We start from the raw sequence: 143,870 nt of genomic DNA on the forward strand, positions 1-143,870 counted from the left end.
TTTGTTAGTGTTGAGTTGTAGAATAACTTAGTAGGTTTAAAGGACTCAGGATGACACATTAATTTCTATCAACACAGATAAAATTATATGTGGAACAGATTAATTACAATCTGTATTTTTGCATTATAATCTTATGTAAAATGTGTGAAATTAAAATTTACTGGTTTGCTCTGTTATAAAGCAAACAAGTTTCTGAACATTTCACAGTTCAAAATCACCATATCCTCTACTTTTGATTTAGTTCCAAACTTAAAGCAGGCTCTCAGATTCATAGACCGCTGTCATTTTATCAGCCCAAATTCTTACATTCAGTAATTGAAAAAGACTAATAAACAGTGTGCCAAAATGTAAGTTATTTTTGATGGGCACAGACTCTAGTCCTTCAAATTCAAAAGCAAACTGGTACCTATATCTGAGTTTATGAACAGATTACCATGCACTTCTGGATATATTAGCCTCAATCCTGTATTGATGTCTATGAATATAACTAGATGAAAAGACTGTTGTTTTGCAGACTGAGTGCTATTAAAACAAAAAAAAACCCCAAAACCAAACCAAAACATTTTCCTATTCCAGCCCTCTTTTTAATTTTAGTGCTAAGTCTAATTATTTTCAGAATGTTTCTTCTACGTCCTTAAGGACTGCTGGTCTGTTAGTGGCAGGGATTGTGTCATTAAAACTTTCTTCCATATAAATCAAATTATTGGAAGGAGCTAGAGGAGCATTTATTCCTGAGGCACTCTCAGCTCCCTCTAATGAGGTCAGAGAAGCTGAACTTGTTTTACATTTGGAACAGATAATGCTAATCAGCTGTTACTGAGCACAGCTTCAAGGTGACTGCTCTGTCCCAGTAAATGTGTCATATTTGCACATAGATAGATGTGGAACTACAACACATTAAGAAAATGGAATGTATCATCTTAAATATTAATATTTTATGTTGATGACTTAATTACCTGTCATATCCTCTAGGAATACTTTCACAGAGCAGGCAATGTAATACAGCATAGTTTTCTATTAATTTAATACTCAGTAACTCTGATGCTCCCGTGTTCCAGGGGAAAAAAAAAAACCCTCAGATTTATTTGCTACTTTTTAGTGTATTTCTATTTTAAACCAATCAATGCATGAACTTACCTGCAGTTAGACAACATTTTATTCTCCCATTTCTCAAATCCCTTCCTCAAAACTCCTATTAACTTTAAAAAATAAGGACTTCTGAACTGGTCTCAACGTATTTAAATTCCATCTATGAGTATCAGACAACTCCAAGTAAAGCTTCCAAAAATTATATGCTCCTCTACAAACTTACAGAAGTTCATAACCAGCCAAATTCCATTAATCATCATTTCCAGATCAGTGCAAAGGAACATGAGCAGACTAAAGCCTGGAAGCTAATAAACTGACTGTCCATACTGTAGGAAGATGTATTTATACATTCACTTACACCTTTCTCATGAAGCCTTTTACTTTATTTCTGAAACCTGCTCTCTACCTGTCTTCCCACATTCAAGTTATCTTTATTCACGTCTCTTTACACTGAAATTCTGAAATTGCCAGACAACAGAACTGGTAACCAGTGTGTGTGCCTGAGCTCCTGATGCAGTCTTCCCCCTTCTTGATTTGTACTTCTGAATCCAGCTGGTCAGAATTAAAACTGCCTGAAAATAATCATGAGCAGCACTATGCCTCCTCATACAAAAGTTTAGGATACAGCTGACAAGGCATTACAGGATATTTCTGAAGTACAAACAAGATTCAAAGCTGTGCAGAAATAACTCTTTTGCTTCCTTTTCATTAATTCTCTCTGTTAGACAACCGATTCCTGAAAATTATGACATGCAGCCTATACTGTATTTTGAATTTATATTGTATTCTTACAGCTTTGAACTTGAGTCCTCCAGCTAAGTGTTCAACACATACAATAGAGAAACCTAAAGAGATTCACCTGGAACCATTCCTGAGTGTCCTTTGTCTGATGCCTTTAACTTCTGGCATTTCCACAAATTAAAAAGTATGTTCCAGCAGACTTGCAGAAATAGCTGCTCTTCCGCCAGAATTTTTACAGGTTGCTATTCCCTCAAATAGCAAAGAGGTTAATGGAGAGGAATTTGGAAACAAAAAGTTACCTTCCCCCAGTCCATTTAGTGTTATTATACTGTTGTGCCAACTTCCAAAACCTGAGAACTGTTGCAGTGGCAACTACAGAGTAAAGTTGAAATTCAGGGTCATCATTGCCTGCTAGCATTTTCCACATAAGCATTAGAATAACTACAGTCTTAATACAAAAAGTAGAAGAGACTCGGTCCAGTCAACATGTAACTATCACATTATAAAGTGAAAGCCTGGTCATATTCCTGGGAAACTCCATGGGTCCCCCTTGCAGGATTAGCTCCCCTCATATGAATAACTGGAAAAAATAGCAGGAGAGGGGGAGCAGAAAGAGCAGCAGTAGTAGAGAATACAGTAAGCAACAGAGGCCAGATATTCTCTGTTCTGCGTGTATTAAAAAGTCCATTAAAAGAAATGGAATTTTTACATTTAAAAGGTTTCTAATGATACATCAGTGCACAGTTGATAACGGAAGAGAGAAAGATGTCAACCCATTACTAATACAGCAAGGTAGTCTAAAACAACACCTTATCAAAGCCATATTTACAAAAAAGAAAATACTATAGAGCATTCTAGCTTGCAAGTCTTTTGCAGCAATTCTACTACTTTAACACTTCAGTTAGTTTAGTTATATTGTTGCTTTCCAAGTTGCTGCAAATCTAAGGAAGAGTTTAATAGGTTTCCTTGAAATTGAGCAGCAGCATCTCAGAATTCTCCCTACCAGCATTTAAAACAGTCCAAGAGAAGACAGCATTTATTCTCAAATCTCTAACCTTGACTCCACTATTCACTACATGGACATTAAATCCATTAAGTAGTTCAGAAACATGAAATTTAATTTCATCATATATCTTCGCAGCTAACTTGAATTCAGGAATTGGCTACAATTTTGCATATATTAACAGCTCTGATTGGCAATTCCATTTACTTACTCTGTCCAAAAGAACAAGGAAACAGTCCTCCAAAGATTCACCTTTACATCGAGACATTTAGCATTTTTATATATGTTTTCATTTATCTATATAGACAGTAACAGCAGCCTTCAAAGGATCCTTCCTTAAATGCTATTCATACACACTACTTATGAACACTTAAACTTTATTAAGGTTAGTCTTTCAGTACAGAGCAGTGGATTGTGACTGACAACTGTAGGGTGCACATATTCACAAGCAGCAGCTAAAGGAAGAAATATCTCTATACAAAGACCTTCTTGAGTATCTAATAACTGAACATATTTCACTTCCAAATAATATTTGGCACTTTGTGCTGTGGGTTGAATTTGTTGCTATAGATTATAACTATGTAGTAACTCTTAAAGTTACCTTGGTGGAGTTAGCTTGTACTTTTTGCGAAGGGACCACGTATCCTCTGAGGATGCAACAGGTCTCATGATTCAAATGCACCGCATATAGGACAGCTGCTTTTCCAAAGGAGAGCATAGCACAATAACAATGACAAAAGAAGCTGCTCAGCTGTATTCGTTACCTCATTTTTCAGTCTAAAGGGCAGAAATATAAGAGGTCTATGGGCTGCCTCCATGATTGAGGAGAACATAAACCTGCCCACCCAGACAGGAGGACACTGCATACCAATGTGTCAGCATCAGCTGGCATAATTCATTGGCATGCATTTTAAGCAGTCCTCAAGAAATCTCAGAATCACTAAGGATATGCAAAATTAATAGAAAGATGAATATTTAAAAATACTAGAAAACCATGTCTTAGCATTCAGAGTTTGTCATAACCTAACATTGTGATGTAGAATGGTATGATCAAGCTAGCAAGGGACTAGAATCAAAATTATCCACTAATAAGCTTCTCTGTGTAGCCTAAGCAGATTCTCTGAAGAGTGATTTAAATCCCCTGCATAACTTTATTAATTATCAGGAAGGTGATTTATTCAGATTGACTCCTCATAATGTAAAAGCATATTTAACATATGAATCTATTCTAACTGAATGAGTTCAGATAACACTGCAAAAAGTTTGATGTTTTTAAGCTGGTACTCTGACAGAATGAACAAACTCACATACTTTATCTAGATTAGCTCTATGTTATCTCCGCTCTTCACATTGCTTCGAGGTCCAGATCACAAAGCTGAAGTTCTTGAAGTTAAGACAGTCTACCATGTAACCTTATGGAAAAATAGGTTTTGATTTAGTTAGTACATCCAAACTCATTATGCTAAACCAAAGCCTGTTTTGCAAGTTAAAAACAGTTTCAAATTAGGAAACGTTGTGCTCAGTAAGCCTAAAATGGATTGCCACATAGTTGAAAGTCAGGGCTGTGTTTTTAATGTACATGCTATTGTTTCCCAGTACAGCAAAAATAAAGAAAAGTGACATTTTAAAAGGTAGTTAGGGCTTATTCATTTAAGGATAATAGCTTGTAATAACTCCAGCTGCTCTTTTAAGTGCATATTCCATACCAAGATGCACTGTCATGGATTTTGCTAAAACACAAGAAATCTAGTGAGCAACAAGGTATTACAAGCCAGAAGTCTGCATTCTCAATTTTGCAGCACTTTCATCCTGTGGACAAGTGATTGTAAAATGCATGTTGTAGATCTCCCTCCATTCTCGGAGTGGGAGAACTGGAAGTACAGGCCATCTAGACTTGTGAACAGCAGCACGCCTCTGACCAAGAGATTTCCAAATTTCCTATCAGGAATCAAGCTCTTATTCCACATTAGGAAACAGGACAGAAGAATGTGGTTTGCTTTTGTGGTATATAGATATCTCCCCCCCCCCCCCTTCTTTTTTTCCCCAGCTGCCTACTTATGCAGTCACCTTTCCTTCTGCAAGTAACCCTCCCAGGCCCCAAGAATTAGTTTCCAGGAAACCACTGCTGCTGACTTCAGTTAATTAAGCAAGGGAAAAAAAATAGCTAAGTGAGGATATACAAATCTTCTCCCATATTTAATAAAAGTCCAGCTTTCAAATATAGCGGAGTTATGCAGTTCCATCTATTTTGTCTTGAAGGGAATCTGGACAAGAAAAGCAAAATTACCCTGGGGGTGGAGGGCACAGAGACAGTACAAAGGTGATCCCACTGCTTTCACTTTAGTATTTGAAGGTGTTTAGCATACTTTGGCATAATTTAGCTAAAGAGAAGCTTGCAAAAACACTCTCACCAATTGACAGCCACATGCCATTTGGGTCAGCTGGCAGTAAGCTGGGCTCCTACCTGGTTTACACCTAACAGCCAAGTAGCAGACAAGTAAAACGTGGGCATGAAAAAGAAAAGACCATCTTGAAGCAATAGTCTAAGTAGTAAATAAGTCTAAGCTAAGCAGGCATGTGTTGGTATCCTCAATAGGCCCAGCCAAGATTCAGCCACTTATCAGATTAGAGAAGTTTGTAACCACATTCCTTTTGATAGCCTTGCTTATAAATAGAGCTGGCACATCTCTACTCTGGAAAATTGGAGACTGTAGCTGTTCACATTTGTAAAGCTGTCCCAGGCATAACTCCATCCCAGAGAAGCCACGGTGACTGTAGGCAGACACCACAAGGAAGAAACTGCAAAATCAGCTGGAACATTTTTCCAGTGCTTACCATCACATGGGAGTTACTTAGCACAGTAAAAACACCTAGCAGCTAGACCTAGGCTAACTAAAGCCCTCTGAAACACCTGCAGTCTTGCCCTCCTCCCAGCTGTACTTCCCCATACCAGAGATTGGTCTGGCAGTCAAGTCAGTTCACTTAGGAGTCTTTTAATGAGCATCAGCTGAGCATCATTAATTAAACAAGCTTTCATGTCATATATTAACTGAAGCTGGCCAAGCCTTTCAGTAAACTAACAGGTAAAAAGCAATGCTATGAAGTTCTGCATGGAAAATACCAACAGCCTTTGTACATCCAGCAGATGGTGCTGCGAGGTTCTGTGCTTCACTGATACATTTTGGGTTTTGTGTTTAGCTCACACTTTGTCACCTGTATTGTATGACAGTGCTGCTATTCTGACAGATTGGGCTAAGCAAACTCCATGTGATGCACAGCCATCCCAAGATGCAGCAAACCAGATCTCTGCATCAGATACTAGTTTTCTAGAAGTCTTCAAGGAGTCGGGTCTGAAGCAGCCAGGCTACAGAAAGGAGCTGGCACCACTAGTCCTTTTTGCCTGTGTTGTTCATTCAGGCCAAGCACTACTGCTTTTGTGGTGACAAGGAAGGTTACAGCTAAAGCAAGCTCCACTGTAGCAAAGTAACAGATACTATTTCCGACTTTAAAATTATACATCTAAACAAACCTGAAACCGCATTAATCTCATAAAGGAGCCATTACTTCAGCAACTTACTCCTGTATGCTTAAATAGGCCCCTGCATTTTGCTCAGGCCAAAGTCCCATTTTAATCTCCTTTTCACAAGGTTCTGGCACTCACCCCATGCCAAAATATTTCTGCTGTCTATCCAATAGGATCTACTTCCCAGCCTCTTCTACAAACCCCTTAACACACTTTTGTCCTGCTTTGGACATCCTTCACAACTCTGCCATGCTATACTTATTCAGGAAGTGCAGTATCTGATGCAGTGTCTTGAGTGCAGAACTTGGACAATTAAGTGATTCTCAAGAAATTACTTACAAATTAAATAGGACAACTACAGACACACTCACTTTCTGAACATAGTTCATGACATTATCAGCTTCCTTACTCCCCAAATAAGCTTTCTTGATATTGTGAGAAACTAGTATTACCTGAGTCCAGGAACTAGATTCTTTTAAGTTTTGATGCTTTGCAAATTGAGAGATAGAAAATAAGCAATATGAATTGACCAACAGCCAGGGAATTGTGTTTTTGTGTAAGTCACCCCATTTAGAGAAGTCTGAGGTGTCATTTCAGTAACTGAAGCAGCTGTTTTAGACACACTGACTGCTAGGACTAGTTATCCTGTATAACTAATTGATCTCAGCACACAGATGACCTTCAAATATTCAGGCATGCCAGTCTTGTCCTATGTACAGACCACATGCTCTATCAGAGTAGTTCCACTGTCACCAAAAGGTGAGAACCTGGCAGCCCACTACCCAGTGTTTGTGCAGATGCTTGGTGCTAGCAAGTACTGACACAGGCATCTGACATGGGTCTCAGGCTGTACCCAGCTGTAAGTGCAAAGTTTAATGGTACCAGGTTATTTCCAGCCATCAACTTCCATGACAAACCAAACAACAAAACAAGGCAGAGCAGCTTTAGAAGCTTCACAGTGAGAACAGAAGACTCCTCCCTGCCCCAAGAGCCATCCAGTATTAAGACTCTAGATCAAGCAACAGTGAAAACCAGACAAAGACATTCTTGCCTTCTGCCCCCCAAGGCAAGAAGCATCACATGCTGCTCACCTATCTGTCAGACTACAGGACTGCTCTGGGCTCTCAGGCACTTATCAGAGCAAAGCATCATCACTTGATATACTTACCTAGCTTAGCCTGCTAGCACTGGTCAGGGAATTCACAAACACTGAGCCAAATCCAGTTCAGATTAGCACACATTTAAGAGGGTTTATTTTCTTTGACATAGTACCAGAAGTGTTGCAGTTGAATGTTTCCAAAAGACAGCTGGAAGTTGGATGTCAGTCAGTAGTTGCAATGAGTGATGCTCTTCTCTCCCCACTTACGCCTACAAATTCCACCCACTCCCTTGCAGCATCATCAGTTGTGCTACAGTGTGATGACCTGGTTTACAGAGCCAAAATAGAACATTTTCTGAGCTTGTTTTCTCTCAGGAGAGCAGGATTTAGCAACATCTGCTTCAAGTCAACAAGCTGTTATAGAGCCAGAGCCTAAGGAATAAAAATTTGGATTCCCAGGAAGTACAGTCTGTGTAGCCATGTTGCTCTCCTGCCTCTATAACCATAGAAGAGTTCCTCTCAAGTTACCTGAAGTTGCTTTCCCTCCCAAGTAACTACTTAATCCTTAGAGACCAAGAGCCAAACTCTAGAGCATGATTATTTATTGTCCTTTTTAGGGTGTACAAAGGTAGCTTTACAAAAAGATGGCCAGTAGTCATTACCACAGTGAATTTTGTTATAACCTAATTCACTGTAAACTGAAACCTGCAGGCAGGTATAAACTGTAAGAGACAAACTGTTCTTCCAAATCACTCAGTCAGCAAGACAGATGCCTCACTACAGCTTGAACACATTCCAGTATAGCCCCGTAATCTGTCACTTTGACTACTTCCAGGACGTATCCAGGAATAAGAACCTTAAACTTGGCTAGCAGTTCTGCAACTCATGTGGCTGCTTAAGCAATTGAGAGCAAACCATTCTTCCTGCTTTACAGGTAAAGTAGATGAATACAGCAAACCACAACTTTGAAGTGACACAGAGGGGACAAAGATGCAGTTCAGGACTGCTGGCCAGATAAAGAATAGTCTGTGTCATTTGAAGTAAGCATTTAAAGAACCATTTTTGGTATACAGTGTTCTTTGTCAAGTGGAACTGCATGCTTCCCTCTCCCCCACCAAAGCAGGGGAGTGTTGGTGGAAAAGGGGAGCCATGTAAGACTTGGTAATTGATGACATTTTCTAAGAAAATTCAGACTTCTGATCCATGAGCCAGAAGGTAAGGTGTCTTAGTCCTTCAGCTGGGAGACTTCATAGAGGTATGCACCAAGCATCTTCACCCCTTGGATGTAGTTGTACCTGGGAAGAAGATAGCTTCCATTAGCATTGTCTTAGCTTGAGCTGTATTTCTAGTAGCTGTGCATTTTGCAGTACCAGTCCTATGCAGGCAAGAGATGCTACAGGCAACAGGTACTACTCCCAACCTCCCTGGAATCTCCTCTGGCAAGAGAAATGCCACCCTTGGGGTAGGGGACAGTAGCCAAGCTTGGAGACCAAAGTATAAAAACTGCTTCTGATTTCAAGTGTATAAAACTAGAAGCAGTAATTTGATCAAGATTCAGCTACAGACCAGTTACCCACCCAGTCATCCTCCGCTAGGGAGAAACAGCACTTTGCCTTCCAGAGACTTCGAGAAAAGCAAAAGCCCAATTCTTCTTGCTCCTCTTCATAATACATGCCAAGACCAGCAGTAAACTCAGCCTGGCACAGGGATAAATGTTCTCTTACCTATTTAGCTTCTCATTTTGAGAGTGGGCACCATCATCTGCAGCTCCAACAGGAAGCAGCATGACATTCTTGCCTGTTGCTTCTTGAAAAGTAAGGGTAACAGGAATGCTTCCTCCCTCCCTCGTCAGGTCTGGTTCAACTCCAAAAACTACAAAGTGACATTCTAGTCAGTTTGGAATTGTATTTGTTTTTCCAACACAGATCCTTACTGCTGCTTAAGCAATCAAGTACCAGCCACTTCTGCACCACATGCTGACCAAATCTTGCTCCGTTTTAATCAGCCAGACTGCATAGGTTGCAGAATTGTGGCATTTGCCCCCCGGATGTAGTGCTGGAGTACCGTCACTTTCAGAGGTCAGTTACACAAATAACACTTCATCTGAAAGCCTGTTTGTACTCCAACACAGAAGTTGGATTTGCTCTAGTTGCCCTACACAATCTAGTTGTCCTAGCATAACTGATTAAGAAGGATGCTAGGATGACTAAACTTTGAGGGCTTTGGCCAAGTAAGTGATCTGAACTGACAGTCTCACCCTTATGCAAAAGCAGCACCATACCAATGGACTTGTTCCAGTGTAGTAGGAATTAGCTTAATATCAAGTTTCTTTCCTTCCTGTACCTCAGACTTGAGTTTAAGGATTGCGCACAACATGCTTCCTTACTGAGCCAAGCTTATTATGTAAGTGCAGAACACCGCAAACGTGACCTCCTCAGTATTTCTTGAGGTGCTAGAACAAGAGCTTTTTAGTCCTCCCAGTGCCAAGTGGAAAACCTACTGACCTGTCTTCATGGCCTTCCTACCAGCCATGTAGTGGGGATGGTTGAAGTCTGACACCCAGGGTTTTCCACCATGGCCTAAGTATACTCTGAATTTGTTGGGGCTCTGCAGCTCTGCAAACTTTTTGCTCACGTAGTCTTCAACCTGTAAGAAAGATTGAAGAGTCTTGTCTACTGTTAGCATTTGTATGAACACTGGTAAAGACTGTATACTAAAAGCATCTCGGGGACTTGCAGGTCACTACTACTGTGCAGCAATACTTTCCTTCCTATTACTATTACTTCATATTATTCCTATGTAACTCTGCTCTGAAGTCAGAGTACCTTCTTTAGGCAAGTTAACAGTATACTGTAGAACAGTTAGCTAATATGTCAAACCTTTATGCTTTTGAATATGCACTTTGGGCAATCCAAGTGCCCTACAATTAATTTAGCATTTACTCCTGAGCCCTTTCTTTGCGTTATTTGAGAGAAATTGAATAGCCAGGCCACAATGGTCCAGTGTGGGACCATACAGCAATTCTCTCAATTATCTGAGTTGAGGTGCAGAACAGGGAAGATGGTAGCAAAGTAAATAACCAGAACTGCTTTAGAAACCAGAAATATTCTTCCCCCAGGCATGGAGGACAGGAGAAGTTTAGAGACACTAGCTGTTTTGAGACCATCAATCCATCTCAACATACGTGTTTTGTGACTTCTTCAGGAGTCATGTTTGGCACAAGCCGGATTGAGAACTTGCCAATCACTTTCCTAGGAATCACAGTCTTAGCTCCAGAGGCTGAGAAGGCTCCTTCAATTCCATGAAGAGACAAGGAAGGATATCTCCACCTATGCATAAGGATATCTCTCTGCAGAGGCAAAGATGCAAGGTTACATGAAGTTTGACAGTGTTCCCCAAAGTTACAATTTCTTCAATGTAATAAAGACTTTGCAAGAAACAGTGCTTTCTCCTACAGACAATGCAGCTCATTCAAGACCACTGTTATAAGCAGAAGCTGTTCCTCCCATTAAGCACACATTTTGGTACAACAGCTGGGTTTTCAGCACCTGAAGAGATTCAGTAACTCTAGTTTGGCTTTCTCCTAGTTCTATGGAACTTACAGGACATGACCAGCCTGCTTCCAACAAGGACACAAATACCGCTAAGGTGCTCAAACACAGTGTGTAGGAAGTGCTTTGGAAGAACACAGTGTGTAGGAAGTGCTTTGGAAGAACACAGTGTGTAGGAAGTGCTTTGGAAGAACACAGTGTGTAGGAAGTGCTTTGGAAGCTCTGGTCCCCACTGCCTCAAGTCAGGCAGGTGCCTTCATCACTGAGTCACATGCTTATGAAGATCACAACTTTTCTAAACACCTCACCACTGTGCAGACTGAGGCATACAGTGTGTTCCTGCTTTTATATCATCAATTGTATTAAACTGACCCAACTCCGGGTTGATTAGAGTAAGCTCTATTGCCTTTTTCAGGTACACACTTCTGCATTTCCTCCTTGTTGCCTTGGACACAGCTGTTCAGTACACTGGATACTGTGAATTCAACACATTTGTGTCCTCTATAGACAGCTACAGTATCTCAAACCTGAACTTCACTGCAGAGACTCAAGAGACTTAGAAATTGTGGCCTTTACATTAACAGTTTGTTTTGTTCCAGGTACAATCTGCCTCTAATCATCTCTCAAAGCAAATTTAACTGTCACAGTTCAAATCTCTCAAACACATTGTTTCTCACATGGAGATTACAGCCTTCTCTACCATCTCTCTCCTTAGCCCCAAGACCCTTCTTGCATGTCTGCAGCTTAGTTGGAACTCCCTCGGGTCTAGCAAATACTGAACAGCTTTAGTTCAGTATCATACATAAAAAGCATCTGGCCAGCTCCTCCTTATATATAAGCTATATTTCATCATTACTTTATAGGAAAAGGCTAAAAAAGGAAGTCTGCATGCTCCCAGTTGACACAAACCTGAGCATGTAAAGACAAGGTTGAGGATATAAAATTGTTACTCATACCCAAGTTGTGTTAAGTCTCCTCCTGACAGTACTAGGACAGAAGACAGACCTGCACATGCAAGCCTGTCTTTTATAATGCTTGTTTCTGCTTTTTATGATAGATGTATTTACATCTAGGGTTTAACGCTTTAAAGTTAGTAATACCTATACCTTGCAAGATTCAATGCTGTTAAAAGCATTCGTTTGGAGAGCTCCCAAGATGGAGACTTGAGAAGATCAGACATGAGTTTATTGAACTTGAGCCTGTTCAAAGATTTGGGGAGCTGCCTAGTTCATGGCTACAAAACAGTCCTTGCTTGCCAGGTGTAGGAAGGTGTTAAGTATGTCAACTTTAAGTTCATCACAGCTAGATCTCGAGCTGTTTTCTCACCTAATGAGAAGTCATCTCTATGACCAACTATATTTCTGGTAACCCACTGAACTTCCTACATATGTAGAAAAACAGATGCTTTATGGTATGTCAGATGTGGTATCTGACCTCTAGAAAAGTGCTAGCAGTTCTTATCCAGCATTAAGAGAACAGCACTAGGTAAAGAAAGTTCTGTACAACTTTGAAATGCTACTTATAGACTAAGGAGCAAATTTAAAATTATCTAGACAGCTTGCCTTAAATATGCCTTTAACCTAGACTAAGTTTCCAAGCACCTAACTCTTTGCAGAGGAACTGCGAGTGTTAAGTATACAGTCAACTGTACAGTAGGTAAAGTTACCTTCAAGGCAATCTCACCATTTTAAAGACATCAGATGAATTCTCTGCCTACTAAATTACACAATACTACTACACAAGTATCCACAGAAGTTTGTTTGTCTTCTACTAATATAGATAGCTTGAACTGACAGAGCTAACCAGGATAGAGAGGAGTACAGTATACCTTTGTATCATGCAACAGTTTTGTTGCTCCTACATCTTTTGCATATTCTTCCAGGTCAAAATCAATCTTCTCATATAGTGCCAGCTCCTCATCAGTAACAGGTGCCACTGCTTCATTAATGCCTGGGATGAGGATTTGCCCTTTCTTGTCTATAAGAGAACCTGTAAACAAGAAGCACCTAATATCAGGATTCAAGCAGAAGAAACAGTATGTCATTGCTGGGAACACTTTCAATGGGAAATAGAAGTCTTTGCCTTCTGAAAACTCTGTAAATGTAATGAAATTCTGACCTTTACCTCCCAGAGCCTGTACCACTAAGCATGGAAGGCACCTATGGAATTTACAGCTCTCCAAAATGTCAAAATGTGCACTTCCTTGCAACTGTATTTAATTCTACTACTACATGTTTAGCTGGCTGTTTGAAGGCAGTATTCCCAAGGAGTTCAGTGTGGCATCCGTACAAGAGTTTGAAGAAATGAGCTGATTTAATTAGCTTACAAGTTTGCAGCAAGATTTTAGGGGAAGCTGAAGTAGATAGAGAACTTCTGGGCAAGACCTTCATCTTTTTTCTGTATCTAAGCCATCAGCCTTGCATACCCAACAAGCACTATTTCACTGGTCATTGCTTCGCCAGTATAAGCAGCCCTTAAGAATCCCCCTCACTGCAAACTCACTCATGCTTTAATGGCTCTTACTCCCATTTTAGATGCAGTCAGTGAAACCTGCTTTTGCTTACCCATTAGAGTAATGAGATCTGTCATGGCCTCATGTACTGAACCACCATAAACTCCAGAGTGAAGGTCTTTGTCACTACATTCCACCTGGTTTGAAGTGAATTAACAATCAGGTTAATTTTAGCATGAAGATACTGTCAAATGCACAGAACAGACTTTTACCCTAGCTTTTTGTTGCACATATTTTGGGAATGCATCCATTTTTTAACCCAGACCGCTCAGTTGTAGCGCATTAAAGCAGATATGCTTTTTATTGCTCTGTTGAGTACAAGCCCTTAGTACTGACTGCCCCAACCTTGGGGACTTCTGTGGTGACATCTCTTCCTGCACTCAAGGAAATATCTGGATGAAGATATCTATGCCATGAGATAATCCTTCAGTGAAGGTGCTGGCTTATCTTGCTTCATACATGTGAAAGCTATCCCTCCTACTCAGGTATCATATAGGATAGTAAAAAGAAGGTATTTAGACAATTAGTAGAAACTGTTCTACTGAAGTCATCAGTTTCACCTTTTCTGAAGAAAAGCTATTGGCATAAGAAAAAGCTACGACTCCAGTAGAAAATTCAGTTTAATAATACTGGTTTTCCACTGTATTTCAGCACTTACCTCTATGAAGTAGTAGCAGATACCCCTCAAGCCATAGGTGATACAAGGCTTCTTCTTGCCTAGCCAGTAGTTGTCAGAAATGCAAACATAATCTACATCTTTGAAGAAAGTTTCTTGCTGAGCAAAAATGAGTTCATCAAGGCCTTCAGATCCCGATTCTTCCATACCCTCTAGGCAGAACTTAACATTTACTGGAAACTCCTTTGAAAATGAAAACCAAAAACAGATTAAGTATGTGAAAACATTGGACTCCTTCAACAATCAGTAATTTTCATCTGTCATGTACAAAGAAGATTAGACATGGGTAAATTAGTTCCATGACAGTGGAATTTGTTAATTATGCACGAAGTATTACAAAGTTTGGACTGCGCTTATGTTGAGAGCACTTACACCACCCTTCATTTGATGGAATTCAAACTCTTCAAAAAAGTTTTAACTAAGCTCTAGAACAACTTGTTCCCAATCCTCTTAACTGTGGGAATGCAGTAGAAATCTGTTGCCAAAAGGTTAGTCATGGGGCTAGGAAAACTAGTATTAGCCACAGAAATTGCATGACAGTAGGAGAGTCAGAGCTACTGTCTATCCAGTCTACCATGTTCTATGCCTTGACAGCACTTGAGAACTGGTAATTCTTCTAACAAGTAATAGCAATTTGTCTTGCAAGATAAAGCAGACACCCTAAGCTATTTCTGATTACACTTCTTGAACAGAAACAGCAAAGCTCCCAGTTTAGTGTTACTAAATTAATCTCCTCTTAGAGTTCAGTGGCAGTGAGACATTAAGCTTTGCTAAAGGCCAAGCTAATTTAACATCCTTACGTGAAAGTGATCACATTTGATTATTCCTCCTGCTCCAGATGCTTGCATATGTATTTTCCTTCCTACACATTTTGTTAAAGCAAAAATGTTTAAAGTCCAATCCAAGCATCTACAAGACTAACTTGTCAGCAAGTCAGCTCAACCCTACTGGGACATCAGGGATTTCACAGGACTATTGCATCATTCCTCTCATCAGCTGAATAAGCAGGCTTGCCTCACAAGGATTTGTGGTTTGGATAACATTTATTGCTAGAGTCAGCTACATGTAAAAAAGCAGGATACATTTTGGGCACATACCTGGTTAGTTTGTTGATAAGCCTCCAAGGCATTCAGCCAGGCAAGCACTGGACCTTTGTCATCTGTGGATCCTCGCCCATACAGCTTTCCTGTAGAAACATGATACAAAGTGACCAGTGTGGAGAAAAATTAGGATGAAGCTTCAGTCATCTGGTACCTGCAGGAGAAAACACCTTTTTGGATAACCTTTTTAGCCCTGCTTACATTAACTTTCATTTCTGATTCTTCTGAAGTAGCAGTTTTACATCCCACTTCATACACCCATGCAAGTGGGATAGGTACAGGACTGCAATAGTTCTCCCACTTCAAGCTACCCCACCTCTTCCCCCAGCTGCTCCCTGGACAGGGCTGAACATAAGCCTGGAAAAGATGTAACTGCCCTGGGCTATGTCATTCCCACATCCTTCACAATAATATCATTTTCTACAAACACAGCAGTAAGGGTATAGAAACAAGCTACCTCCTTTTAACAGAAACCTACCCAGTATTAGCTTCAATTCAGTAATTCTTTGTTTGAAGAGTAAGAATTCAGTAGCTAGCGACCAATCACTTCTCTGGATTCTCCAGATAAAAGTGAATCTTCCCAGAAAGGGCTTTAGTCAGACAAGTTTTACAGGCTACAGGGAAGTCCCAGGAAATGCAGCACGTGGGATCATAGTAGAGGCAGGTATTGCTGCAATCAGAGCTGTGGCTACAACCCCTAAGCACTAGGTGTAACCACAGTGACAGAACAGGCCAGACAGCTTGCAAGGTAAGGAGCCATTAGTAAATATGCCTCTTACACTGCCAGGCTGCACAGGAATAAGCCACAGCCTGAGGCAAGTCTAGCTCTTGCTATCAGATGAGATAATCCAATTTAATAACTTGGACTGTGCTGCCTATGACCAAGTGCCCAAGTAGAAATACTAGCTACCACAGATACATCTTTTCTTGGCAATGATTAACACTTACGCAACAAGAATGGTTAATGTCCTTCTATTCATGTGACCTTTGACACTCAACACTGAGCAAATGAAACAAGAGGGTGTTGGTAGCACCAGCTTTCAATAGAAAAGAAAGTTTTAGTCTCCTCTTAGCTACTGGCAATGTCTTGTTTCAACAGGAGTTACTGCACAATTTCTTCATGCCCAGTTTTGGGAGAGGGACACTTGTGTGGGCACTAGCTCTGTAAAACACAGCTTCCGCAGTACTCATTGTAACACAGTACGCAACCACAAGGCAATCCAGGGAGGATGCTGTACCACTCCTGTCTCCAGGCATAAGAAGCTGCATTGAGTGTTTGTCCCCTGTAGTGGTTCAAAGTCCCTGCAGTCTGACATGACCTTACAGGCTGCAAGTTGTGAACAGCACAAGAAACTAGTTCTAGAAAGCTTTCTGGCAACAAATTTTTACCATGGAAGGCAGCAGTTAAGACTTTGCTGTAGCTACAAGGAAGATACATGCAAATAAATACAGTCTAGACTATCAGAAAGTAAACAAGCCCTGAAAGCAGCTGAGATGTTGCAGGTCTACTTGCTTACCACTTTCCCCTCCTGCATATTTTCTCAACAGTATTAAACAAACACCCATATCTGTTCTTACTCTCCCTCCTCCTTCCAGTCAAGGGTACACAACCTTAGACCAGTTGAGAAATACCATACTCAAAGAAGTGCTCAGTTTGTGAAGTTCACCAGTCTTACCTTCTCTTTCTACCAGTGTGAAGGGCTCACTATCCCAGCCATCCTCTAGTGCTGCTGGCTGAACATCCAGGTGACCATATACACACACCGTCTTTTTGCGTGGATCTGAGCCAAGTATTCCCAGAACAATTGGCGGTAGAGGGATCTCTGATCCATCAGGCAGCTAGAAATAGGAGACAAGAAGTTTTATTCAAATGTGGAATGTCAGTGCCACATTTTTATCAAATGAATGAATTACTTTAACATTACAGAGTTTGAGATTAGGGACATAGACAGCTAAACAAAACTAAGCTACTTAACTGACTGCCAGAAGCTGTGTCCCAATGAAGGCATGACAGCACCATGCCAGTAAGTTTCCTGACAAGGCCCAGTAATAGCCAAAGTGTTCCAAGCCACTCAGAACTGTTAGCTTTAAAGTAAGTCCTACATCAAATTTTAGCAGAGCAAGCTGTCTGCATGCCAAACTGCCATATCTAATGCTGACCTAAGCATGTGATAAACTCCATTCAATATTGCTGCATTGCTTGTCACTGCACTTTCATCCTGTCCACAGTATAGCTCTAGAAAAAAATTTCCTGACAGTATCACTGAGTATATAACACATGCCTACACCCAAATAAGATCACCATAACACCTGTATTTCCCTATACCAGCCTATGCTGTTAAACAAAGGGCAGGGTAGTGCTGATGAACTTAGTTCAAGAGTTGAACTCGGCCTAGTTCTTTGGAACACCCCATAAGCAATTATCACATGCTATTCTCAGTCAGCATGTATTTCCCTTGCAGTGAGCACATACTCCTAGACACCGTTCAGGAGATCAAGATCAGCTTTGACTTTTTGCTCATATGGGCTCCAAGCTCCAATTTTTTATCAACAGGTTACATGGTCCTTGGCCAGCTGCAGTTCAAAGTGATTAAAGCATTATTACACTTAATCAGTACACAGTACAAACTGCTGTGCAGCAGTAACCTAAGTTAGATCAGACAAGATCACCAGTTGCTTTACATTGTCCTTTATTGATATAGCAGCAATACACATAATACAGACTAGTTTTGTCTATACTTAATATAAAACTAAATACTAAAGTTAACTTTAATCTAGCTGCAAGAGTTTTTTAAATAGAAATGTTACTTGTAATAAACTCTGTAAAATCAGTTCTTGCCCCCAGAAAATTACACTGATGAAAGGAACAAGTTAGTCTCTGAATTAACTGAAACACTTTTGATGGGATTTTAGGCTGTAGGTAGTAGCAGAGCTAGAATTATCCTACAGATTCCCTCCCAAGAGGGCACATGAAGTCAGCTGCTTCCTCCCTGCTGGGACCTGTAGTGCTACGAACAAGTGTATTCCAGTTGCCAAAAGCAAGAACTGCTCAGAGAGCCCCGATATACATAGATTTCACTCAGCAGTCATTAGGACCAATTACAATGACGATCATCTAAAACTAGAAAACACTCCAGTACAATAGGATTTTGAATGCCACTATCCAAATACTAGTCTAACAATTTTGGTATGCATCTTATTCTGTGACATGTAGTGACTAGGCACTTCAAAGGAGGACCATATCAAGTTCCCTAGGATGAGATTATCACTCACAAGCACACACATTTCTCAGGTGAAAAGCAGTCCAGATAGCTGAAAATAAGAAGGGGACACATCCTATTAAGGATCCTTCTGTATCTGGTAAGGGAGCAGTGCAATCTTGTGACAAATATAACACTTCTGGAAAAGCCTAAAAGTCTTTTGGAAGACTTATTGAAACTTCAGTCAATATCTTTAGAGTCTATGGATCTAGGGTCCAACACCAGCCTGCTGTTGAAAACATCTAACATTTTTTTGCAGGTGCTCTGTCCATGTTCAGTTAGAAAAGTATTTAAAATACATGTAATACACAGTCCAAAATGTAATACAACATGCTTAACTGATCTGGATCCCAAGGTTTACTTTATAAACAAAGGTTTTAACAGGACACTCAGACTGTGTGGCAAGACATTATCCTACACCCCAACAGGTTACTGCCTTTCTAGGCCCCTACCCACAAGACCCTTTTGTGGGGATCCTGACCAGAAAATCATCAGACATCAGGGAATTAGTAATCCACATAGCCTGAGTTTACCCAAGCCTGTGCTGTGCTATGCTGTACATACAGCTTGGCCTTCCTGCCTGTGTTGTGCTGTGCATATCCTTGGGCTGCAGGATAAACTTAGCCAGTTGACTGTAGCTTGCAGGCAGTTCCCACTCAGTACTGGTGATTACACCACCTGCATGTCCTTGTATTTATCTAAGTGCAGCAAGAAGTTCTCATGTGAGTATCCCTTTTGTTTGGATGTCAAACAGCCTGAATAGATAAAATGGGATAACATTTCCATGAATGGGATCTGCACAGCATACTGCACACTGATTGGATGCCCACTAGATGCTGCACAGCTTGGCATTCCCAGTATCTGAAGAGACAAAAGATTATCTATACTACCCTCTTTCTTTATAATGGTAGCTCTAACAAACAGCATTTTAAATGCTTTAAATCTAAGGGCCTTTCTTACTGGGATCATAAGAAGCCAGCACCTCCTAGTGCAAAACACCTTGTCTTCCAAAGAGACTTCTACTAAACTGACATGGAGATGCTCACATACCTTTTGTTTCCCAATATCCATAAGTTCAGTTGTGCCTCCCAGTTGCTCAATATCCTTCGCAGCAACCTCCATCATGCGTCTGATTTCGGCCCTCTTCTCCGGCCATGCTGACACACTCTGGATTGCCACCCATTGAGCCAGCCGCTACGGAAAGACAGAAAAGCTAAAGGTTTTACTACACATGAATTACAGCATGGGAGGCACTACACAAATACAACACCTTGCAATTCAACTAATACTGTTTTAGTCAAGCTTAAACTTGAGGCAAATCAGCTCTGTCCTCTGCTCAAAGGAGTACTCTAACCATTAATACTACACTCAAAAGCTCTCTAAAACCTCACTTCCTTACAGTTGGCCCTGCAGTGTAGCACAAAGACTACAGATACATAAGGTAAGCTTCAGAGTATGACAGCTTGCACATATCATGCCTTTCTGGTTGCCATTCTTTAAGTATCCAGAACCAGCTAACATCCTTGAGACTTCAGCTTTTTCCCCCATGCAAGATCAGCAAGAGCAACTGGCAGAAGTCAGGTTGGCATAGATCTTACCTGAGAGTTTACAGTGCTATGCCACTGATTCCTTCACAGGTGAAAGGGATTGCAATACAAGGTGAAATTCAATAGCAGGCTAAACAGCAAAATGTGGAAGGCAACCTGTCCCTCTGTACCCCAACATGAACAGTTTCACATGAGAAAGCTTTATTGCAGCCTTGTTTATATCTTTCCTCTCCCACCTCAAAAAAGGAGAGACAGTACCTAGTTCAGCATTCAGGAACCAGTGTCAAACTTTTTACCTCTAAATAAGTCACTGCTTGCATTATACAGTAATAGAGCATTTCCTAATAAATCTACCATGGAGATTTAGGTCTTTGAACAGAACTGTGCCCAAACCTAAGAAACAAAGTTTTCTGGCTTGACTGAAGTCAGTCACACTTCCTGCCTGCTCCCCCCACTCCCAATTACTTGGCATTACTCTATTATTGGGCATATTATATAGATGTAACAACAAGCTTGAAGTTGACCACCTAACTTTTAATATCCCATAGCTGTCTGTGCTGCAGGACAAAACTCAAAGAAAACTTACCTGAATATAGACATCCTGGTGTTCATCAATGTATTTAAAGAGGGTTTCAAGAGCAGACATTTTCTGACCAGAACAGTGCTGCTGAAGATTCTGTGACAGAAAAATTATTTAGCCCTCACAGGTTTAAGAAGCAAGTCAGTTATCAAGCAGCCACAGAAGACTTTCACCTTACAACTGCTCATGCCACACACCAAGCTGTGCTAATATAAACCTTGAGGCCACTCCCTCACAAAATCACACAGTGAAGTGGCTACACAAAAGCATACTTAATCTCAACACCACTGTTTCTGCCTCTCCTCCCAAAATAACTTTGGAAGTTAACTGAGCAAGCTTGTCTATAGAGATACTTCAATCAAGTCATGTACTTTACTGCAGAACTACAGGCAAAATGTTACTCAAGTAAAATGCACCTTTAAAGAACAGATTTCATTATAAGAGTTCAACTAATAGTGTGCCACAGGCTTGAATGCTAGTGGCTAGGTACAAGAAAGGACCACACTTTGTGCTCTGCAAAGGAGGTTAAAAGCAGGCAGCTTAAGAACCATGCTTTCTCCAGCTTTAAAGTCCCAATCTGCCACTCAGCCTTCCCAAAGAAGTTCAGAGTTAAGCCACAGGAACAGAAACCAGCCCCAGCAGGCCATGAGCAAATAGTCAGTGACTAGTTCAGTGCTACCACTTCCTTGGTTTGTTTTAGTTTCAGCTGAAGTTCATGTGAGAAAATCCAAGACCTCTCCCCTCCTCAGTTTTCTGTCTTCCTTACGAGTCCAAACTCCACATTAAAAACACAGACTGTCCACTCAACCAACAAAATCAACAAGCTTAAACTTAGTTCTCAAGTTAGAACTAAAGATACAGCACCTCCTCTAAGCCAGGAAAACAAATGAGCTTTACAAATACACCTCTGAAATCCAAGTGCCTGGACCATGAGAAAAACTCCAGTGTCCATGTAATACACTGCACAAGCATGTTCAGCAACACCAGCTGCTGTGATTCAGTGTTTTGTTCAGTCAGCTTTATGCCAGATCCTTTAAACCTTTCTTCCACTTCTATGTGGAAGTCACAAGACAAGTGTATGATAGTTGTTAAAACATTTGACTTTGTCTTAGGATTTCTTGAACAGCTGACTACTCTACATAGCTGAAATGAATACTTTGAAGCTGCAGGTTGTCCCACACAACATACTGCAATACAAGCACATCCTACCACCCCAAACCTACAGAAGACTTACAGAATGCACTTTCTTTCAAGCAGGGTTGTACTTATACAGATCACTGATGTTTGATATACAAAAATCTTTTGCTCACTGGAGATGGCATCTATTTAATTTACAGCATCCATCAAGTTTAAATTTGGATAATGAGTTTTAAGCATCAGTTTGAACAACCCCAAACCACCAGACAGCTCAAGCATTCTCTTCAAGTCATGAATGGTGAAAGTTGAATGCCTTCAAAAGGCCTATATAGACATAACCAAGTTAAAGCAATCTTTCTAACTGAAGCTTAGTTTCCCTAAGAAAGCCACCATCCTCACATGCAGTTAGAGCTCAGACATGATTCACCTGGAGCTTTTCAAAGAAACCAGCACACAGGCATCAGCCCTGCACATCTGACCCTCCCCTTCACTCAACCAGTTCCTATACAACATCAGGGCTCTAGCTTCACAGCACAGACACAAAATACAACATATTACATGGAGACTGATATTCTGTCCAACACAAACAAGATCTAAACCACCTGCTGAGTCAGGGACTACTTTAAGTATCACCTTAAACATGGTTAAATATTCTTAAAAATTAGAAGGGCATTGAATCACTCCAGTCTCACTGCAGAGCTGCAAAAAAGTCTGCCCCAGAAAGCTTCAAACTTGGAAAAGCAAATGCTGCTTACCACACACCACAAGGCTGGATACTACTTCCCCTCCCCTCTTAAAAAACAGAGCTAGAATTTCCTGTAGGTCCCTCAGACTGGAAAGCTGAAACCTTCCTACCTGCATGGAAGAGGGTCCACAGTTCTACCTTTTCACAACACTGTAACAGTTGCATTATGGAATAAGATAACCCAAGGGACTGTCAGCATGCTGTGACAGCTTTGCTCTCCTTATCCACAGGCAAGATTAGTACCCCAGGCGAGAGCATTTAATCGAGTTAGGAGAGACAGGTCCGTAGCCACCACAGAGCCCTCACCACCCTCCACAAGTCACTAAAAGTACCAGCATACAACCCCACGTCCACATTACAGGCCCCGCTCTTCGGGCTGAGGTTGATCTAGAGGTCAGATCTGGGACTTTACAAGGGTTTGCAACAGAAGGGGAAGTCCACCGCAGCCCCCAGAGAGGCAAGCCTCAGGGCGGGAGGGAGGCACGTCGCAGTTTCCTAGGGACAGGGGCAGGCTCACGGGGAGAGAGAACAAGCGCGGGGAAGGGGACGGGGGGGGGCAGCGGCAGCTTCCCTCTGAGAAGCAGCAACGGCGCTTGCCGCGTCCCGGGAGAGCCGGCCGGCCCGGCGCTTCCCACCGCGGGACAGCGGGCAAGGCCCGGCCCGGCGCCTCCCCGCAAGGCCGCGGAGCAGAGGCAGCGGCCGGCGAGGCGGCGGAAAGGCCGGGCCCGGCTCGCTGGACCACCCCACCACAACGCGAAGAGGACCCGACCCGGCCCGGCCCCCCCCGCCCGCCGCCACTCACCCTCTCCCCGCCGTCCCGCCTCCCGCTGACAGGCGCCGGGTCCCGCCGCGGCGCCTTAAATACCCCCCGCGCCGGCCCCGCCCCGCGCCGCGGGCCGCGGCGGCCAATCGGCGAGCAAGGAGAAGGCGGTCCGGCGGCTTCGCGCGGCCCCGGGGCGGGGCTTGCTGCAAAACGGGGCGGGGTTTGCTGCAAAACGGGGCGGGGCCAGCGCCCCCCGCCCAGCGGCCGCGCGGAGCTACGGCGCCCCGTCGGTCCCCGGTGGTCGGTCCTTCCTTCTGCCCCGGTGGTCGGTCCTTCTGCCCGGGGGCATCCCCTCGAGGCGGTCGAGTGCTAACGACCTTTCCACTCTCCGGTGAAACGTGATGAGCAAGGGCATAAATAACACGAGAGAACTATGCGAAATAGTACGGGACATAGTAAGGGGGAATATGATGGAGTATAATATGGGAGAAATTGGGGAGATATTGGCCAGAGCCTGTCCGGACAACTGAATTACTCCAACCAAAGATGGGAGTGTCCTTACCACCTGCCTACATTTGTGCTTTTCGTAGATTAGATAGATTTACCTGTGGTTTAGACAGATTGGAAAAGGAAAGTGTAATATGAACGGTAAGATGCAAAAGTGAAGATGACGTAGTGAAGGGTTTCCTTACCTCCTAATGATGTTGGAAAGGCACAGAGTCATTCCAAGTGCAGAAAGGTAAAAGTTCAGGTAAGGCTTGCTATTACCCTGCACCTGACCTAAATGAAGCAAGGCCTTAAAAGATGGGAACTGCTAAAGCTGCTTCTGTTCATGAGTAACTGAATAGCTCTGATACATATAGCTATTAACCGTGTGTGGATATAACAATTTGGTAACTAATTTTGTTTTATGGGCACTCTTAAAAGAAGTGTAAAAATGGTGGTTGGCCCCAGGCTGTAGTAAAAGTATTTGTTACCCGCATTACTGGTTACTGGTACTGGTTACGGTACTGGTACTGAGGGAGGAGGCCCACCAGTCGGTCAAACCTGTTGGGCAGTGTGGTCCTCAGTGCCACAAACGTTAGGAAATGTGGTGATAAAATTTGCCGAGGGCACGAGGCCGGGAGATGGAGTCAGGACAGAGAAGGAAAATGGAACAGCGTGATGACTCTGAGGATCGCAGAAACAAAACCAAGATGAAATTTGGTAACTGGGAGCTCATGAGCTGGAAACGGGTGGGAAGGAGCGGGGCATACTAGCTCGTCACGGGAGGTCCGGGAGCTGCTGTGGGAGAGAACGACATAATTTGGGAACTGGTCGGGTGGTGCCTGGGAGGTAAGTGCTGGGACCTTGCGCAAGGCTGCGGTGAGCGTTGTCCCACGTGGACTGCCGGGCATTGCTCCCGTCACCCACCGACCATGAGCTGAAATGACAACAGCGGGTCTCTGGGGGGGCCGCTCGGACGGTCAGAGAAACGCAGAGTCTCTGAGCGTCCAAATTTGGCCTAAGTAACCTACAGAAAAGACTGAGGAATGACATGGTTTGCAAGCACGCTTCAGGCTGGGTTTAACGCACAAGGGGGAGGAAAATAGTTATGGAGAGTGACTGTAAGGGCCTGAGGGCATCCATGCCCGTGGGAGCTGCTTTTGGCTGGGCTGCCAGCGCTTGGCCCCACCAGAGCTACGGCTCCCACTGTGGGCCGTGCTGAGCTGGGGATTCCCAGGCTGATGATGGCCGGCCCAGCCTCAGCCTGTCCCGGGGCTGCCCCGGTGCCCCCCCAGCTGCCTGGCTCTTGGCTGGGGCGGTGGGACGGGTCCTGGCTGCCAGGCCCTGCCCCGACAGACCCCCACGGGAATCCCCCACCGCTCCCGGCACCCCCAGACCCTGGGGAGCCCCTGGCAGCACAACACCGGGCACTGCTCTGTGCTGGTGGAAGAGCAGATGGCCAATCTACTGCCCAGGGACAAATGGAGCTTAGAAACTGGAATAAAGTTTCTGTACACACTTGTATTAGGAAAATCCTTGCCCGGGAGCAATAGGAAAAAAAAAGATTTTAAAAGAAGGGAAAGAAACTGCTTCTAAAAAGCAGTTTGTTGCATTTATGAAAGGTATTATGTGACTGTTGTGGTTTAACCCCAGCCAGCAACTAAGCACCACGCAGCCACTGACTCACTGCCCCCCCACCCAGTGGGATGGGGGAGAAAATTGGGAAAAGAAGTAAAACTTGTGGGTTGCGGTAAGAATAATAGAACAGAAAAGAAGAAACTAATAATGATAACGATAACACTAATAAAATGACAACAGTAATAATGAAAGGATTGGAATGTACAAATGATGCACAATGCAATTGCTCACCACCCGCTGATCGACACCCAGTTAGTCCCTGAGCGGCGATTCCCCACCCCCACTCCCCCCAGTTCCTAAACTAGATGGGACGTCCCATGGTATGGAATACCCCGTTGGCCAGTTTGGGTCAGGTGCCCTGGCTGTGTCCTGTGCCAACTTCTTGTGCCCCTCCAGCTTTCTCGCTGGCTGGGCATGAGAAGCTGAAAAATCCTTGACTTTAGTCTAAACACTACTGAGCAACAACTGAAGACATCAGTGTGTTATCAACGTTCTTCTCATACTGAACTCAAAACACAGCACTGTACCAGCTACTAGGAAGACAATTAACTCTACCCCAGCTGAAACCAGGACAGTGACATGACATGGGATGATTCCTGGTGACCTCTTTCCGTTCCCATGTACCTACATGGAATTAATTTTTGTACCTTTTTCCCGTATGCAAAACAAACCCCACAAACCAAAAATACAAATCAAGGACACAAGCTCAAAAAATAAAAACATTAGGGAAGCATACAGTGAAAATATTTTGTATTGTATTATCAGAGTTTTCTGCAAGCCCCTATTGATCTAAAATCCACAAAGGATTCTGTGAAGAACAGCCACAGAAAACACACAGTAGCTTACCCAAGTGAAAACAACAACTTTTTTGAAAGATAAAACAGGCCCAATTATCAGCTTTGAGGGCCTTGGAAATTGTCTTTAAGGAAATGCAGTTTTGTTTTACAAGGCTGGTAATTTGGAGGTGAAAAGAATATCTGCATGCATAAAAACCCTTTGGGAACAGAGGAGAAGGGTAGGAAAAGACACAATTATCATAAATGGTTTAGGGACAGAAGGTGACAAAGTACTTTATAAAGAAAATATAAGGATGCTTGGCCTTCTCTAGTCCAGGTGAAGCTATCTAAACATCTAAGCTGCTCTATTTCTTTTTTTTAATATGTTCTCTTTGAAATAGTTTTGTTCTAAAGAAATCTTTCATCGATACTTGTGCCATTGCTTTTGAATCATGAGGATGTAGAGTGTAAGAGGCCCCTGAAGCAATAGCAGCTGAGTAGGTGAGGGCCCTGAAACCCAAGCTCTGGTCTGAGGACAGGACAACTGCGTGAATCAGCTTTGCAGGACGGCTGCAGACTGAGCGCCGTGGGCTGTGGGAGGCCAACAGAGATACCATTGCCTTAACAGCTGTGGCCATCCTCACTGAAAAAGTCCATGCGAAACCATGAAACGGGACAGAAAGCTTCTACGGATGCTACAGTAAATGTACAAAATCTCACTCTCATTTCTTTTGAAATGAATTTCAAGTGGTGGTCATGTCCCTATATGTAGGTGTATGGCATCTAAAAATCTCACGTTGCTCAATTTCTTTGTCCTTTCCTTGGAGTGAGATAAATGCACAGCAGTTCCTTTACTGCACTTCTGAGGGGAAAAAAATGAAAAAACATAAAAAGCTGAAAATTAGTTGTCATCAGCCTCTTTATTCTATCTTGCTACTTCCTGCTCCATCTTCTCCTTCTCCTCTTTATTTTGCATGGTTCTGCTTAGGTGGGTCACAAGCCCAACTTTCTAAACATTGGGTGCTCACAGTACATGAGGTGGACTGCTAGACTGAAAGGAAAGATTATGTATACAGATTTGCAGAACAATGCAGCTTTGTTGGATTTATTTACTTTCCTGCACACAATAGTTTTTGGACGGGTGACAGTAAATTTAAAGCACTAGCATAGGCAGGTTGCAGCTGATGTTTAAGGAATTTCTCACTGATTGCATTAACCCCTCCTAAACTTAAATGTGTCCTATTTATATCACACCCATGTACACTCACCTATATGGACATTTTGACTCCATTAACATTGCTTACCTGAAATACACTAATCTGGGTAATGACTTGAAAGCTTCAAGATAACGTTTTTTGCAAGGTCTTCCTTCCTTTCATACTTTCAAATGCACAAGAAGGCAAAGTGTGTTGACTTCTGCAGATTGCACATGTGAGTGTGCAGTAGTCAAGCTGGCATGTCCAGGGGATTCACTGAGGTTAGGTTTCTCTGGTTTTCCCAGGTGCTTCACAAGATAGGTAGGGTGTTTCATATAACCAACCTGCATCATAGGCCTCATGAAAACAACTTAGGGTCCCAGAGCACCTTTATGAAGTAAAAGAGCTTTGAAAAGTACATGTTAACCCTCTTCTTTTAGGACTGTGATCCCTGGGAATACCTTGTTACCACTGTGTAAAAAACCATACTTTTCTTCACTCTTCTGGAGTCTGACAGCCATTAAGTTGTCACCGGGCTCTGTTATTGAATACACGTAACTAGCTTGATGTATCTGTAAGATTTATGTAAGATTTATGTTCATCAACACCTTATACTAACCCTTGCTGCGTTTTGTATCCTCTCTGCAATGTGCACATTAACATGTAGACTCTGTGGGATGAAGCACATAGCCATCTGAGACACATCTGGTTTTCTTCCAAATTAATTTCTGCCCTCTTCCTGATACAAGAGAGAGATTAGAGATGTTGACAAACTGGAACAAATCAGATATGGACAAACTGGATTGACTGGTGGCAGCAGGCCGCCAAGGTGGTTAGGTGGGCTGGAGAATGTGATGTATAGAAATGGCTAAGAGAGATGGCTTTGTTCAGCCTGGAGATGGGAAGGCCAAGTGGTATCAAATGGTTGTGTACTATTAACTAGAGGAAGAGTATAGAGAAGGAGACAGATCACCCTCAGAGGTACACAGCAAAATGACAACAGGCAACGATCACAAGTTGCAGCAAGAGAAATACTGAGTAGATACAAGGAAAAAAATTGTCAGGGTGGAAATGGCTGAGTACTGGAACAAGTTGGCCAAGAGGTTGTGGAGTTTCCACCCATGGAGATATTTGCCGGGGAGCAGCGGGTCCTGGCTGAGGTGACCCAGCACCGGGGCGCAGTCCCACAGTGTCTGAATGTGGCAGGCAGAGACGGGGCTGGATGACAGGGTCCATCAACAACCCTAGACGTGGCAAGCGATGAGCCAGGTCCAGGGTCCAGCCAGAGTCCTATCAGGAGCAAAAGGAGATGGAGCCAAAGACTGGGCTGGAAGCAAAGGTGCAACGTGGGTCCAAAGCCCACGCAGGGGACAGAGACAGGGACAGGACTGGAAACAAACAACAGTGCCCTGAAGCCCTGCCAGCTCTCCCCACCCCTGCCCACCTCCATGGCTCCCCCCACCCCACCCATGGCCAGGACCCCATCTCAGACCCCCAGAGCCAGCAGCCTGGTCTCCAGCTCCTCATGGCCCCACTCTGCCCAGTCATGCCCAAGCCCAGTCCACCCCTGGGCCCATGTCCTGGCTCAGTCTCAGCCTGTCCAGAGGGATGGTGGGACAGGCTCTGGCTGGGAAGGACATGCCGGACCACCTGAGGAGTCCCCACTGCTCCTGGACCTGGGCCCACAGGGAGCCCCTGGCCCACCCAGTGCCGCGACAGTGGGGTCACCAAGAGACAACCTATCTACAGACATAGGTCTAAGGTCCATCCAGGAGGCAGGGCCAGCGCTAGGGTGCTGGGCTGGGTGATCTCAAAAAATCCTTTCCCACCAAAATTAATCTGTTATTCCAAGATTCTACAGTCCAACCAGGCTTGAACAAAGAGTCTTAGAAGGCTTGGAAGAGATATCAGTCAAAATTTGTTTGGGGTTTTTTTGCTTGTTTGCACTGATACTTGAAGGAAAGCTTGGGGTAAAGGGAGAATCCTAAGTGAAAGCATGAGACTAAATTAAATGTTTTGAAATGTAAAGGTAATTAATTTGAAATGTTTAAAGAGCTGTTGCAGCAAGCAAAAGGGGTCATTTCTCCAAAGTGAACAGAACAAGAACAGGTTTACATCACACCAAAAAAATTGAAACTGGGAATCCAGAAACATTTTTTAACAGGAAGGATTACAAAGCATTGTGTACTGAGTCTGGCTGGGATGGAGTTAATGTCCTTCATAGCAGTCCGTACAGTGCTGTGTTTTAGACTGGTGACCAAAACAGTGTTGATAACACACCAGTGGTTTAGCTATTGCTGACCAGTGCTTGCACAGTGTCAAGGCTTTCTCTGTTTCTTACTCTGCCAGCTCCAGCAGGCTGGGGGTGGGCAAGAAGCTGTGGGGGGGACACAGCCGGGACAGCTGACCCCAACTGACCAAAGGGATATCCCAGACCATATAGCATCGTGCTCAGCAATAGAACTGGGGGAGGAGTTCTTCCAAAGTAGCTGTTGCTCTGAGACTGGCTGGACACCAGTCTGCTGGTGGAGGTAGTGAGTGATTGCCTTTGCATCACTTGTTTGGGGTTGTGGGTTTTTTCCCTTCACTTATTGAACTGTCTTTATCTTGACCCACAAGGGTTTTTTGCACTTTTACACTTCTGATTCTCTCCCCCATCCTGCTGGAGTGGAGTGATTGAGCGACTGGGTGGAGGCTTAGACGCTAGCCAGGGTCAACCCACCACACATTGAAGTAGACTGATTGCCTGGGGAAATTATGGACTTTCCAATGTTGGAAGTATTGTAAAAGTCTTTAGCAGAAATTAGAAAAGAAACCATCAGTATAAGATAGATTTAATTAAGCCTGTCTTGAGTGTGGGGATGGATTAAATGAGCTCTTGAGGTCCCTTTGGGTCATATTTTTCTATCTTTCAGTCTCTGCCTAGATGTCTTCTGAGATCAGTGACAGTGGATCAGTTCACCTTTTCTGTTTTGCAGCCATTAGCACCAAAAGCTGTCTGAGGCAAGGAGGAGATGACGTGAAACACCGTTCTGGCATTTAGGAGCTTCAAGAAAAACTCCTCATGTTAGCAGACTTCAGATAAAACTCTTCCCAGGAGTTTACAAGATGGTCATTTTGCTTTGTCAGATTTTTCCTCTCTCAATTTTAATTATGGATTTGTTCCAGAGGTTTGCATTAAGGCTTTGCTTTTCTTCCCCATTATTTCAGACAGATGCTCCACTCGTGATGGCCACAGTTCTGAAATAAGTCATGTGGAAGCAGTTTACTTTTCCATGCAGAACCTTGTTGTGGGATCGAGGCCTGTATAACTAAGCTTGGTTCTTGCTCTGCTAGCCGTTTGTCAGTGAAAAGGTGACCATGCTTTCTGAATGACTTTACTTCTCTCTCTGCCTTCTGATCACAACATCTATTTTTGGCCAAGTATGAAATCTTCCCTGGGAACAGAGCAGGCTTCTATTTGTGTTGGACCCAGCAGAAGGAGGTAAAGTTTATGGGCCCAATCCAATGATGGAATTACACCCACTTCTGCTGGGTTTGACTTTGTTGACTAAGGGTGAACAGAGTTGCTTGTACCTGGAAATTGCCTTGCCGTTGACATTCCAGCAACGTAAGCCTCACCTATTACCCTGGCTTTTCAAAACCAAGTGGTAGGAAGAATGTGGTCTCAGAGCCCAAGCTCATTTAGAGGAATAGCACTAAAGTAAACCAAAACAAAGTATCATTTACTGTCCCTCTTTTCCAGCCAGTACTACGGCTTCAGAGGTAACCTTGCTCTGGCCTCCAAAAACGCAGGGCTGCTTATGTGATCTATGTAATTGTAGAGTGCTGAATATTTAGGTGCGTTCATGGCCTTCCTAATCTATGTGTGCATGTGTGCCATATAGTAATTAATGAATCTGCTCCTCACAAGCTTCCTCCAACAAAATAAATAGTTTTCTTTTTTAATAGGTAATTAATCAAAGTACAGGGCAGATTACACTTAACCTGTGTAGAAAATGTTGAGGTTTACATGCGAGAGTTTTACATGAGTGTGGGGTGCCTGTATGCCCCAACCTCTGGTCAGAATCCCGCTGGAGTGCACCATGTCCCTACATTGGACTACGCACTCAGTTTTTGCTGTTGTGGACAAAGGCGTGGACCCACAGGAATGCTGCAATTGAGACAAGAACTGAATCTAAGTCTACAGTCGTGGCCCTGTGATCCTTCTTCCCATCCTTCCGTAATGGGGCACCAGTACGAAATGGGGCCTGTGTGGCTCAGCAGCCCAAGTAATAATAAATACTAAAGGACCCTTCTCCCTCTCTCTGCTCCTTCCCTTCTTCTGCCCCACCATTTATTGGCTGCTCCTTTCATCATCTCCAGTGTCCTCTCACTGTACTGAGCCTGGCAAGTGGAGGCTTTATATTCTCAGAGAACGTATCGCCCCACAGCTCCATCCAATCCAACTCGGAACAGAGACATCTGCATTGATCCCCCATGAGACCCCACAGGGTCGGGCCACTGTGCAGAAGAGAGATGAGCCTGCCTGAGCACAGCACTACAGCAGGGTGGCTCTGTGCTGCTGTTGACTTTCTGGCTTGGTTAGCACAAGCTTGAGGAGCTCTGCTCTGTGCCCTGCAATGGTGCACTGGATGCTCAGGATGCTCAGGGTTCTTCTCCTTCCTCAGTGATTCCTACAAACCTCTTCTTTGTCCCCAGTCTCCTGGCTCAGTGGTTGATGCATCAAACCTTTCTGCAACTCTGGCAGCCCCTATATCAATAAGGTTGTAACTTTCCTGCTAAAAAACACACTCAGAAGCTTGTTGCAATTTCAGGTCCTCCAGTGTCTTCACAAAGTACCAAAACTTGATTACTCTAAGCCTTCAGTAGTCATTAGTTGCTTAACTAAGGCAATTCAGGACACCATAGATCTTGAAGTCTCTCATCTTAGGCAATAGATTTATCTGCAAACCATGAGAGCGTAAAGTAGAATACAAGGGTCTTGCTGTGCACTGCTGGATAACTCTTCACTCCTTTTTTCCTGGCTTTATACAAGGTGGCTTTGCCCCTCCCTGTAAGTGCTAGTTTGCTGAGTCTGTACACTATATTGCAATCTGTGTTTTCCATGTCCTCTTGTCAGGATGCAGCAGTGACATGTTGGAAATGTCACTGTTAGGAACCCAAAATAAACCTGAAGACTGGCTAACCTGTCTAGAGGGCTGGAGAGACCGTCTCAACTCAGAGAGAGTGGCAGAGAGCCAGACAAAAAGAAACTCTTCTAAATTTAATGTGCAGATTTTCCAAATATCAATGTGCTTTTGGCAGCATACTCCCCATTGCACTGCCCTAACATTGCCCAGGAACAGGCAGTCTTTCTATTTTGGGGATCCTGGGCTCACGGAGGGCAGGTACTGTTCCCTTTTCTGATTTTGAGGCACAGATGAAAGGATGGTGGGAGAGGCTGTTAGTACATTGTTTGTCCCCAGCACCTTGGAGGACTGGCTCACAAACTGCGGAGCCAACGTGTCTTGGAAAGTCATTGAATGGGCATGCCAAATGTTTCCTTGTTTGCTGAAGTGTTAGTCCAGCTGGGCCAGTGCTCTAAAAGGAGTAAAAAATGCACTTACGTCCCTTTGTTCAACGTCTGTTCTTCTGCCTAAGAGTCACTAAAGCACTCTGAGCTTCTGCCTGCTTGTCCTGATACTCTGCATTAATATAACAAGGCAATGGTTCAAATGGGAACAGTGGGATGTGTGCCGTGTAACAAGCAAGTGTAATAGACAGGCAAGCAAAGGGTCAATAGCCCGGCTAGATGCGGTCTGACTGCAGATGAGAACCACAGCCCTTGGAGACTGCTTCAGTCCAGCACTTTTCTTTGGAATGACCACAGAGCCCAAATGCCAAAACCTTTACCCTTTTTTGCAACTTAATATTGACTACCCTGAATTTCATCCCAACGTTTCATCCCAACACCATGCCCACTTTATCCACGCTGAAAGCACATGGAACATGCCGTGTGCGTGAGTAGATGTCATTTTCAATTTCCCCTTGAATATATTTTGGAGTGTTGGGAGACTTTATTTCGGTCTTTTATAAGTTGTTGATTTGCCAAAGTGAAAGAGAAATATTAAAGAGACTTGGCCAGCACTGCATGCTCTCCTCAATGAAATGCAGCTTAAGTGCTTCCCCAGCTGGAATTTTCCTCCAGGGTTGCAGCTCTGCAGGACTGCACTTCAGTGTCTGTTGTGGTTTCACCGTGGTTCCTCTCCCCATCCTTTGATGGATCTCCCCTCTTCCCAGACTGAGGATCACATCCAGAATAACGCAATCCTTGTTTTTCATTTTGGAAGACTTGCTATGAATTCTTTTGGTAAGAACATATGTGTGTGCATCTGTACAGCATGGCCTGAAAGCACAATTTAGTTTTATGCAAGAAACAAGGAGTCGCAAAACCAAGGAATATTAAATATTGTCTAATAATGACATCTCTGTGTATTCCTTCTTTTATGTACCTTAGTGTAAATCAAAAGTAAATCTACTGATACTGGGTCAGAACTAAGGCCTCTTCTTTTTCAGAAGCAGCCTCTTGCTAAGGATGTGGAGGAGGGACTCCTTCGACAACTCACAAAGTCTTCTGAGGAGAGAGATGACTGACACATCCCATTGGTGGTAGATAATTAAGGGCTAAGAAGGATAGAAAGGGGAAATCACTGAAGAATAAGGAGAACTGAAAAAATGTAAGTAGGGAAGAAAATAGGATTGTACTGAAGACAAATGACAGAAAACAGAAGGCAGGAAAAGGATGACAACACGTCACTTCAGAAAGAAATAAGGAAAGTAATGCCAATTTAATTATAAGAAGTTCTGGAGCAAAAGCTTCATTACACAAAGGCATTTTTCAAGCTTTTGTGAAGTTCTGCTTTTAAGAAAAAGGTCGAAGTTTTGATTATCCTTTGCACAAGTGTAGGTAGGGACAACTGGGTAGCTCACTTAAGTGGGGATTTTTGTAATCACACGTCCTTAAAGCTGAAAGATACTGATACTGCCCAAGCCAACTGAAAACCATGGGATGACTCCTGCTAACTGCAGTGGCCATTGGGTCCAGCCTACAACAAATTCAGTTTGTTCAAAAGATACGTTACTGCCTTATAAAGTATTTCTCAGTCAATTTAGCTTCTCATCAAAAGGCAGCTCACAAAAACCAGTGTGGCCTAGTAGGAAGAGCTGACTCAATGCCAGATTTTAAAAATAGCATAGGAAGAGACGGAGAGGAATGTTACATCCCCTGAAAGACCCACCTACCGAGTAAACCGAACACACCAGCTTGGCTTTGATGAGAAGCAAATTCTCCTCTACCTCTCTGTTCTTTTTGTGTGAAGAAGTGTATTGCAAGTAGGGTACAAAGATTGTGCCTGTGGGAGAAGCTATGGAAATCCACTTCTGAGGCTTCTCAACCACAGACAACTCCGCTCGCAGCAGGAGGCAGCTCCGTGGCACTCCTTGTTTGTTACGTTGGCCATTGATGCCTGTGTAGCAATGACCCCTTCAGAAATAGGTCTGGCCAGCAAAACCAGTCAGGTTGCTGGAGGACGCTTCTGTGTGAGAGGAGGAACATCATACAGCAGCTGGACAGGGTCCCACATGCAGATTTCTTGCTCAGGAGTAACACAGGGGAGTCACTCGCCCTAATGGTTATTTAACCTAGGTATAATTATGAGCAATTTGTTGTAAGCAGTACAGCAACTAAATTCTCTACTCTTCCCTAAACAAATGTCATACAACATTGCATGTGTGCAAGCTAACATTACCTAAAGAAAAGCTAATGACTTGCAAAGAGTGATACAAAATTGAATTTCACTAATGGATCGTTTTGCAGTTTGCTCCATGCCCAGCCATTCATTATTCACAAAGAAACTGCACAGAACAGCTTCAAGGAAATAACTGAAAGTAATTAAGTTGTACAGAACTGGTACTGAAAGTCATCCTCGCTCCATCTAAATCCTCATTTTTTTTTTTATTTCAGATACGGATTTTTAGAAGCGAAATCAAGAAATGGATGTACTCACTTGTAAATGAGCTGTGATCTATCACATGTGATGGCTATGTTTAATTTGATTTTTTAACATAGAGTACTACAGTACACAGCTCTTGAGCCAAAAGAACAAAGCAAAACAATCAGAAAAATGCTATAAATTCAGATTTCCTTATGTGAATGGAGAAGAGCAGCACAGATTCTCCCTGGAAGTTCTATTTATAATTTACAAAACCTTTCATGTGCAATATCGATAGTATCCACTTGGTGGTCACTTGTGCCTACAATGGAGATGCCCTTTCCCATCTCCAAGAATCAGTTACTTGCTTTCCATTTCTCTTCTAGTAACAGAGAGCACGCAGACCTCTGGAAACAGCCGGGCTGCATTTTAAAATCTATGGCATAACAAGATGCAAGTGGGTGGGCCTTGCCTATCCTAGACCACTCTTGCCAGCTAAAGAAATTTAAAATCAGTCTGGTGCAAATTCCTAACATAAACTCATTTCAGAGAGTGTGCAGCCATAGTGCTGGACTGATTTTAATCTATATGACAACATGGTAACTTTTCTGACAGTAACAGCCATTGAAACATCTTCTTTGTACAGCGGAATGTATAATCTAGTCATTGGACTAGAAAAGATGACACTTAACTCTCTGACTCTTTTGAGCTACCACATACCTAAATGATCACAGCCCTGTGAATGCCATATGTATATGGTGTAAAATAACCTGCCAGTTTAAATGACTTTAGATCACTCATGTAAATAACAGCACAATGCAAGAGGCCACAGGGAATTAGCTTATTAGATGGTGGGGTTTTTTTTTCTTTCTACATAACCTTAGTGCAACTTCAAAATATTTCTGGAATTGCTTCAGACACTCATAAAGGGAGGCTGCAAAGAGCCAGATTCAGTATTGGCATAATGAGATCACTTGGCCTGAACTTGGTGCAAAGAATAGAAACTGCATACAGAAAGACTGGAAAAGAATTGCAGCATTTTCCCTTCTTTGTTCCCCCTTTCGCACACTGTGGACAGCCGTACAATGTGCCACACAGCAGCAGATTCCATTGGAGAGCATCCTCCTAGGCTAGAAAAATTGTTCTCAAGTTACTGACTCCAATCCCAGGCAAAGAGAATTCCACTTATAAACTGATTAAGCTTCATCTTACAGCTAATTAAGCTATTTTTTCCTGTTGGTGAATGGTAGCACGAATAGAGAAAGAATGTAGCAGAGAAGCAATGGGCAGTGCTGTGTCAGGCATGGCTTTTGATATGTGGACAAAAATTCCAAAACATTTTTACATCTTGATTCTTCCATCCAATCCTAAGAATTACAAGTAAATCGCAGTCTGCCACAGTCATTGCCAAGGTATCTCACTAGCTTCTCCAGATGATACTGTTTCCAGAGGAGAGGGAAAATAGGCATGAGATTAATAAAGAGATTATTTAGAAGGGGATATATGAGAAGAGCAGGACAATTAAAATTTTCAGTGTGGAATCTAGAAAGTGGTAAAAGGGAAGAAGCAAATAAATATATTTGGCTTTCACGAGCAACTATGCCTAAGAAATATCTGCTGCAAGTAAAAAGCAAACAGGGCAAAATATATTACAAATTCTTTATTCTATATATACATGGGAAAGCTTTTTCAGTCTAAACACTTTCCCTTGTTTAAATCAGTGAATTACTCTAGGCTTTTCCCTTGTCCACAAAGCTATACTCTGTATTTTATATTGTGCCATTTTTCTGCTTCTGGTTTGCAATGTGACCCAATAAACTCGCTGCACGCTGGTGCAATAAAACTTATGTGAGTAGCTTGCAACATATTCTTTTTGATTAATGGCATAAATGAGAAAATACATTTGGATTCCTTTGGTAGACTCAGTACTCTGCAGGGGAATTTCACTGCCTAAAGGACATGTTCAAACCTATGTCAAACCTTGTGATGTTTTTCAGTAACTCAACTTTGCCACAGGAAATCAGAAAGAAATATTTATATGTTAAAATATATTTTCAAAGTAGATTTGAACAGCACTTGAAAGCTTCCTGAGCTTCTAGCAGGAAAATAGGAGATTCATGTGTGCCCTGTGGAAGATTAGCCAGAAACGTACCCTATTTCCATGGACAACCTCGTGCTGATGACAGAAGGTGATGAAATCAATCAAACAGAACAATAATTCCTAATGAACCAGTTTTACATTTCATTAACTTGAGTGCCAAGGTAGTTCTTAATGACTGATTTATTTTTTTTTCTTTTAAACTCTCACAAAGAACTAAGTAATTAGGAAAATAAGGACTAACAGCCTAACACAACTTGAGCCTGTGCAACGCCGTTGTGTCTGGAGGCAATGAGAAAACTGTGGGCTCAGCAGCTCCTTAGGCTGAGGACTCCTCACGGTCCTGGCTTGAGGAGCTGCTGAGCCCACACGTAGGTGGACAGCACAGGTACACACCACGCCAGGCTCCGCTACCTGGCTGTGCCAAGGCGTCTCGCTCCTGGCCGCCGAAGCCTGTGGTTCTTCCAGCTCTGAACCATCACCAGTGATACGCAATTTTGTGACGTGCCCAACGCAGCGATGAAGAGGAGACCAACTTGATGTCGTCATCGTGCTCTAAACAGTAATTCAAACGTTGTGGCAATTTAATTGGGTAGGAACTAATACAGTTAGTCCAGGATTATTTTTACTGCCCTTGATTTCACTTGCTTTAATTCAACTTTTACTAATTAATTTCCATCAAGCTTAATTCTCAGTTACAGTGAGAATAGGAATATAGCTTCCTTTAGGAATACAGGAATGCAACATGAAATAGTCACATTTTAATATATACAGGAAGCAAAGTTTCTCCGATGCAGAGGGTTGTTTTCAAGGGAAAATTGCCATGGGACAGAAAGACACTTAGATACATATTTTACAGAGGATGGACTAGAATTGACTCTGTTAGTCTGAAGAACCTTGAAGTTTAGGGAAATCTAAAACTAGCTTTGAATTTTGCAGCTAGCAACAGATCATTATTAAAGGCTAAACCCACTGATCCTAAAGCACCTAGGCTTTTATCTTTTCCTGAATCCAAGATTTCCGAGTCAATTCCTGATCTGAAGATGTCTATGTATATGTGTGTATGTATACATACATAAAGAAGGTATGTGTACACACAGACATATATTTACCAGACTTGTCCAACGTTTCACTCCCACTAAAGTCAGTGGGATATGTGGAAGTGCAGAGACTGAACAACTCGATACAAACCCTTCCCCCTGTCTGAAAGCTGTATCAAAATCTTTTGGGAATACAGGGCTTTACTCCCTGCAAATGCCTCCTGTGGGATTTACCATAAAGTGAAACTGGTGAACAGTCTAGTGTGAGTGTCACGCAACTTGCATTTGCTTCATTAGGTTCCTTTCACCCCGTACTTTTATTTTTTTATTAAAACTATTAAAAACTCTGTGGAAACTATATTAAAAACTATTATTATTCTCTTAGTCTATTTCTTCTTATTCCATAATTCCAAAGCAGCAGACACCTGTATGTTAAAGGTAGAATTGCACTTGCTATGTGTAGCAGCTGTTCCCAAACCAAAGAGAAGGATGCGGGCTCCTTACACACCCCAAAATCCAGTGAATTTTAGCTGGTACCTTGGGAAGAAATGAAAAGCGCACTCGGAAACCTACAGGTGCTGCCTGCTGGGCTAACTGCCCTGACCCAGCTGCCAAGGAAGCAGTGGAAGCATACGGCTGGGGTGAAAACAGGGACAGGACTGTTCCTTTCAGCAAGCATTTCCATTTAGATCACCTTCTCCGTAATATCGCATTGCATCCTTATGGTGCAGACACGTAATAGAGCTGAGCCAGCGGGACCGCTCTGCCTCCAGCATCCCGGAGCGCCTGGCCCTGCAACGCGCTTCCCTGCAACAGCTCTACCGGCGTGCCTGGCGGCATCCTCGGGACTTCCTAACCTGCCTGAAAATAATCTCAGCAAAGAACAGCTTTACAGTTTTCTGCCCTGCTAGTGAGTTGAGTAAGCTTTACTGAGGGAAAGGACTGGACTAGGCAGGCAAGACCAAGAGGAAAACAGGGAGGTGACGGTGAAGGAGGAGGAGGGAACATGCTTGTTTCTTTCAGTAGCAATTAGAGCAGCTCAGCCACGACACCTAACCAGATCTGAAGTCTCCATACTTTGTTCCTAGCTCAAAGTCAGCAGTAATTAAGATTTGTTTTCAGAACTACCGTTAAAACACAAAGGATACATATACAGAATTTCATGGACATGAAATAAAAATACATAACATCCTTTGGAGAATGCCGACCCGCAGGGAAGTCAAGATCCAGACTTGAAAAAATAAAGTGTAAAACGCATATAATTTTAAACTATTACCCAGACAGCTTAGGACCGAGCGGTAGGGAGATATTCTGATGCTTGAGTTTCCCCCGCCATCTACGCCCCTCTTCCATGTGGGGCACATTTCCCTCCGTCTCAGGATTGTTCCAGACATAAGTATGGCAGATCTGCAGTTTTTCCTCCGAGGTGGGAGCAGCAGCTGGTGATGGTTGGCTGTGTTCAAGCCTGGCTGGTACTCCCTACAGAGGAATGGCTAAGCAGCTCTCCCTCTTGCCCTTCCTCACTTCTTGTCCAAGAAATTTCCAAATGAAACCCAAAACTGGTGAGGGACAGCTCTTGAAAGTATTTCATATCAGACTGAGAAATAGGATCAAAAGTTTTCAGTTCCTAGTTGCCCTGTCGGTCTTTCCTGCTTGCTATGTTCCCAAGAAACAGACTCTATCGCCAGTGCCTCAAAAGGAAGCTTCCTCTCCGTAAAAGGACCAGGGGGGAAAAAAGCAAATAAAAAAAAGATGGCCAAAGACAGCCTCTGCAGATGAAGAAATGAGACGGCGGAGAGAGAGAGCAAAGATGTGGCTAGTGATAATGATTCTGCTTCTGAGACTCTTTGGAGATGAAAGTGGTTTTGCTTTTCTTGCATCCCCCTCCCCACTGCCAGTCTCTAGAAAGCTGTAGTATTTTCAGCAATATTTTTATCTTTCCATTTTCTTTTCTGCCATAGTCTGCCATTGACTTAGAAGCTGCATTTCAAGCCCTGCTCTGCCGTGTAGGGGAGAACTGTGCTCACCATGCAAAACGTGTGGCTAGCAGCAAGTTTGCTGCACCTGTGCTTGTCCCCTCGCTGTTCTGAGAGGTAAAATTTGATTGTGTCAATAGACACATCTTTCTTTTCAACGACTTGTACGGGAAGATATTTTTCATTAAGTTGGACATATATCCCTGAACCCAGCTCTCCAACAGTGAACTTTCCCTTTTTAACATTAATTCATTTACTAACAAAATGTGCACCAGAGCAACTTACACAAGATGCACATTAAAATAAGTCTATTGAATTATTCTGCAGCGCTCCATCCATGGGCCAGATTCTGCTGTTCTGACTCATTTGGATAAATAATTTACCTTTCGAGTGGTTTCATTAACTGCGATTCATCTTCCTGCTATAGGCTATCAAGTAGCCTGAAGTAACCATCCATATGAGGCAAAGAAAATGTTTCTGGTCCTTCTTCATCATATCTGGCAGTAAACCTGAATCAGATACCGTTATTACATTGGGCTGTACTTTAAAATATGAATTTTCCCATTGAAAACCGTGATGGCGAGATGCTATCAAGTAAGGGGGAGTCAAGGGAGAAAAAAAGCGAACGCGGTGGTCTAAACGGGGACAGTGAGCATCTGCACCTGGCCTGAGGAAAGGGTGCCAGGATCTTGCTCGCTGCACAGGAACAGACATCTGGGTCTTTGACCCCTCAGAGACGAGAACAAAGTCAAATATATTAGAGGCCGTCGCACGGAGCTGACCCCTCCTCAGAGAGGGACGTAGCCACAGACGCTCTCTCTGCCACAGGGCAGGGGGGCGATTTACACTCACCCACCCCCCCACCAGCACCCTTGCACCCAGTCCAGCCTGCCCTGGTTCGGCAATGCCACCAGTGGGGCCGCTCCGCTGGCCTTCTCCGCCGGCTGCCGAGGGAGCCGGGACACGGGGGTGCCGGGCAGGGGCCGGCCAGCCCGCACCCCCGCGGCAGGGGCAGGGGGCGTGCGGGGGAGGCTGTGGAAGCTGCTGGAGGGTCAGCAGGGGGGGACCCAGCATGGGGGGGCTCGGCGTTAGTGAACGGGCACGGGAGTCGCTTCTCTCTCTTCCTCCTCTAGCCCCGGGCGGGTAAAACTGAAGAAGAATAAACAACTTTTTTTTTTTTTTTTTCCCTCCTTCTCCCCCCCCCCATTTGACGGGGGGGCCGAAGCTTTTGCCAGAAGGAACTGTCCGTCTCCAGGCTGCCTCTTTCAAAAAGTCGGGCAGCCACCCGGGTGGGGAAGGGTTCCCACAGCAGTTTCCATCACCCTTCACCCCCCCCACCCCCACCCCCGTTTTTATTCTCTGTTGAGAAACTCAGCGGGGAACAGAGATTGGGGCGGGGGTGGGGGGGGGGCCGCGGGCAGAAGCCGCCAAGGGACTGCAGGGGCCGCTTGGCACCGGGGGAGAGCGGACAAAAGCCGGCGGAACTACGTGGCTTCAATTCAAAAAGGGGCGCTCCGGGCTCCGGGAGGGCAGCACCGGCCCGGGGAGGGGGCGGGAGCGGGAGCGGGAGCGGGAGCGGGGCGGCGGCGGCGGCGGGCAGCCCGGCGGCGGGGGCGTTTGGCGATGGGCGCCGGCGGGGAGCGGGACCGGCGTGGGAGTGGGGGAGCGCGGAGCCCCCGGCCGCCGCTGGCTGGGGGCCGCAGCGGCTGAAGCGGCGGCCCAAAGGCAGCCCGGACGCCACGATGAGGGGCATCCCGGGCTTCAAGCGGCTGCGGCTCAAAATCTGGCGGCGATGCACCCTGCTGCTCCTCCTCCTCCTCTGGGCTGCCTGCTGGCTGGTGGTGAGCGCCTTGCTCTTCGTCCTCCACAGGAGCGTCTTCTCCGAGCGCTGCACGGACGAGAAGAGCCACCGGATCCTGGCGAAGCTGGTACGTGTCCCGGCGGGACGCGGAGAGGGGAGTGGGCATCCCCCCGGGGGCTTGCGAGTCCCTCAGGGCTGCCAGGAACCGAGCGCCCGCCTTCGGCTCCTGCCCGGCTCCGTCCCGCCGGAGGTGCCGCATCACCGGCGCGTCCCCGGTGCGCCCGGGCCGGCGGGCGAGCGGCTGCCTCCTTCCCTTTTCCCTTCCCTTTTCCCTTCCTTCCTTTTTCCCTTCCCTTTTCCCTTCCCTTCCCGGGGCGAGGGCAGGTGCAGGCAGCGGGGCGGGCGGGTGCGCTGCCCCAGGGGCTTTGGAAAGGGCAAGTACTCCGAAGAGGTGGGGGGAACCTTCCTGCCGGCTTTTTGTTTTGGTTTTGGGTTGGGGTTTTGGGGTTTGTTTTGTTGTTTTTTTTTTTTTTATTGAGCCGAAAAGGTGTTTGTGCAAAAGTCGTCTTTCAGAAATGTCGGGCAGCTTGTAACGCCTCCTTTATGTCTGGCGGGGGCTGGCATTTAAGATGTAGTTATTCAAAGTTCCGGAAAGGATTTGCGAATATTCATTAAAATCTCCATGAAAAAAAAAAAAAGAAAAAAAAAGAAAAGAAGAAAAGAAAAGAAAAGAAAAGAAAAGAAAAGAAAAGAAAAGAAAAGAAAAGAGAGAAAAAAGAAGAGAAGGAAACAGGCTTAGAATTGTGTAGGAAACACTTGAGAAGAGGAGCAGCATGGGTTAATGCTTTGAGTTCAGTTCTGTTTCTTAATTAAGGGATTTGTAGTGCCAATGGTTAGGTGGGAAGGGAGGAATCCTAATGGAAATTAAATGACCTATTACTGCAGCAAGTAAAAACTGATCATAGATTTTCCCTAAATTCCGTCCAATAAAGGAAGAGAAGCCATAGGCAGCGGTGCTGACAGCGTGGTTCTAATGGCAGCAAGATCCAGTTTCTTCACCCCAGCAGTCAGCTTGAAGTACAGCTGGGCTCGGGATTGAAGCTGAAGGAGTGAATCCTGCCTGCTCCTTATGTGGCTGGGAAGAGCACAGGGGTATGGAGGTGCAAGGAGCCACCAAGCTCGGGGAGGTCCAGGCCCTTGCCATCACACTCGGATGTGTAAACAGACAGAGACTTGTTGCTGTTCTTCAGTTTGGAGAACGTTAGGCATGACTTCAAAAACTCAGGCGGGGATCAGATTTCAGGCACAAGGTTGGAAAGTTGTCTCTGTCACTGGGGCATAGCTCAGATTCAGACCCTCGTTCCAGAGGATGGGTAGCTGAGATTGCTGTGCTCATCTGTTTCCGTAGGTGAGTCCTCAGGAGTATCGTTAAGGTTTGTAAGTGACAGTTGTCCCGAATGAAGTTAGAAAGGGATCGTCCTTCTAGTGGAATGATTAGAAAATGAGTTCATCTTCATCAGCCCTGAAATAAGTCTTTATTCATCTTCGGAGCATGGCATGAGTTTTGCAGTTATAGAAAGTGCAATTGATCTACGAAACAAATCATCTTATAGCTTGAGTCTCACGGCTTTTATTGAGCAAAATTTGACTTCCGAGAAAAACTGTTTTACTAGTCATCTGTCATATTTTCAGTAGGAGATAAGATGAGCTATTTTAAGCAAGTGGGTGAAAACTGCACGGTTGTATACCCTTGCGAGTGGTATTTCTGAAGGCTTATTTCCTTCTTCTGAGCAAAATATGCATCTGTGCAGATGTGTACTGCACTGGGAAGGCTGAAGTAGCACTGGACATTTTGCAGAGACCAATTTTAACTCTCAAAAAAACCATTTACTCTTTCCTAACACGGGTCTCATCTTCATTTACACTGAACACACTAAATCATAGCAATCAATTTCTCTTTTCTCTGGAGAAATCAATTAATTTTGATGCCTTTCAAAACCTTGCTGAGTATTGCATTTACAGAGGAGAAGTGCTTGATAACAAGGCAGGACTCAGTCTCAGGCCTGATCTACACAAAAGTGATGGTGGTACAGTAAGTTATCTAAATTTATATAAATCCCTAGTGGGGTTTATGTTAATTTAAACTTTTACAGGAATTTAACCCCAGCTTTTTTAACTTATCTTGATAAGTGTACTAAGGATATTAAAAATTATGTAGCCAATTTTAAACAGAAACAGATGAGTGAGCCCAGACCATGCTTGTGTTTGCATTTCTGTGTAGTATAGCTGCTTTTCTGTAAGGCTTTTGGCTTAGTATCACTTTCATATTTTAGTTTAAAAAATCTGGCACTTAGTGGCATTCAAAGGGTGCTCATTAGGTAGATTTAAAACTGTCTCATCGACAGATCTCAAAATGCAGTCATTAAGACAGGGATGGCAGTGTGGAGGACCCTTTCTGGAAGATTTCTTTGGGGAATTGATTCTTCTTTTTACCAGCAGTCATCGTGACGATATAAAATCTTGTATGGCGAAGTCTGCAGTTAGTGCAAACGTTCCTGGGTTGGAAAATAATAAATAGACCAACTTTTCATGGCAGGGTAATCTGAATCACCTGGTTAAATGTTTTCAGTCCACCAAAATGTGTTTTAATACAGTAAAATGCAAGATAGTACACTGGGGTGTACACAAGAGTACAAGCTGTGCCAATAGGATGGCAGAGTGTCTTGTAAAACTGTATGACTTTGGAAAGGACATAGGGGTCAAATAATTGCTTCAACATGAACTACCAGTGCAGACTGTGCCTAAAAGGCCGATACAATCCCTGAATGTCTCCAAAAAAGAGAATTAGGGAAGGGCTGTTGGCTGTCTTTGCGGCACTGGACAACAGCATTCAGTCCTTCTAAGGCTGGTGGAGGGGAAAATGGAGAGAAGAAACAGGGAGGGAATAAAAACACACAAATCATCCGGGGGCTGAAAAAATAAGGATTAAAGGGGGAGGGCTGGGGAGCTAAGCTTACTTAGTGTACTATGCTTATGGCATAAAACACTAAAGGTTGGAATAATGGGGGGGGGTGGTGAGGGCATGAAGGTGCAGTCAGTCTTTGCTGACCTTCTAGGTTATAATGAACAGGAATCTGAGGAGAATTTTAAAGCCATTGAGTGACTTACGGCTCACTACCTTCTGTGAGTAAAGAGAGACAGCTTGAAAATTGTTCATACTTCTTGATTGCTTATTTGAGGAAGCCTTTTTGAAATTCATGCTTGGATTGGTGACCAGCAGAGAATGTTACTTCTGGAAGGCTGATCTGTGTTTCATCACTGTGAGACCAGGAACTCCTTGGTCAAGTCCTGTTTCACAGATCCTCGTTTGCAAAACACCACGCAAGTTCAGTGTAAGACGAATCAGATTCTGAGACTGTTTGTCAGATACTAGGTTAATAATCAAAGATTTATGGGTTTAACTGGAAGAGCGGACAAGTCCTAAACAGCAGCCAGGTTCAAAAATGACTCATCTCCTATGTCTGGGAAATGTAAGTGAGACTATTTTTTCCACAACTACTTTTCCTCATTAATGCCATTAAGAATGACGTGATGGCAACACAAGAAAATAAGCTGCATGTTCACATGCTTGACTGCAGGTCCTCTGGGCATGTGTTCTTCTAGATGCAAGAGGTCCATGCATACAGACCCTGTAAGAGCGAACTTGATGGACCACAGTAAAATTGTCTGTGGGGCAAGTGCTCACCCATGTGGCCCCAGTTACAGAACTAAGTCCTATATTCTCTCACTGTAGTAGAAGAAGAGTTAGGTTGTGGTCTTCTCAATAGGAGAGCAATGATTTAAAAAGTGATTATGCTTGCACTCCAAACAAAACCCCCCAAATTCCTTCTGTTTGTAATCTTCTTTCTAAAATCGCTTAGAGTTCCAGATGGTAAGAACTGCTAAACTACTTCTGTTGAGAAAATTACACTTCCTACTTAAAAAAGGAAAATAAATTTGTATTGCATTCATAGGGGTAGATTTTCAAAAGCAAGAACATTGATCCGCGTGCTCTGAAGTCTGTGGACAGCCCACTGAGTCTGCTTGACCATCCTGATGTGGATGTGGATGCAATGTGTGTGTTTCACACATGCGCACCACCCTGGACTCAGAGTCAGGACATTCAGAGTTTGCCTACCTGGCTCTCCGTGCCGATATTGAATGTTCTCACTGGGGCTGTGAGAACATCAGAGTATAAATAAATTTTATGCCTGTCTGAACTGCCCTCAGTGAGCTGTTTCAGTCAATTTATCACCATTCCTGGATTTTGGACTTCATCCTCCACCCACTCCCCAGTGTGTTGTTTAAGGTTGGGCTCTGAATGTTGCCTGGCATCAGAACATATCCCTCTGGTGCACAACACAGAGACTGTCCTAAGAAAATACATCACTTGAATTTTATGATCGTGTTTCTTGTGTGTGTAACAGCAAGTCACAAGTGAGGTGGGGGTCAGGCAGCCGTTGCAAGTACTCCACAGGCAGGGGGAGCTGCCAACTTGTTTAAGTGAAGGTTCAAATGCCAGAAAGCAACAAAGGCGGCTGACACTGTCAAGCCGCCTCCCAGATGTTTGGCTTTCTACACCACCACAGTCTATTCCCTTTCACCAGAGACCTCTGACCATCCCCTCTACTGATTCGCCCAAAGCAGTCCCTGCAGCTGCACTTCTGAATGCCCGTAGGAATATATTGACTGCCTACACTTTTGAAAATGATGGTATGGAAACAATTATGGATTGAAGGAAGGACTGGTGAGGGAATCCTTGCAGTTCTTGTATGAATTTGCAGTGACCACTTACCTATCAAGCAGCAGTTCCCATGTTTCCATGGGCTGATTTTTTTCCAATTAAAAAAAAAATAAGTATTTAATTCATATTAGAATGTCACTTCTGATAAGTACCTATAAAACCTGGAAAAGTAATTTTGTCCTGCAGCATTTACGTATTTGAAAATTCTGAAAGTTCTTGGTCTAAGAGGTCTTGAGCGCAACCTCTGTGTTGCCTGGTAGTGCACAAGGAGGTCCTTACAGCTTCATTCAGGGCATGTTGAGTGCAAGGTTGAAACACGCACGGCTGCGGAAGGTCCCAGCAATCCAGCTACCCGTGGATTTTCCTGTAGTTTAAGTGGGGGTGTCTAAGTTATGCTGCCCTGAACCTTCCAGAGAAGTCCTGAATTGCACTGGAAGTTATCTCCTGTGCCTTAAAGTGTTCCAGCCCAGAATCTCACATAGCACAGCCAACGGTATTCAAAGCTTGTCTCACTGAATTCATATGGGGCAAGAACTTAAGAGTAACAGGTTATCTAGTCCATTTCTTTGCCCCCCAAAAGCCTGTCCTTTACCATCCCAGGAATCCCTGTTTTGAAGCAAGATTCGCCCTAGTAAAAGGTCTCTAGAGACTTCTGAAAAACCATTGAATAACCCAACAGTTGCAGAAGGTGTGTGCTTGCGGTACCATGACAGCTGCAAGACTCTTGAGCTTAGGACTATTGCTGATTCTTGATAATTGGTCCACGGGTGTATGGTCCTGGTACGAATATTCTGCTCTTTCACTCCAGTGTCTTGACTACAGCAGCGGAGCCCTGACTGGTGACCTCTGTGAAGACCTGTGTGTGGCACAGAAGCTGGTGTACAAACACTGCCTTTACTACGACAGAGGTAAGAAGGTCATCCAGGCTGACTGGAGAGGCCAGCCCATCATCCTGAAATCCAAAAAGGAAATCTTCTCCAGCTACCAGCATCTCAGTATGCTAGAGGAGGTGGAAACACAGGATATTCCTGAAACAGAGCTTCTGCTGATGGTAGCCTTGGAGGTCAAAAATGTCCTGGGGCTAGAACTGTCTAACAATTCCATGGGGCCTCTGTGGACAAGGAAGAAGGGACCACGTTGGAAAGCACAGGTGGCCAGCATGTGGTCCTTGCTCCAGCAGGAAGAATATATCTACTTCAGTTTGCTGCAGGACTTCAGCAAACACGTGCTACGAATTATTGGCTCTTGTGGACACTTTTATGCTGTGGAGTATCTCACAGCTGGACATGCCTGGCACAAAACTCTTTTTCCCTTGGAAAACGTGGTCGGTCCCTCCCTTGCTGGCCACAGAAGCAGGGTGAGAGCCATCATTGACATTGCACTCAGCTTTCTCGACATGGTGCAGCATTTTGACAACGATTTCTCTCACCGACTTCACCTGTGTGACATCAAACCAGAAAACTTCGCTATCAGGCATGATCTCACGGTAAGTTGGGTCTTTGGGGTGGTGTTGCAGCAATTTGAGGTCAAATTCTAGTCTGAAACTGGCTGTGTCAAAATGAGACTTCCCTCCTCCTACAGCTTTTGGCCAAGTTTTTGCAAAAACAATGCATTTACAAGTGACGGGGGAGATTCTCTACTGCTTTTCGTCTTTGTAGTATGTGCAGCCATGTTTCAAAGCAGTAAATCCTGCTGCTTGTTTTGAGAACTGCTTGCTCAGTTCTGAGTTGTTTCACGTCCTTAAAGGCACCGATACTGACAGGGTCCCTTGGATGTGGTGAGGGATACCTCCTGAAGGCAAGAACATCTCAAAAGCTGTAAACGGACCTGTAATTTGAGTCATGGCAACTATTTCTGGTAGTGATGCTGAAAGGAGAAACTGCTTGAATTTGAAAGCTAAGGCTGAATTCTTTGGCCTGACACAAGGGAAACTCCCCACATCCAAACATGCACATTTGTGCTTTAGTGTTCATCTTATCTGGTCTGGAAATGATCCAAGGACAGTGACATGAAACTCCCTGGTACTGTTACTCTTTGCCTTTTCATTGTACAGCCGTAACTTAGACCTGCATAGCTATGCATGTTTTCTAAGTAGTGATGTAGCTCAGCACCACATTGCTGCATGTATCTTGCATTCATTCTGCAGACAGAAATTCCACTGGTTTTGGTGGGAATTGTGTGTACAGACTGGAGGCACCGTGCAGTGAGTATATGTTTGAACCAGGCTTGCAATTTGCAGTGACATCAGTGGAGTTTCTGCACTCTGAGTGATTATAAAGCATTTTCAGGGACTTTAATGCTATTTTCAGTACTCACCGAGTGTTAATATAACACTCGCATCTTCAGAGCACTAGACAAAAATTGCCTAAGCATATAGCCATTAAGAGCAATTAGAGTGCTTCCCCTTCACCCTTCCCTCCCATTGTTTATTCAGGTGCAGTATAGCAGCTGAACAGGGAATGGGTGAGGAGCTACAGCAAGAAGCTAAAACAAGCGTACCAGTACTTAGGCAAAGTGAGATACGGCAGGGATTCCTCAAGGCAGGCTTTGCCCATCTTTTTCAGTTATGCAGGGCTGTGACTGCATGTGGCTGAGCGCACACCAGAGCATCTGTTTTACAGCCTACTTGCAGGAAAAGATATTTAATTTAGGAAAAGAGAAAGAATACTGGATGTGTCTTCCCTTACGATTCCTTTTGGTGAGGCTTGCTTCTCCAGGATCTTCCCGTGATTTCTGGGGTCCAAAGAGACAGCAGTCACCTTCTGGTATAGGAAAGTGCTCTAATTTAGTATTTTCTAGGAGAATTCATTAAAAAAAAAAAAAAAAAGTGAGTTGCCTCACACATGGCTCTCCCAGTTGTCCATTACTTACAGCTCATTGGTATCACCTGTTATCACCCCACTGGGCTGGAAGACAGGAGACACACACGGTCAGAAAGCTGCGGGGAGGAGACACACGACAGAGGGAGCTTCTGATCGGTGAAGAAGGAAGGAAAGTGAGAAGCAGAAACCCTAGGGCTTTTTACCAACCAGTTCCAGAACAGGGACACAGCAAGGCAGCCTCCTCTTTGTCCCTTATGTTTGTTTTAAGCAATTTTTTCACTTGCTTGTTTCTCGTGCTCTGTATAGGATAATAATAAACATCCATAATAGTACCAATATTCCTCGTCCCAGTAATGAGACTGCAAATGCCCAAAGAAATGTGCCTGGAGTGCAATAGTTCTACTTTGAAGATTGTTTTGAAACGGTGGGGATAAGCCTCCAGCCGTCACTCCAGCCTTCACGTGCTGTTCCTGCAGCACGGAGGGGAGAGATCACTGCCTGGTAGATCATCTAGGGGAATTTTAAGCTGCCATGGAGCTACAGAAGGCCCAGAGTTGGAAGGAGGTCTGGGTGAATATACAGTGCTCTTGGAGATCTTCCTCTTTTACCAGCACCTCGGAGACAACTAGAAAGATTACAGAACCTTAAACATGACTTTAAATGAGGTCAGGAGCCAAGCTGGATCCTTCCTGCATTTCCTTAGGTACCTTCATCATCAATTATAATCATAACAAACCCCACCAAAATGTAGCTGATTATAGGTAGAGGGTCACCCAGATCTATCTTCACAGGGTCTGGCTGGATGCCCACACATTTTTGTAACAGATGAACGTCAGTGAAACCACTGAGCCCTTTGGCAGCCGCACGTTTGGGAACGAGGGCGGTTTTTCCTAGTGCAGCAATTGATCAGATTGTCAAAGGTGCTCGGTGCTGGCAGAGACCCCACCTGGGAGCTGATGCAGTGACCCCAGGACTGGGGAAACCCTGCACCGCTTTTACTGTCTCTCCTCCAAAGAAGTGAACAGCAAAACTGCAGAAAGCTTAAGGAAGTAAAGAAGAAAAGGAAAAAAACCTGCCTGTCCAAACGTGTGAAATTCCTTAGGCTACGTCATCATTATCAAGCTCTCCAAGAAGCTTAAAAATAGTTGAGTTTTTTAGCTATGCCTCATCTCTGTAAGATTTTTCCCTGGGGAAAAAGGAGTAGAATAAAATGAAGATTGGACTGTGTTATTTCTTTTGCCTGCGGAAGGTTTATTTGGCCTTCTACCAGACCAGACATCTTTAGTTCCTGGGGTTGATCCAGATGCTGCTCCAGCCACACAGTTCAGCTTCCCCTGTTATTTGGGAGGTCGAATCTTAAAAATGAAGCTGTCATTTGAGCCCAAGTAACTCTGCTTTGCCCAGGTCCCAGACATTTCCCTCCATGAAAACGTGTGTCAGTCGCTGCAAGAGAGCTTCTCTGACCCTGACTGTCAAGTGTTAAGCGCAGCTCTGATTGATCCATCGTGCTGAAGGCAGGCTGCATTCACTGGGGTCACCCACAGTTTGTCTCATGTCAAGCAGCTGCCATCCCATTACTGGCTTCCTTCCTTTCCCTGTTTATTGCTGTGATCTTTTTAAGAAGTGAAGTGTTCACGGGTGGAGTGACACTGGCAGAAACTGGGACTACAGCCCTTCACTCCCAGAATGGTCTCAAACCTAGCAGGGGCAGCAGCAATGCAGACCTCTTTGTGCTGGATATTCACTATTTTGCAAGCTTTGTGTCAGGGTGAGAAAATGGATTGATCCCTTCAGTCCTCGCTTTTTCTGCTGAGACCAACTTCTGGCTGGACTCTGTTATAGACTGTATTTCTGGACAAGCAGAACAAGAACTGTGCACAATAAATGAGTCAAATGATCGCCAAAAGGACCAGGCAAAGCCAGTCCCAACTTTCAACAGCTTCAGGGATCTCTTTCTACAGCTGAACAGACGCAAACCCACGGAATGCAATGGCAGGTTTGAAGGAGCTGTGCATCCCACTGCTCCTCTCCACAATGATAAAGTCAGGGGTTTAGTCCGAATGGTGAATTTGAAATGATACCGTCTGGCCTGTGGATAATTTTGCACCATCATAAAAATTAAAAGGTAGAGGTGCCATCTGCATAAGCTGCAATGACAAGTAGATCAATCTTCAAGTTAGAAAGTCCCAGTTTAAGGCAAATCGGTCCAGTTGGCCGCAGGGACACATACTGCCCACAAATAGTTTTCCCTTTCCTGGTGTCGTAAGCATTGGCTGTTTTCATTTAAAAAGTGGTATTCATAAGACTACTGCAGCTTAGTTAAGCGAAATAAAGCCCTTTCATTGTGATTCCAGTTCCCCGCTGGCAGATGCTCTCAGCACAGCATTTCCAAAAGCGAGCAGCAAAGAACGCTGGCTCAGCAGTGTCCCGCAGGCTGTGCTATGCCAGTTCTCATGGGTTCTTTTGATCCACAGGTGGTGGCCATCGATGTGGATATGGCCTTTTTTGAACCCAAAATGAGGGACATCCTCGAACAGAACTGCACAGGAGACGAAGACTGTAATTTTTTTGATTGCTTTTCAAAATGCAATCTGAAAATCAGAAAATGTGGAGCACAGAGAGCCAACAACAACTTGCAAGTGAGTAGACACAGCTGCTTTATGCATCCATTTCTTTTAAAATCACATTGACTATAAAATGCACTGTATGTACTAGAAGACTGTGAGATGAAGACAGTCAGGTTTTTAAACGTGGCCACGTAAGTGCCAGCCCCATTCGGAAATCCCGTCTGGGGGCATGCAAACAGATCTTTATATTCACTGGTGTTTATTTGCCGTGTTTTCGTGGTATAGCTGTTTGCCCAATGCCTCTGATGATAGGAGAGCGAAGGACGTAGGAGAAGGGGATTAGCATATACCGTCTCCACTAATGGCAAAGTCGTGGCTGTCCACGTGTAAGCAGTGGGGGGTTATGGCTGCGATTCCCCACGCTACAGACGTAGTACGCAGATGTAGCGGAGAGAGGAGTCCGTGGGGCTCTCGGCCCTGGGGTGAGGTGTCTTACAGCTCACCCCGCTTCTGCTGGTGGGAGGCACTAGCGCTGCAGAGAGGCTGGGGGGGCATAGCTGCAGCTCGGCAGCCCTTTGCCTGCTTCTCCCACCCCCCTCACCCTCACCGCTTGTTAAGCAGAAGTGCAAGAGCAGTCTGAGAAGAAGGGTGTAGATCATAGCCTTTGTGGGTGCTCCTCTTCTATACCTTCCCCTTTGAATGGCTGGGGGGGCATTTTGGATTCGGATGACATTTTGCTACAGTCCTGGAGAAGCAGCAGGGCATTAGTTGTGGCTCCTGAAAGACAACAGTCTGCTCTTTTCCCTTTCCTCAGGTAATCTGTGACAAAATATTCCGTCGCTGGTTTTCCCCAAATCTCAGAGGACCGGTGGTTTCCCTGCCCCTGCAGCTGCAGCTGCAGAAGGCAGTGCAGGAGTGTGCCGAGCCGGGGCACGTGGACGCTGCCGGGCACCAGAGGACTCTGAAATCTCTCTCCGAGCTATACCACCTGCTTCGGGTCACTCAGCGAGAACTGCAAAGGGCAGAGTAGACACAAAAGGCAGAACTGCAAGGGCCACATCCCAGCCACTGCTAAGGGACGCTGTGTATGAGGCAGTCTGTGTTTTCCTTCTCTCTCTTCCATCTCTCCTACCCCTTGTATTACATTTACAGCACAGAGACTGTTTTTCTCCTATGCAAATGAAATTCATGGCTGCGGGTGCAGCACCTTCTGTTAATATCCTTTCAAGTGTGAAATTGTTTTACATTACCTGGATTCTGTTCTTGCTTATTTTCCTGAGCTAGCGCTAGCCCTCTCCATCAGCAGTCAGCACATCGTTTGCTTACCAAGAGCTGTAGTCACTGCTCAGATAGCATCTGAGTGCGGTGCTCAGAGGGAGGATGCATTTACAGAAGAAAAGTGTAAGTAAGTGCAGCAAAACTAGTATCAATAATCAAAGTAGCGGGTGGGTGGGTGTGGACAAGTACATGAATGGTGTTTGTTTTAATTTCTCCATAGAATAAGTTTTTTTTAAAGTAGGGATAGAGTGCTCTGTGTGAGGAAACAATATCTCAAATAGGGAAATGTATTGTCACAGAAGTGAAGAGTTTCTTTTATACAAAGCAGTCCTTTCTGATGTCCCCAAATGCATTTTCTCTGGTGTGTTGCATTACCTGTGCCACAGCTAACTTTCTGGTGAGAAACTGTATGAAGGTACTTAGGACTTTTCTAGAGCAAAATAATTATACCCTTGTTGAATTCCCATGTGGACACTCATATTCTGCAGTGGAGCGGTATGAATAATGCCACTGAATTTTGCCATGTGAACAAGCCCTCAGGCACTTGTACATCAGAGCACTTGATAAGAAGCACTCCTTTGCCAGAGAGCAGAGTTACCCAGGAATGCCAACAGTCTGTCGCTTGCACTGAATGGAAAAATATCCAGACTTGGTGTTTTCTTACACAGTATTTTTTTAATGAACAAAATGAAATTTTTTGTAAGAATTCATTATCTTGCAATCAGTTACATAAATAAAGATCCCTAGATTAACTTAAAATCATTAACTTTGCTTTTCAAGCATGTGTAGCTGTGGCTGGAGAATCTAACACACAGGTTCAGAAGACACTGCATGTGTTTTGGTCCAATACTGGGCAATATACCCCTGAGCTGGTTTTGGCATGAAGACATTAAAAACTCCACAAACAGAAAAAAACGAGAGCCTGTGACAGCCCCTCAGCTCAGGACGACTCTTCAATATTAAGACTGACAATACTGGTTTGTGGATGTGAGACACATAACAGTACCTAATCTTTTTTGTCTTTGTATCCCTCAGCCGTATGACAGCCCTGAAGCCCTTGAGCACTAATTATACATAAACTTCCAATTTCTGGAGTGGTTCTTTAAAGTGATGTCAAAGACTGCCTGTGACCAGAAAAATGTGAGCTGCTTAGGAGACCCTGACACTTACCCAAAACTAGCTCAAATTTTCAGACTAGTGCTAGTTTTTTTTCTATTTCTTGCAATAAACTACCGTAATTTTAAAAATCATGCAAGCCCTCAAGAAGCTCACAGCGAGGGCAAGGTCGGCTGCCTTGCCTGGGGCTGTACTGAAGAGAAGCTGCTGCTAAGCCAGAGCTACAGCTTAGGAGCTGCTGGCTGGTAAAGTTGTGCTCAGTCTGTGCTTCTCCTCTAACCAGGGAGACAGGCAGTATTTCACTACTTTAAGATCATCCTTTGCAAAAGCAGGAAGGCAAAGCAGAACCAGAAGAAATCCAAATTCAGAACGAGCCCTGTTGCAAAGTTGTGAAATTGATAGAGGAGAAAATAATTAAGGATAGAATCAGATTATGGTAAAGGGCTAGGGACAGATAAAGCATCAGGTAGAGAGAGGATAAGGAAAAAGAGACGAAGGAGAAATAGGAAAAGTGAAGTAAAAAATATGGCCCGCTTTTTGTGAAAACATGATTTATGATGTAAGATTGAATAAACTGGCATTTACTGTGAGGAAGACTGAAGAGAAGCATGGTTACACTCTTCAGAAACAGAAAGAGGCTGATAAAAAGAGAGTAGGAGAGAACTGCCCTGTCCAGATTTCCTTGGTGGATATGGCAAGCAATTAGCTTAAATTGTAGCAAGGACAATTCAGGCTAGACGTTTGTTACAGGCTTTCTAATAGTAAGGAACGGTGGAGATATGGCACAGATCATTTGGGAAAACTTCCTACGTTGTGATTTTTTAGCTACAGGCAAGAGTGAGTGCCTGTCAGGAATGAGGTATGTGCAGTTACATAGATGATCCTGCCTTGAGGTAGCCTTTTATCTCCAAGTCCTATGATTCTGTTATTACCAGCTAGTATTTGTGCTCTTGTGACCCCCTTACAACAAAATCCACCCTTCTGAGACACGGGGATAGGTAACTCTCCTTTACCTTACATGTGCAAATCCGTGGTGTCCCCCGGGGAGGGAAGGCACGGCACAGAGATCTCCAACTGTGCAAGTGATGCTACAGAGCCCGGTGGTGCCATCGGGGTTGGTGTGTTCCCCACATGACCCCCCTGCTGAAGGCACCCGATCCTTGCTAGGTCAGGAGTGACCCAGTATATACCCCACATGCTGCTGGGGAACCTGAAGATCTTTACGTTATCGCTGTCTTGGTTCCCTCAGTCCCGTTAATTCTTTCCTCCTTCCCAAGGCCAGAGGGTACCATCAGGGAAAAGCAAGGCTCATGCAGACACCCAGTGCGTTGCGGCACTGTCACAGCCCACCGTGGCCGGGGTCCCCTTCCTATTTTCAGGTTTGCCTTTCGAACAGGCTAAATTTCCGCTGGATGTGATGTTTCAGTTTTAAAACGGGTGGAAAAAAACACAGCAAAATGAAAGCCGGTGGCAGCCGAACGCTGGTGGAATTTCACTCTGCTCAGAAGGTCCTTCTCCTTGGCAGGATTTAGGAGGGGAAGCTGCCTTTGACAGATTTCTCCAACCCCCCCCAGGGCCTGGCTGCAGCCACCTCCACCTGGCAGGGACCTCCTTCCCCCACACCACACACTTTCCCAGGTCGTTAGGTTTCACTTCTTCTTTTCAGGATACAGAGAATAATCCTCAGAAACCTCTCAAGAGCGACACAAACGGGTTACTTATACTTGGCTGGGCTGTGAGGTTGCGTATCACTGATGCAGCCGGCTCCGGCTGCCTTTGGTACACCTTCACTGGTGAGTGGAAAAACAAGGAGAATCTGACAGGCTATGTGAACCTGATTCTTCACCGCCCCCCATGCACCTTGTAAAGTCACTCAAACCTGGGAAACGGGAGAGAAAAACACTACCAGTGAAGCAAATGAAATATTCCAACTTATTTAGCACAGGTACCTGTGACCAAAACAGGAATAAAACAGTAGTCATGCCTTTATCTCCCTGGGACAGAAAGAAAAGAAAATGAAGACACTGGTTTAGTTGCCCTTTACCTTAAGGAGGCAAGTGCAAACTGCATTATTTTACACCTCTGTTTTAAGGTGTTGGACAATGAAGAACCAGGCTCACACGTCCCTTCCAACAAAGCCCTTTTCATACTGCCTTGGCAGCACTGCCCACCAGAAAGAGCCCTGGCATAAAGAGATGCCCAGCTGGCACGTACTTCAGAGAGCACGGCCAGGTCAGGTGTGTATTGAACGAGAGTCCTGTGTGCTATTGAACCTGGGCCTTTGGCAGAGTTTGTTGCAATACGACAGCCAGCAGCGATAGCTGGGAAATTCTGCCATGAAACAGTGCTGGGGTATGGCCAGAAGATGAAGAGTTGTCAAAAATTACATCATGCTCTACAAGAGTCTAATAAAAAAAAAAACCAAGACACCAAACCCCTCAATTTAAAATGCTTTTAAGTCAATTTTGAAAATGTCTAACTTAGTTTTGCCAGTTTCTATACGGAAAAATCTGCAAGTTATTTTCCCAGTTTTAGTTAATTTACACTGAAAAGATTTGCAAAATAAAAAGATGAAGATTGAAATTAATCACAATTTTAAAAACAGTGTTTTTTCTGGTCTGCACAGTGAAGCTTGTTAGTACCCTCATCACTTTCTGATGTTTAGTTTTCATCCCAATTCAGGTGAGAAATTTCATGAAAGCTCAAAATCTTTTGCAGAGACTTTTTCACCCAGCCCCAGTGGTCAGATCTGGAAAAGAGGAGGTCCACATATAGTTTTTTAAGTCACCTTTGCTTCCCACTTCATTTCTGTGTACTGTTTGTGATCTTAACCTGGGCTGCAATGGTTTCTGCTTGCTTTCTCTCACTTTCAGGTATCTCCAAAGCTCCTGCCTACTGGCATCCCTGTTTGGTATCCAGTTCACCGCAGCTTTGCAAAATCATAGACTGCATAAGATTCTTCACACTGTTCATCCTTTCCATATAAAAGATGACTCCTCTTATATAGGTTCACTAATAGCATTTGGCTGCACTGGGAATGGCCACTTCATCCAAGGTGGCTGTTCCTGTTCAATTGATCTCAGCCCCATCTCTTTGCTCGGTCAGTCTGTTCCTGAATCCTTTTCGCCCCATAAAAGTGGCACTACCTCTTGATTCATTTCTACCACTTGCTGCATTAGTGCCTTACTCAGCAACTTTCTCCCCATATTTATGGCACTCTCTGAAACAGGAATGGCATTAAGTCATTGTTTATTCCTTCTTTGCATCTTGGTTAGCAGCATGTGCTTCAGCTCTGCAATAATCTAAATACACTGTCTATTCCCACATTTTACAAGACATGAGTCCAGTTGGAGGTCTACTTCATAATCTTTAGGAAAGATAAATTCAACCCTTTCTGCAAGATTTTCACAGAACAACTACTTCTTAAACACAGATTTTTCTCCAACTGGCATTGTATGCTCTGCAAAAATATCCGCAAGCAATAGTCCTGCGCTGGGGTGATGTGAAACAGCAGAACACCTTGTCCCAAAGGACTTACGTGGTCTCCCTTGTGTTTTGAGGTTGACTTAACAGTGACTAACCCAGAACAGTAGGTCATTGCTATAGCCACAGTTTTTCATATAGAGACTACTACTGCCTAGTGTGAATTCACAGAACCGCCCCCCTCCACTGAGAGCATTGAGATACATTGCTGGAGGCAGCACTAGAGATAACAACAGATATTTGGTACTGGGAGAGAAGAGAGGGAAGGGTTTGTTTTCTTTCGATTAGAAACGTTGACTGAACGAAACACTTCCCACAGGTGAAAAATGGAATCAAAAATTTGAAGGAGTTAAGGACTCCTCACTGATTTTCTTTTTCCTTTGTTAAAAAGTGTAGACTCAAGCTGCCCTATTTATTTTTTATGTAGTTTTTCTTAAAAAAAAAACAATTAAAGAAGTCACATACCATGTTGCCTGTCTTTCAGCAGATCATATTGTTGTATGTAATGGGCAGGAAGGTGATAAATTACAGTTTTTAATGAGTATTAGGCTATAACATTGGAGCCTTTACACACCTGGAGAACCAACTGTAAAGAAACTCCATAACCGGTATCAGTGGAAGCATACAATCAGATTAGCCATCTTGGCAGATGTTCTTGGAAGCCTAGTACAGATGAATGATGAAATCCCACTGTCAGTGCTGACCTGCAGCGAGTCCAAGCAATAAGCAGAGTCATGCTGCAGAAGCCTCGGTTGCTGCCACTTGCTTGGATTCTCAGTGAAATCAGGAGGAAGGCTACTAGGCTTTCAGTAGCAGAAAAAGGCAGCAACACGTAGAGAGGGAAAGAATGACTTGCCTGGAAGAATAAGAATCCAGACTCAGAACCAAAGCTAATAAGAGACCCCATACTGAAAATTCAGAAAATGTCAATAAATTGATTGGGAAAAAAATCCCAAACACTTCTATTGTAGTTCTTTAAAATAAAAAAGAACAGCAGCACACGGGATATAGTGCAGGCATCTCCAAAGCCATTTGTTGTATGTGTCTAAGGATCTGTCAAGTAGACTGCGGAGCTGTATAATGATGTCTGCAGCCTAAAGGCTAGACAGAGTAAAATAACTTAACAAAGGCTTTTAGAACTACTATTTACATAAATGCAGAAAACTGCCCTAATTAGTAACAGCCTATGTCAGCCAAAAAAGTAGAAAAGAGTGCTTTTCTCAATAAAAGTGTCATTATGTCTATAAATGAAAGTACAGCAAAATGCTGAAATCCCTGAAAGGCTACGATCCATAATCCTGTGGTTTGTTTAAAGTTTTGATCCCACAGGCTTGGGCCCCTGCGCAGCAGAGTGATTGCTGAGCTCATTCAAACTCTGTGATTATTGGTGCCTTCTGCAATATACTTTGAGCTCCTTTTTCTGTAAACTGGAGGGGTTTTTTCCTACACTACAAATGCACCTAAGTGGTGACGGCCGCCAGAAGGATGTGCATATGATCCAGTGCATAATCACTTCCACAAGCATCTGCTGCTAGTGCTTTCAAGATACATGTAATCCAAGCTGGAGACTATTGTGAATACCTCTCATTTTCCCTTGCTGGTTCCTTAGCGGTTTGCTTGTAGCTAGTTAGAAACAGAATCCCCCATCCTGCTTAAATTGGTTATAATCTCTCCAAGATTCGCTCTACAGCAGGAAAAGACCAAACTGCATCGAGTTCAGGGTGGGTTCATTCTCTTAAAGGTACGACATGCAAAGCTGCAGGAAAGAACAGAGGTTAATTTTTATTTCTAAAGAAGAGGTCCTCTGGCTAAATGTAAGTAGCTGAAAAAATAGATGTTTCAACCAATATTCCACGTACATGTGTGAATTAACATTTGCCTGTATTTGCATAATCTAAAGCCCTCTGCTCCTTTCCCATTCTAAAGAAAATTAAAAAAGCAGAACGTGTTTACTACTCCAAATTTCACAGGTATGCCAATTACTTCTTTCCCACTTCTGTGTCAGACATTTCAGGTTGTGTCTTTGTCCTTAGGAAATGGATTTTTTCCGTTATCCCTAGAAAGTGAATATCTGGAAAAATACAGATTCCCAAAAGTAATTTTCTTCTCTTGTTCAAGGGTTGTTATACACCATTCAAATCTTGCAGAGAGTTATCAGTGGCTAAATATTTATTACATGAAACCAGGGCCTGATTAATGGAACCAATATCTAACAATAACTAAACAAATATCCATGTAATTACTCCAGTGTTCAGAATTTTGCTTTTAATGGAACGACACCAGTACTATCCTATCTGATTATAGATTACATATGTACAAGTAAGTGCTTTGCCAAACTTATGTTCAGATATGCTTTCACATGGATTAAGTCTACAGCTGATTCTTGGTGAAACTGTGTACCTGGACCGGAGCATAGAGGAACAAAAAACAACCCTTACAAACTTATATCCATGGTCTTTCTTTTAGCCATCATATTCAATTGTCTGTGGAGTAAAGGCAGTGTATGCGCACACAGATATGCTTGCATCTGTTTGTTGAACTGTAACTTCATGTAACAAATGCTGAGTGCATTTGCTATTGCACAATGCTATTGTGAAGAGTCCACAAATGGTCAGTGTTTTTATTTTTCCTATTGCATTCTATAGAAATTGGGAAAATGCAAGAGTAATTAGCAACATGAATGAGTATCACACAGTGTAGAGAAATAATGAAAACTTAATGGAATGCTTAATCAAATTCTGCATTTTTACCCATTGATTTCACTGAGCTTTCTTAAGTGATTAAAGAGTTAAATTTGTTGGATCACATTCTAGTCTCCAACTCTTAGAAAATATTGGATGAACAGTATTATATTAGCCAAAGCAATATCGCTGAAGAGGCATTAGATAATGCAAGCATACTGCGTGAATTTCCGTTGCCATTTCAGTAGATACCTCTCAAAAGCGAAGAAATGAAGCCAAGAGCGGGACAGGACAGTGATAAGCACTACTGAAATGCCTGCAGATGGACTCAGTAAATAGCAGGGACAGATCTTCAGTCCTGCCTCATTCTTTTTGCGTTCGTTTTCCCTTGCATACGCACTTACGTGAATTCACATGTGATATTAGCATGTTTCAAGGCTCAAGTTGGATTTACACCAGCATAACTCACTGGCATTTTGGTGCGTGCTCTTGATTCATGTCAGCGGGAGAGCTGGACCTCCTTGCATTTTAAATGGGCAGAGGTAGGAGTAATGTTGGCAATAAGCTCATTTAATAAATAGGAGAATACAGAAGTTGCGCTATAGCCAAGAGCTTTTTTCTTTCCCTAGCCGAAATCTTTGTGGAAAGGGTGATGCACGGCTCCGCCATCTCAGAAGTGCTCCAGGGATGCTCCTCAAGGACCACGGCACTGTCCATCATTATCACTCCACAGACACTGGCTCGGCAGTGGCATCTGGCACGCCGGCGGTGGCCAGCTACCTCCTCTGGGCTCTAGGGCCGGGCAGGGAGCTCAGGGGCAGGCGTTCTTCTCTCCGGCACCTGGACGGCGAGCAGATAGATCGGCCAACCTGCTGGTTGAAGGCTGTAGCTCAGCCCCCTCCTCCGATAGCGCTGATCGTTAGGCAATGAGTTATGAGCGTTCACTCTCCCGGTCCTTGAGTGCAAGGTCACTGGGAAATACAAGCCGCTTTGCTAATGGATCCTCACAGGGTGCTGGAGGGTGAGTCACCAGCACCGTTCCCAGTCCTGAGGTGTCTCCTCCAGGAAAGTCTCTCTCCTAACTGGGGCCCTTCCCAGTCCTGGCACAATGGTGGGGCGCTGGGTGGGGAGCTCACCCCACCGCTCGCCCTCCGGCTCCTCTGGCACGGGCTGCAAGAGCCGTTCCCATCCCTCAGAGGAATGCCGCATTCATGTCAAGAAAGGCAGTGAAAGAACACAAAACAAAGGCGGTACCATGGAAGTTCCTCGTCTATTGATTTCACCCCGTTCCCACAGCTCCTGGATTTTGACAGCCTCACACAAACTTTGCTGAGAAAGACCTACTCTCATAATGTAGCCCACTGCAAAAAAGACTGTAGGAGAGAATTTAATGCTATCTGCTTTTCCATGTGGGAAACAGATAAGAATTGTCTGAATAATCACTACAAAATAAGGCAGTTTTTCTGGAAAGCATAAAGGAAGAGAAAGAATTTGCTGGGCTCCATCCTTTCATATTGTAGACAGCTAAGCACAGCAAGGCTGTGTTTAATTTGTAGTCCAGGAGTTCTCAAAGCTGTCAGCCAGGTCAGATGCCATCTCTGGAAGCAACAGGAACTTCAGTGCAGGCACACACACCTGCTAGGGCATTTGGATAAAAGTCTGGTAGCTGGAGTGTGCAACTACACGGCTATAAATATTTAAACTAGCTGCTCTGAGTGCGTGTTCTCAAGCTGCAATGATGCTGGAGTGTAGAGCAGAGCTGGAGCAATGCCAAATCAATAGGTACGGGCTTTTAAAGGGTGCTTGTACATATCTCTGTGGAAACTTCTGGTACTATGAAGAGCTATTAAAAGCAGAAGATAACAGTGTCTTTTCATTAGAAGAAGAAAGCCATACCAAAAAAATACAGCCTCTCTCTTGCATAGGAATAGGGAAGATTATTATGAGAAGGAGCCGAGACCACTGGGCTTGTTTAGCCTTAAGAAGCGACTGCTGTATACAGCTAACTGGAGCGTGTAAAGAAGATGAAGCCAAACTCTTCTTGGAAGTGCGTGGTAGTAGGATGAGAGGCAACAGGCGCAAGCTGGCACATGGGAAATTCCAACTCAGTATTAAGAAAAAGTTTTATACCGTGAAGAGGGTCAAGCACTGGAACAGGGTCCCAGAGAGGTTGTGGAATTTCCATCCTTGGAGATATTCAAGCTTGACAGGACAAGGTCCTGAGAAATCCAGTCTAACTGGGCCTCCTTTGAGCAGGAGGCTGGCCTAGGTGACCTCCATGTCTCAGTGTCAGCATGCAGTCTTTCAAAGATGTCAACCACAGTTTAAAAATCAGAGAAGCATAATGGTCTTTCTTAACTATTATTACTCAAAATACCCAAATGTTTCTTGTAACTGTGGCTATTCTTTATGTGAAGGAAACAAAACCACATATTTGGTCTCTACCTAGCAAGTGCCCCATCCAGTTGTTTGCAGGCATCTTCTACTCTAAGCTGAAGCACAGATTTTACACTCTGGCCTAGCCAAAGCCAGCTCAGGTTCTGAGAAAGCTGAGGACTGGGGAAACAAGAGTTTTGTGAATGCCAAGGAACTGCAGAGTTGCATTGCCAACAGGATGAATCGTTTGCAAAATTCTTGAATCCCAAGACTTAATCTCCATCTGAAGGTCTAGGACGATATGATCAGGGTTTAAACATTTTGTTGTCTCTATTAGGCTAAGTGGATAAGGGCCTCATGGTGCCAGGTGCTGGACAGGACCAGAGTAATAAACAATGCCTGAGTTTCCATTCACATTTGGAACCCTCTGGCCTGCTCTGCAAAAGACTTTCAGGGGCAAGAGTGGTTATCAGTATAATCTATGTCCACTGCAAGACCTCCACATGAGAAAAAATCAGAATTAAGCCCAATCGTTTGGTGCCCTTTTGTGTGACCTAGGTTCTTCCTCCCAAAGAGAACCTCAGTGCTGAGAAAACCCCACTGCTCCTCCTTTATCTTAGACACAATAGCAAGATTAAGGACAAAAAGAGACCAGCCAAGCACAGGTGGTACAAAGATTTTAAAAAGTAGCTGTCATGTAACTAGCAGAGAATTATAAAATCAATTCTGCAGAAATATGAAAATAAATGCCTTTTATTTGTTCAGATGAATAAGACATAGCAAGATTCTAAATAATGTATCACTGTTGTTAGAAGCTTGAATATTATTGCTTTTTCTCCCCAAAGAAGTACTATAAGTGGCAGATACAAAAGGGTTGTTGCTTTGTATTTAGGGTTAGGGGTTTTTTTTAAAGCATTATGCCAAGTTGCTGTTTTCAAACACATGTCGATGCTAGGAAGAAATGGGCATGTATCCATCTTGCCTGCAGGCCAAACCATTTAACCAGAACTGGGAATACTGACAAACTTTCTCAACCTCCCTCTCTCTTCAGTGCAATTGTACAAAGCAGCCCTTTGCAGATCTCTCTATGAAAATGACCAGTAAAAATACCATGCTGCGTGCTTCCGTTTATCAAGTGGAAAATTATTTTTAATGTACTCCTGAAGAAAGGTAACAGGTAAGTAGCAAACGTTCACACGGTCATTATAAAGGGGTATGTGTCAGCCTATAAATCAATAGCTGGCTCGATGCCATTCGCTTCTGAATGGAAACCGACTATTTTTGCAGAGTTCTGCTCACAGCAGCTGAGCATCAATGCTAAATAGTGTGTAGCTATTAGGGAAAAACCGAGCATGACAACACAAATCATGGAGCCCCTGATGAACATCTCTGCACATGGCTGCTTCTTCTAATCACCAGCAGAATTTAATGAGACACCTGCAGTTTATAGATACTCTTGTTCCAACATAAATTGCCCTGAGAGCACAAAGTGTTCTTCTAAAAAATATTCTTCAGTAAAGCATAAACCACAAAGAGTTCATTGTCACTAATAGCATACTCCTCATTAATTTATAATTGTATGAAACCATATTCCCCCACACATGACCTACAACAGATCTGAGGATTAAGTGAAAGGCTGTTAAGATTTCCTAATTAGCACAGTTTTCAACCATTTTAGTTTGCATTAATAAAACAGTGCTGGAGACCTTGAAATTGACCTCTTGCAATGCTGCAAAAATAGTAATTCTTCATAAATCTGACCCATATCAGGTGAAGGAGAGGACTGAATACATCCCATGGGTTGCTAGGTAGGAACAAGCTCGGGCAGGTTGGGATTCCTCCTTGCTTGAAGCTGGAATGACATCCAGCTGACTGCAGCCACGGATGATCCTGCCTCACCTTCCACTTCCATTGCAGTGAGGGGGCAGCTCGGACTGCCAAAAAAAAACATAGAGGCAGCTCATCAGAATGCCAGAAAAGGTAAAGGTAATGTATACTTTGTCATACCTTATCACATTTGCAGAGAGGAGGCAATAAAACCCTTTATTTTCTAATCAGCAATGTGTTCTTTGCTGCATGGCAGAAGAAACAGAGAATGGCATCTGCTAAAAAGAAAACAAAACCAGCTCCTCTGAATCAGGGAGCTTAAAGAGAGAGAAAAGGCTTGTTGCTGAGAATTAGGGATATTGTCATCCACCAAGTAAGCAGCTGGAAATCACTGGCATGAATTGCTGCATCTATGGTGCACCCCGGGGCTTTATTGTCTTGGACCAGAACATGGTGGGGCCACAGCAAAGCAGGCTGTCAAACTCTCTTCAGTAGGTGTACAGGCCTCCCAGGAATTCGGCTGTGAGCTGTTTTGTTACCACTGACAACAACATTTTGACTTTTTAACATCTGGGATGAATACTTGCTGATCTTTGGTCTAATTTTGTAGCAACCTGTAAATATCTGGAGTTACCTTAAGACTTTCCTTAGAAGGGTCCTCAGAAATTGTTAGCACATTATAAATTGTCATCTTTGCTAACACAAGCCTGTTGCTTGTAGGAGGAGAAAGAAGATTTGTTGCATTAGTTAGTGGAAGAGCATTTAATAGCAGCACTGAAAAAAAGTAATAGAGATTTCATTCTGCTCCTCTTTTGTTGTCAAATATAATCTATTCATCAGTGGCTGCCTCTCCGACATTTCATATCCTCTTTCCTTCGTGGCCAATAGCTCCATTTCACACTATGCCAGCTGGTGTAAATAGACACATCTCCAGTGAAGTGAATGGAGCCGGGGCTTTTTACACAGCCTGAGAATCTGGCGCTGAACATTGTAGGCTGGCTGTGCAGTTATCAAATGGGACATGTCAGGGAGGCACTCCAAGTCAGACAGAACAGTCGTCTAACAGCCCTGCTATCAGGAAAGCCACAAATGCTCTCACAAAACCAGTTCTGGTGGAGCTGGTAAGCATCTTTTGCAATATATTCCTTATGTAAAAAAAGAAAGGCAGCACGTTTTTATTCCTCTCACATTATTCAGAGATTTTCTCATCATCAGGACAAGAAAATGTCAGAATAAGTTTATTTGAAAAATGATTTTTTAATAAAGTAAATGGAACCTTCTTAGCTAATGGTAGTGAAAGGGAAGAATAATGGAATTTTTCATTAAAGAACACTTCCTTTCAAAATCGTACAGACCATTGGGAGAGGAAAATTAGCAGTCAGATCCTCACTGGCTGCAATCTGGCATCGTTCTAGTGACAGACTAACATCTCGTCTAGCGTCGCAAGTGAAATTACACAGTCAAGTTGTGCTCTGACATATGTATTTGTTATGCGCTACCTCATTTGTTACTTGTTACCTCAGAGCAGAAAAGTAAATTTATTTTTAATAATGAGAAATAAGCAGGTAAAATCTAACAGCAAACTTCTTGAGGGTTTGGCCTTCCTTAAAAAACAAAATCAAAACAGCCTACAAAAAATATGCCTTTCAGGCTTCAATCAAGCCTCAGTGGTTCAAAACCTCATTCCTATGGCCTAGGGGAGTTTTTACATGCTCAGTTCTTACCAAGCACAGGGTCATCTCTGTATCCCCTACACCCCAGGGGCCAACCCAGCGGGTCCCCTTCACTACCACAACCGAGCCTGTAGCTGTGCAGAGGGTTAGCTGTGTTACACGCTGGGCTATCCCGATAAACAAGTTCACAGTCAACTTCTAAAAGACGCGACAAATACCCTACCTCCAAATCACATGAAGGTAACCTATTGATTTGGATTTTTTTCACGTTTTAGTATTTTCCCATGCTTGAATTGCCAATTGCTTCTGTCACTGTCACAGCCCCCGGGACACAGAGGCTGAGAACCCCACAAACATTAATGCATTTATCCTCGAGCAATACCTCTACAAAGCAGGGCTTTGCTACTGTTCCACGTGTCTCAAACAGCTCTCATTTGTAATGATGTTTAGAGAGAAAAAGGAGTAGCTAGACTGTTATTTGGATTAGTAACAGTCATGGAGAGCTAGGTACATTGCAGGTAGATACTCCAGCTAAGTACTTACGTGCACAAGCATCTTTTAAGCCTGGCCTGAACTGACAGGCTGAAGGACACAAGATGCTTGGAGGAGAGGTAAGAAAGAGTGAACCGCTGACTTTTGGGCCAGCATTTTCAGTCCGAAGCCTCCAGCCCCTGTGCATGCCTTGCATTACCACCCTGGGCTGGTACCCTGCTTGCCCGGCAAAGCACCCTGAAGCCCAAGGTAGTGCCGGGGTTGGCGGCTCTAAAGCACCAACCATCTCTGTAGCACTGGAAAAAAGTCAGGCAGTGGGATCTTCGTGGAGATCTCTCTGCCTCTCTCCTTCAGTCCGTTCGGAAGGGAGGAGAGGAGTCACAGCAGTGCCTCTGCTACGGCTGCAGAGGCTGGAGGTAAGGTAGAAAGGTCAGCTCAGGCACCGAAGTCAGCCTCCCTGGGGTCAAGAGCACGTCTGGTGCAAGTGCATTTACTTTCCTTTGTGGGCTATAAAGGTGAGGTGGCATTTCGCAATGTTTCAGAAGAACGGAGGTGATGAAGTGTGTGGAAACATATGCAGCGGGCAGGAACGGAGAATCAGGTGAATAAACATCAAATATAGAGACCAGGGAACAGAAACCCTTTTTCCTATCAGTCAAATCACAGCTGAGGGGCCCAAACTAATTCCGTTAGGAAACCCAGAATACCTGCGGGGCACAGGAAAAATTTGAAACTTAGCAGGAAATCTGTTCACAGTGAAGCCACTGAGTGAGCTGGTGAGAGAAATTACTCAAAGGCATGGAGCAGAGCCAGGGAAAACAGACAACCATCGACCAGACATTGCAGAAGATTCTGGGGATAAATTGCTCTAGAGAAGTGCATTGCTTCTTAGGACTGGATTCAAGGGTACTTAAGTATTATTTTTTGTGTAAAGCCTCCACAGCCAGTTGCTTGGGAAATTTTTTAGCAACTTTTTAAAGACTGAGAAATACCAATTAATCAAAGCAAATCTTTTGCAAAAAAATGTATCTGCTTTAAGAAACATCCACAGGAACACAAAAATGGCACTGAACCAGTGTATTTTTTTTTTGCCAAGTTACCTGCTAGGCTTAGTGTCTAGGATCTGTTGTTCTGTGGCTGCTCAGCAAAAGGAGTGGTCCTGCAGATGCCAAGATTCTCATACCTAGGAGTAGCTGCCTCAAAGCATATGACCCCACAGTTTCCAGAACCCTTTTGCAAAACCAGCATTGTAGAAGCCCCAACTCAAATGATGATTTTTCAAAGAACAGACTCACCATTTGGGAACTGGAGACTTTGAGCAAAAGGGGACTTTGAGATTCAGAACTCCCCATAACATTTGGGATTCCTCTGTTGCTGTGAATGATGCTCATTATGCTGCATAAAACAAACTCCCAATTTGAGTGTCACTCTATAGCGTTTACAAATATGGGCATGCCCTCCATTAACAGAGAGCTTAATAGCTTTGAAGTATTTTTTGATAAACAAAATCTTCACATTTTTCAGTACTGAGATCAAAGCATAAGTAATTCTTATAAACATTTTCTCTAACCAGCATTAGAAATCAATTTGGCATTTGTTGTATCACTTGCCCCACTCTTATGTAAAAGCCTCCTATTCTGTTTTGTATATAATTTTATTTTGATTACTGTAATTTCGGTTGCAACTAATCACACACATTAAAATCAGCTAGCCTTGAATAAGTCTTTCTAAAAAGCTCAACACTCTGTGCTGCTCACTCTTGATAATTAATGCATTAATGCACACCTGATTTAAAGTGCATAGTACAAATACAAAGTGCAAATTACAGTGAACCAAACTGCAGCCAAGGCTTTCATGGCTCTGCAGCGTGTGGGGTGGTATTCACCAGCTGTAGCCCAGGGGCCAGTGGGCTATATTTGAGCCCTCGTTTTTTAATTTATTCCTAGTGACCAGCTTCCCTGGGAGTGAAACGGAAGACTTAGTATGTTCACTGGAAGCAAATGGCACTACAAGGCTATATGAACTCAGAACGACCCGAATCCTAAGGTCTAGTTCCTCACCAACCTGATTCCCAAACAGCCCCTCATGACGAGACAAGTACATCCTCCCACCCAAAAGCTTATCAATCAGGCCATTATATTATTAAATTCTATCAGATGATGTTAAGTTTTTCTAAAATTGAGGCAGTAACAAATTTTTCACAGTTACAATTAAATATGGGCCATATTTGCAGATTCAGAGACTTCTTCTTTCTCTGAGATGCTTGATCCCCAGCATACTAGGGAAGCGCTCTGCAGGCTTTAAATCAAGCCTGCGATTCCCCACTGCAGCCCTTTAAGGCTCTCTAACACTACGTTCAGAAGCAATTGCTAGATCAGATCTTTAATTTGTACTTGACAATGTTCAACTCATACGCACAGTAGGTGGGTGGGGGAATTTGATGGCTTTCAGATTGTGTGGGGGAAAGGAAAAAATAGACTTTGTTCTGTATTTGGCGTGAAAATGATTAATCTCTTTTATATTCTTTTAAGTTACAACATGGATGTGGAGCAAAAGAGAGTTAGATTTTAATCTTTTCACTGAAGTAAAATAATTAAAAGGGTTTCACAAACTAACTCATTTATTTCCACATGAAATATTCTATTTCAGGCATGTTTGAAAAAGTGTTCCAGAAGTTAGCGATTTAAAGCAAGCAGCCGCATACTGATAACAGGGGAATTATCTCACTGCGGCTTTAGATCACAGGAATCCACTCAGCAAAGGAACCAATTTTTCTCTCTAATTTTGAAAAAATAACCCTACTGGTTAGAGTGCTAGCCTGAAATTAGAACACGTATCTGCTTATTTTGCAAGAGAAACATTATAAAAATGGGTTGAAAGAGTTGCAGCTCTTTTAATATCTCACAAACAATGATTTACTGTGAAGAGAAAAGCTACTGAATTCTCCCTCCTCTAATTACTATTCACTTGTTATGTACAGACAGAAGATGTGCCTCTGTTCATATGGGTATTTTAAATACTGATTATGAACTCTAAGCTTGCTAGCGAAGTTATTGTCGTGGAGGAGCGATTACAGTGGGTTATGTGTGCTCCCAGTGCTCGCTGAGCGGTCCGAGCAATGCCTATCTGCTGGTCTCAGAGTGGAGACTATCACCTCAAACATCTAATGCAATAAGTGCTTGTAATGATTTGTTTCCCATGTAATAGCCTGTTCTTGTACCTTAACCCCTGACAGCTCAGTTTTATCAAATGATAAAATGTTTTATCACGAGTCAATGCTTAGATGGCAAATGTGTTTGGGGAGAACTGGTGGTGACTTACAAGTTGGTTTGCTCAATCTGTTTTTCTGTCCTTGGACTTGTCAAGCATGAAGACAATCAAATCCTGGCAGCATTTGCATTTGACGTCCATCTAGAATAACTTACCGGGTCAAAGAATTATCTCAGTCTGACACTTGGGGTCATTGAGGGGTTTTCTGGGCCAAAGAGTGCCAGTGGTGGGCAGACCGTCTCTCAGTCAGCTCCTTGATGGCCCATCAGGATAAAAACAGCTTCTCTCTGCTGGGAGAATTTTTCACCTACAGATGTCTGCTGTGACATGTGGGTCCACGATTTTCTTGGCGACTTTTCAAAACTGGGCTTTTTCAAAATTATTTCCATATTCACTCAATAGTTGGACATTTGGAGTTTGGCAGACTTGGAGAAAAAGATCTGCAAGGGAATTCAGGGTTCAGAAAGTCACACTTGCGTTATCTGTCTTTTAATTTGCCCTGAACACAGGCTTAAGCCCAGAAGGAATGATTAAATATCGTAATCTTCTGTAGATCACAGGCCATTGACTTTCATACAGTTACTCTTTGTTGAGGCCCCAAAAATATTTGTTTGATTACTCATTTCTTCCATGTGAGATTTGATTGTTGATTTGAAGACATCCAGACATAGAAAGCCCTCCACTTCGTAGTTTGTTCCAATGGCTAATCACTCTCACTTGTTTCCTCAATTAAATCTGTCTGATGCTGGCTTCCAGCCATCTATTCTTCCAATGTCCTTCTCATGAAGCAAGACAGCTTTGGGTAAGTCAGGGTCAGGCACTGGCAAGCTATGTCTGCTCAAGCAAAACACTCTGCAAGAATGGTGGTTAGCATTTTTACTTATAAACTCTTTATATATTTATTTAAATGAATTTAAATAAAAAACCTACAGTGAATTAGCATTTTATATAGCATTTTAAAATGCATTGAGCGTTATATGAGCATATGGTTTTATTTTAATATTTCTCTAGGCAGGTATTATTGAGAATTGGCAAAATAGAAAAAACTATGTATTTGTTCTTCTGCTTTGTATAACAAACATCTGCATTCTTGTCTATCTCACGCATCTGTTTATGAAGTTAGAGAAATCCATTGTCTAAGGAATAGGCCAGAACAGCACTGGAAACTCTAAAGAAATACCAGCTAACAGTCTGGCTGACTAAAGAGAACGAAATAAAACTCAAACCTTCACCTGTCTGTAACGAAACTCATAGGGAAAAAACCTTAAAGCCCCAACTATGGCATTCAGTAGCTGTGTTTTCATTAGAAAGCTGTTCCTTCTCTGCTAACTCTACCCTGAAATCAAGGTGGACAGAGAAACTGAGGCCTCAGACGCCCAGAAGAAACAGGAATTACTCAAAAATGCAGAAAACACGGCAGAGAGAAGATGAAAAAATCTGGGTCTGCATCCATTGAAACCTATGGAAGTTTTGCTCTCAGTGCTAACACATGCTTTACTGCTTTGACTGAAATATTTCTTCTACACAGTCCCCTCAGATTCAAGAACTGTTAATGTCAGTCCCCACGTTAATGTCACTGTGCTGGGGTGAGTCCCTCTGCTGTCTGTTTACAGGCTGGGTTCGGCAAGATGGCACAATAAGGACATACTGAAAACCTGAGACGAGCACAAGAATGTTTTTTAGATCCACCAACCTCGAAGCCCACAGAGATGTAGAATCAGGCAGAGATCCCAGGGGCAAGGGCAGGAAAAGTAAAAATATTAGAAAAAACCCAAAACAACCTGCAAAGTACTACTCTAGAAAGTTACTGTCATCTTTCTAATATGAGTTTCAAAGACCCCTACAAAACAAACTAACCAAGATTTATTTTAATAATTGAGACAATGGTCTAAATTCTTGTTGTTGTTCTCCACCATAGAAGAAAAACACTGCACTTAACTAATCGTTGTGAATGAATCAATTACATAATTACCATTAGCGCAGTTATCCGATTATGCCCTTTCACACAGCTAAAGGAAATCAAAGACAATCCACATACATTAATGTGCTGCACCTTTTCTGCAGGATATTCTGGCATCGCATTAAGTGCTATTTCTAGAGACTGCCTGCAGCAGATTTAAATTCTGCTTGGGTTGAATACAGGAAAGATAATGTTACTTCAGTCTCTTCAAGTCATCGGGGTTTTGTTTTGATCATATTTCAGGAATATTCACATGCTTCCCATACATACTGTACAAGTATTTTTGTAACATAAAGTTCTCCTTTCTAAGGTCATTTATTTTAGTTGCAATGCAGCCATGCTGATAAATGGGAGATGAAGGGGCATGAGAACTTACTTCCCCATTTATTCACAAACTCTAAGCAATAAAATGTACTCCTCAAGTATTAAGAATAGTTTTGGGCCAAATTTTACATATGGAAACTCCCATGACTTTTAATTAGCAGAGTCAAGAACTACAGGATTTACCTCTGAGGCCACCTCTATACCCCTTTATTAGGTTAATCCTAAGGACAGCCGAGGCTGAAGAAGTCCTGTATCCATACTGCAGCCCTTTAGGGCACCCTGGCAGAGCCTGAGCATGGGGTCTACCTCCAAGCCCCTGCAGCTCTCTCCCAGCTTGGTTACATTACACGTATCCAGTGCTCTAACTCTCTGGCCTCACGTAAACGGCTCACATTACTATTTACCACTGCCACTTAACACAAAAGGGAATAGGTGGGGAAACCCAGTCCTGAGCTCACTGAACTAGCCACCGGCAGCCAGAAGCTGGCACTGAATGGAGCAATCAGCATTTGCACCCTCAGGTTTCCCTGAGCACATGCACAGATGTAGACTTTATTCCATTGCAAATGTCAAAGTCCACTGGTATTGCTTCAATTAGAAACACCTTTGCTCTCCTCATTCCCATGCTTTGCTCAGACCTATGCAACAGGGCTACAGAGAAGGTCTCTGTGAAATCCCAGTCCTGTGTGGGATGTCCTGGAAGCCACCGAGGACCCTGGCCCGCCATGAAGGCTTTGATAAGACTTGCCATGGCAGGAGAAGCACAAACAAGGCTATCTGCTTTTCTTAAAAGGCAAAAGAAACCATGCTGAGCCCAAGGAAACCCACTGCAGGGCATTTTGTGATCGGGGCTATCACTAAGAGCAGGTCTGAAGGATGGGCCCTTTACGAAGGTAAGGAGGGAAGGAGTAAAATCTTGAAAAGAGAGAAACTTGCTGCTTGTGGAGCTGTGCAGGGCTACTGATTAGTGTCAGTCACAGACCCACCTTCTCTGTGTTTTCTTAGCCTTCATGTCCTCCATACACCTACTCATTGGGTAGTTCTGGTAGTGCCATCTTGTTAGATGGCTTCTGTGTCAACACTACCTCTGGCAGGGATGGGGCGGTTTTGCTGGTATATCCATCACCCCATCTTGGGATGCTACAGGATCACTTTCCAGATATCCATATACGCAACTGGAGGAATATACTTCTTGGCAGTGATCACTGATGATTGCGCACAAAAGGATGTAGGAGCTAGAAGAAAGACGGTGGCGCAGTCAAGGGCAGAACATCATCCGTCTGAAATCAGCAGCACGTTCCCTCACCCTCGCACCCCAAAAAAGCCACTGCTCTAAAGGACAAGTTTCAAGGTCCCTCTCTCAAAGGTCCCTTCAAAGCAAATCTTGGAAGAGGAGACAACTGGAAAACTTCTTGGTCCTCCCTGGAGCTTTGCCTGGGCTGATACAAGTGTGGAAGCCAAGGCAGGGGTAAGAAAACACTGACTAGTGACAAAGATTTCTGTCTGGGAAACTAAGAACACATCGGACCTGGGTAAGACTGGAAGAACGCAAGCCTTGTGCGGGAGGCTGGTGCTGTCTGACTTTCTGGGGCACACCAGGCTGCTCAGAAATAGATTTCTGGCACGTACTCACAGACAGAATTAGCTGGTGCCTGGCCCAGGAGGGAATCGGCTCCATGTGACTCACGTAGCACCATAAACCAACCTGGATAAACACTGCAAGCCTGGGATGGGGAAATGGAGGGGTGGGTGTCAGGGCATCAGGGGAGGCAGCCGGCTGGCCAGGGCACGGGTACCGAGCGGGATCAGCACCTTAGAGCAAATAGTTTGCATTCAAACAAAGACCATTCCTGTTAAGATCTTTTCTGACGTCGTATAAAGCGGCTGTGGGAAGCCCTGGCTTGCTCAGAAATTACATAGGGGCTGAGTCTGAGGACGGGAGCATGGCAGGCGCCTTCTGCAGCTGCAGGCGCGGGAGCACTGGGCGCACACAAGCCGCATCGCTCTGCCACCCGCTTCTCCTGCTGGTGCTGACGGGGGAGATCCAGGTCCGGTGGCTGTCTGACCACTGGTGCAGGAACACGGAACCGTGTTTGAGTGCGAGGGGGGAGGCTGAGGGACAGGAGAGAGGGTCCTGCTGTCCGACGGGGGCTGCAGCCTTATCGTCCTGCCTGGGAGCCCTGCTCCTGGCACCGCTCAGCTGGGCTGGCACTCCTGGCCAGGGAGATGCTGGCAGGGACAGGGACAGCCTGGGGCAGGGACACCCCAAGGGACTGCAGCCGTGGGTGACCCACTTGGGAACAGAGCAGGAGGAAAAGCAGTAAGCGGCAAAGAGCCGCAAAACATCACCACGAACGGGAGTGTGTGGCTTTGTGAGACGACACATGGGAAGCACGACCAAGAAGCAATGGAAGTCGATGCAGAAAAGACAAGGATAAAAAAGACACGAGCAAATATATGAGCAGAATACCTGTGCTCACAGTTTTATTTTAAGTCAAAATATTTTTTTCCCCTAAGAACGAAAGTTAGAAGGGAAAGGTAAAACAAAATCTAATGTGTATGGCTATGAATGAAGTACCTCAATCTCAAAAGACCAAAATGGGAAAAATAAAGCTTACTTCGATTCTCGTTAGATTCCCTTTTTGAAAGACACCTGGCTCTGAGACTGAATGCATTTAATCACATCTGTCCTATTAAGCAAGAGTGAACAACCTAAACTGTATGAAAAATTACTGCTGGCCCAAACGTGACTCACTAGGAATGAAAGCCAGCCCCGTTGATTACTTTCTGTAGAGCATTCCCAAAAGTGCATTATTCACACTGAAGTTCTAAGCACGTTGTAGTTCATGAGGCAGAGGTGGGAAGACCCTCATTTGGATGCAGGCAGAGAGCTACGCCTTTGGACTGAGCATGCAGAAACTTGTGGGAGAGGGGAGTGACAAAAATGACACAGAATTCAATTTGATTGATTAATTAGCTTTGACAGAAGTGCCACCATAATCATAAAAGGAGCCATGATTAAACGTACAAAGAAGTCGATGGGAATCAGGTGACCTAGAATCAGTTAAATTTTGATACTTACCAGCTCTCTGTTCCTATCCATAGCCTGTGCCTCCAACTATGTGTCTCTCCTGTCTATTCGAGTGTAAGTTCATCAGAACAGCAAGTGTCATATCCAGTGATGCTAGGCAACTTACAAATTTTTACAGACCTTCTGAGCTTACGTGACTGTTATACCTAAAAGTGATAATAAAATATATTATATCTTAATGAAATAGTGAGCTACTGCATAAACATTTTATCCTATGTTCACAAAAATATAAAAAAACCACTTGGTGCATTTTATGCTAAACTTTTTTTTGTAATGAACATGTTAAAAGGCTGCTGTGTTATTATTCTGAATTATTCTGAAAATACTTGCCCTGATTATGCAGTAGTAGGCATGTGCAGTTGATTCGAAGGAGCTAAACTCTGCATCAAATTTCCCCTGGGTACTATGTGAAACTGCACAATAAATGAGTGTTGCTGTAACTTAAACAGATACTGACTCTTCGGAGACATGAAAATAAAAATGTTGTGGTGTTAAAATGTAGCCCTGACAGGTCTATTACACTCTTCACAAAGTCTGATAGTTTTCTTCTGTGTCTTAAAAATTAATGAAGCATACTTTCAGTGTTATCTCATTACTGATGCACAACTCAGTAGGTTCAGATGAGATTCCAGCTAGATGGGTATGCCCTTGATGTATAGGGGAATGGGCTCAGTTCACCAAAAAGCTTTCCTTCTCTGTATCTTTATTTTTCTACTTAAGCTACAGAGCCATTCTGTGAGATCTTCCACTGTGTTCTTCTTTACAGTTGCCAGTAAGATTGCTTTAGATCTCCATCTTGAGTTACACATTCCGTACGATAACATAAAAATAGGGGGGTTTTGACTGAAGTTTGGAAAAAAAACCCAAATATTTTAAGCTGTGAAGCAGAAAAAACCTTCTATAGCACCTTTTAAACTTTCCAGTAATATTTGAAAAGATCCAACCAGATGACAACTTTCCTCCATAAGGATGCATAGAGCATTCAGAGTATTGAAACTCCCAGCGTAATTGTTATGATAAATTCCTCCTGGCTTATTATCACCGAATAACAATGCAGAAGGTAAGTACCTTTTAGCCTTTTAATTTGGACCCATTTAAAATTAATTAATTAATGTCTGTAGTTGTATGGCAAACATGCAAAGCAGCTTTCTAAAAGAGTGTCTCTGTGATTTAACATGACTTCTTGCCCACTCCCACCCAGTCAGCTCCCTCTAGTCCAGAAAAAGCCTGGGAAAGTAGGTAAAATTGGCATTTCTGACCCAAAGGCTGGCAAATTTGGCTCAGCCAGCAGGGCGCAGGACATGAGGGAGTATAGTTCAGCATCCCTCCTCACCCAGCTGGGGCCTCAGATTTAAGTAGATGCACGCATGCCAATAGCTGATGGATATACACACACCCAGTATTCCCAGTAAGGGCAAAATCCCCAAACTGATATTTTTTCCTTTACGTCTGAATGGTGGTTTACACGACTTGAGTTTACACTGCTAACATCAATCGATTCATCTCTAAATGAAAATTAATGAAGATGTGTGCTTAATACCAAGCTGGGCTGGCTGGGTGCCCAGGTATTGGGGGCTATGCATTTTCCATTACTGGAAGGCATTTACTCTCACTGATGTGCAGAATTTGGATTTTACTGTTATTCTTGCTAAATTAAAAAAACTGCAGAGGCAGAATATCCAATTAGTATTATAAGATGGAAAAACAATAACCCAAATTTGGTCAATAGGACAAAGTGCTCACTTTGCGTGGTGTTTTAGTGAGTGCATTCCTAAAGGAGCTGTGAGATCTGATATAAAATGAAATGCTTTTGTTGGCCTTCAAAGCATCTGGTCTCCCAGGAAATAAAGCCTTATAGAACTGAGTCTTACTTAAGTCCCTCTTTCAACAGAAAGAGCACTACAGAAATTTCCTGGTTAACAAATGTTTGAATTTACACAAATTTCAGTTCTTTACAATGCTGGTCACATATGTGAAAAGATGCACAGTAAGCTGCAGAATGCTATCTGCTTTACAGAAGGTCCATTTTCCTTCTTTCCATATTATTTTCCATTATATGAATGGTAGAAAAAGAAATGAAGTTCGTTTTCTGATAAATTTTTCTCTTGAAGACTGAAAATACACATTATCATTTTGAATTATGACTTACCACCCTTTTTGCCCTTTTCAGCAGAGGTTTAATTCTGCTTCATTTACCTCATCTGCTCTGAAATATCCCAGAGCCATGCAGCTCCAGTTGCAATAAAAATATTTCTACTGCATAATATAATCAAAAATGTAACATAAAAAGTTAAATAGGTATCTGCATTGGCTGTGTAGGCATAGGTATCGGTATCTATTGCTAGGACCTCGCAGTGGAATAATCCTTCTTATTTTTGTTCTGGAAAGCATTTTGGCACTGAGCAGTCTTAGCTGATTTCCTTGGTACTGTTCACCAGCTGAACTGAGACAGGTGGCCAGCTGCTTTATAAGATGAATGTTTATTCTTGCTAAAATCTGTGCTGCGATATCATGCATAATTAAGGGAAATGCATTTTACTGGACTGCGGAAGCTGAAAAGCACACAACCATATGCTTTATGTTTGTTTATGTTAAGGTTCAACTTCAGATCATCTACCCAGCTGACCACTTCAACTCCCAGGGATGCCTGCAGTGCACAGACCCACACGCTGGAACAGGTAGGTCCTGGCATGTAGGAAAAAGTGAAAGTTTCACCTTCACTGCTAAGTCAGCATCACCCAAGATTTCATACAGTAGCCACACTGCGAGCTGCAACTATCGGCACACTTGACTAACTGTTGATTTATTTAAATAGTAGCTGATGGTTTAAATAGTATTTAATTAAGCTCATATACTGCTAGAGACAGCACAGTTAAAACCAGCTAAGCTTTGGCAGCCTATTCCTGTCGATGGAAATGGAGTTTTGTGTCATGGACAAGGGAATCGGGATGACAAAATGAAAACTATCCCTTGCACATCACCCCCTGGTACCTGGCAACAGGGAACTACCAAACGCTGCCGCCCAATCTGAACTGTCCATACTAGAACAACATTTTTCACATTACACATGCTCCGCGTATTTTAAAACATCTGTAATGAAACATAGCTATATGTATATATGCGTGTATACATGCACACATGCTCTAACACATATACATACATGTGTGCATATATTTTTATACATATATATATATATTTACACACATATTGGGCTGCTTTCACACTGGAACAAAACTGTATCTGTTCCCAAAAGTGATTATTTGATCCCAGACAAGGAGCTTCATCCTGCAAGAAGATCAGACGTATTAGCTTCCAATACTTCTGAACTTCTCTTGCTGGAGCAAGCTTAAATCCCTTTTACATATTGGGTTTAAGGAGCAATTTGTTGTCACTGTTTTAAACAATAAAAATATCATTGCAAGAAGCTATGTGTGTTCCTGATGGAATTGTAAGCTCTTTAGGAACAATTTTCACATATTTTCCAGCAAAGTTAGACTGCTTTGTCCCAGATTCTAATGCTACCCTGGGGGGATTAAGCTGCTCAGAGGCTGCATCAAGTTCTGCACAGATCGCAAGGAAAACATACTTGCTCATCCTGGCTGCAAATTTTTAGGTGAGAGGTTGAGCCACTGCTCTGTGCTGTCCGTGGGCCAGCAGAACTACACAGTTTTGCGAAGAGGCAGAACACTGTAGCGTTTTTAGGTCTAGGACGAACAGTTTTCCTGAACTAGTACAAGAGATGCCACAGAATTCTTCAATTCATGGCTCTCCACGAAGCTAGGACGAGCATGTTGATGCAAATCAGCATGCAGCCCAAAGTCCTTAAATTGCTGTATTCGCTAAACTACTTTGTGATATAGTGACACAGTGCTTTTAGAGGTCTTAATCTATTTTTAAACCAACTATTAATGACCATACCACAAGCTGGTATGAAACTGGCACCAAAAGAACTAAACAGCAAGCTTCCCTGCTGTTATAAGCACCAATAAAATAATTTGTAAACTTCTAAGTTCAGATTTGATAGAGTGCTTGAGCATATGCCAATTTAAAGTATATAAGAAGTCCCTCTGGCTTACATCTGGGAAGACTAGGGAGGAAAAGAACACTGTCAGCTTATGAAAACACATGAGAAAAGAGCACTCTGGAAGTGTGTATTTATTAAATAATGTGAACTCATTACAAATACTTCAACTGGAGCTGTCTGAATCCTCTAACACAGTGGCCAGAGAGAGCTTTCGCAAATGTAAATCTGAATCGATTCAGACATAGAATCAGTTGATTTGAAAACTGATGAAAAAGCTATAAAACACTATGACACCCAGCAAGCATCAAAGGGTAGGTGATATCTTCTGCCAGTTGACCTCTTACCAGTTTCTCACACCTGGGGATTGTTTTAACCTTTTACATTTCCACTCGTTCCTGATGTACATCTATATATTTGGGGGCAGGTGGAGGGGTCTGTTCCTTTAATCTTGAGGAATCAAGCCTGCAGACACCACAAGTGGAGGCTCCAGGTGATCCTAGACATTGAGGGCTCCTGTGCTTTGACAGCTTCATGTACCTGCCAGAAGCGAGGGTATTCTGCCCAGTTAGTAAGAACTAGTTAAAAGGAGAAACTGAGATGGGCTCTTACAACCCCTCCATATAAACAGTGAAGGGTAAGGCAGGAGTGAAGGTCCCTTCAGCATCGCCAAATCCTCCGCAGGCAGCCACAGCACTACTTCTTCCTCCGCATTAGTGGCATTTCCAGTACCACTCCTGCACCCAGCATGTTTCAGCTCACTATCAACACCTTACTACACATTTACAAGGAGTGGGTGGGTGGGGCTGAATAACAGGGTCCTCCCTTACAGCATAGACTAGGAAGTATTTGGCAATTTAGCATAAATGAGTACTTCAATAGTTTATTTTAAATGGAAGAAATTGGATCTGCAATAATTAAATTTTCTGTATTTTGAGTATTATAATAGATAACACAAAATGATGTAAACATGTGAAAATGCAAGGACAATACAAAATGACTTCTATTATGATACAAGGCAAATGCTGGCAACCAGAGGCATTTAAAAAGCAACAATAGGAAAGATATTCAGGTGAAGCATTAATTTATATAGCGTAATAGAAATGCAACTGCTCTACAGGCTTTTTCGTACTGTAAGACAAGAAAAAGATCAATTACATATAGTCAAACCTATGAAAGAATAACTAATCCACAGCATTTGAAAAGTAGCTTTGTATACCAATTTCCAGACAAAATGCAAGTATAATTTGATTTCTTGCTGAGCATATTGCTCTAATTTTTGTAATACTTGTGTTGTTTTGTATTTTTTTATATTATGTATGAGAAAGTTACATGTTGTTGAAGTGCCCACTTCCTTTTAAACACTGGCACCATTAAATTAGAGCTATGTTAACAGTCACCATTCGAGAAAAAACCAAAACAAACCAAAAGTTGTCATTGTAGTAGGGCAAAATCTTGCTTTGAAAAATGAGGTAAATAAAAATACAGCTATAGCAATATAAACTTAAAAAGGTTTTCATAGAGCGCGTAAAGTTCCATTGTACCAATTCCTTTAGGAAAAAAGTTTTGCAAATATATATCCAAAGCAAGTGTTTAACTAAAGTTTTATATCATTTGAGTTTAGGAGCTAGTGTGTCATTTGATTCTTATTTTCCAGGTAGCACGATAATACTCACCTAAACCCAGCGATTATGGGGCAACAATTGCATATATGTATATATTTGTAACTACACCTTCAAGTAAGTCACTGAAGATACATTTATGCTGATAAAATTACTCAAAGAGCAACTATACACTTTCTGCATGAACTGCTGAAGAATGGCGTTATCAATTAGACTTAAAAAAATCTTTTACAGAGCAGTTTCATTTCTGAAAATGGAAATTTGTTAAAAATTATAACCAGAATTAAAGAAGCTTGAATCAAATCCAGCCTTCAGATTATTCCCCTAAGAAAAAATGTACCGTTTATTTTCTAACCATCTGACCTGACAAGGAAAAGTTATTTAGGAATGTTTTACTGATGAAACAAAGAGGACCAGACATTGTAGCAAAGAATTAGATATAATTATATCACAAAAAGACAGACTTGAAACTTCAAAATAACTTGGAAGAATGATTAAGTGTGTAAGCAAGTACTAGGACAGACATAATGTGATTCAAAAACTAAGCAATTAGCTAAATTTTCAAATTCATTAGAGGCTTATTAAACTGTGTGGAGAAGTTGTTATTCACTTGACGGTACGTATTTAACCCTCAGGTTTTCATCCAGAAACAGGTACCAGTGATGTGAAATAAACAGAGCAAAATTCACAAAGCTCAGAGATCCTCAAGTATGTTAATGCCCTCTTGGGAACCTGAATAGAGGAAAACATAGAAGTTTAGATCACAAAAGAAACCAAAAGACAACTCAGAATTGTATGGTTAATATGCAAACAAAAGTTGCTGTACTTCCACATTTGTATTTGCAGTTTGTTTATGAAGTTTGGATTTAGGGCTTTCAAGTTAAATGTTTGCACTTTTATACAGAAAAAGAAAGAATTCTCTCTCTTGATAAATCTATGGTGTCTTAAATCTTTATCCTTCCTCTTAGGTCTGGGTTTTTAAATTTAAAACCCTCAAAATATTACAATCAGTTGTAGTGCTGGAAGAAGGCACTTTGATTGCAGAAGTCTATTCACACCTTCTTAACCAGCTGAGACCAGGTAGCCAAGCCACATTCTTAACTCTACAAGAAAGCAAGAGACAGAATCTTAAGAAACTGTTCTTTAGCATTTTTAAATGGTCAACCATGCAGTAAATTAGATTAACCCTAACCTGGAACAGTCCTGCAGCAATGACAAATGGATAGGATAATAGCAATAATGTTATGATAGCATCTATTTTTTAGAGTATGTCTCAGGTATTTAGGTACCAACAACCTACTATGGTACACAGTCCAAAGGTTATTTCTGCTACTAGATTTGAATAGGAAATGAATTTTCCCCCATCATGAAAGGAATTGCTTTTTCATTGAAAGACTAAATATTTTCAGAATCCCTTTTCAATGAAAACCCAAATATTTTCACCACATACAATTTCCACGCAAATATTTTCAAATTTAAGTTAAAACTGTTTCTTCATAAAACCAGCTCAAGCTATTATATTTATATGATAGCTTAAAAGGTATTATTTTGGCCTAATATTTCACATCAAGAAAGCATTTGAAAGATGGCTTTGTTGAAATTTCTGTACCATAGCCTTCTAACCAGAAGAGAAATTCCTAAATGTTGGCTTGGCCCAATCCACCTTTTAGAAGAAACAGTCCAATAGATCTCTAGCCCTTATATGCAAAACTGCTGAGAAATTTTACTTAATTCCAGTTGTGTGGATCCCCTGCCTTCAGCTTGTGTTCATACAACATCTTTACAGTAATGGCAGCAATTACTTTCATGTAAAATAATACTATTATTACTATATGAGATGAATTTGTATCTTCTCATTTGCTAAATGAGTTTTGGCAACTAAAACCAAAGGTCAGTATCATATGACAACACAGGAGCAGAGCAATAGGAAGCGTTATGCAGACCAGTGGAAAAGGCTTGGGGACTTCAGAGCTGCTATTTTGAATATGTCTGTTCTAGCGCCAACATTTGTAATGATGCAAATCTTTCTTTTAAAACATCTTTCTGTACTAGCATATACTCTCCTTTAGAAGCTCTGCTCTTATGATTGGTCTTAGAAGCCAAACTTCCCTTTCATAGTAGTTTTTGACCTTGAAAATGATAGGATGACTTCCATTAATAAAAGACTAAGCATGGAGACTTTTTTTAATTTGACAGTAAATATAAAATAGCTTAAAAAGAATCCATAAATCTCTTCTGAAAACTCTGTAATCATGCAGATCTTTATTTAAACTGAATAACTATTCAAGCCTGACTCTTGGGATGGTTTTGAGCTCCAGATTTAGACATTTAGCTCTCTACATATGTGTTAGATGTCAAAACTCCTATTAAATTCAATGGAAATCTAGTAGACATACCCAACAGACTCTACAGAGCTCACTCAGCAGCAGATATCCTGCCCCCACCCCATGGGCTGGGCACCTCAGCGGCCTTGGAAGTTCCACTGGCCCAATCTACATGGCCTTGAAAAAGAGCAATGTACCCAGCATAGTCCAGATCCCTAAATATGGGGGCAGGAAGGGGCTATCTCAAACTCATGCTTAATATCTAGCTACTCCTTTTATGCCAAAGAAAAGCCCGAGTCCTTCCCCAGAGAACGAATTAGAATGTCTTAGTATTAAAATCAAATGTCCAGTTTCTTAAAATGTTAAATACTTCTCTCACATTGCTTTATTAACATACCCACTATTTTCACCAGCAAAACAAGGAAAAAAAATAGGATTATGCTGTGATTTCCTGGACAAGTAAAGAGGCTGTGCAACTTGGCATGTTAGTCATAAAAACTGACCCTTTTTGCAAGATAATTATAAAAAAATGTTTTTATTGTCATGAATTATAGATCCAAGTCTTTCCTGTTGACTACATCATTGAATTCCATTATAGGACCTTCTCACCCATAAATCTTGTTACACAGTAAATTTGAAAACTTACAAGTAATTCTCAAGTGTTCAAATGAAAACATGTACTCCGAATGCATGTGTAGTAATACATAATAAAGAAATTCAGAGCACAGCTTTTCAGAATCAAAATTGTAGGCACTGGTCCAATAGCAGAAGTTATTTTAGCTCTAGTTTTCTTTTTAAATCATCAACACCAATGAAGAACCCATACCAATGGGCTTCTTAGAAATCATATTTTAAACACTTTATGGAAGATGTTGTTTCCTCTCTAGGGTTTAAGCATCACCTACCACGATCAACTTGATCCTGTGGCATTTAACTCATAAATAAGAAAAAAATATTAGATTTTTTTTATTTAGGTAAAAAAAGTAAAGTTCTGACCATTCTGAGAGACATCAGTCCTCAGTGAAAGTCACAGACTTTGGACCTACAGATACCTATGCTGAATTGCTAAAACAGATCACCTCTGAAGAAGGACCATGCCTGAACTGCCTGGCTTGAAGCAGGAGAGATTAAACGTTAGACGCAAGAATAGGATATGAAGGCCCTATATGCAAAGCTTCCATCCATACAATGGACTTTCTTTAGGGAAAGCAGACAATTGATATATATGTTCACTGGAGGAAATTTATCTACATAAAGACAGGAAAGACATAAAGTGAATCTCTGAGACAAAATGCACATTTGGCTACTTGTTATCACTTATGTTGAAGCCAAAAGCCAGATTAAAAGATGCACAGTTTATATTTTGGTTCTTTATTGCTATGATTTTCTATTTGTTTTGTATAATATACATTTTTGTGCTGTCGTGTCTGTGTGACCATCTTGCTTACACCAATATTTTCTTTTGAATAAATATACTTCTATTTATCTCTGAAGTAGTTAACTGTACAGGCTACTCTTTCCTGCATGTTTTAGTACTGATAACTTGGATAGGCATTAGGTCAATAAAACTGGTAGGTTTCATATGCTACATGTATCCTTAATATCCAAAGGAATATTCAAAGGAAAAGCTTGTTCTATCCTGCAAGACTATTATCGACAACCACCCACGACGTGGGTTGAAATATCTGTTCACAAAATTAAATTTATTCATTTTGTATGAAGGGCCATTTTGTCCTTGGACTAGATCTTAGCACCACAAAAGCATTTAGCCACCCCATTTCATGTAATGACATTAAATAATACACATAGCTTCACTTCAATGGTTTATGGTTTTAACTTCAGCTCAGATTCAAATGAAACTCAGCAGCACAAAAAACAGGTTTATTTTAGTCTGAAAGAAAATGAGCCAATCAAAATACAAATTTAGGCCAAATTCTAAGTTCTACTAAGTACAAGATGCCTTTGTATTTAACATTGCTTGTTTCACAAAAAACCCCGAAAGCTTTATTTGCTAGTATCCAATAAACCCAAGAATCTTAGCTTCTGTTACCTCGTTATTTTGCTCTAGGAACCATTTTTTAGTAAAGTGATTCCTTTGGAGACAGCTGGTATCATTATAATGATCCAAAAGTAGGAACTATTATAGACATGTGATATTATTTTAATAAAGAAAAATATTTAAAATTTGTAATGAGCATACCCAGAGTTTTCTTTCAGTACTCCAGGACATCCTAAATAGAAGGCTTACTTCTTTTGGCTTTCTTTAACTTCAAATAACCTTCTTCTTTCTGTTAACAAAAACCAAACAAACAAACAAATAAAAAAAGGCAAAAAACAGTAAAGCAAACAAAGCAGTAATACTAAGCTAACAACTCAACTAAAAAGTTGTTTCTGAGTGAAATGCTTAGTTGAATGATATGAGAAGTAATTAATAAAAGTTTCTATTTTGCAACATAAATATAATTTAAAGTACGTTTATATGTACAGTGGGTAGATAACTAAAACCAGAGCTATTTTGAAAATAGCCTTTTACATGCTGGCAGCCAAGACTTTCAAAACCAACTCATCATTTTTGGTGTCCAAACTTGAGATAATGACAAAGGCTTACTCTTCAGAGAAGTGTTTAGCAGTGTCCCCAGTCAGCACCATTGTATTTTAATCTGGAGAGAGGAGGAATCAGACTAATGAGCATTGGAGAATCCATCCCTACCCCAGTTAATAGACAAGTCCCTCTCCTATTCCTGAGACTCCAGCTGAGGCTTCCCTAGAGCTGTGCATCCACCTGGCTTGGCTCCAGCAGTGGCAGTGCTGAAGGGGCAGTGCGGCAGGCAAGTGAGAACTTGCTGTCTCCTGCCACTTCCCAAAAGTAGTTTGCAGGGCTCAGCCTGCCTGGAGAGAGACGAATGGCCTGGGACACTTGTGACTCATGACTAGGACAGGACAGGACAGCAAGACCAGCTACAAGCTCTCTGCTTGTCCAGCCTGCCCAAGCTGTAGAGCTAGCTCCATGCTCACAAGCCCTAGTGCGGCTGAGTCATTCCCCATGGCGGGGAAAGGACTTCAGCACTTAATTCGTATCATGGCGGAAGTCTCCCTTTAGTACTCAGACCCCTGGGGTTGTTATTCTTATAACCACAGTTATTTTTAGTTGCTGTTTTTCTCGTTTTCTTTGTAAGACTGACTCCTGACTCTACTGCTGTAGCATTGTGGTGCTGGGCCTGGAACTAGTGACTCAGTTGTGGCCCTGTGGAAGGGCCTTTCCCAGCTGCAGTTGGATGAGGCCAGCTCAGAGCAGCTGGGCTGGCGTTTCCCACACCAACTCCTCTCTTCCCTGCTGCAGCCTGAGCTCTAGGGTATGAGTGCGTTCCTGCTGCAGGCCCCTGAGGCTGCTCTACTGGCCCTTTCTGACCTGCATGGATAGCACAAACCGTGCTCTTTTAATTACCATTAAAAGTTACAGAATTGTCTTGTATTTGGCTTTAAAAGCATAAGAAAAAAAAGACAGATAAAATCTAATGTTAACAAATGCAAATTAAGTGGAAGAATCTGAATTATGGATACATACTCTTAAGTTCTTAATCAACAGTTAATAACTATGTTGACAAGGTAAGTTTATATATTGCAACATCTGATTAGGCAAAAGCACTTCAGACCAAGCATGGGTAATGAGACCTCAGATGGTCATGCTTGAAATGAAATATAAAAGGCAAGGGAACCTGGGTGAAAAGGGACTTAAGTGTGTGCAACTTTTCCACCTGGCTTATTCTGTAGAATTATTGCACAGTATTTTCAGTTGGCTATGAGCAGAAATAATACATATCTAAGTGAGAAAATACAATTGTACTGAGCATTGGAGACTTGGGACCTGTTCCTTCTAATGGGCCTAATTTCTGGGTAGTAAAAATGTATAGAATGTGGTTGTAAGGAGAAGGAGATGGAAGATACAACTGAGTTTTAAAGAACTGATAATTAGAAACAGAAGTGTAGCCCAGTGGTAGGTAAAAGCAATATTTAAGAATCATGAAAAAATATTTTGAAGAGGGATTTAAAAGTACACACTACTATCATTAGAGCAGCGTCCAGAGGAAAAAGTATTAAAAAAAAAAAAAATTCATATTAGGAACTTACTAATTGCTGCTGCTGCCCCCATCTAGTAATACCGTAACAACTTAAATATATTAAGTTAATAACTAAGATAATATAGCTTTTAAATCTCAGAATTAATTACAAATAACCTTTTGGAACTCTACAGAACGTTGCTGAATTCAAGCACTTAAGACGAGATACTTACAGAGCCATTGAGATGCCCATAGTTATATTGGGCAGGATAAAACTGTTTTCTGTAGAATCAGAAAATCTGCTTCAGAAACATATTTACATTGAGTAACATCATTAAATGTTTTCATTTTAGTAGTATCTTTTGCAGAAGACAAACATTTTAAATGCACCCTTGAAGTACAGTAACATAACCAATTGTTAAGGCTAATTTTATCCTGGTTAAGGTTAATTTTATCCAGAGCAGGCTCAATAAGATCTCTTGGTTTCCCCATTTTAACTGGAACATGCTAAAATGAAAAAAAATTAAAAATTCCTTTTATCTCTTAATTCAGGTCCTTGTAGACTGGATTAAGGGGTCTATGTGTGTGGGTCTTTTACCTGTCTTCTTCTGGCACAACCTTTCTTTACAGATGCTTCCATGTTGCTCTCCTTGACTGAGGAAGTCAGTTTCGAGGTCAGTGTTTCACATGTCAGATACTCATTCCCTGTAATCATCTTAAAGTATAGAAGTTTATACCTTCATTAGCAAAAAAACCCCAGTATTTTTCTACTTGTTAAAATGACCTACTTTTTCAAAAGGTGCCCTCATAACACAAAGTTGAAATAAACTACCAAATTACATTTTATAGGTGAAAAAAGTGATAAGCACAACACGTTTCATCCATGTGCTAGTCTGTGGGATATCATCCTCATAAAAATTGCACTGAAATCAGCTCAGCTATTTATCTTATTGAAATGCAGACAGAAGCATAGAAATTTAGGTTGTAAATTACCTCCAGCAGTCATCTAATCATAACTTTTACTCAAAACAGAGCTAAATTCAAAGTTAGATCACATTGCTTCAGGCCCCATCCAGTCAAGTTTTGAGAATCTGAAAGGATAACAACTCTACAACCTCTTTGTGCAACTTGTTCCAGTACTTAACCATTCTATGAAGATTTTTTTTCTTTATGCCCACTAGGAATTTTTCCTGTTGCAACTTGTGCTTTTAGTGAAATTGTAATTAAACTTGTATTTTCAAAACTTCCATGTTTGTCTAACAGCACAATGCCTTACACACTCTGCAGTCAGCACTACACAATTGCTAAGGTTAGAGATTCCTTTCAGGAGCTGTTCATGAATATGTTTTCATATGAAGACAGACTGAACACCAAAAATTTCACCATGTTAACCTCACACAAATCTTGATAAACTGTCTTAAAGAAAGTAAAACTAATTATCCCACCTTAAAAGTCCCAAATAAAAAAAGCGTGTATCTCAGACAACACAGTAAATCATCTTCCCTTTCAGAAAAAAAGCAGCAGTGGAAGAAAACATTAACTTATATGGTAGAAATTTTAAAAAACTCTATTGAGAATGATTGTAGAACATGATGAAAGTCATGCTCTTTATTGCCTAACATTGTTTTAGAACATACTGAATTTGTGAGAACCAGGGAGAATGAGCCCTGTTATTTACCTTACCTGTTCAAAGTTAGACTTGGAATGATGACTGGTTGTATTAGCAATATAGACCTTAGAGTGGCATGCTGCTTTATTTTCTTCATTTTTGGAGATGCACACTGTATCATTTAAGACAGATTCATGAATATTTAACTCTACTCCTTCATTTGATCTCTTTCTTTGTTGCTGTGATAAACTGGAATTTGTCATTTCGTTGTCTAGTTTACAAATCTGCAAATGTACTTTCTTTGACTCGTGTTGTTTCTCAAGAACTTGCGTGGTATTTTGACTTGAAAACTTTTTTCCCCTTCTTGCACTGGAAGTAGGAGATGGATGTGTATTCAGACTCAGATTGATGTTCGATTTCTGAAGCACTGACCCAACATTCTTAAGAAAAGAAGGAGGATTTGCCTTTTTGTGGTTGACTTCATTTGAATTCCCACCCAAAGCTGAGTTATCAAAAAAATCAGAATTAGTCATTTGTCCACCAGACTCTGTTTTCCATCGAAATACAGGTATACCATGTTTCGCGTATGTTTTCGCATTCATTACCTGAAGTACGCTGCTATGAGTAGGATTTTTGACTGACATATTTTGAACAGGTTTGTAAACCTGAGTTATGCTAGACTTGCACACACTCAGCATAGAAGATGAAACACCCATAATTTTTATTGGTGAATGTCTTTCAGCATGTTCTCTTTTCTTCCCATTCATTTGATTTGTGGTCTTTCCATTCATTTGCATCAACTTTCCTTTGAAAATTGGTATAATTTTGCTGACTTTTTTGGGGGGTAGTTCAAAGGCTGAATTTACAAGCATTCCTAAAGATTTCACAACTGGTAACTCTGGTACTTCTGGTATTTGCCTATTATTCACTGATTTCTCTGTTGCTCCAATGCTAACCTTTTCTGTATCCTTACGGCTACTCGGAAAAGTGTGTGTTTCTGGCTCTTTGAACAAACGCTCCATCCAGTGGCTGTTTTCCATACTGCATGGTGAAGAAATTCTAGGCAAAGTCTGTTTCCTTGGAGGAGCCTGCGTTAGAGATACTACACAAACCATCTCACCAGCCAATTTCATATGCTTAGATTTTATTTCCTGCAATACAAGAGTTGCTAAATTGAATGAACTGAATTTAAAAGTCTGATAGTGCCACCTAATGCATCACTATATCATACCAACCAATATACATCACAATATATAACCATACATTTTCCTATTTTGAATTAAAATGAACTATATTTTTAAACAATATTTTGTTGCCACTATAAATGAAGATTTGTCTTCTCCTCCCCCCAGTTCTTTATTTATAAACTATGCTGGAATATCATATTTCTCAGAAGGAAAGACTTAAGTTACAGTCATTATCTTGGTTTAGTGCTTTCCAACTGGGTAATGCCTACCCCTTTTGAGGGGGCCTGGAGAGAGTTTGACTGACAGGGCTCCTTGTCTCTTAAGACTTCTAAAGGCATCTGTATTCTGAGCAAAAGACAGTTTGGATGTCTATAAAAACTGCAGATGACAAAGAGGAGCCATTCTAGCTTTGATCACTGAAGAGACATAAACAGGAACTGCTTTCTGAAAGAGGATTATAGTATTTTAGAATCTCTGCAATTTCTGTCACTATTCTTTGTTCAGAATTAATTACTTCATTTCTTCTTTCACACACTACTACCAAAGAAATTTGAGTCTCAGCCTTTGTCGCAACTTCAAATTAAAGGAGTTTTGATTGCTTGCCTCTTTTCCATCACCAGCCATGGAGTAAATCTTACAGCTTGAGTGTTTTTAAATGTGTAAGTCCACAGAACTTTGTATTTTTCTTGTTTTTTGGTTTTTTTTTTTAATTTAATAATAATTTTATTGTTGTTGTTATTGTTGTTATTATTATGGAAAATGTGTGAGAAAGTTCTGGATATCCACTGTAAAATAAGGTCTATAGAATTGCAAATATTGATATCAACTAATTAACACTAAGTCAAATTTTTTAATGTATTTGTGATGTGAACAACAACATAACAATGGCAAATAGCAATATCATATTTAATTACACTTTTAATTAAAAGTTACATAGTTGATAGTTGTTTGTTGTGAAAAGCATAGTTTTATGCTCTCACTGCATTCTGAATATGATAAAGACCACTTCATACCGTGAACAAAGTACATGCCATTAATATGTTTATAAAAAAAAAGGTACACGCACCGGAGCCCTGAAGAGTTCCTGTGTAGCATAAAGTGCTTTACTTGTCATCTTTACTGGAAATCCACATATATGTGAAAGATTACGCTTCATGTCAGAAAGAAAAGAGTTCAACACACTTTCTGAATCTGTTCTAGGAAAATACTGCACTGGCTGACTTCGAATGCAACTTAAAGGGTACCTGAATAAGTGTTCAGGGATACATAACAAGCTTCTTTACATGTCTATAATTATGATTCATCTTCGTTGAGAAGAAAGCATGAACATGTCTAAAGCTTTTTCAAAAAGGTGAACAAAAGCACTTATTTTCTGAAGGGACTGAAGCTTATAAAGTTACAGGACTTCAACATGATTATACCATACTAACCTACCACAGTAAAGATTACTCAATATAAGTAATCCTTAGCCTAGTCTTTCCTAGCAGGAAAATTCTCTTTAAAACAAGTCTTTGCTGGCCATATTCTTACAGGAATTTAACTCTTCCTTTTACATCACCATTTAGAGTGGCATTATCATGTTTACAGAAGCTGTGAAGCAAACTGTTCTATTTGACTTACTATTATTCAATACTAGGACAAAGAGACTTGACTAAATATTTTGTTCCAATTTGTCTAGTGAAACAATTCTCTACTGACTTCTACAAAATTATGGAAGAAGAAAATGTGGCACATTCAAAAATGAAAATTTAGACCTTTGCTAGAAGTGTAGTAGAGGAAACGTAACAAAAATATTCTGAAAGGATACGTAAAGAACCTTTCCCCTATTGGTTTGAAGTAAACACTGAAGTATATTTTTGTCTCTTCAAGATCCTCTGGAAGAATATATCCATACTTAAAAAAAACCACAAACGTGTATTACAAATACAAACTCAATAGGTAAAAAAGGGGAGGGAAAAATGAAAGCAGTGTATATTGTTTCTTACCAGATTCTTCCAGTGTATCTGAAATTCTTTATATGAACGGAAAGGAGATTCTGGAGGAATTATGTGGCTGATGTTTATGATCTGACCCATTTTCATGCTATGCATAGGTAAAGAAGGGATGCTTAGAAAGGGTGTCATAAAACTCAGCTGAAAATATATTTGACTTTTTGGGAAAAAAAAGGCAAATCATTTTTGGCATTGAAGGTATTTATGGATTATTTTTATGTTTTGAGGACTAGTACCTTTAGCTCATAAGTTTATGACAGAACAATAGCACTATTTCCTGAAGTATGGAAAAGAACTTGGCACCTACAAGTATAATTTTCTCTTGTCTGTAATACTCACTACCAGTGAATGTAGAACAAAAGCAAATACATCATTACGTCTCATATTTTTATGATTAACATCATAGGTGAAAATAGAGGTAGTTTGTGGCAAAGCTGGAAATATGTTTTTTCTTTATATTGACACTTTCTGCTAAAATAATATTTCAGAAAAATTAATTCTCTTGCATATCACAGATGTAGCAGATTACTAAAATTGAAATAATATTTAAATGTGTAATTTATGATTCACTGATTAATTTTTTCTCATTTTCTGTAACATTGAGACCATAAAACTAAAAAAGAAAGATTCCTGAATGTAAAACAGACTGTAAAACAAAAGTGTTCTTATCACTAGTATCAAATTCACAATTCATATGGGAAACATTCCAGGAAATGTTTGTTTCTGCTGAAATGTAAACAGACTCCTACCTTGGCAAAACATAGCACCAGTTACTTAATATGGAATGTTGGTGAATAACTGTATTTTCATTGCTGTCAAACAACTTTAAGGTGTTTGCTGAAATATCAAAATCTCCCAGCTTAAAACAGAAAAAATAAGTTAGTTGCAAATAATTCTACAGCAGTATGAAATTAAAATTTTCAAAAATAATTGTGTATCACAATACACTGAAGCTTATACATTATTATTCTTTTATCAGCTCTCACAGACTGATCATTTCAGAAGATATTCCCATTATCAAATTGCACACTATCTTATATTACAGCCTACACTTCCAAGAGTTATGTCAGTACAAGGTTGAAAGGTTATTTAAATCAGTGAGATTTAAACTTTATTTGAAGTGTTTTAATAAGTAAGAGTACAGAAGGAATTTTATCAAACTAAGAACTGTCTCACTTCCATGCACATTTTTTAAAGTTCAAATCCGAAACCCATGTTTGACAGTCCAGTAACTGTGTATGCCACTTTGCCTAATCAAGTGCAAAGATCCAAGCAACAGAATTAATGGGACATATAGTTTCACCCTGTGAGAAGTCAAAAAACACCACACATTTTCACAATGTGAAAATATTTGACTGTAGAGACCAATCAATCAAACACTGAGATTTGAGAAACATTTTCTCTCTCTATGGTCTACCAGGGTTTGCATTTATTCACTGACAAGAAAATCTGGCCATTTCTGTTTTAGAAAAGTATTAAAATGATCAAACTGACAATGAAGCCACATCATGATCGCTTCCATCATTGCTTTGTGTAATTCTGGAACTGGATTCCTACAGATAGCATTAATGTTTATGCTGTCCAACTAGGTCACAGAAGAAATCCTATTCTTCTATTCTAAGAAAGAAGAGTTTGGATCAGAAATACTTATTTTGGAAGAAACCAGCAAGCCTGACAAATATGCCCCTGTATGTATGGACATATTCAACAAAGGTGACATGGCTGCCACAAAGGATGGTAATTTTTCAACCTCAACCATGATTTCTTAAACAATTTATTAATTATGCTTACAAGCAGCATAGTCCAGGCTGCTCCAGTATTTTGGAAGCTGCATAGAAAAGGAAGCAGATTCCAGAATAATTATATACAGGAACTTTAAATATAGTGCTGACAACTTACCTGTAGCTTTGCTTTTAAGATGTTACTCAAAACTGTCTATGTGTTACAGTGAGATAGTGAATGCCTTTTCTAGAAAACACTGCTAGAAGGAAATCTAGAATCATGAACATACTTCACTACTATATTCTGCTAGCATTTTCTGAAAGGTCTCTTAGTTAGACTAGAATCTCAACTTTACAATGCTTGCTAGAATGCATCAATATAAATATTATATGGATGTTATGCACTTATAACAGATGCAGATATTCAATGAATATGATTACTGTCATAATGCAATCAGAAATAAGCACTTCTAGCCCCATCATGCTAATTGCAAGTCACCTAACAGAAAAGAAGATAAAGATTAATAAGACAAAAATAGAAAATATACCTCAGGGGGTGGCAACCGAATTGAGCAAGGCTCCACACTAATGCAAAGCTGTCTCTCTGATACATTGAGGTCTATAACTAAAATAAAAACAAAGCGCAAAGCCCTGTTTTGAACTACAGTTCATCTGTTGGACGGAAAGCTAAACCAAATGTTTATTTAAAGTAATTGTTAGTCAAAATGCTGCATTTGAAAATCAAAAGGCTAGACTTCCTCAGCATGGAAATTAAAATTAAGTGCATTTTAACTGTGAAAAATTAAAATAATAATGAATTACCATCCATACAGTACACCTTCCTAGGAACTTATGGCTGTCCATGCAACTGGATGCTTGATATTCACATCCTTGATATGCAAACAGCCATTTTCAAAGCCAATGTAGTTCTTACAAACATTGGCTGTACTGAGTCATCTAGCCCAGTATTACACATCCAGAAGTGGTCAATAAGAAAGACTACAGAAGCAAGGCAAGCATTTACTGACACATCTCCAGAACATTCACCGAGCTCTGAGCAAGCTGTAGCATAGGGACTGAATGTATTACATTCCTCAACGTATGTCCCAGTTACAAATTTAGGCTCCAACATCCCCCAATGTAATCTTTGACTTTTATAGTGGAATAAAAATATTACTTTGTAATTTTTGTAACAGCTAAGCAGCATGCTTTGTGACTTTTGTGAACAGCAAAGGTAGTACATACAGGACAGTCACTTTAGCTCGTTTTCCTATCTGTTTTTATGGAACTTTCACATCACTTGCAAGACACATAATTTGAGGCAAGTGCATTTAATTGTAATAATCATAACTTTTAAATGGTAATTTCAATCTATGGCTGTAGATTAACAGTAGGAAAATTACTTTTTTTGTGGGTAAATTTTCAAAGGTGTAGTTGAGCTGACAACTATTACATACAGAGAATCATCTGCCATCAAGTGTATTTTGACAGACGTTATTTCAGAATGAAATGCAAACAGACATTGTGTTGGTAATACCAAGATCATGCCAGTATGAAAGCACATAACTATACCTTGCTCTCACAAGTTTACCATTAACAAAATACTGTACTTACCAACAGCATTTTGCCTTCCTGAATGAGACAAAAAATCTTTACCTTAATAAATAAAATAGATACACATTATTTTCTAAACCATATGCCAAATGCCTTAATGCAATAAAAAAAAAAAAAAGGAGAAATCACACAGTTTTGTTTGTGTGTGCTATGAACACTGAAAGGTTTGTTCCTTTTAAGGAGACAAAACCCCCTCTATCAATTAACTTTTCACTGATTTATTAACCTCTTATAAAAAAAAGAAAGATACATGAAAGTATATTAGTGGACAGCAATTTATACATCATTTTTTCCTCCCAGTATGGAATTTATACATTGAACTATTTTTAATTGACTAACAGATAATAAATTTCTCAGCTTCAAAAGCAAATCTGTATAGTATTATTACATATTTTACCATATATCATCAGTTTTGCCCAGCTTTAGCAACATATATGATTAGACAAGCTGCATGTAGCAGGGTCACACTGCTGTTAGTCAATATCTTTCATTTAAATCAGTTTTATACCAGCTACCATCTACCCCTCTACTTCTAGGTGCTATTCCTGAATAAGTTGATTTCATTCAGAGCGCTATATATTTTGAAGATACTGAAACAGGATACTGTTAATGTTGTGGCTGGAAATAAGACAATAACATATACACTTTTCTCAATGTATATTTGGAATGATCTATACAATTGCCGTACTTAATAAGAGCACACCACAGTATCTGAAACACATCTGTTTTTCCACACTTTGGTAATTCACATTTATCCTACACAGGAGTTAGTAGAGAGATGTCAGGCAAAGGAAGTACCATCTAAAAAGACAGAGCTTGGTAGAAGGAGATGGTCTGACAGAAAAACACTTCTATATTAGAAGAGCATGCAAACTATATGCAGAAGTGCCACTGACAAAAGCATGAATCTGAAAAACAGGCCCAACTTTTAGAAGACATTTACTGTCCAACAATATTTGGTTTGGAAATTATTAATCTGGTATGTTGCATTCAGTTGAAATAATTATTTCAAAGATGAGAAAGAAGATGAAATAGTGAATGATATGTCCATTCAGATTGTTAACTTGAATCATCGAACTTGGATAAAGGAACAATAAAAATGCAGTCAAAGAAAAAAATCATAGGATAAATGAATGAAATAATTTAACATAATGAACTAAATAATGGTGGAAATGAAATAATGATGGAAATTAAATTATGGAAAATAAATGCAACAATAAAGAACTGAAAACTAAATGCTTGATCCCTGACCCAGGTGAGTCAAATACCTTGCACCAAGAGATGACCAGCCTTGTTCCATCTGGGTGCAAGTCTGGCTGTAAGCGTGTAGGAGAGACAGGTTTGGAGAATGGCTGGACTAACTGTTTGTGGTGCTTCCAGCTAATAACATCAGTGAGAAAAGAAAAATACATTAATAATTTAACAGAATTTTTTTTAAAGGCTTCAGTCAAAATTTAATCAAAGATACTGCTACTGCATCTTGGAGCCAAATCCTAGTATATGTTACACATCTTTACTTTTCATCTACTTAGCTACAAGAGAAAGTTAGCACAATATTTGATGTAGGCATTTAGATTTCATGTATCATAGAAGTAAGGTGCACTGCAATTCATTTAATGTTTTCACTGATAACAGACTTGGGGAAAAGACTAATTGGACTATATGGAGTACTTTACTAGATAGTCATCTCTTTCCAGACAATAGGCACAACATCCAAAATTTACATGTATTAACTCTGCTGTCAAACTCAAGACCAGAGACATTTTCTTGCAATCACAAGAACAATAGATAAACATAACTTTGTTCACCCAGCAGTATGACTTGCCTTACTGCTTGCTTGTCCTGCACAGCTTTCTGTTGACAGCATTGGTCAAGAAAAATAAGCTAATTACAATGGGTTAAAAAGAGTTAACTAACACACATCCAGGAGGATGTTTCCAATGAGATCCTGCAAGTATCTGCTTGCAGCTCATGGTTATTAAATATACTTCATACTACTAATCTGCTGGTGTTGGAAAATCGAACAATGACAGGTCAGTTACACGTATCAACATAAAGCAGTTTTGTAAGGAAAGCATATTTGAACAGTATGTGTCTTACTAATCCAGATATACACTTACACTTCTTGAAACAAAGAAAAATACACCCAAATGGCTGTGCAAATGAATCATGAGAGCTACTGGCTTTGATTACAATCAGTTTTTTGATGCAGCAATTTTAGTGCATCCACACATACATTCATAAACCCCGCAAACATTGCATACCAGAAGATAGTAAATCATATGCATAACGGTCTAAAAATATATCAGCTGTTAAGTTCATGGGTTCCATTTCTTCTCTATGTTTTTGTTTTGTTTCTCTGAGACTGTCCTATACAGGCTGGATAAACCCCAAACATGAATGGGGAGACAGTTCAGCTGTCTGAACACCCCCACCTGTGGAACCCACAAAGCCCATGCAGAGGGGGTGACACCAGCAGGAGACCTGCAGGTCTTTGGCCTGAAGGGCAGGTCTGTCGTTGCCTCGAGATCAAACCCCAACGACCCTGAGCAGGATCAGGATCCCACTGCAGCGGAGAAATGTAGTGAAATTGCTTAGGAACTTCTTAAAACTTTTGACTCTGACAAAGTATACTTACCATAACCAGGTTCATAAGAGACATGTTGTCTATGGGACAGACTTTTTTGCCCTGACACTTGGCTTCTGTAGCGCAAATTGTATGCTCTACAAAAAATACTCATCTCTGGCAACAGCAATTGCAGACAAGAGTAACAATCTTAAGAGCTGTGACATCTTTCAGCACTTACAGTAGCTCCTTGTTTCTCTATGTAGGCTTGGCATATTCCTGATTTGTAAAATGGTATCTAAAAATAAAAAAAAAAAATTAAGTGTCTGAAATTAAGGGGTGTTTTAGGAAACGATAAATTAAATTCTGGTCCATCCGTGACTTTGTCAAAGAAAAACAGGCTAAGGAATAGTTAAAGCAAACATCATATCCTGTATTTTAAAGGAGAATGATAACCAAAATTAGTTCAGGCATTTGTCATAGCGTAATCTCATTTCCAGTGAAAGATACATTAACAAGCAAGCAAACAACTGCCCACAACAACATTGCAGAACTCTGCCCCTGCTGCTCTCATCGTGAATTGGGTGGCATCTTACCAACTGAGTCCATTCTGTTCCACAAAGGCTTCACCATCTGAAAAGGCCATTTTATCAAAAGAGTTGAAGACATAAGCTGCCATCTACATTACTAATGCACAAAAATAAAAGTTTGCTTTAAATGACATAATCCTTGATCGTCAAAGAAAACAATTCTTAGAGAAACATGCATGTACGTGTGATGGATACACTTGATTCCTAGCTGTACTTTGGTTCAGGCTGACCAAGAAGCAATGGGCCTCAAGTCCTTGGGGTGAATTTGTGAGCTCGAAAGCCCCTGGCTCATGTACAAGGGAATGGAGGTGTCTTGAAGAATATTTCAAAAGGTGGTTTCAAAACCCAAAAGTACAAGATAAACAAAGTACAGAATAAGATATAAGAGCTAAACCGAAGACATCTGTCTTGTCTATACTACTGACTAGCAGCCAACTACTTCACTCTATAATTAAAATCAAGATGGGCCCAATTTGAGCTCTCCCTGATAGGCAGCTGGCCTGCATGTCAGGTGACTCTCCCCTTAGGCAGGGATGCCTCTCAAGGTTAGAGATTCTTTACCTGAGACTAAGAGATCCTTCCTGACCCAAGGCAGAAAGATCCCTTATCCATGACAAATCCTCAGTAAGTGACTGATAGCATGCTATGAAGCATTACTAATCCATGTAGCTACTCAGATATTATAAACATTGTATGGATAATTCCATTAGACATGAACCGTTGATCAAGTCTGAGACCAACATCGGATCCAGCCACACCTAGGCTCCAAAAAGGAGTTTAGAAAGCAAGGGGGTCCACTCTGAACCTTATGATTCAGCAGGAGGTTCCTCTTTACTCTTCACACCTCTGGTCTCTGTATGAGTCATTCTAACTCAGTTTTCCTTTGTGTGTTTGTTCCATGCAGTAATTAATAAGATGAACCTTGTCATCAAACTTACTGAACCTTCTCAAACCACTGTTAAAACTTTGTTAAATTCCATCAAACTTACTGAACTCTGTCAAATTATTATTTTACCTCAGTAAAACATATTGCTGCTTCTCTCTTTTGAGTGAGGTGCATTCCGCTCATCCTAATAGTATGTAACTACATATACTTATTTACACACTGATACTGACCGCCATTACAACTGAAAGTTGATTCAGTGTTCCAATAACAGGTGCAGAAAGGATGTCTTGATGCAGGAATAATAACTGTCTATAAAAAAAAAAAAAAAAAAAAAGTTCCAAAATAATTTTCCATACTTGATTTTCTCAGCTTAAATTTATTTTCTTCACCTTCTGCAAACAAAATACATTCCACTTTTAATTGGTTTCCAGTGGTTCAGTATAATATATTGGACTAGTCCAAGTTACTTGCTCTTAACCCACCCACAGTGGTCTAAGACAAAGACTACAAAGACTACAGGCCTTTGGCACATGAACAGAACTCTCCAAAAGCATTTATTTTGGCAGAATTTCTCATTTCTTTGCTTTCCTATTAAAGGGAATGACATAACACTTGGTGAACACTAAAGAGCGTACATATGCTTTCCGAGTATTCTTTTCACTCAGTCTCAACCTACATAAAGCAATACAATAACTCAAAAGATGTTCCTAAAGCATTCCAACTTTGCGTGTGAACACAGATTAATTTTAACTATTTATTAATTTGAAGTAGGTGGCCTTGTTAGTTTTAGCTGATGACATTTAAAACATAATAGAAATGTGTTTTTTTTCCCCAATAGCCAGCAAGTCCCCCACGAAAAAAAACACCCCTATTTTGAAAAATTTTATACTGTTTGCTGCTGGTAAGAATGTTGCTGATTTTATTACGGTTAACTCCAGTACTGCTAATAAAATCTTTCAATAACAACCACAAACAGCTTCTGAAAATAATAACCCTCAAAACTCTTTACCTGCAAATCTTTATCTGTGTATTCCTTGTCTCAGTTTCCGGTATCTGAGAACTCAGTGTTACTGTAGTGGCACAGAGTTTTTGTAGCTCCGGCAGACTGACAAAGAACAGAGACTGGTGCCTGGTGTCATTCATGTTATATTGTTGATTGCCTCAAAGCAGCACTTGGGTCTTGAAAGAAAAATTTTAATTCAATTTTATAAGGCAGGTATTTGTTTCCAGAACTTTAGAAGTATATGGTATCGGGTAAATGAATAATCAATTACCTTCTGATTAAGGTTAGGTAGGCAATATAACATGATTTGGTCAACTAAACCAGACAGCTCAATATACTTTTGCTATAAATAATGCATTATACTTGAAAAAATAATTATTTACAAGAGTTAAAATATTCAGAGTAAAGACAATGACAAAAGCATCCTTTCCACCTTCTTCTCAGTCTAGGTTGGGGCTGGAATATACCTGGGATACAGGAGCTGAGGAATCCCTCTGCAAGATTGGTCCCCTCCTGCCTGGCGAGAAAGTTTAATTCCCAGGAGCTCAACAGCGATCTCCTCACTAAGTCATACAAAGACTGTGGCTGGCCTGCCGGAGAGAATGAAAACCACAGAAACACAGAGGGATGTTGGAAATCTTTTCCTTTTTCCCCACAGCAGGCTCCTTTCCAAGTGGTACAGAGAACTTGTGTGCTCCCTGCTTAAATCCACCTCTCTTCTCAAGTGACAGGTGAACACCATATTCTAACCTATGCAGAACTGAGTACAGTCTTACACCAGGCTGAAAGCCGTGCTAATCCAGAATCACATTCAGCTATATGATTAATAATGAACACAGACAATGTGTTCTCCCATTCTTGCTCTCAAAGGAGAAATGTATGAAAAACAGCATTTTGTCTTGGTGGGAATTTTTAATAGGTACACTCCTAAATATTTATCAAAAGATGAAGAAAACATACCTGGTATTTGGAGTGGAATGTGATTAGACATATAGTGGTTCTACCAAAGCTGTCTCTCACATCTAAGCTTTGCCTTAAAATAGAAATTATTGACTATATGTTGTGTTCAAGAGTATGAGGCAGTTTTGGGCTCAGGCCACAATCATTATCTTGAAGTGCACATGACCTGATATTTCACACAAAGTCAGAATACAGAGTACATGTATGTTCACTGCCACACCACTGAGCACATGTGCTGCAACACCATCATTTTTGGAACTTCCTAAAAAGCACCAGAAAGAAGAACCGAAAAAACCAGAATTTCAGACTAAGAATGTGATCCTTTGATGCAGTACTAACAAAATTCATGTGAGCGGGAGTAATACGAAGTCATGGCTGTTACCTGGCCTGTTGGATGCCTGTTGTATGCTCCTATGTGTTGCAGCACAGGCCAGGCTCAGTGTAAAGGAACTAGAATATTTATGACAAAAGAGAACATCTAACATTTCATTATTTAAAGAAAATACACCTTTTAATTATAGCACCTTTCTCAAACAAAGTGTTTCAAAGAAAAACAGGCAGGTAGAAAGTCTGTTTGTTACAAAAAGCCAGGAGCAAACGCTGCACACCAGAAAAATTCATTTTAATAGTTCTCCTCCCTCCAAGCCCTAAAACCCTTTTGGGAAATGGTCTTACCAGCGCAGTGAAGAAGATAGTGATAAGTATTTTGTTTCCAAATTTTATGAAGTCACCAGGTATTCACCTGAAAAGCAATTTTGCAGATCATGATCAAAAAATTATGAACTGGAAACATTTTTTGAGGAACAATGTCAAAGATAACTTTGCTGTTCTGATTTTGCTTTGCCTTGCTTACAGTGTAACACATTCAAAAGATTAACCTCAGTCATATCCTAGAAAAATCACAAGGTCAGTGTTTTATAACTGTAATTTAAAAGAAAATAACATGTTTCTTTGTTTCTTACCCTTAAAGGAAAACACATTTCAAGTTTTTTCTAGCAATCATGAAAAGCAGTTTTTTTAAAAATACCAGCCAAGACTATCACTTCATTATAGAATTCCAAAAGCTACAGCTTAAGGGAAAGAACTATTTTAAACAAATGAGAAAAAAATCTTGTCCCTTTGCAAACACAGAAAAGAAAGGCCGGGTCCCCAGCTTTCATAATGTTTAAAAGAATCCTAAATGGCCAACCGGCGATTTTTGTGGCGAAGATGTTGTCAAACACATGCTGCAATGCTCCAGTGATCCGCTTGCTGTTTGAGGCCAATACCCCTGTGGGAACCACTGCCTGTATTCAGCGTAAGTTAAATCTTCCCAGTCATCTTAAAAGCTAATGGGACAGAGTGCTTGCTAATGGCTTCTCCCTTCAGGGGAGAGCATAAAGAGAGAAGTACCAGTTAACATAGAACTACCAGTTATAAATCATAGGAAATAAACCCAACTGCCTTCTGTACAAGTAGGAGAACTTAATGTGTGTGGGAGAAGTTACATCTTTAGATGCCAATAATCACAACACATGAACTTGAAACCACCACAGAGCTCCTGCTAAGCTGAACAGGACATCAGTTGGAGAATGGCTATCACTGGTTTTCTGTCAAAACAGACAGGTAAATCACAGAGCTTGGTGGTGATATTTGTGGTTTTCAGTAATGACCTGGAAGATGGAGTGAAAAGCCTCCTTATTAAAGCTGAGAACACCACCAAGCTGTGAGGGACAGTAGCCACTCTTCCCGTTAGGCTGACTGTAATGAACTAGAGACGGGATCTAAAGATCATGGTGGCATTCAGTGAGGAAGTATGAAGCTGTCCTGCACACAGATAACCAACAGCACATGCACAGGGTACAAAACAACTACCTAAGCACCAGCTTTGAGGACAGGTGCCTCGACAGGTCACACTAGGTAAATTTTATGTCACTAAAGTTATGCTGTAAACAAACCCCACAAAACCCCCCAACTTCTAATCACGCCAGAGCGTGTACATGGGGCTGTTGCTGTTGAGGCACCCAAGCAGCGTACAGGTGTGACCCAGCACCAGTAATGATGGGGACAGGGGGACCCATTCCGGCCAGCCCAACAAGCAAAGCAAGCCATCGAACCCATCTGAGGCCAGAGTGAAAGAACCAGGGTTCAGCTTCAACACCACTGAGGAAAACCAGGGCTGCGGGTGGGTGAAAGGGCATCACCAAGAGAAAGGGAAGGCGCCGCTCCCCGTGCCCTCAGCCCACAAGGCAAGGCAGGGGGGATGTCACAGGGAGCCCTCGGCTCAAGCCCCGCGGGAGAGCTCTCCCCAGGCAGGGCTCCTACCACAGCCGGCAGGATTTGAGGAGCCGTCCCGCAGCACCTCTGACAGGGACGCTCCTCAAGCCGCCTCCCTTCACGGCCTCCGCCAGGCGCCGAGGCAGCCGCGCGCCTCCCGCCTTCGGCGCGAGCAACCGCCGCGCGCGCGGGGGCGGGGCGGGGCGGGAGGAAGGGGGCTGCGCGCGAGGCGGCCGTCGGCGCTGCAGGGATGCCGCCGGGCCCTATCGGCAGGCGTCCAGGGATAACGGGGGAGGCCGTGACCTCCCGGGCCCGGTACCGGCCCGCATCTGCCGCCGGTCCTGCCGAGAAAACCGGCGGCAGACCGCGGGGGATCGGCTCGTCGCCGCGCGGCCCGGCATTCACCGCGGCCAACGGCTACCAAAGGTGACGAGGGCTGGGGTAACCTCCCCCTCGCGGCCACGTTTCGCCCGCTGCCGGTTCGGAGCCCGGTGACGGCCCGTAAGACGCCGACGGGCGCTACCCGGCCGCCGCTCGCGCCTCAGCCGCCAGCCCCGGCGGGACCCCGCGTGGCACGTGACCGGCGCCTGGTCACGTGGAGGGCGCCGCTCACGCCCGCGGCGGTGGGGGGGGGGAGAGGGCGGGGCACGAGGCCGCCGACCCACCTCACAAGTCCCTCCCCCGCGGGCGACCTCGGTCGCCAGCCCGACGCCTTCTTTGAAAGGCATTTGGCTTCGCCAATGAGAAAGCCGGCGGGGAGGGGGCGGGCGGCGAGGAGGGGGCGGTGGCGGGCGGTGATAGGCTTGCGGCTGGGCGCCAGTCGGCAGGCGCGCGTGGGAGCGGGGCTATATCCTGCTGAGGAGCCGGCGGGGCGGCGGTCGCGGCTGTCGTGGTGGCGTGGGGGACATGGTGGGCTCCAGCGAGGCCGGGGGCGAGTCGTGGCGGGGCCGGTACTACCGGCTGGAGGAGGTGCAGAAGCACAACAACAGCCAGAGCACCTGGATCGTCCTGCACCACCGCATCTACGATGTCACCAAGTTTCTGGACGAGGTGGGTGCCCCGGGGAGGCTGAAGGAGAGGCGCGGCGGCGGGCGGGGGGGAACGCCGCGGGAGCCCCGTGGGGCGGTTGCAGGCTCGCCGGCCGAACCCCCGGGCCGCGGGGGAGGCAGGAGGGCGGCCGCTGTGGGTGCGGCGCAGCAGGGTGCCGCCCCCGGCCGGTCGCGATAGTGCCCTTTGAGAAGCAGTCGTGTGAGGGCCACGGGCCTTGCTGTGGGGGCGGCGGGAGCGGGCTCCGGGCAGGAAAAACCCGAGTGTGCCGAGCGCGCCGTCCGTGTCCCGCCGTCCACCCCCCCCCCCCCCCCCCCGCGTGTAATCCGCTGCTGGGATCTGTTTCTGCCTTCGCCTGCCTTTAAACTTTCTGGCGTCGTAGAAACCCCAGTTCCCCAAAGGCATCGTGCTCTTACTGCTGTCCGGACACACTCGGCGCTGGTGCTGCGAAGCTGCAAAAGCTCCAACTCTTAGTAGAGTACAGGGGTCGGGTTGAATGTTTTTGGTTGTTGGGTTGGGTTCCGCGCCGCCCCCCCCCCCCCCCCCCCAGTTAACGATTAATACTTTTGATCACTTGATGATGATGAGCAATTGATGTAATCATTGGTAGTCATGGTTAATAAAGAAGCATTTTAGTTATTGGACTAAAACATTCCTCTGTGGAGATGCAGAAATGCAACTGCTGAGCAATTTTTTTTCAGTATTAAATGTAGCTAGGATTTATGAGTGATATTTTGAATTTTCTCCCTCACTCCCGTTATTCCTAATCTGTAAAGATCTAGCATCCAATTAAAAAGTGTTGTGGTAGACTTACATTAATTTCTTTGAGAGTATAGTGTAGATTGGTAGTGATGTGACAGAATTCAAGCCTCGGTAGTTCTGTAGCCCCATCTTCATTTCTGTGATTGTAAAGACTTGAAATTCAAAGTATAAATCAAGCATTTTGCAAATAAGAGGTCAACAAGAGGTTTTTCAAAGGCAGTGTTGACAGAGGTAGTCTTTTGTTCTTAAGCTGTGTGCCAGCACGAACTGTTTGGCTTTTCAGCAAGGTGGATTGTGAAACTGATCTACTGACTCTCTTGATTATTTTTTCATCTAGCTCTGTCCCTGGTCTGGTTCATCCTTCAGTTATGGAAATATTTGTTTAGTTAGGCAGGCAAGGCCAGTTTAATTATAGAAGCCCTGGAGGAGAATGCAGTTTTTCATGCAGCAGCAGAGAAATTGGAGTTGCTGTTCTTGGAAACTTGATCAGTTTTGGCTGATACATATTTGTATAAGCAATTCCAGATGGGGGGGGTGAGGAGGGTATTCCCCCCCCCCCCCCCCAAAAAAAAACCCAAAGCCCCTTCTAAACACAACCCAAGAAAAAAACACGCTTGACAAAAAATCCAGAATCTAATGAGCTTTTGGATTTTAGTTGCACAAACAAGCTGACAGCCTCTTCTTTCAGTACGTGTGATGAAATTGGTAAATATTAAGAGTTACTACCTTGTGCAAATTTCTCCAAGAAAGCCTTCATTTCAGGACAACGTTGCTAATTCAGCAGCTTATCAAAAGAATCAGTTTGTCTGTAAGCAGTGACATAGTTGTTTCTTGGACAACTGTGGGGTGTCTGATGCACTCTGGTACACATGGGTCAAATTTTGGCCTCACACTAAACAGCTTTCAATAGAATATGGCTGGTTGTGGAGCTGAAGTTTCTGGGTCATGTTCTGAAATAGGAAATGAATTGAGATTGGATAACTATTTTCAACAAAGTATCTAAATAAAGCTATACTCCTAAGGAAAGTTCTTGGATATTGTCCTGTTCATTGTGTTGGTGATTTTTGGGATGGAACCCTTGGGTTAAAATATTTCATAGGAGTCTTTTTTTTCCTTTTTTTGAATGCTTCTGATACTTGATAAATTAACAGGTAAGTTGCTAATTCTTCTGACACTGTCAGACACCCTGAGGCATTTACATGTGACAGATGAGGAGAAATTGGAGCTAGCCTCTTGCTGGTGCGTTCTGGAGTATGGTAAATGCTTCTCAGTGAAACGGGGATTACATTAGCTGTTTCAGTAGCATTATTAGTTAAACTCAGTTTTACTTCTTGCATTTCCTTGCAGGAGTAGAAGAGCTTAAAATATTTCAAGAATTAAATGTAAGCTATTAAAATAAGTCCAATAGTATTAAAGAAGATACACTGCTAAAGCATCACCTCATTCCTGCTCTTCCCAAGTAGCAAATAAATAAAAGTGTCAGTTTACTAGGGAGTGAAGAACTGGGAATGGAAGCTGACTTCACCAGTCCCATTTCTTAATTTGACAAGCAATCTTTCCAGCCACTGCATTAACCTATGGAAATATTTTCTTATTGATTATGAAGTTAAACTTTACGGTGCTCCAGTGCTAAAGACACCCTGGATGCTCTCATGCCTAGTAAGTGAAAGTATGATGCTGCCTTTCACTTCATTACAGTACTTAAAGGGTGTATTGCCTCTGTCTAGCTGTTGTCTCTTCATAAAGCTTGTAGATGTTTAGTGAAACTTGTTTGGTTTTTGGGAACCATCAACCTCTGTGAACATGTGATTTAAGTTAGATAGTAAATGGACTGGGGGTGGTGATGTGTATGTGTTGGGGGTGATGAGGCTGAAAAGGAGTGGAGGCACCACACAGTGTGACCATATTGGCTTTGTTTTCTAAGGACAAGGCTTAAAAAAGATCATTTGAAATACAGATGACATGCTGGAGGAGGAAAGGATTGTGTATTTTGACACCTTATCCTAGGGGTTACTGAATACACAAGATTCCAGCAACTGCTTTTTCTATAATTCTTTTTTTAAATGCTAGATCTTGGGGAAACTTTATAACTTGAATATATATCTCTGAATTTTCTTCAATTATCAAAGTATATCCTCTAGGAGAGGAAATCAAGAGACCTCAGCTTTTGGAGTGCAGTGTCTGAAAGCCCTTGGCATGAAAGACTATTTCTGAGACCACAAACTTGTATATCCTCTTTTTCATTCAAAGGCTGTTGGACCTGTGTTACAGAAAATTTGGGAAACCTTTTCATAGTTTCAGGTCCTATGCCATTTAAGGGAAAATAGCTACTATAAATGCATGTATACTCACAGCAGGATCTTATGGCTATATCTGTATTGCAGATAATTACATATGTGAATAATATGAAATGTCAATTAATGGATATGTTGATAATGCTCGATATTATTTCTCCACAGTTTAATAAAGCAATCGGACTAGTCAGGCTTTGACATCAATCTAATGAGCGAATCAAGAGTAGCTGGGCCTATAAAAATAAAAATGAAATGATCAGTCTCTTGGTCTACTTCCCATTGTGGTAGGAGTCCTCCCTATGGCTTTTGTGGCAACTTGGCTGGATTCCTTAAACTAGGCAGAGAAGCTAACAAGAATAGGAACATCTCTACCTGAGAGAAATTCCTTGTTCTGGAAACTAACTATGGTATGCATTTAATATTCATCTAATACGGACTTTGGTTAGGTTACTTCAATTGGTGGTGGTCTCAAAATTTAGTGAAAACATTAATGGCCAATGAAAATGGGTTTTTCATAAGGTATGAACTTGTGCTTCAATAGCACTGTTTCTAAACAGAATGGACAGCTCCCACAACATGTTTTGTAATGCTGATCAAATAAAGTGTAGAAAAACAAATATTGTTTTACTCTGTCAGAATGAGAAATGTTCTCTCCACTATGTGGTGATAAGTTATATTCATCCTGTATGATGATATTGTGGAGGAGTAGCATGATACCTTCCATGTTCAAAGTAGTGAATGGCTTACATTGAAAGGTGCTGGTATTAGCACATTTTGAAGTATGTCAATGTATCCTGTGAATTCTTATTGCAGAAACTTGCAGTCTAAGGATTAAAACCAGTGTTATCACTTCCTTAAGCTCTGATGAAGCTTGCAGGAGAATTTGAAAATGCTTTGAAAAATAGCACTTCTTAGCATTCTTTTATGCCTGACACTGCAAGCTATAATTGTTTTGTAAGTGGGGAAATGGGCACCCAGCTACTGGGCATTTCTTTTGTACTTCATCTAAAACCCTAATGATGGTTTTCAAAAATGCACTCTCATAAAGAGATCTACTCTCCTAGGCTCCTAAAATTTTACATGAGTACAGAATTCCTGTCCTGTAACTTAAATAGGTGATGGAAATAACTTTGGAGGACTCTTTTCAGACTACATGAAAGTGCCCTTAAACCAAACAAGCATTAGTCCATCTGTCTTGCACAATAAAGCTGAGGTTCTCTGGGTGTCTCTGGCTCTGTCGCTGCCCCTTTCTGCTTCTCTTTCCCTGTAGCGCAGGAAGTGAAACTCAAATCTATAAGGCTGCAACTGGTGGAGACCTTTGCTAATCTCCCCAAAAGTTAAATTGGACCCTAGATTTGATTCCCCCATTATGGGAAGAGAGAGGTGGCAGGAACTGTGAATTAGGATAGTTATACTTTAATAGAGTCTTGAACTATGGCACTGAGAAAGTTGCATGACCGTAGCGAGGGGGAGAAGAGCTGATAGGCATTCAGGATGAAGTAATTGCAGACTTCTGACCCAGATAAAGCTAATAAGCCATTAAACTCACTACTCTCATCTAAAACTTTCTAATGTGCTGCTGTCAGGAATTAGTCTCTGCTATGTACTAGTGCTGGCTCTGTACAGATATCTGTTATGCTACTAACTTAGATATCTATGTTATTATACTGGGAATGTCCTAGGAATGAGCTAGACTAGCTTAATTTATTAGCAAAAGCTTTTTAATTTCCCTCGAACCACAAGTTTACCTGCAAAAACACTTCATTTATTTGTATTAGCAGGATTTCACTTTAGGAGTCACTATGTATATTGTCTTGTGGGCTTTCCAGTTCCAGGGTCTATCCAGAGGCTCTTCATTAAAGTAGAAATTCTGGTAGCAAGCTTTGTTTACCAGGCAGAAGTGTGAACAAAGGTCCTGTATAAACAAACTCTGAGAAACTCATTGAACTGTGGAAAATGCTCAGCTTTTGATGGAAAAGTTACTTCTTGCCCTCTGTGAGACATTACAGTTGCTCCCTTTCATTAGGGGAGGTAAGTTTTTCCATTAATTACTTGTATTACGTGCTAGTTGTTTGCAGAAAGCTTGTAAGTTTGCATCTTCAAGCACAGGTGCCATCTAAAAGGAAAGTGTTTAGTTTCAAAGCACTTTTATGTATGTCTAGTAGGTTACTAGTAACATCATCTGCTAGATGGCTTAATTTGAGAACCGTGTGTGATTCTTTCTACCTTAGTCTTGCTGATGTGAGGGGAAAAATACTACCAGTTTTCCAGCTGTGGTGGCGAAGGTCAGGGTGAGTTTGTCCCCTTCAGCTGATGTGTGATAGCCACTGGTAGCGGTCACTGTGTTGACACTAACAATGTGGTTTTGTAGACAGACAGATCAGTTATTAATTAGACCAAAAGCTAGTTCTACAGATAAGAGCTGGAGTGCCTCAGTGAAGCTGCCCACATAGCTACGCAATTGCTTTGTAGTGGCACGAGGGAGGGATTTGGGAACAAATTAGTATATGATCATTCTGTAGTCAGCAACCTACAGGTAGTTCGTTAAAGTACTCTGTGAAATAGTTTTAATGTATATGCATTATACTGATAGGTATCCACTTGTTTCGTTGACTGGTGAATTTTGGGGGGGAACTAGTGTAAACCATGTGATCTTGGTGACTTCCTGGAGTAACTGGTGTTTTATCTACTTGCACATGCTGCTAGTGCTTTATGGGTAGTTTAACTTTGCCTGTTGCTACTTGTTGGTGTCTTGTTTGTTAAGCATGTTTTCTGAGGAGTTTTGCCGCCTTCTCTGCTGAAGATGCCACATTTTTCTATTTTGGGGAGTGCAATTCTATAGCATGGTATTAAAAAAACCAAACCCCATGTTGCTGGAGGAATTCTTTGAAGACTTAGTTGTGGCAGTATCTGGGAGAGCCTGTTAGATCCAAGTTCAGCTTCTTAAATGTGCTACACATTTCAAGGCACTGAACTTGAGTGATCCCTCAACTTTTGTCCAGTCTTTTCCCTGAATACTTACTAGAATGGACTCAAGGGCAGGATTTTGGTGAGCATGGCATATTTGCACTTACTAGAATGGACTAAAGGGCAGGATTTTGGTAAGCATGGCATATTTGCACGTCTGCTTGCATAATCTTTACTCTGCATGCACTCTTTTAACCTTTTTTGGCTCAGCTGCTGTGCCTAATCTCTTTATCAATTGCTTAATCTTGCTTTGCTTAGTCATGGTAGGGATCCCTTACCCTTCTAGCAGTGGTATCTTGCCTCTTTTAAAAAAAAAAAAGTGTTGGGTTGTGTTTTTTGGTGGGTTTTTTTTGTTGTTTAATGCAACTTTCTTAATCTGTTAAAATAAATGTCTGCCTTGAATGCAAAGATTCAAGTTTTGGAGTTCTGGTACTGCTGGAAACTGGTAGTAATAGTGTCTTCCTGATCTGTATGAACAAGTCTTAGTTTTGTTGGAAGAGGAGGATTGATAGGAGATTACTATGGTGGATTTGAAGTAAATGCTAACCTGAATTGCCTAGACTAACAGAAATGTTTATGCCATTTCTTTAATCTACTGTCTAAGCATAGCCTTTCTGTTCAGCTATGCTCTAGGCAAGATGACCCTAAATAGTAGAAATTTTGCCTATTTTCATCATTTTAGATCTTGTAGTCAGAAGCATTATAAATGGAATTGAGGCTCCAAAGCCTTGTTTCCTCTGTCACTGGCAAAGTGTTAAACTTATTTCATGGTTGCCTTAATCCAAGGTGTTTTTAACTTGCCTACCTAATAATTCCCAGTGTTTATGTAGTAATATCCTACTTAAAAGTTGAGTGGTGAATTTTTGTGGCACGTTACTTAACTTCAAGTTACTTATTCATATAACAGATGAGAAAATTCACTGAACTGGAACATGTGATATATCTTGCAGTATATGCAGAGTTATTTGATGGATGGAAATGTGGAACTGCATGCAATCCCAAAAGTGCATCTTGGGGAATAATAAAAGTCAATGGAGAACAGGTATTTAGGTTAAGGGAATGGTGATGAGTTGAGGTATTAGGAGACATGGGAGACGACTTCTCTACATCTCAAGGGTTTTATCAGTAATGTGGTTTTGGGATTCCATAATCTGTTGAAACAGAATTGCTGTTCTAGTGTCTTGTATGAGCTTTCAGTTGTGCTTAAATAGTTCCAGAGTAGCTGGCTTACTAGATAGTTATACAGTAATTTCTTTTGGAAAGGACCCTTGAAGGCTATCTGGTCCAACCCCCAGCTCAAACTTGGATTAACTTGAAGGTCAGGTTCCTTAGCACCTTGTGTAGGCAACCTCAAATGGTGGAGATTCTGCGTGCTCCCTTGCCAACTTGTTTCAGTGCTTGATTGCTCTTCTTGTGAATAGCTTTTTTGTTAAATCTACCTGGAATGTTCTTGTTCAACTTATACCTTTTGGCTTTTATCCTTTTGCTGTATAAAGCATTGTTTGGATAAAAATATACATTTCCTGCAGAAGTGAGAGTATGGAATGTAACTTTAGATAATAGTAGGGCTATAAAAGACTGACTGATTCCCATAATATTCTAAATGCTTTAGTTGCTAGGGGTAATGCCTCTTACTGCTCTGTTGCTGATGGAGTAGAGACTTAGCTTCCTTGGTTTTGGCTTCAGAGAGTACATAAAGCTCTCTAGTTATTCACAGAGGCTTATATTTGCTCTAAGAAGACTAGCACCTGATTTTGCAAGGACAATTTTTTTATTTTTAGAAATGTAGAAATTAAGAATTTCCATTTTTAGAATGTTTAATGGTTTTCAGTAACAAATGCAACTATTAAACATTGCAGCACCCAGGTGGTGAAGAGGTCCTCAGGGAGCAAGCTGGGGGAGATGCTACGGAGAACTTTGAAGATGTTGGCCATTCCACAGATGCAAGGACACTGTCAGAAGACTTTATTATTGGGGAACTTCATCCGGTGAGTACGTGAGAGTACCAGTACTGGCTGTTGACTATAGTGTTTTTGCATCTAGTTGTTTCTCTGGTAATTTACCTCAAAATAAAGGAGAGCTGCTAGTTTGGTTGGATGCCCGCCCTGCAGCTGTTTGTGGATGGACCTGGGCTGGAGATAGGTTCCCCCAATGCGAAGGGATTTGATTAGTGTAGCATAAGGATTGTCACATCTAAAAGTTTGCTGCTTTGAAATATTTTACAGCTTAGTTCTTGATAAACTGAATATGGAATCATGCCATTTCTGGTGCACCTTGTGAGCTTTATAATGAGACTCTATAACCCCTGACGGTGATATGTGAGAATGTCTAGGCCTTTTCTTATGTTGATATGCAGAGTGATTACTAAGAGACACTATCATAATTGTAAATATTTATGCCAGGCTTCCATCTGGATCTCAAAGTACAAACTTGGCTCTTCATATGTATGTTTAGAAAACAGCTACTGTAAGCACTGTACTTCTAGTTTGGTGCTCTGTCTTCCCCCTCTCTGGCTCACCTGGTTTTGAGCTGTATCAGTGTTCCCTACTTGTAGCTGTCAGGGTTGTTTATGATCAGTTCGCACTGGATCATCTGTCACTTCCTCTTTTCTATACTGTCCTTAACGTTTCCTGTACTTCTAACAAGCACCCTTCTGCTGTCTCAAGTTTTGAAGGATTTATTTCTAGCTACAGAGCTGCTGCCTTGGCTTCCGTCAGATAGGCCTTATTTAAGCTCTCCTGCATCTTAATAGTTGAAAACCACTTGTTAGTGGTTTAGGCTGCTAGTGTGCCCATCTGGTCTACTTTACTGCCCATCCCTGCCTCTTCTCTCTTCCTCTTCTGTCTGTTTTGTGTATGTTTTGTCTTGTATTTGGGGTAAATATCACTGTCCTGAGTAGAATATTTCACAGTAAGATTCCTGATCTTGTATCTGTCTTAGGTCCTCTCTTGATAAATATTAGTAGTGTAGCTTCTCCTAATATGAAATAATTGAGCTCTGATGCACGTTTGTTAACATTGCAGGCTTGTTGTCTATTTCAGATGGCAGTTGATGCCAGTAAAGTTGTTAACCTGGCTACCAGTCCAGTTCTTCTTTGTTTGACAAGTGCCTGTTTTCATTTGATATGAAACAAACAGCATGATAATTTCGTGTATAAATACAGCACTGTCAAGATTATATACTGTTGGGCTTTTTTTTGTAATGAATGTGACCATTTCAAGTAAAACTGCATGAGGTTTCGGAAGATCCATAGAATTTGGGACCTTTGCACTGGACATTGGCCCAAACCTAGTTAGAAGACTTTGCCCAATAATACGAGTAGACTAATGTGGTAGCAATCGGTGTATAAGCTAAGGTTATGTGTTTATATACTGTTTAGAGGCAAAGGAAATGCAAAAACATGGGCACAAGAAATAATGAAATATGTTGGAGACTCGGGTTTCTTGTCTTTATTGTATACTGGGAAGTATTATTTATGGAAGTGATCTTGTTTATGGTACAAAATCATACACTGACATCTATGCTCTTGCAAGTCTGTTTCCTAGGTAAAAGTAGGCACACATTAACAGAATAAACTGCAAACTGAATTTAGTGATAAATGGTTTTTTTTGAATGCTTTGTGTTTTTGTCTAAATGTTTCTTGCTTGTTTTCTTGCAGGATGATAGAGGGAAGCTTCAGAAACCAACAGTAAGTGTGTTTCTTGAAATGCCACATTGTTTCCCTTGGGTATTAGGGACAGTGTCTGTCTGTAAATGGTATACCCCCAGAGGCAAAAATAATTCAACTTGATTTAAGTGTCGTATTTCAGGTCATAAATCTCTTAAACCTGTTCATCTGGCTTCATATTATTCTTCCTGTTAGCTGTTCTTTTCTTTAATCTGTATGGTTTCGAACCAAGAGGTTACTAAGTGTGATGGCATTACACTGTAGCAAAAAGGTAAGCCTAGAATCAGTCAATGGTTTTCTAATATTCAGTTTAAGAAAAAAATTGGTTTATAGACAAAATGGATTAAACTAGTAAGTGTTTGTGGGGAAAAAAATGTGATGCTTAACAAGATATTGGTAACACTAGTAGATAGAGAATGCAGAGGCATTTGATTGCTGTACCATACATCAGTTATTTTGCAGTTGTGATCCCTTTTCAAGGTGAAAATACTGTTTGATTCCTGACTTTCCGTAGATTTTGCTTAGTGTCCTGTCAATTCAGTATTGCACTTATTTTCTAATGGTTTTTTTCCTATCTTTAATAGAATAAAGTTGTCTTGGCACTCAACTATCAAACTCATAAAATTCAGATGTCCCTTAAAGGAGCAAGTGCATCAGGGATTAATTTGTATAGTTGCTGCTGCTGAGTGTATAGAGGATATTTGCTCAGGTGTACCTAACAGTACAGCAGTGCACTTAGGAAATAGCTGAAGATTATTTTTAAATGAAGTGTAGTAGGTATAGGATCTTACTCCTGCTGTTTGAGAGATTACTTTTAAGAAACAATTGCTTTTGTAAGGTCTTCCAATAATATGATGTACGTTGAAGGAAAGAGAGTAAAAAAACATATATATATATATACACACACTGAAATGTTTGCTATAGCAATTATTCATTTTATTATTAAGTACTGGAACTAGTCTACTAACAAAACTAAGAAATGGAGTTGTGACTGGAATTCAGAGCTTCTTCCCACTGAGAATAACATCTGCTATTCTGATTTCTTTTGAAATTCAGGGTAGTTTACACTCAAGCTGTAAGAGCAGCAACCATCAATGCAACTGAGAAACAGACTGCCCAGTGCAAGTTGTAGTATACAATACCTTGATTAAGCTCACAGGAACTTAGTAAACTGAAGCACTTAGAATATTAGTTTGGCCAAAGCGTGGTCAGTTGGGAGTTAAGATGTATCCAAATGACTTTTTACTACATTCCTGTTTGGCTTATTCCCTTGTTTTAGTGCTGGTCATAGTTATCTACAGGACATGTAGGTCATCTGTCCCTACAGAATGAAGCTGGAGCACTTTCCTCCAGCAGGATGTGTGGATGTAGCTGATAAGACAGTTTCACTTTGGGTTGCACTCTGGGTGGCTAACCTGACAGGTTAGCCTTGTGCCCTGGCTCTCTAGGAGCTGTCAGAAGGCCTTGTGTTTTCAAATGTCCTTCTCGTCCTTGCACTGTACTTAAAGTACCCTCAGTGTACATGTCCAGTGTCATAGTGTTTAAAAACAAGTTTTCATGAGCTGGGCTATATTTCTCTTGCTGTCTTGATGTGAGGGGAAGCCATGCCCTGGCCCTGGATGTGGCAAGACTGTTGTAGAAGGTGTTAGGCTTGATAGCGTGGGCATAAGCTGTTCCATGCTCTTTGGCTTTGGGATTAGTTTTTCATGGAGGTGTTCACAAAACCAATATAGATGTAATCACTGAGTCTTATTCTTTTAAACATGGTATGTGTCACATGTAAACCTATGATGATTTGGGTGCTTGTAAAAGTAGTCTGTTTGAAACTATGAGAGGATGTTAGGAATCTTTTGCTTTTTAAACGAATTGCAAATATTCTGATACTGAGGCAATTAATTTTTCAGTGATGGATCTTGTACCAGTAAATTTAAGTACAATTTTAATGCTTGGATCTTTTAAATGCACTTAGGGCCATGTGCAATTAGTAGTATTCAAATTAATAAGTCTTCATATAAATTGTACCCAACTGGGATTTGATCTCGTAGTGCTTCTTTTTCCATGGATACTGAACAAGAAGTCCAAATAGGTATCAGAAACAACTATAATAATTTGACTGATTCTTATGCAGTCTGAAACACCACACTAAAAAACTGAGTTTAATAAGCCTTGTAGATGTAAATTAGTAGCTTTCTTCATTTAAGTTTGACATAAGAAATATTTGTGTATTAATTCAGAGTCTTTTCATTTAGATTTTAGGCAAGTAAGGAATCTTTGTCTTTTAGGTGACTAAAACTTTTTCAAATGTAACCTAAGGTTGAAGTTAGCTTCATGGAAAACTTTCAGCAAAGTTCCTTTCAATGATATTTTTTTTTAAATAACTTGATGCAATGTTGACTACAGAAACTGCAGCTAGATAGCTTCTAATACAACAGTCTGTTATAGGAATGCTGATGAAATGCTTTCCAAATGCGATGCACTGAGTTGTTTTTTAAATTAGTCCCACTTAATGAGTTTTGAGAAATTGAGGGGTAGTTAAGATGGAGAGGGGTGTCTGCCTGATGTAAATATCTTCTTATGCTTTGCTTTCCAGGAAACTCTTATTACCACTGCTCAGTCTAATTCCAGGTATAGTATGACACCTGATGTCAAACTTGAAGTTCCTCATGATTATGTTTCTGAAGCTTAGGAAGCTGAATAGCTTCTATGTGCTGGAAGCTTAGATGTCAGAGGATGGTGCATGAAAATTTCTGTTCTACATAAAGTCCAAGTTGGCATCTATGTGTACCACTTTACAAGCATGTTAGCTTACTAGCTAGATTTTTTTTCTCACACTGATATGTATCAGTATCTACCAAATGGTTTATGTTGCACAAGCCTTCATTTCTGGAGATTTATCAGGTGAATAGAAGACACTTGGTGCCATTGCTGCCTTTTTTTACTGACATGGATACCTCATTTTAAAAATTTGCTACAAATGCTGCATCTGGAGGAAACAAGAGGGTTGTGTCTATAAGAAGGAAAATCCGTCAGAATTGGAGGGGGGGACCACTTTGTAACACCACTGAATCAAACTTTATATCCTGCTGACAATTGCCTATTGCTGAAACCTGAGGCTGTTCCATGCCCCTCTGAGTGGGGAGCTTGGGTGCTTGAAAATGTCATGTGATGCTGCTACTTAAATGTCTTTTGAATGAATGATATTCTGGGCAGCACGCCATGACTTTAAGGGTGTCTGGAGTCTTCTCTAGTAAGCAAACTTCTTGTAAGCTCTAGTACAAAGCCTTAACAGTACAAGGTTTTTAACCTGGCTAGAGTATTACTGGCCATCCCAGGTGTTCTATTGCCCTAACTTTGAAGTATTTGTTGGAATGGGGAGGAAGGACTTCTTTAAGCAAGGACCTTTTTTTTTTTTTTTTTTTTTTTTTTTTTTTTTCTTTTAAACTTGCTGGTTGTCACTTCCTAAACTGCTGTTTCAAAAACTTGCTTCTAGTTCATGGTCCAACTGGGTGATCCCGGCAATAGCAGCAATTATTGTGGCCCTGATGTATCGTTCCTACATGTCAGAGTAAGCGCCTTACTGAGAACTAATGCAAGAAGAGACTGATCTGGGAGAGAATATAAGCAATCCTAACCCAATATGTTTCTGGAAAAAGCCTGGTGTTTGAAGAAAAATTCAACTTTTTCAGAAAACTGAACAATTCTTTTCTGCTGTGCACTTTTCTTAATGTTGTCTTCTTTGCTGTTCTGAAGTGATAAAAAGGCAGCATTTCTCTTTTAGTATAACAATTTTATTCTCTAATGAATTATTTCATAACTGTATTGGTTTCTGTGTTAGAGTATTGTTTTGTATGTAACACTGATTCTGGTTATTTCTCTTTAATCTGTAATGGGGTCCATAGGACTCTCTTTACATATAAATTTTACAGCTTTAAATGACTACCAAAACTGTACATGTATTTGTCCATGTACACAACTTCACTTAACTTAAAAAATAATGTTGTCTTCAATATAGTATGTTTGAATGAAATGCTAACTAAATGTAATAGAAAAAGCTGAGTGGAGTAGTAGGTATAGGTGCCTGTAAGCAGTTGGGCCCTACTCATCAGGCTATAATGAGCTGATTGTCTTTCCTTTCCTCTTGACATCTGCTCTTACAGTTGTTGTAGATACTCCTCCTAGCAAACAGTTCTGTTTGGTTCCTGTTGAAAAATTCAGGGGAAATACGAAACCCAATGTTTGGCCCAATTATGTCTGTCTCAGTTTTGTGAAAAGTAGTTCTTTTTTGGAGAAAAAAAAAAAAAGTAACTGCTACTAAATAATACTGTTCCTGCCAAGCACTCAGGTGACTCTAAGAATTTGTTCTGGAACTTTTAGACTCTTATAAATTCTTGAACTTTGTCATGTCATGTACATTGTAAGGGAAAAAATGATAGATGGAATCTGTTCCTGACTGTTCTGTGATGTGCTCCTTGGTGCTTTACTATGAAGAGATGACTGTTTTCACTGCTAAATACAAGATAACTGAAAGTTTGCATTTTATGGTGAACATTTTTAGTCATATGTAAATGATCATGAATAAAAGTTTAATTGCTTACTCTTGCTGGCTTAAATACATTCATTTCAAACTTTTTTTGAAGGCCTTGGAAGGGATGCTCTTGCATATTGGGACACTTTTCAGAAGTACCTCTTTGGTGCATGCTGAAAGTTGAGGTATGTCCCTTATGCAGGGAAGTAGCATGTAAAAAATAAGACAGTGTATTATGGAGCAGTTAGCATAGACAAATGTTTTCATCAGCGTGACCTCAGTACCAACTAGTGACTCTGCAGTGGTTTGGCCCTGCAAGCTCTGCCATCTTGACGTTCACCAGGACTCAAAAGACTATTCCAAGGGCTGCTTCTTAGCAGCGCCAGGGAAGATGCATGAAGTTTAGGCTCTGTGTCAAGTCAAATCAAATTGAAAGATAGTACACTGTAAACATGAGCTTAAAAAAAATAAATACATAAAATTGGGGAAGGAGAAGTGCTGTGACTTCAGGAGATTGTCTTGTGCATCTGTAGGACTATGTCAATACAGGAATCCTTTAAGAATTCTTTGTTGTGGGATTCCTTTTGTGGGAATTCCTTTACTGTTATAGCAAATGAGGATATCTTATATAGCTTCAACTGTGAAAGTGTTTAGTCTCTCTTACATTTGTATTCATTTGTTCTGTCAGACTTGGTTTACAGATACAGATGTGCACTTATAGCAGATCCCATCAACTTCTTTAGTTGGAAATTTTAACCTGCAGTATAAATGGCAGTGTTTGGGATTGTGTCTAGCACTAACTTATGTCCTCTTTTTGCCCTAGCTTTTCCTCTGAATGTGGTGAAGCAGAGTTTAAAAACTGAGACTTTATTGACTTTTTTTACAGATAACGTTTAAAAAGGATATATTAACTCTGAGTTGGTATTTAGATTTATAAATCAAGTTTCAAGTACTGAATTTTCAGTTAGTTTTTAAAATAACATTTTAAGTTCACATGTCTAGGTGAGGTAAAAACTCCAGCAACTTTAGAAAGCTTAACCTTTCTACCCCCTACCCCCCCCCCCAAGAATTTCAGACTGGGATAATTACGTCCACATCAGCAGACAAGGTAGTGCAATCAAAGTGGATCCATAAGGCAAAATGCTTGCTGTGAAAGGCCTTTTTTCCATGCTGTGTATGTTTTGGGAGTTTTAGTATAGTGTAGCTCTGCTTGGGTCCCATATGCTGGATGTTTATGTAATCCCCTGGAGTACCTATGCAAGCTCAGTCCCATCTAAAGCAGTCAAGCTGGCACATGCAGGGTATTTCCACAGTGTGAACCAAAGCGCAGTGAGTGGAGATGAGTAGGCAATGCTTCAGAACTGATACAAGCTAAAATGTTAATGTAGATGTACACAGCTCATTCCCTGTAGTTGGTCTGTTCATATTCCCTTCCACCAGTGCTGATGTAAGTTGTTCCTCAGAGGTGGACATGACAGTTCCAGGTTTTTAAACGTAAACTGATAAAACTATAAACTAAAAAAATGATCAGGCTTACAATTTTCCTTTTTAATACCCTCAGGTTAGAGCTGCTTTCCATAGGGGGTCATACAGGAGTTTTTATGTGACTTTAGCTTTTGATTATGAATATGTGAGGAAGAGAAAAGGTGTATGGGTATGGTAAGGAATGAATGACTCTGCTATTGAAAAACTAGTCAAGTGAATTAAGGGTAGTCAATGTTCTTACAGTCCGACAGCAAAAAGAAAAGAATGGACAGAGTCTGCTTTCTTCTCAGAACAAAATCCTTTGTCCCCAGATCTGGTCAGAAGGTACTTGCTCTAATTGGCAATTAATACTAATTTTTGTTTGGAGAGGCTGGTTTTGGTGGTCGATGCTTTAAATCAGATGTCATCTTGTGTCGTCTACTTGTACAACCTCACAATGTTTATACTGCCTTAAATTATTTAAGCATTGAGTTTTTGGCCTTCATTTGCCTATCCTCTGTTGTTCACAACAATGCATAGTGGCAGAGAGCTCCCTTAAATGGAGATGGCCTTGGCTTCCTCTTGGTGTCTGTGGAGTAAAGCCAGCATGACTTGTTCACTTGCTCGCTCTGCTATGATGGGGAAAAAACAGTACGGTGTCCCTTTCTCTGGCTCACTTGCTTCGGCACGCTAGTCCAATGCCTTTCTTTAGTTCTGAATGCTGTGCTGCAGTCAGGATTTTGCAGAATGCTAAAGAGAAACTGGCAAGGGGATAAAAGCTAGGCAAATGGAAGCTGATCACAAATTTTCTTCAGAGGCAGAAAAATGGGAAGGTGCAATTGTTTTTATTTTCTGAATGTTTGACTACTGAGGCTAAATGAATGCTTATAAATTCTTGGCCATTTTGAGCAAGGCTGGCAATAAAGATTATTAACCAAAACTCAGTGGGAATGAATGAGCTGTATCAAAGTGTCATACAAAACGTGTAGAACATGTAATAGTATTACAGCATTTTTTCCTGAATATAGAAGAGGATTTCAGAAACGGCATAGAAGGAACAAGGAGCGCAAGGAAGCTCATGCTCCTGTATGCTTAGTTCTAATGCCTGACCAGATCTGAGGTGAAGCTGGTAACTAACGGATCACGTGTTTGAATTTTACTCTCCTTTGATACTACATTACATTTCTCCTCATGATTAATTCATTATGTGTTGAAATACTTTGAGTTTTGAATGACCTGGCTTGTAAGTAAGTGAGCAGACAAGCACATGAATTAATGAGAAATGTTGGAACATTGGATCTTGGTAGATGATTAATGCTGGATTTTCTTTTCTTTCTGAAAACTAGTTAGACTTGTTCTTAATCTTCTTGCATGTAAGAGGGTGCATAAAACAATCCTTGACACTTTCTTTGCCAGCTTTCTAAAATTGGGGACATACAGTGTGACTACTGGTCTATATTAGTAGCTGCTAAAACAAAGCTCAGAATGGACTCAATTGCACTGCAGAGTCTCATATATAAGGAGTAGCTTTTGGCTTTTATCCGGTGTACTATAATTTCTGTGCCTGTGTCTTACAGTTTACTGCACTTAGGCAGACAGCGTACTGCCAAGAGCTCTCAGCTCTGTTCCCTGAGAGGAAAGTAGCACTGTCAGGCAAGAAGAGTTATGCACAGGAAAACCTTAGGGTAGATTTTTTGGCATCTCCAGACAGAACACCACAGAACTCATGCAGACCCCCAGAGTCCAAGAACTGTACCCAGTAGCACCATTACCACAGAAATCTTGACTTTTTCCATAGACCCTAGTCTATGGATAAAACTGATTGATTGACTGATCCTATTGGAGGGTGAGAGCACGCCACAGCATCTCTGGAGTTCCACCTACTTAGGTCCTAGATAAATGTGGCCTTGTATTGTTTGAAATTGCAAGATTTTTACCTGTCAGCTGTGGGAAAATGTCTCTTTAAATAGAATGTGTTCTGGAAACTGTTTCAAGGTCTAGGAGGGGGTGGTTAGAGAGAAAAAGGTAAGCAAGCCAAGCAAGGGGAGTGCTTTCGTAAATGACTTCTTGAAAAGAAGGAAATCATTCTCTTATAACATTCAGTTGTCACAGATTTCTGAAGCCAGTTGGTGCTTTTAGTGTCACTCATCTGGTCTTAACATGGCTTGCATTGGTAAGAGCATGATAGGTGTATTGTCTACATGGGTGTTGAGGGTAAGAAGAGCTTAGCCTGCTGCTTAGAAGCCCCCAGGGTGGTGTAAATTGAATGGATTCCCAACTTGTATTTATCTGGATCCATTTTCCGAGTAGTGTTGCAGTGGGTAACGTTCTCTGCATCAGTCTGAGGAGGACAAGCAGTTTATGAATAATAAAGGGAAGTTGGTATTTGAGCAGTCACAGCTTCTGGGATTAGAATGAGAAAACCTTGTTTTACTTTTAGGTGATTTTGTAGAACTACTTTTTGACCCTATTGAAGTAACAAAGACATTTGAGTAATACAGGTTATTATATACTTTGTTGTCACTGTGAGGAGATCTTCGGTCCTGAGGATATGGGTGGACACGTTAGTAGAATACAAACTAGGATGTGTAGATTTAAAGTTAACTAGCTACTTCCAGGCAGCTCCTGCTGTTGGGCTGCTCTTAGTCTTAGTTGCATTCAAGATAATTTATTGTGCCTTTGCTGAAAGATATAAGATCACACGCTTGAGAAGCTCAACTTCTAGTAGATGTGCAAGTCTGACCAAACAAGACCTTCCTGCCTCCAGGTCCCATGCGAGTCTTGATCCAGGATGGTGTCTCAGATCGCATATATACACATCAACAGGATCAGACTCTTCACAACAAATTATGCTTTTTTGTACAGTAAGTTGGGAACTGTAAATAAGTGTCTGCAGGTGACAAAGAGCAGGAACAGTCGCTGGAGAAAAGAGAGCCTGTGAAGCAAGGACTATCATCCAGGATTTTCTTTCTGAGCTCTGTGCCCTAACTGCTAAGCTACAGAGTCCTACTCTCTCCAGTATGAATCCAGCATTGTTTTTTCTTCTGGAACAGATGAACTGCTTGAATATTTAGCCTGGTTCTTGGACAAAGTTTCAGAGCCTGGGTGAACTCTGGCCTGGTTTAGAGTGAGCTTGGATGCGTCTGCATCATTCCTGTAGGCATGACCTTACTGGTTTCTGCTGGGCCTCGCTGCTGGTTTGCATGAAGCATGAGAATACAGCTCCAGACTTGTCGCACACTTCGACGTGGGAACCTTTCGTTTTTTTCTTGAAGTTGGCACGAGCTCATTATGAATCCCTTAAAAATAGATGGCCGCCTTACTTCCAACTGCTAATTTGAATTTAAAAAAAACAACATAGGGTTAACATTAATAACAAACCACCAAGCTACATTCTTTGTGTACTTTAAAATCCACATATTTTAAACCCATCAGTGCAGGGACTTCACTCTTGTGTGTAAAATACCTAGTATGAATAGGCTCTGATCTTGTTTGGAGTGCTCAGTAGTTCCAATTACACTGCTGAAAAGTGTATCAGTAACGGGGCTTGCAGGCAAGCGGTTGAGTGTAAACTCCCTTATAAATACAAATTTGTACATGTCAGTGTTAGGTTTTTTTGTTTACTATGTAAACTACCAGAACAATTAAAAATCTGAAGTATGGAGTGAGTTAAGACTACAAACTTTGTCTTGAAACTGAGCACAAAATGAGACACCACGTGTGAACGTTGTGATGAACTGCAGCTGTGTGCCGTGCTATGGAGTGTTATTTAAAAGTAAGCAAGGGGAATATGTATGTCGCTCAGCCTGCTATTTCTTCTGGCATACTGCACTGTAGTCATCCTGTCTTTTGGGTAAACCTTCCCTTAATAATCTCATTTTGAATCCACTCATGCAATGCTATTAGAGGAAGGCTAAATTTACCTTAATACTTGTTTTATTAACACATAAAAAAAGGACCTGTAGGTTTTTAAAGGATCATATAAGTGTTATGAGTTCTAGCATTCATTGATTGTATCCTGGCTGTGATGTGACCTTTAGAGATCAGTGACCAGAAATGTCATGAATTAAACAGGATTTCCACAGAAATTAGATTGCTATATCATAAAAATCCTTTCTTTTTTAATTTAAAACTTTAAATAAACTTTAAACTGAGGCAACAGTGTCCATTTTAGAGGGATCAACCCAGTCCATGCAACAAAGTGCTGTCTAAATGCTCTGGAATAAGGATAGCTTTCTTCCAGAAACATGTTTGCTTAGGCATACGTATTTTTTAGTATCTTGTTGCTTAAATCAGCTATGTGTATACCACAAATCCATTCAAGCAGCTGCTCAGCATAAGACAAATTTTGTTTCCTGTGAGTATAACAAAACAGGGGTTATCTTATCAATGTGCTGTGTTATGAACAATATAAATAGAAAGTTTTAGCAGCTTTTGTTTAAGTGGCTAAGACATGAGCAAAAGATATACTGTGTACCCTGGTTATCATCCTCGTCCCGATTTCTCCATTTCATGAAATAGTTTGAGTTTTATTATTACAATTTAGTGTGCCCAAGCCAGAGTGCAGGCATTTCATATCTCTGCCATAGTAATAAACATTTCACTGGGTACATTCAATGACTTCACAAGGTCAGAACTTGATTTCCACTCCAAAAGACAAATGAGAGGTTCACCAACATGTTACGTTACTTACTTTTTTTTTTTTTTTAAGCTGTAGTACTCCAAATACTGAAGCTTGCATCCAAAAGTTCCTACAGTTTCTAAGGATATTGTGAGTTACCACATCATCAAACAGTTCAGAGATGAGAAGTGTCATAGTAAAATAGAAATAGTGTATGGGACTCATCAGGGCTCTTTAAATTGTTGGCAGTAGAAAAGAATAAGGAAGGTAAATGCAAGTTTAACAAGTTGTAATTGGTAAAATAAAAGTATGGTTTGCTCCAGACAGCGAGCATCAAAGACAGCACATGGATTTGAAAACTCCGAGAAACTCTTCTCAATAAGTAAGAGTTGCTTTTCTTATGCTACCTTCCGAGTGTCCTGCAACACTTCACTGGTGCCGATTTTCAAAACCAAAGGATTTCTGGAGTTATCTTTGGGTAGTGACAGTCGTCCTGCCCTGCTCCTCGCACATTGCAGCTCCTGTACCCTGCTATGCCACCGCACCCCAGCTGCCAAAGCTTCCACAGGTGTCCGGGGGTATCCTTACTCCAGAGCATTTTGGCGGTGCTTTGTTCCATTGACCAGGCTGATCCAGCAAAAATGGACACCGTTGCCTCAGTTTAAAGATGCTTTGCACCAGTGAAGCTGCATTCCCAAGAGGCCTTGTGCTGGTAGAAGAAAGCCACCTTCATCCACTTCTTCCATCTATACTCTGAGCCTCTTGCAACCTAGTGCCAAGGTAGCTGTACTTCTCAGAGGCACAATCATGAAGGAGGCACGGTATTTATTAGAAACACTTGAGCAAAGTAAACAGATTTACTGAGTTAAGGTAAATCTTAAGGTTGCTTAATGCCAAAAACTAGCTGGATTATCGTTCTGTGCTGGTGAAAGGACTTTGATGTCTTCCTAATCGTTCATCTAGCTGCATATATGTAGAAATACATTAACCACTGAAAAAGGGAAACCTCCCCCCCCCAAAAAAAAAAATTTCAATCCTCAGGCTTATCTGTTCATCCGTGAGAACTGAGCACTGTCTTTTTGAAAACTTCTGTTCAAATTTTTACCTAAGAATGAATAGCTCGCTTCCACCTTCTGTCTTGAGTCCTTAACGCCGCCTTCTGTGGGGCAAAACCTGTGTCTGGATTTTGTAGCTGTGCCAAAATACAGCTGCGACACAGGTATCAGCCCAAACAGAGCTCCTCTGTTGCCAGACAACACGACCAGTGAGGAACAAAAGGTTTTCTAAGAGGTTGAGGTGATCTATTAATTTTTTTTCCTTGTCAAGATAAAATTACAGAAATATGTACCATATGGGGTTACCTGGCTTTTCTAAGTGCTGCTGGTGTGTTTTCTTCCTTCAGAGCTTTTCCCTCCCCAGCGTGGGTGATGCAGAGCATGCCACAGGCAGGGGCAGCTGGGGGATCAGGATAAATACCTCACTCGGTCCCACTCCCTCAGTTTTACTATGCCTTTCATTGAAAGTTAGGCAGAGGCAGAAGAAAACTCAGCCTTTAAAAAAAACATTGGGCCAGATGCTGCTTGACTGTAAGTGACTGCTTGACTCCTGCTGACCTTACTGAAATAACAGAGCTCTGAGTCATGGAGGGGCTTGCTCTGTGCCCAGGGAACTTTTTGGATGATTCTCTCATTCTTAGTGGATTTTATGTTTTTTAAGTACTCAAGGTTCAGAGGAGGAAGAAATGCTGCACACCCACCACAGAAGAGGAGCTTTTGTATTCATGTGTGTTTTCTCAATGCTTGCCAGTGCTGGCTTGTTGGCTGAAGGCACTTGCTGACTCCCTCTGTGGCCAAGGCTTTAATTAAGTACAGCTGAGGGTTTTTAAACAAATGTCTGGCTATAGAGGATTGGGTCATAAAGGTGATATTTAAGGGCTGCCTATTGTGTTTCCCTAATTCTTTCTTTTCTGTTGGTATGGCTTTACTTGCAAGACTCCTTTCACAGGCTCCTCTGTAGACTGCTCAGCTCTGAGAGAAAACATTTCTGTGAGAGGAGTTTCTGTTGAAGGTGTGCCAGCATCAGCTGTGTCACGCAAATGCATGTTAATGAAAAGAAATTCAGTGACCTTAGAAGCAAGGCATCATAAAGTTGCACTAAGGGAATAGCATATGCTGGGATCCTTGCAGGAATCTTGTTGAGTTTATTAACTGTCCAAAAGGTTTTCTACGGTGATGAGAAATATAGTTATGTCAGGCTGTGGGCTTAACTGGAGAGACATAATGAAGCTGATATCCTGAATGAGAGTAGTGTTGTCTTTTCTTCTGTAAAAATTACCGTTTGCTAAAACATCCAAAGCTGCAAGAAGAGGGAAAAAAACCCTAAGATCTATTTATTTATTTTTTTCAGCGTAATGGTAGGTCAAAATATTTCTTGGTCTTAGTAAGTTATTTGTAAATATGAAGTATATAAACAGAAAAGATTATAAAGTGATTTATTTTTTTTAAAGTAAGGTCTTTACATTTGGTTTTGATTTCTTTTAAAAAAGAGGGGAAATGATAAGAAGCTTTTCCCTCCTACACATTCAGTAAATTTTTTAACACAGTGTCTATGTGTAGAATAATTTTCATATAAATGTAAGTGGGAAAGGCTTTGTTCTTGATGGTTTTTCTATCTTTTGTCACTGTAAAACTTGGATAAACTTCTTGTCCTCTCTCTATCATTGCCCTACACTAGTAACAACAATCAATCCTTTTATGATTATCCAGGCAGTTTAATTTATCTTTCCTCTTCTTCCCAGCTGCCCAAGCAGACCAATAATCTTCTGTTTACTTGAACTTTGACTGTGTCCTTCTGGACTGTGTGGAGGCAACAGTCCCAGGACAGAGTCCAAGGCAAAGGAGTTAAATTGACCCTGTTACATGACAGCTTCATTCAGAGGTTCACTGCTAAATTAACTATTTCTGTTGCCTAAGAGCCATTGTCATGGTCCAGGATCCAAACTGGAAGGAAAAACCTTCAGAGTAATGCATTCCCACAGACCCAAGCCAAGTCCAGAGACACCAGAGAACAGGAAGCCCAAGGGAAAGGTGAGACTGTCTTGGGAACAGTGAACTGATTTGGGCTCTCCCTGGGCAGCCTCTCTCCTTTTCCCCACCTGTTGGCACAGCATGACCCTTTGCCAAACTTCAAGCCCCCAGATTCGGGCAGCGGCAGCAGAGGAGGCGGGAAGCTGCAGGAGTGCTGGTGGTACCAGCTAGACTCACCTCCAGCCTACTCCTACTCACGGGTGTATGCAAGCCCGAGCCATCATCCTCGCCCGCAACCTGGCCGCAGCTGGGATTTGGGATACGCCGAGGCAACTGAGAGGTTAGAAAAGGTGGTGGCAGGTTAAGCTGTCAGCTGATGCCTGCATGGATCACTGAGCTCTGCCTCTGCACAGGGTCACTGAACAAGGATCGATGCTCTTGTTAGAGTTAGGGATGCCTGCAAAAATGTAGCTGCAGACGTGAAGGCATCGCAGTGAATGACATTGGTTTGGCTCAGCCACACCTGAAAGACCTTTTGGAGCCCAAGCACTATGCTTTCTGGAAAAGCCCTTCAAACCTGAGCTATGAACCCAACCTTAAATCAAACTCTGACCCAGCCTTAGCCAGAGTCTAGCAACCCTTGCCACCCTTTGCCTAAATACATCCATGCTGGTACAAGCCTTGTGACATTCAAAATCTTCTTATGGGGGAAGGGAACACTGAGAATTTAGTGTTAGTATAACTGAAGTCTTAGCAGTCTAATAAAAAAATTGTTATTCTGCAGATTGACTTTGTTTTTCCAAACAGGAAGGAGGGAAAAAATTAGGAATATTATTATTTATGGAAAGCCTCAGTAATAATAATACAGTCAAAGCTGTTACGCATGCACTCTAGGCTCTACCCCTTTCCTCTAGTGTCCTGCTCACCCTTCCACTGCTCCTCTGGGTCAATGGCTTTAGCCTGGGGGGAGCAGGTATGGCAAGGCAACAGCATCCTGAGGGGGACGGGTATGGTGGTGGTGGTTTCTTCCTCCTCCTCTAGGATCCACTTGAGGTCATATTCATGTTTCCCAACTTGTTTCGTGCTTTGTTCTTTCTTCATCAGTCTGCAATTCTGTTTTACGTCTGAATTTACTATATATGGCACATTTTACCTATGTTAGAAACTTGTTCTTTATTCTTTTTGTTACTCCTAAGACGAGTTTTGTTCACCTCCCAGGTCTGTACTTCTGTCACTGACCACTGGTGCGTGGGTTATAGCCCTGCAGCCCTCAGCATTTACCCCATGCCCCATCTCCATCACCTTGTGCATGTACTCCTCTACCTCACCTCTTGGGAGTCCACCTTCAGGGCCTCCTCTTTCATACCAGACCTGCATTACATCATTCTGCTAAGGTCATAAATATTGCACGCTACACTGAACAGCTGCGTGTTACTACTATCTGTATAAAAGCTGTGGTTATACTGTATGAAGATAAGCGAAGCAAGTTAGGCATAGCTACCTGGTCATTAAAAAAATGGCTGTTACAGCAACAAATCAAACCAAACCAAAGGAAAGCTTTGAGCAAGTCTAGACAAATTCATGCAAAGCAAGACTGATAAACCTCTGCCCCGAGGCTCTGCAAAGTCTAAGCAAAGCCTGTGTCTTGTTACCTGCAACAGCTGTGCTGTCTTTACAAGGCTGCAGCCTGCAGTGTGTCCTGGACAACCCATTTTTTAAACCTGGGTATCCATGCTGTCCTCAGAAGTTATCCCAGAGCTAATCCTGGTCTAGGCATCCTGTGTAGCCTCAAGTGCTGAAACATCATGGTGCCAAACGTGGAGAGTAGCCCTCAGTTCAGCCCAGTGAGCCCTTGCCAGCTCAGTCACCTTCCTGCGTTAGGCTTCACAGGGTCTGAAACCCCAACTTGAGCCCATGGCCCCACATCCAAGTGGCCTCGAAAATCTTCCTGGCCTCCACCTTACTCTCGGAATGAGCCCGTGACCCAGCACGACCATCCCCCATGGGACAGGGTGCTAGTGCGGGAGTCCTCGCAAGAAAGCAAGTTCAGGCTCATCCAGAGACCCATGAAGGTGTTGACCCCTGGTGCCTTCTCAACCCCCGTGGGTTGCGGCAGTGCACCCTCATCCCTTGCCTTCTCCTTGGCACTGGGGCAGTGGCCTCCCGCAGTGGTGGGGACCCTGCCTGAAGCCAGATCTTCTTTAGGCATGGACCTCATGCCTGAGGTCCATGCCTGAAGCCCCAATGCCTTCGGCTCTCCTGTGTCAGGAGCCACCAACTTGTGGTGGCCTCAAAGAGAGGCGGAGAGGGCTGGAAGTGTTTGGACAAATGCTGGTCTTGGTCAGAGGTAGCAAGGTGAATTTTGGTTTGGCAGTACTAGAGGAGGTTTTTTTCTCTCTCTTTTGGCTAAGTTCAACATGGATCATGTGCTGGGATCCCCCTGCCATGTCAACTTTGCAAAGAAGCATGGGATCCTTTATGGGTTTGGTGGCCAAGTTTTTGCAGATGCTAATTTTTAATACTGTTGGGCAGGAGGGGAGGATTCATTCATTTCATAATGAACATATAGCAGTCTTGGCTATTGTTTCAGTAGCTTGTATTCCTAACTTTATCCCCAGTCTCATTCCTTCATCAGCCTGATTTCTAAGCAGGGGATATATTGGAGGGTGTTTATGTTTTCGAGCCATTTAGAATGAATAAGATTTATTTGGGGGTTTGGTTTGGGATTTGACAATTTGGGAGGGTAGTGATGCAGGTAGGAATAGTTTTTATGTTAGGGCTCTGGGTTTGAGGAAGCTTTGAATTTATTGCTGTATGCTTCGAACTCCAGGTTTTCTGAAATGAGGTTTGATAGAGTGCTTCTGACACATGTTGGTTGCTTTTAAAAAAATAGTTATCTTGGGCCACCATGAGTTCAGGCTAACTCATGGGGCTCCTCCTCTGAGTCTCTTCTAGAAGGATTGCCCTTTTCTCCAGCGGAACAGGTTGGTGTAAAGAGCAGCTACACCAAGCTATGGGTGTGCACTGGCATGATCTGAGGGCATTTTTTTAAGCCTCCATCTTCAAAAGGCCTGTTGTCCAGGGCTCAGGTTAGCATTTGTGCATTTGGGGCTTGCAAAGCACCTTTTTTTCTAGTAATAGGTACAGTTTGATTGGGCTTTGCAGGAGTAGGTTTTTTCAGTGGTCTAAATGTAGAGGTAAGTCTTGCATTCAGAAGAAATGCCCAGTTTTGTCGAACGTGTCCTAGCTTGATTTTCCTCTTGAGCTGATAGGAGATCCCTTGGATAATTTGTAGTTAGAGTTAATTACAGGTTTCAGTTAAGGAAGTGAGGAGTTAGGGCAATAAAATAAACATTTAAGACAATTTTCTAATTTCTATATTGAGCTTTTGGTTATTTATTTTTGACCTGTAAGTTCGGACTCTTAGACTATCTTGAGTGAACTGTGTTGAGGAAGACAGCTAGATCAGCTTTGCCTTTTTAAGCATGTGTAAAGGATTAGGGCTGTGGGTTAGATGCATTTGGTTTGTGGGGAGTTGATGTGAACAGGTAATGTTTTGTTTTGGAGGGAACTGCAGCTTTTTGCTTTTGGGCTGCAGTGATGGGACATTGGACGGGAATAAGGGCTGGGACAGACAGGGAGCTGATTTGGAATGCAGCATAGGTTGATTCTGGTGGGGGGGGCAGGTGGTAAGATGTGTGCTTGGGTTCACTGAGCAAGGATAAGGGCTCAGTTAGAAGAAACCCCATGGGATTAAGTTCGGGACTTCTTGCCATATTCTGGCCTACAGTCAATGGGGTAAGATTATGGCTGGTGCTGCAGCTGTGGTTTTAGCTTTTGGAGGCTGGAGAACAAGCACAGGACAAATGCCCTGGTGGGTCATGGCAGCCTTCTGATGTCCCAACAGGGAAATGGCATGCAAACTTGAGGACAGTATGGCACAGGCTGTGTTAGAGCTTGGGTTAGACTCAGAGAAAGGGCTACCTTTACTCAGGCAATGAGAAATGAGGCCTTGTTAAAGGATGGATTTAGGATCACGCTTCTCAACCTACTGATGGGTTGATGTGCTGGTGTCCTGATTTTGGCTGGGATAGAGTTAACTTTCTTCCTAGAAGCTGGTGTAGTGCTATGTTTTGGGTTCAGTATGAGAAGAATGTTGATAACACACTGATGTTTTCAGTCGTTGCTAAGTAGTGTTTAGACCAAGTCAAGGATTTTTCAGCTTCTCATGCCCAGCCAGCAAGAAGGCTGGCGGGGCACAAGGTGCTGGGAGGGAACACAGCCAGGGCAGCTGACCCAAAGTGGCCAAAGGGGTATTCCATACCATGTGACGTCATGCCCAGTATATAAACTGGGGGGAATTGGCCTGGGGGGGATCGCTGCTCGGGAACTAACTGGGCATTGGTTGGTGGGTGGTGAGCAATTGCATTGTGCGTCACTTGTTTTGTATATTCCAATCCTTTTATTATTATTATTGTCATTTTATTATTGTTATTATTATCATTATTATTTTTTTCCTTGCTGGTCTATTAAACTGTTCTTATGTCAACCCACGAGTTTTACTTTTTTTCTGATTCTCTCCCCCATCCCACTGGGTGGGGTGGGGGAGTGAGTGAGTGGCTGCGTGGTGCTTAGTTGCTGGCTGGGGTTAAACCACGACCGCTGGATACTCTGCCTGGAAGTGAGGACAAGAGGAGCTGATGGCAATCCTAATTTACAGGAGGCCCAGGCTAGCAGAGAGAAGTCAGCTGGGGTTACAGCAAGTGACTGTCCTGATTTGTGGTCGTCTCTGCGTGATGCTGTCTCACTTGCCTACTGCTCCAAGGAGAAGTGGTGCTACGTCAGCAACCTCCTCGGACATGCTCATCCTCTGTGGGTAGTCTGCCTGCTGCTGTGCATGTTGTGTCATCTGCAACCCCTTAGCTGTGTAGAGCTGCCTGGGCTAGGTCTACGCAGTCAGGACCTGTGCCTCGATCCTGTTTTATTTCCTACTGCTGGTGTACTGTTGCTGATGGTGTCAGAAGCTAGATGAAAGTATTGCCTAATGTCCAAAACTAAAGGTCCTGAAAACCATGCCTGGGTGTTGCTTAACCCTGGAGTCTCTTAGTATCCACAAAAAAATCTTTCTGTCTGGCTTAAGTTTCCCCAGTGACTACAGTAGCATCTGTACGTGTATCCAGAGATGTCCCAGTATTAACCAGGCTGAGCAAATTGATACCTTGATCATGTGAACCATAAAATAGATGTCCTTCTGCTTAAAGTCCCCGAGGGCTTGATCTGGGAGGAATGGCTTTGGTATCCTCTGAGAACATGGACAGCGTGCTACACAGGTGGGGCAAAACTTTTCTTCTAAGAGATGAGGGGCAGGTAAAGGGAGAAGGAACCTAGAGGCTCTTCCTCATCTGAGGACAAATGCTCTAATGTTGTGTGCTGCTGAGCCCAATAGCTCTGACAGACGTGTAGTGGTGGATTTAGCCCTGTTCTGCTGGAGGTGTCAGCTCTGTGTATAACCCAGTTTACAAATCAGCATATTAGTACAAGCCCATCTTCATAAGTGAGAGGTCTGCAGTGGCCGTGACTGTGATGGATGAAGAACGGAGACAGAGATGGGCTCAGCAACCTTCGGTGGTGAAGGGAGACCTTCAGCAGGGTCAAGAACATCTGAAATTACTGTGGCTTAAGCTACAGCAGCCCTTGTTTTCTAGTCTGGACCTGTATTTCACCTGGCTCCTGTCTAGCTGAAAAATTTCATGTAGTTCTTCAATATTTTGTGTATTTAAAACATTGTCTGTGCTAGCTTTTTCCAAAACAATTCATATTTTTAAGTAATCATATTTTATAATGCAAAATATCAAGCTTGCATAGCCTTTCAAAATAAATGTGGAACACATCAAATGCTACAACATTTTGAAACTTATCTTGAAATGAACCTATATTTTTGCCAATTGCTTTTATTATTTTGCTTACTGACAACTCTGAGCTGGTGAAAAGGAATTTTTTTCCCCAGGTAATTTATTAAAAAGCCTAACTAATTACTTTTACAGCTCTTTGAAAAGGCTCATCATCAATAAAGAGCAAAAGAGTTCAGTCCTGCCAGTAAAACTTTGGACTGTTTGATTGCCAGAAGTCTATTAATCAGTAAAGGAAGTTTTTCAGAGTCTATGGGGGAGAGAGAACCCAAAAGGAAACATCTTTACAATTTTAATTTTAGCCCTTAAATTGCATACCTGTATATAATGTAATTAATTTTTTCCCTTAAGGGAAAAAATACCCATGATTTTTGTGATATTGGGGTGAGAGAAAAATGCTGGAATTGGAAAAGGAAAATTAATCACGGAACAGTAGATTATAATCAAAGCCCAGATCTGAGTCTAGTGAGTGGGATGAAGTGTCATCGCTTTCACATGATCCCTTCTGTTAGTGTTCTTAATTTATTTTGCAGATAAACTCCAAAAGGTTAAGTCCTTGAGCTGCCTGTGCTCTGGATCTAAGCCACTTGTTTACTACGGAAAAGGCATATATCTCCATCCTTGGAGATAATCAGAACTTGACTAGACATGACCCTGAGCAATCCAATCTACTTTTAACATTGAATCTAACTTCAAGGTTGGCACTGCTTTGAGCAGGGATGGGACTAGATGAGATCAGGAGGATCCTTCCGACTGAGGGTTTTTTACGAGTTTCTCTGTATGCGTGTATATATGTGTATGCAAACAAGTACTGAAAGAAGGCTACTCCTTGGCTAGAGCCTAAGGATATAATTTTCCCTGAAAACATCAGCATGAAATTTGTCATAAGGCATTCTGGCTAAATTAGTGAGTAAAGAAAATGATTGTCATTTATCTTGCTATTCTAAAGCCTGTAAGTATGGAAAATCAGCTGTAGGACAACCAACCGATGTGAGTAAGGGGCTACTATTTATCGATTTCTGCAAGTTAAATTTCTTTTTCCCAAGATATTTGTTTCTTAGAGGAAAAAAAAATCTAGAAACAGGCTTGAATCCTGGGTGTTTTGTCATTTCTAGCTCCACAGCAGGCAAATCGAGAAGTCCTGCCTGTCTGCACAGCAGAAAGTGACATGCAGCAACAAGATAGAGGTGGTGGCCTAAGGCAGGGTGGAGGCAGGTTCTTGGTGTCTCCACCAGCCTGTCTTGATCAGCCTTCGCTGGTAACCTGTTTGGGATTTCCCTAGTTTTTTTCTTTTCCTCCCTCTATTCCTGCTCTCCTTCATCTTCTTCTTTTCTCTGCCAGTTGCTATTATCTAGGAGGAGCACTTAAATCCCATATAAGTCCTTTTTAAATGGCCATAATATGTATGCTAAAATATATGTTCATAGGAGAATAAAATACTGTTAGGAGAAAAAGCCTCCTAGGACACATTACTGTGTCTTGGTTTTTCAATATGCAAACACAGAACTACTCCAGTTTTTGGAGCAGAATAAGAAACTTTGAAAGTTAAATGGATTTTGACAGGTATTCAAAACTAGATTTATAGCAAGTATTTCTTCAGTCTGATCTCCGAGGGTTCGATTCTTCTTAGGTTCAGGCATTCATCTGTGAAGCTTGAAAATCTTGTAATCTAATGCTCAGCCGCATTCGAAGAAAGTTGTGTAAGAAGATGAAAATCACTTTGTAGTGAGTTAAAGGAACAAAATAACTGGGAAATTATGTAGAAGGCTGAACAAAGCTTAGGATGTTGCCAGCGTAAGTCAACGTAACCCTGTGTCAATCCAAAGATTTACTCTGTCTTTTAGCATCTGTGCATAGGACGCCAAAGCAGCAAAGTAGTTACTAGTGTATACCACTGCAGTGGAGAGAAAAACAAAAAAACAGAAGGCATGGATGGCAAGTGAGGATCTATCTATCAAGAAATCACTCAGAAATCTCTTTACTATTTCGTTCATTCATAGCATGAAGCTCAGGGTTTAAAATGCCCTGGTATTTAGATGCAATATTTGAATGGTAAGGAACATAACACTATTTTAAAAGGAAAATAAAAGTAGTAAGAATTGAATTGTGGCAACTATGTTTCATTAAAAATGAGGTTTTGATTAAAAGGAGCATAATCAACGCCAGCTACGCATGCAATACCGATTTCTGTAGCGCTTCACCACAGAAGGTCACTGTAAAAACAGCATGAAATGGTATTTCTGGAGACTAGTTCAATTTATTATCTTGAAATGAAACATTTAAACTTGAAATGGACCAACTGTCATGCAAAATGGCAATGGCTCATGCAATCCTTTTCTATTCTCTCATTGACTTGCTTTGACTCCTACTAAATGAGGTCAAAGATAAAATGTACTATAAAATCCCGAAAAGCCAGTACTGAAAATCAGGTTTGCTCCCTCGTTAGCATTTCTCTTTCATTTCTTTCTTTCTCTTAGCGATGCAGATCATCCTCAGTGATGCGAGGGCTGGATGCCGGGGCAGGGGCCGGCTGGGACTCTCCCCTTGGGGAGCTGGGCGAGGGTGGGTGCTGCGCTTGCACCGGGGTGTGCGGCAGGAGCTGGAGCGAGCGGCTGCCCCAGGCAGCGGTGCTGGCAGCCAGCGGGCTCGGGGGCGGCAAGACAAGGATGTACGCATCCAACGTGGTCATGTCCCGAAAGCTCGCAGTCCCCGTGGCAGACAGGGAGCGAGTACAGGAATACGTAAGGCGACATCAAGGCTATGAGGCAGAGTGCAAGAAATTTGCCTTCCCAGCACCCCAGCTCTCTTCTTGCCCTGCTTTTCATTTATGACCGTTAATTTGCAAATTGGCTTTTTGGTGCCAGGCCTTTAAAACTGGACAGAACAAGGTGACTTCAGTATCTTGTTTGATGGTCAACAGCAACATGAGCTCTGGTGTAAGATGGAGACTAGCTAGGGAAAGAGCAACTGGAAGTTGTTTTTACAAGTGTCTCAAAATGTTTCTTCCAAATATCCATGGTTTGAGGGCTGGTGGTGCACATAGGCTACACTATCTCCTTTCCTGCGCTTTTGTAGGGGTGATAGCTTTCTGTCCTGGTTTTGCCTTGGAGACACTGCTGCAGGACGATTGGACTGCTAATGTTGGCCATTTTGGGGTTTTCTCTTTCCCAGAAACACTTGTGGTCCAGCCTCTTCCTTCATATTTTCTGGTGCGATGTGATGAGACTAGGGTCAATTCCCCTGGGCACTCTTCTGAGAAAGGGAAAAACGGTCTTCCCTATGTCATACTCGGTTGCTACAACTTTTGCATCCAAACTCAAGCCTGTTGCACATTTTGCAGCTCTGGAGAATAGTGTGCCTACCAGCATTACTGAGAAGAGCACTATAATGGATTTCCCTCTAGTGATGAAATATGTCAACTACAGATTATTCTTCATATTTAAAGTACTGACACAGTAGGAGTAGTTGTTTCTCCCTTCCTTTCAAACAGCCACTTTGAGAGGGGAAGAAAAGAGAATAAGAAGTTTATTGGATATTGAATACTATAAAGTCAGTATAAATAACAGGACTCTTTACCATAAAAAAAAAAACCCAAAACCAAACCAGCAAACAAAAGCAACTTTTTCAAGTTAGAAATTAAGTTGTGCACTGAATACACCTTCACACCAGGTTTGTTATTCTGGATAAAAACCCACTACCTCTTAAAGCAAGGTGAGTATCACAATGTATTTTCTGGTGGAACAGGTAACTCTTTCATCAGTTCTTCGTGTTTAGAAAATATCTCATCATCTCCAGGCCTGAGACTGTCCCTATTTTAAGAGTTGTCATCCTATACCAGGCTTTTAAATTTATAGCAGAAACAGGTGCTTCAGGTTTGAAAATGTTATATTCAGGTGTGGATTCATCTAATTTTGCTCAGCCAATGAAGAAATTATTTACTTAACCTGAGCGCAAAATGCATTAACACATCTTTTGCTCTTATTGTTTTCTAGAGGACTGTCACTTTTGGAGTCAACAGTGTGTATTATTTCCCCTGAATAATTTTGATATTGTTGGCTATTGTCAAATAAATTTGGCAGTGGGAGAATGGTTTTGGAGGTACTAAGTTTGCCACTACTTGTAAAAATAGCTAGCCAGCTACAAAGGAAAAGCCATTTATGCGTGCCCTGAAGGACAGCAGTGTAGGAGCAGAGTCTGTGCGGACAGAGAGTGCCCGTGGGAGGCTGACGCAGAGAGTACCCAGCCACACCTTCACTAGTGGCTCATGCCAGATTAGATAGCAGGTAATTTACACCTTGCTCGAGGTGTCTCTTGTGTGGATTTTCTTGGATACAGGAAGGTGTGAACACAGGGGAACAAGGCTAGAATTCAAGAATTTTGGGAAACTTGAGATAGGGATCACTTTCATCATGGTGATAAAAGAAAGGTGGTACATTTGGGCAGGAGTCACTGAGTACCATCACTGCACAAGGAAGGATCAGAGGACGTTTGGGGATTGCAGGTCCAACAGTGCTGCAATAACGTACCAAGGTTGGGAAGCATGGAAGAGGCTGCATGGGTGGTTGTGGAGCTGCCATAGCCAAAGGTCTTTAGGTTAGACAGTTTATTTTTAGGTGTAATTTTCCCTGGCCTTGAAGCAGGACCTAGACTAGCTGACCTCTTGTAGTCTTTTACTGCCTTATGGCTACATGAATGAAGTTTCCTGTGGTTAAATCATAACGTCTGATGCTTGAGGAAGAGGTATTGGCTTTGCGGTCCCAGAGTGATTCATATAAAAAGTCAATCAAAAATGAAACATAAGGAAATGGGGTCTCTCTAGTCCTGGTTAATTTGATGAGTGCAGAGAACAGAGTGATTAAATGATTAGGTACCAAAATTTTTAATGAGTTAAGAGTTAGTCACAAGTTACTAAATGTTGAAATAGGCAGCCTGATTTGCATAAATGGCTTGTATCCTGATTAAACCCACTTTCTTCTATATTATCCTTAGTCCTGTAGGAAAGACTTGATGCAAAGTGCTAAAGAGGGGTTAGCTGTGCACAAATTTTTGGTTGACCCTGACTTGTACAGTCACTCGCCACTGGCTAAACCCTGCCCTGTTCCTGTGTCCATTAGATGATCTGAGAGAGGGGGTGAGGCAAAGCAGAAAGGATAATGAGCTTTCAGACAGCCATCCGGGACATACCAAACACAGTTTTGGAGGGTTGCATCGCCATAGCGTGCAGCTTTGGTAAGGGAGGTCCATGCTCAATGTGTCCCCTGGGACCACCTGCTGATTTGGGGGGGAAGCACCCCACTGCCTCCAGTCTCCATCCAGGCCGTGGCAGCAGGGCTGAGACATCGTGTGGGTAAGACAACTGATGTGGTTTAAGCATCCTGGTTTCGGCAATCCTTGGAGGTTTTCAAGACCCGACTGGACAAAGCCCTCAGCAACCAGGTCTGACCTCAGAGCTGTGAGCAGGAGGTTGGGCTGAGACCTCCTGAGCATCCCTTCCAGCCTCAATGGTCCTGCGACCCTGTGACCAGGTGCTGGGCTGCTCTGCAAGTACCTCCAGACCGCCCAAATCACATCGTTTGTATACCTTGTCTTCCTTTTTCCTATCCTTTCCTTTCTTGATCATCTTTTCAGCTGCCCTTTTACACCCCTTTCTCCTCCTCCCCCTGTCTCCACCCAGATAAACACTTTTTCAAGACATGGTTTAGCGGGCATGGTGGTGTTGGGTTGATGGTTGGACTTGATGATTTTAGAGGTTTTTTTTTCCAAACTTCATGATTCTATCCTATTCTATTCTATTCTAGATGTGGCACTTAGGGACACGGTTTAGTGGTGGACTTGGCAGTGTTAAGTTTATGGTTGGACTTGATGATCTTAAAGGTCTTTTCCAACCTAAATGATTCTATGATGCTATGATTTTTCCTCATTGCTCCCAGTTTTGCTGCACCCTGCCTCAATTTTGCTATTTGTGATAGATACCCTCAGCCTTGGAGGGCATTACTGAAATGGATCCCCGGACCTTGCTGGCCTTGTGAGGTACAATGCACCCAAAAGTCCCCCACGCAACTTTCATGTTTGGTCCTTGCTCACACACCTTCCCCTTAGCCTCCTGTGAAATCCAGCCATCCCTCCCCGCACTGCCCCAAACTTTTGCCAGTTTCTCCCACTGTCATCTGTCACCTCCAGCAATTCCTCACATCACCTCCAGCAATTTCTTCACGTCCTGCTGAGATCGATAGCGTCAGCGCAGGCCAGGGACCAGCTGTCTATCTGCAGCTGTGATACATCATCTCATGTCTTCCTTTCAGCTTGCTCCTTCAGTGATCTGCCTATACATTATACTCATATTATTTAACGCGCTTTTATCCACAGAATACTCGGCATGTGCGGGAAGACAGGGTTAACAAATATTTAAAGAGCTTCCACTGATTTTTTTAATGTATTTTGAAAAGCAGTATTTTCTGCAAACCCGGTAAGGGGAGGTGGGAGAAGGAGGGACATTACGGTTGCCAGATACTATATACATCCTGTGCACTGTGGTCATTACAATTAGAAAAAAACCCACCACCCTGATAATTTTAAATTTCAGTCTCAGTAGTCATGAGATATTTATGTGAATACGTAACACAGCAAAAACATCTCCCAGAGCTGGAAGGGGGTAGAATCTGAAAAATAGTCAGCATCACTTTAGCAAAACCTGAAAATCATTAAATATTTAAACTAGTCTCTCGGAGGATTTTGATTATATTTAAAGAACAATTCTTCTCTTGCACATGAAAACAAGAATGGTGTCTTCTGTGTCAGTAAATTTGCATCCAGGCTGTATGTGAAGTCAATTACGCATATTTTAGAAATGAAAATATATTATTTCTGTCTTTTAGAGTTGTTAGCATCACAATACTGATGTAAAAAGACCCATCTGTAATTAGAACTTTTTCATCCCCTCTGATGAGATCACATCTTCAAATGTGAGTTTTGGATATATTACCATACAAAACTTCAGGGCACCTCACTTTTTTTTCAGCAGCACATTAAGTGCGTATCTTCTCAGCTTTACTTGCAATAACTGGGGACTTTTGAGTAAAAAATCCCTAATGTAGGCAAGACACATAAGCTAAGAGCTCACAACAAATTCTTTTTCTCCTGCAAGTGCCCTCAGGACCAGAATGGATGTTATTTGCAGTCAGGAAGCCAGTCAAAAACTCTCAAGCCACTTCACAGTTTTCAGCATAGTTTAAATAGCTTAACAAAGAGTAGGATATAATTGCTGCTGCTGGAACATGGAAACCGTCTCTCCTGTGAGACCTTAATTAATGAAGATGGGAAAAAAAAAAAGAAAAAAACGCTAATTTGACAGCTTTCTGGCAGGCTTTGCAGGGCTGACTGTGTAAGAACTGTTTGACCTTGTAAACTCAGCAGGTTCAAAATGCATCTGAGAGACTGTAGGTACCCAGCCTCATTCCCACACTTGCTTAAAACCAGTCTGTTCAGAGCAAACTTACATCTTCAGGTACATATAAACCTTCATTAAAAAACTGTATATCAGAGGTTTTATTTGAGTAGATTTTGAACAAATTAATTTTTTTACTGAATTGTATCCAAAGTACCTTTTTTTAACTACATCTATGCAATGCTGCATGATTTCAGTTTCTTTAAGGCAAGCATTGTTCTCTATAACCATTTTGACTTAAGGCATGCAGTAGCATTCCTTAAATCAGGAAAGCCAGACCAACTTCTAAGTGCTTTACAGCTTTACATTTTAGCAGCAAGATGCCAAAGCAGCTTTGCTTGGTGCATCGATAACCGTTGTGTCAGTGAACAACAAGAACAGACCACAAAAGCGTCAGATAAATACAAGGAGAAGAAAGCTATTAAATGCATTTCGGTGCATATTTACATGTGTCAGAGTACTATAAGGCAAGGCGTACAAAACTGTAAAAATAAGCAGCTCCCAGAGATGAGTGGTATGTCACTGCTTATGTTTTGGAGAAGGGTGTAAAACACAACTGGGCTGAAATGTCCCAAAAGGATTAATCATGATTTATTCAACTAAAGTACAGGATCCAAAATGCTCCTCATCTAAACTCATTCCTGATAAATAAGCTGAGAAACAGGACAGACTCCACTAGGCAAGCAGCTATCACTTTTGCCCTTGTGGCAGAAGAAAGGGGCTATTAATTTTCTGCTAGTAACCTGCAAAGGAATAATATGTTTCTATGCCCCGAACTATCAAATCAATCACATATAAAAACAGGCCAGCAATTCTTTTTCTTTGAGATTTATTCTCTTCCATTATTTGCAGGTAGCAGACTGCTGTCTCGGGCCTTGGCGGGAGCTAGGAGTGAACCAGGGCAACCCATCAACTCCAAGGGACACAGCTGAGAGAAATGCTATCAAACTTTCTTTACAGTACGGCGGTAGATACAGCAACAGTTCACTCTCATAAGTGGCCCATCTATAAGCTGCTGATCAATATGAGTTAATGGCAAATTTGAAAGAGCCTTTTCTCTCAGACCCAGGGGAAAAAAAGGTCTGTACCTGCAGCTGAAAAATATTTGAGGTAACAGCAATACGAATACATGGATTTTGCAGCCAGAATGAGTTACCCTAAGCACTGGGACTTAATTTTAATATATAAAAAGCATTTTTGCAAGCATTTTTTACTAGATCGGAAATTGATATCCTCCATGAAACTAAAGCAAGCGGAGTGAGCTTGTTCACATTTGCACAAGACAGATTCTGAGATACCTGTTCCACACTGTATATATCCTAGAAAAGGTACCAAACAGCACAGTTGTTGTATAGTTCCCTTCAGGTTTCTGGGTGGACATCTCTTGTGGCCTTCAAAAGTACTCATTTTACAACGTTGAGAGGGGCCTTTGCTATAGCAGTGATGAATTTTAAATTAGTAGCATTTTTAAGCTAAAATACCCCTTTTCCTGTTCAACGTGGCAGTTTAGATTTTTCTGGAAGACAAATTTAGTATAAAATCATGTAGTTTCTGGAGTATGAAAGTTTATTCATTCCTAGAATTTTATCTTTTGGGAAATGTCGTGGTTTAACCCCAGCCAGCAACTAAGCACCACACAGCCGCTCACTCACCCAGTGAGATGGGGGAGAGAATCGGGAAAAA

General features: G+C 41.8%; 4 protein-coding genes across 9 annotated transcripts; 2 read left to right on the forward strand and 2 right to left on the reverse strand.

Annotated features, from left to right (window-relative positions):
• Positions 1–8,040: 8,040 nt before the first annotated feature.
• Positions 8,041–23,449, reverse strand: CNDP2 (carnosine dipeptidase 2). 2 transcript variants are annotated; one of them, XM_052788225.1, is made up of 12 exons: positions 23,366–23,449; positions 20,688–20,777; positions 19,605–19,748; positions 16,971–17,133; positions 15,292–15,380; positions 14,177–14,377; positions 13,571–13,655; positions 12,835–12,995; positions 10,640–10,804; positions 9,960–10,101; positions 9,180–9,327; positions 8,041–8,750 (listed from the first exon to the last, which is right to left on the reverse strand). In XM_052788225.1, the coding sequence occupies exons 2-12, from the start codon at positions 20,745–20,747 to the stop codon at positions 8,681–8,683; spliced, it is 1,428 nt and encodes a 475-aa protein (XP_052644185.1). In that variant the 5' UTR covers positions 20,748–20,777; positions 23,366–23,449; the 3' UTR covers positions 8,041–8,680. The 2 variants fall into 2 exon arrangements, with proteins under 2 accessions (XP_052644185.1, XP_052644186.1); XM_052788226.1 differs by lacking the exon at positions 23,366–23,449 and adding an exon at positions 22,918–23,101.
• An 18,650-nt stretch (positions 23,450–42,099) lies between these two features.
• Positions 42,100–60,870, forward strand: DIPK1C (divergent protein kinase domain 1C). 2 transcript variants are annotated; one of them, XM_052788452.1, is made up of 5 exons: positions 42,100–42,437; positions 47,902–48,579; positions 52,390–52,554; positions 53,297–57,086; positions 57,361–60,870. In XM_052788452.1, exons 1-4 carry the CDS (start codon positions 42,252–42,254, stop codon positions 53,510–53,512), a joined length of 1,245 nt encoding a protein of 414 aa, XP_052644412.1. In that variant the 5' UTR covers positions 42,100–42,251; the 3' UTR covers positions 53,513–57,086; positions 57,361–60,870. The 2 variants fall into 2 exon arrangements, with proteins under 2 accessions (XP_052644412.1, XP_052644413.1); XM_052788453.1 differs by lacking the exons at positions 42,100–42,437; positions 57,361–60,870 and adding an exon at positions 44,357–45,840 and having other exon boundaries at positions 53,297–53,731.
• Positions 60,871–81,059: 20,189 nt separating this feature from the next.
• Positions 81,060–102,189, reverse strand: C5H18orf63 (chromosome 5 C18orf63 homolog). The gene is made up of 15 exons (XM_052788565.1): positions 101,713–102,189; positions 101,252–101,421; positions 100,473–100,551; positions 99,008–99,064; positions 97,469–97,580; positions 96,201–96,242; positions 95,135–95,211; positions 93,615–93,724; positions 92,860–92,956; positions 92,682–92,767; positions 91,935–92,118; positions 89,762–90,838; positions 88,677–88,793; positions 86,221–86,308; positions 81,060–82,428 (listed from the first exon to the last, which is right to left on the reverse strand). Exons 2-14 carry the CDS (start codon positions 101,383–101,385, stop codon positions 86,252–86,254), a joined length of 2,229 nt encoding a protein of 742 aa, XP_052644525.1. The 5' UTR covers positions 101,386–101,421; positions 101,713–102,189; the 3' UTR covers positions 81,060–82,428; positions 86,221–86,251.
• Positions 102,190–105,321: 3,132 nt separating this feature from the next.
• On the forward strand, positions 105,322–119,792 carry LOC128142053 (cytochrome b5). 4 transcript variants are annotated; one of them, XM_052787666.1, is made up of 6 exons: positions 111,777–111,822; positions 112,482–112,573; positions 113,391–113,519; positions 115,190–115,219; positions 117,789–117,823; positions 118,689–119,792. In XM_052787666.1, exons 1-6 carry the CDS (start codon positions 111,792–111,794, stop codon positions 118,765–118,767), a joined length of 396 nt encoding a protein of 131 aa, XP_052643626.1. In that variant the 5' UTR covers positions 111,777–111,791; the 3' UTR covers positions 118,768–119,792. The 4 variants fall into 4 exon arrangements, with proteins under 4 accessions (XP_052643625.1, XP_052643626.1, XP_052643624.1 ...); XM_052787664.1 differs by lacking the exon at positions 111,777–111,822 and adding an exon at positions 111,905–111,976 and having other exon boundaries at positions 112,439–112,573; XM_052787667.1 differs by lacking the exon at positions 111,777–111,822 and adding an exon at positions 111,918–111,960.
• Positions 119,793–143,870: the final 24,078 nt, after the last annotated feature.

This window comes from Harpia harpyja, chromosome 5 (assembly GCF_026419915.1).
Source record: "Harpia harpyja isolate bHarHar1 chromosome 5, bHarHar1 primary haplotype, whole genome shotgun sequence".
Taxonomy (NCBI): domain Eukaryota; kingdom Metazoa; phylum Chordata; class Aves; order Accipitriformes; family Accipitridae; genus Harpia; species Harpia harpyja.

Excerpts from the sequence above, each read along its gene's own strand:
- LOC128142053 (XM_052787664.1), top strand. The coding sequence starts at position 111,920 with ATGTCTGCCTTGAATGCAAAGATTCAAGTTTTGGAGTTCTGGTACTGC. Across the intron at positions 113,520-115,189 it reads TTATTGGGGAACTTCATCCG|GATGATAGAGGGAAGCTTCA; the intron begins GTGAGTACGTGA and ends GTTTTCTTGCAG. Across the intron at positions 115,220-117,788 it reads GGAAGCTTCAGAAACCAACA|GAAACTCTTATTACCACTGC; the intron begins GTAAGTGTGTTT and ends TTTGCTTTCCAG.
- CNDP2 (XM_052788225.1), bottom strand. The coding sequence starts at position 20,747 with ATGTCTGCTCTTGAAACCCTCTTTAAATACATTGATGAACACCAGGAT. Across the intron at positions 14,378-15,291 it reads CTTATCAACAAACTAACCAG|GAGTTTCCAGTAAATGTTAA; the intron begins GTATGTGCCCAA and ends TCATTTTCAAAG. Across the intron at positions 12,996-13,570 it reads AGATCTCATTACTCTAATGG|GTTCTCTTATAGACAAGAAA; the intron begins GTAAGCAAAAGC and ends TCTTGTTTACAG.
- DIPK1C (XM_052788452.1), top strand. The coding sequence starts at position 42,252 with ATGAGGGGCATCCCGGGCTTCAAGCGGCTGCGGCTCAAAATCTGGCGG. Across the intron at positions 48,580-52,389 it reads CTATCAGGCATGATCTCACG|GTGGTGGCCATCGATGTGGA; the intron begins GTAAGTTGGGTC and ends TTTGATCCACAG. Across the intron at positions 52,555-53,296 it reads GAGCCAACAACAACTTGCAA|GTAATCTGTGACAAAATATT; the intron begins GTGAGTAGACAC and ends CCCTTTCCTCAG.
- C5H18orf63 (XM_052788565.1), bottom strand. The coding sequence starts at position 101,385 with ATGAATGACACCAGGCACCAGTCTCTGTTCTTTGTCAGTCTGCCGGAG. Across the intron at positions 99,065-100,472 it reads AACTTTCAGTTGTAATGGCG|ATACCATTTTACAAATCAGG; the intron begins GTCAGTATCAGT and ends TTTTATTTTTAG. Across the intron at positions 92,119-92,681 it reads ATAGGGGAAAGGTTCTTTAC|GTACCCTTTAAGTTGCATTC; the intron begins GTATCCTTTCAG and ends ACACTTATTCAG.